The following is a 133698-nucleotide window of genomic DNA, read 5'->3' as shown; positions in this document are numbered from 1 at the left end:
CCTTTAACACGGCCGATGCAGCCATGAAGAATGGCTGCCATTATCAAAAGAGGTTTCGAGTCTAATGTATACCTCAACTCACCACGGTCAAAAATTTATAGTTCTGACCTTTCCTCCCTTATTTGATGATGGCGCAGGCTCAGGTCATGTTCTCAAGAAATAAAAGTTAAAATCAAATGTAGCTGACATAGCTTCAGTGTGAAATGATGCTGCAGAGCCCAGCCTCAGCCTCACGTTCCCCAAAATGAAGATTATGTTGGTGACTTTAATAATTAAAGCAATAAAGTTCCATAACCTTAAAGCAAAGGTTTTAAGGGTATTAGATGTTTCAGCGTGGCACTCAAGAGTATGCAGTTATTCTAATAAGACCTACATTTATCAATATAATTATGCAGTTTCTCAATTTTATTTCTCAAGATCTGAGACTTAAAGTTTCAAAATTGCCAGTTCTGCAAGTCCTCCAAGCATCTATATTAATTTGCTCTTGCTCTCATTTGTTAAATACTCTGCCCAGATATGATGGAGTAGGGTGTCTGTCCCCTGCGTCTGTTCCTCCTCCTCCACTCCGGGTGGCTACCTACCCATCTCAGGCCAAGAGGCCTGCGTTTGTCCATTGTCTGCCTGAGCCAGGAGGCCAGGTGAAAGACTTCCCATTGCTCTGCCCTGTCCAGAAGTCTAGAGCCCTGAGATTGCTAATTCCCCATTGAATATTGCCTTGACAGACACACAGTAGTGAGGGGTCATGGCCTCCCTCCAAAACTGATGGGGAGGGATGGCCATGGACCAATACACATGATGGAGAATGCGGGCAATGCACCACACCTGAGAAAAGACGTTTTGTTATGCTACCAACCCACCACTGGCCCCCAGATGACAGAATGGAGTTGAACAAGCTGATGAAGTGGAGGGTGGAGAGTGAACAGAAGCAGCAGATTGCCCAGTTTCAACAGCAGCAGCAGCTGGTGCAGCAGTTAGGAGCCCAGCAGCAGCAGATGATCTGGGAGCTGGGGACCCAACAGCAGGAACAGCAGCTGGCCAGGAGCCCCCTACACTTGGAGAAGACCCCCATCCCTAAGGCTGATACTCGACCTGGCCTAGAGTGTAATGAGGGTGCAGCAGCAGTCACTTGCTGCAGACTGCCCAGCCGTGGGGGGATGAGGGGGATAGGAGACTGTGAACCCGAACCCATCAGATTGGCTGTGGACCCCAAAACCTGGCCTGGTCCATCAGAGGGTCAGGCCCTGTTTCACCTGTGGTCACTTCAGCCACCTCTAGTGACAGTGCACGGCCATGGACTGCATCTTTGACCAGCTTTGCACAGGGGAGTCCCACACCTGCCAAAGTCCCACTGCCATGGTGATGCTCCCGGTGGGCCTAGACGGAAAATAGGTCCCCACCCTGGTAGACTCAAGCTGAGGACAGACCCTAGTGTGCCAATGGCTTGCCCCTGCAACCGACCTCATGCCAGGCAAGATCTGACTCCTGTGCATCTATGGCAACATGAAGTATTACCCCAACACCTGGATCCAGCTAACCATGGATGGAGTGGCCCAAGTAGTGACAGTGGGGCTAGCCCCAAAGTTGTCTTACTCCATCATTCTCTGACTGGGATTCACCAGAATCCTGCAGGCTGTGACCCTCCGAGCCCCTAGGCACAGACAGCCCTCAAGGGAGACCTCCTCAGGGACAAAGTGGAAGGACCAGGAGGGCCAATCCAAGTGACACACCATCCCACCCCAGTGCTTTGACATTTGAGGGAGTCGTTCTGCCTACATCCCAGCAGGTGAAGTACCCCTTGACATAATGGCTGATTTCATTCGGGACCAGAGGAAGGACCCCACCCTCAGTCGGGCCTACGAACAGCTGGCATATGCCAATGGGAAGCAATGGTACTACAGAGAAGTAAGTGGCTGTGGTTTGAACTGACCAGGGAGTGCCTCTATTGAGTGGACAGAGACCCTCAAACCCAGGAGCTCCATTCCCCACTGGTCATACCTTGGTGTCACTGACAAGCCATGTTGAAACTGGACCATGATGTCCCTGCAGCCAGCCATTTGGGGCAGGAAAAGACCCTGGCTCGGATCGTTGGCCCGGTTTTTCTGGCTGGGTGTGAATTGGAATGCCAAGGACTACTGTGTCCTTCATGAGATGGAACTCTGCCATGCTGAGGACCCAGAAGTGGTGCCAGGATTGCTCACCAACCAATACCCAGAGGAGCTACTGGGACTGCCACTGGCTGTGTATCCCGGAGTGACAGAGGAATCCTAGGATATGGAGGTACACTCAGATGGGGGTGTAAGAAGTAGTCCAGGGACATTAGACAATAGTCCAGTTATGTTGCCAGAGTTCAAGTCAGTATGTTTCGGCAGAATCCCCACTGACCCAGTGATGGAACCATTTGCCACTGTTAGGGCACTGAGCTGGGACCCAGTGGAGTAGGATGGACCCAGTCCCCCTGCAGCTGCCCCCTCCCCACAACCCAGGTGGCCGCCAAGTGTTTGTCCATTGTCTGTCTGAGCCAAAAGGCCAGGTGAAAGACTGCTTGTTGCTCTGCCCTGCCCACATGGCTAGAGCCCTGAGTCTGCTAATTCCCCATTGAACATTGCCTTGCCGAGACTGACAGGGAGAGACGGCCACGGACCCCACACCGACTCTTGCAATTTTATTGTTTCTCATCATATCTGATGATTTGCTTAAAGCCCAGCTCCTGGAGTCATGTGGACAAATGAGAATATTGCTGCCACTGTAAATGTCCCCCCAAAACCCTCCCACACAAAGTATCTAGCCCACTATGGCTGTGAAATAAAACTTGAAAACGTGACTTGAGTCTATCCTAAAAGTTCATAACTAAAAAGACCTAAATGTATTATTATTAATTTAATCTCATGATTTTCGAGACAATCTAATGATTTTTGGGGGCCCGGAGTCATGACTTTTGAATGCTTGGAGTTGATTGCTTTAAACTACTCTTACCCTTGTGGGATTCTGGGCTGGTCTCCAAAATGACCTGAATGGCCATGCAATAAAGAAAGGCATTTGACAGCCAGTATAGAGAGATTCATACTAATACTGTCTCAGATACCGTAGGCACAAGCAACACATTCGATTTCAACTTTGCTTCCATTGTATTTTCAGTTTAATTTGCTTATGATATATTTTCCTTTCTCCCGTTACTGCCAATGGACGAGGGATAGCTCTTTGAAAGTGAAAGACGTGGTGTAATTCTTGATACCAGTCTAACACAAATTGGGTACACTTTAGGTCACTGCAAACACTTGTGCATGTGTTAAACTACTGACTGCAGTAGGACTACGCATGTGATCAGATTTATGCAAGTGCACCACGCTTTGCAGAATAGGGACCTAAGCATAATCTTTCGCAAACCATTCTGCCAAGGTGTACAACTCCACCAGCTCCCACATACATGATTTGAAAAGTCACCAGAAAGTTTGAAACGCAGAATATAGTTTAAAACCTAAGTGCATCCAGGTTATTCCTCTTTAGTCTGTATATTAGCCACCGCTGGCTGTCATTGACAGGGACTGGAATTGAGGCTGCTCAGCAACCCTGAAAAATCAGGCCCTATATAAGCTATGAAATAGATCGTGCTTGTTATAAGTATATGTTTGATATACTTGTGCATTGTGCAATTAATGCAAAACTATGTTTATTGTTATTAGGCAAATCCTTGGGAATCTAGCATGCCTTCTCACTGGTCTGTGTGGTCTACCAGGAAATGTAACTGGTACTAAGAGCAAGGAACCAAGAAATACATTGTAGACTGTATTTCTTCTTTCTATGTCCCCCACACCCAACAATTATCTCCTGTCTCCCTGCTGTGAAATCTCACATTCAGGTTTCCTTCTCAACTCCTCATCTACATCCTTAGAGTCCAATTAAGAGAAATGCAAGGGGGAGGAAATAAAAAAGAGAGACAGACACCCAGTGAGGCCAGTGAAATGGAGATTAGCAAAAATAACAGACAAGCATGAACATCTGTTCTTATTATTTCATTCTTTAGATAACTGCAACATTGACTGTAACCACAGCAAGACCAACGTAAAACAGTACCATTTCCACTAACTTTCCCTATCCAAAGTTATGAATTTAAGTACCTTAACCACTCCATATACAGGCTATTTTTAATCCATTTTGTGTTCAGACTAGATGGATATATGAAAACCCTTATGATAACAAAATTTGCATTTACATGGTATAATGCCAGCCATCTGAGGATCTCTGCTCAGCAGAGCCAGGTTCTGCATGCTATACAATCCCTTTCTGATCTCTGTAACTGGGTCAAATGTATGGGCCAAGCATTCAACAAAGACAGCAACTTAAATGAAGCAACTGAACTGTATTCTTCTGTTTGCAAAGAAAACCTTAAAAAAATCACGCATAGGTGTGGTTTGCTCTATGGCCCTTTTCTAGGACATGCTTCTTCTGTATCAATCAGGGTCTTTGGATATTGCAATGTATGAAAATTCACCAGTTTGGGTAACAACTATTGTTTTGGGAGATAGCATTTTTTAAAAGAACAAATCCCATTTTCATATCCATGTCTGATTGTGTACCTCATAGTAGCCACATAAGTACTGCCATCCCAAAAGCATGCACCAGGAAAGTGATGGCAGAAATGGGATCTAACAATTAGAATCAAACAAGTTCTGAAGATCCATTGAAGGAGAACACAAGAAATTCTGACAGGCACTAGCCGTGTGTGTTACATTTCACAACATGCCGTGTAGCACAAAGAGTAGACTAGGTATTAAGGATGGGAAAACTGATTTGGATAAAACAGGAGTTGACCAAACACTTTAGTCTTGATTATAAAACAAAACTTTGAAATCCAAGGTTGCTCACTTACCTGTCTTCAACCCCATTATTTTTCATTTTTATGGATCTCTGCACTTCTTGCTTTGAGCTGGCACTAGAAGCCAACTGCTAAACTAGTATGAAGAATGCCTTTCTTGATGTCTCTCTATCCCAACCAGAAACATTCTCAGAAGAGTTTCACCTCAGTTTTACTGACAAGAACTTTGGAGAAAGTGCAATAAGCATTCAAACTTCTGGCTTACCTAACCAAATCAAACCTCCAAACTTTTGTTATTTGCCCATCACTAGTGTGTATAGTGGCAGGCCTTATGTTGTTATCTGGTCCACAAAGGCCAGCGGCAATTCTCACAATTTCCATCCTGGCCAAAGACAACTAAAGCATTAGAATTCTTACAATTATGCCTCATCTCCAAGTTTTTGGGTGCTTATTGGAACCTTTTGCAGTTCCCTCATTATTAACATGTTAGTGTTTGGATATTGTTAGTGGGGCTGTTCGAAACTTTTCCAATCAAATTGGTGTTTGAGGGCAAATTGGATCTTTGAGTCAGCAAAATTTTTCACCAAAAGTGTCTTCTTTACCTGGAAAATTTCAACTGTCCATTGAAAAACTGAACACCAAACACTCAAAAAAGATTTCTTTGAAAAGGCTGCCATGGTGCCCCATGGAAGTAGAGTTTCAGGTGCCTCATACCCCCATTTGTCTCTGTGGGCTGGGTTCTGCAGCCAGACGACGTCTCCTGGGATGCACCATGGTGACTCCGGAAAAGAAGAGAATGTGGTGCATCATGAGAGATGTAGTCCAGCCAGGGAGCCTAGCCCACAAAGAAGAATGGGTGTACCTGGCACTACATCTCCTAAGAGGCACTACGGTGGCATTTACTAATAAAATTTTTTGGTTTTCAGCCAAAAGTTTTAGGTTGAAAATTTTGCGGGTTTGACATTTTGCTGAAAAGTCAAAATTTTCCATGGAAGACAAAATGTTTTCTGATCAGCTCTATTTTAGCTTGTTCTTAAATATTTGAGAGTTTAAGTAGAACTATATAGTTAGCAATGTATTTAACATCCAGGTACATCTTATGTATATGTAACCTGGCACATGGACAACCTACTTTACTCAGTGGTTATTTTGTTATACTGTATTTTGACTATTAGGGTCAAATTTTACAGGGACCATAACTCAGTCTCCTATTTTGTGCCCATATGTAGCTCTCTAATAGCCTAATTTGTTAGTTCTGGGTGTCTATTTTCTTTCATTTTCTCCCACAGTGACTGCAGGGGAATTACAGCTAGTGCAGAATGTGAAGCCATTTTTCAAAGTATGGCCTTTAATGTAAGGGGTTATCTGCATTTTTTGTTTGCTTTGGTTCAGTAAATAGAGGCCACCCTTTGTTTGCCTCCTGGTGGAATTATTGCAATAGAAGGTTCCATGAGGAGTTAAAAAAGCTCCAATATCAGTCAGGGGTTCCCTTTTTCAAGTATTGTCACAAAGCAACAACATGTGTGTTCTTCAGAGATTTGGGAAATCTGGAAGTTGGATGGATGGTAACGAAGTGAGGGTTTATAATTGACAAACCAATCCACTCTTGTAACAAAAATTGCATCAAGAACAGGAAATGTTATATGGTTAACCCCAGCTTTGTTTACAGTTCTGTGCTGACACTAATGGATTATTGCCTCCTTGGTGCTTAGCAAATCAAAACCTTGCTCTTTCTTTCTGTGCTTTTTTCAGAATGTTTTACCACTGGTTTTCACTACTTCACTTTTCACACCAGAGCAACTATGTCTTTTTTTTAAGTGTGTCTCCCTGCTGCCCTCCAATTTGATGTAGCTTTTGGATGAAAGGGGCAAGAAGTTGTCTGTGGTCAGTCATGTCCTGTTCCACCAATCACCTTCAACTTGGCTCTTTTAGCAGACAGTGTTTTCCCTTCCTAACATGACTAATATAACCATAAATATTTCAAGTGCATGGGAACGTTTCCTGTCAGCTTTCAGAGGGGAGCGGCAACTGTCTGCTGAAGAAAGCTTTTCTTGCAGAAGAAAGTTCAATAAAATAGAACCTTATTTTCATTTTTAATTCTTGGTTAAAGGTGCTGGAAAGCCTCATGCAAGAAGAAACCCCCCCAGCCTCCCCATTCCTGTGTCAATCATCTTTATGTGACTCATTCCTCTAGCTTCCGGCTGGATCACAGGACACACAGATGAGACTCTGTGGAAGGGGTCGTGGAAGGGAGACTAACAACGGATTTTCTCTGGTTCACCCAGTCACATTGTCCATTTGAATTGTGTTAAAAGTGCTGACACAGTAATTACATGGTAACTGCACAAGATCTCACAAAACCACCAGTGAAATCTTGCAAGGCCTTGTGATAATTCCCATATAATAATGACACCAGTATGTGGCAGCATCTGATGCAGTTGATAAGAGAGTCCTTTTAACCCTTTTGTGTGCTGATCCTGCAGTTTTTTTGTCTTATCTTACTCCCAACACTGCCAGTTTGTAGTCAGAGAAGTAAACACACAGGTTAATCAAATAATTTCTGGGAGTTCTCATTAGCAATGGCCCATGCACTTCTGCATCTATATGCCTTTATGCTCCTTTCTTTACATCTGTTTCTATGTGTTGTGAAAGCCTTGCCAAGAACACCCCGATTCATTTTGCTCTCTCACATCTGATTCTACTTGAGGTTTCTCTGTCCCTGACTTGTGTTTGGCGAGAATGCCAGAGCAGAAGTCACAGGATTTCTTAAAAACAAAACAGAAAAAGAGAGCTGACTAAAACTGTTGAAAATCTCCAATTAAATTGTCTACCAGATTTTATAGCTTTGCAGAATTGCAACATCCTAATTACCCTGGTCATCTTGCTGCAAACACTAATGGGCCAGAAGAGGTCCGGAATTCCTGCCAATTTACGCTTGAAACCATTTTTACTTATAGGAAAGACCGAAATTTGGGTAGGGTTTGGCCATTTTCTTGAACTTTAGAACCTTAAATAGCCTGACTGTAGTGCGTCGACGCCTGCGTGATTTACTGGATGTTGTAGATGGAATATACATGCCCACAATGGTTCTTTTCATAGCAGAGGGTCATCCCATCAACAGCTTGGTTACTGACTGCAGGGCCAATGAAGAACACAACGGTTCTTCAGTGTGAGGCGAGGGACAGGGCAGGACAGAATTATTAGGCATTTGAGGATGTTTTACATTTTTCAGTTAAAAAATCATAAGATTGAAAGATAAATGAAGAAACTCTCAGCCATAAAAACTGAAGAGTTCATTATTACTGTCGCCTCAAGCAACTGCTCTTTATTAAGGCAGGGAGAATTTGGCTGTCATCAGTGAGAGCATATTTTTAAAGCATGAGCTTTAGCTGGTGTAAGAGACCATTTGCTGGATTTTTAAATCATAAACCATTTCCTTTTAGATGAAGCCCTCGTCTGGGCTCAGCATGCTCTCTCCTTAGATCAGTGCTGGTGGCACAGCCCATGTTGTATCATCATTGCCAGAACCACTTGCCATTTTCTGGGAGTCAGATTCTGCTCAAAACACCCCACACAATGCTATTATAGCACGAACAGAGCATTGCTGCCTAATCAGTCAAATGCATCTGGCTGAAAGGAGAGTTGAGAACAGCCTCCTTGCTTTAAATATCCTACTGAAGCTACATTCCAAGTTGAACTGATTGAAAACAGATATAGAATTTAGAGTGGGCCAAAACTGGAGTTTCAGATGCTTTTGAAATTTGGAGGGGTTCAGATTTGAATCCCTAGATCCAAACTCCACAGATTTCATTTCCAGGCTAGATCCAAAACTTCAAGGTGTCTATTTTGGGTGCATCCAAAAATCTCATGAGAACCCCTCAAACAACTTTTGAGAACATAGTGGAAATGTCATTAGATTTGGTCTGAGTCTCACAAAAAACCTCAGGAGACTTGAAACCTAACTCCTTGCCCAGATTCAGTTTCAGATCCAAACCCAAAGTTAAAACAAATCCAGATCCAAACACCACCTCCAGAGCATACCTGTAATGAAAGGGTTTAATCTATATAACTTGCAGCCTGCAGAAGACAAGGAGGGGCAGTTGTGTTTTGCAAGTCTAAAACAGGTTACTTCTATTGAAGTAGTAAAACACTGCAGGGCAGATTTGATCTCACTCACCTGGGTGTAAATCCATTGGCTGCACTGGATTTAGTCTAGATCTATACCAATGAGAGTGAGCATGGATCAATGATTTGCATGTAGTATGCAAAGAAGGGCCCCCACATGGGGAGGGGGGAAAGAGTACACTTTACCAGGGCCTGGAGGTCCTGGGGGGCCCGGCCCAGGCTGCAACCTCCATTACCATGGGGAAAAAAATTGAGGCTAAATTGTAGATCATGCCTGATGATATTTATAGAAACTTATTTCCCTGTATCTAGGTATCTATTGTCCAGATCTTGTTGAGATTTGCTGGAGCCAATCGGAAGCAGTGTTAGAGCAGTCTCAAACAACATTCTGAACAGTGAGTTGCTGGGCCTGCTGGCCCAGCCCAGGCCCTTCTCTAGACTAGAGAGTGTGTGCTTGTGCAGTTAAACTAGGACTTGTAGTTTGAGACTGAGACACAAAGAGATTTTTGCTCCTTTCTGTGACTTGGTCTATCATATCAAGATCAAGAACTACCAGTCCCAGAGTTCCTTGTACATAGGCAGGAGGGAAGGGACAGCTGGTGGGAGGGGTAAAGCAAAGCCCCATAAGACAGTGGGAGCCAGTGCTGCTGCTTCTTCTGGAAGGATTTGCAGGCCCAAAATGCATGTGAGTAAGTATCTAATTCACTCACAATCACACACACACCCCATACTGCCATTTCTGGTGGTGGCTATAAATACAAATCTGGCTGCCAGAAACGTAAGGAGGTAAAAGAAAGGGAACTAAAAGAATCTGAAGGACACCAATCTATCCTCCAGTTTTTCAAATCAGACAAGGCCTTTCTGCAGTCAGGCAATATACTAACTAGGGAAGCAGATGAACAAAATGATTTCAATATAGAGACTGTGTCTGTGGCACTGGCAATTGATGACAAAGAAAAGCTGCCAGATCATGCATCATGTGACTCCAAACTAATGCTTGAAGATGGTCAGGTAGCATTACCATTAGCACTACCATATTCAGAAGGTTTACAAGAAGCAGGAGAGAGTAGTGCTACACTATCTGATTCTTGTCTTTTCAAAGATCCAGGCTTGTGGCCTGAAAACATAGATTCTATCCATCAAAAAATCATTCTATCTGGTGTCCTGACTTTTGAAGAAATGCAGACGCTAGCAAAGTCAATGCCAAAAGATGTTGATGGGCATAATTTTCCTGAATTTCTTCTTAAATGTAAGACTTCCAACAAGAGAGAAAAGATAATAAGAGACTGGCTTGTTTGGAGTGCTACCAACCAAGCACTGTATTGTTTTCCACGTCCGCTGTTTCCTGAAGGGAGGTTTAAACAAAACAGCATGCTGGCAAAAAATGAAGGATATTTTCCAATTTTGAAAAAATGGCATAAACTGTATACTAAACTTCCTGAACATGAAAAGAGCATAGAACATAAAACTTGTTACTACCAGTGGAAGCAATTACAGTAGTCACTGTCAGGTGGACATGGGGTGGACAGTGAGATTCAAAAACAAATATTAAGAGAAGCTACAAGATGGAAAGAAATATTGGAAAGATTGTTGGATGTTACCTTATTTCTTGTTTCATGAGGTTTAGCATTTCAAGGAGATAATAATCTGATAGGTGACCCACACAGTGGTAAATTTCTCGGAACTCTTGAGATTATAGCTCATTATGACAGCATCACTCATGACCATTTGGCTAAAGTCAAACAGAAGCAAACAGAGGGCAGAACAATGAAAGGACAGGCTCATTATCTGTCATGGGAGAGTCAGAATGAGTTTATTGAATTATGTGGCAAGAGTGTGCAGAAGGCCAACCTTGCAGAGAGAGAAAAGGCCATTTATTATTTTATCATATGTGATGCTACTCCTGATGCCTCTCACCATAAACAACATGTGTTGATATTGCGATTTGTAGTTCACAACAAAGACAGTGGTACATTCAACATTAAAGAAAGGTTTCTTGCGTTTATCAACTTTGATTTTAAAAAAGGAGAACAGATAGCTGAAATGCTAATAGGCAGTTTGAAGCGTCATAACATTCCTCTGTAGAGGTCAAGGATTTAATAATGGATTTAATTTAATAATAATATGTCAGGGAAAATAAAAGGTGTCCAGGCCATCATTATGTCCAAAAATGAACTTGCTGTGTATTCTCCTTGTGGTTCCCATTCACTAAAACTTGTAGGGGTTAATGCTGCTGCAGCCTGTACTGAAACATTAACATTTTTTGGTTGTGTTCAGCAACGTTTTGTGTTTTTCAGTGCTAGCCCAGTGAGGCAGAAGATTGTAACTCACTCCACTCTCAGTCAGACACACGCTGGAGTGCACATGCTGATGCTGTCCGTCCACTAACAAAGCATCTTCCAGGTATCCTGGAAACACTGGAATGTGCTCTTGAATTAAACTTGACACATGAAGCTCAATCACAAGTAGAAGCTCTGAAAAGGTACTTCAGCTCATTTTTATGCCTTTTGATGGCTAGCTTCTGGTACAAAGTTCTTTCAAGTATTGAGGACAGAAACAAGATTTTACAAGCCAGAGGAATCTCTCTTGAATCAGAGGTAGCTCTCATTGCTGGTATTATTGAAGAAATAAAACAACTTCGAGATCAGTGGCCCAAAATTCTACAGGAAGCATGTCTTGTAGCAGAAGGCCTGGAAATTTTGGCACAATTGCCAAAGAAGAGAGGAATGAAATGGAAAAGATTTCATGATGAGACATCTCAACCTGAGGAATCATGGTCTACCATCTCTGAAAATGAACCAGAGTCTTTATTCAGAAGGAATATTTTCGATGCAAGTTTGAACAATGTCATCTGTGAATTAGAGCACAGATTCAAAGCAACCAATAACATTTGTTTGACATTCTGTTCAGTCCTAAAATATGTGACACTAGAGCCTGGGGAACTGGAAGAAGCTTCTAAATGGCCACTTCACAAGTATCCTACAGATCTTTCTGAGAATTTTCCTTGTGAAATGTTGTACCTGAAAAAAATCTTCAAGTCTATTTTTGGAAAAGAATATGAACTACCCCCACTTATCTTATTCAATGAGATTTACAAAAAACAATTGCAACTAATTTTCAGTGAAGTGTTCATAGCCCTACAGATTTTCTGCCAGCGACTGTGGCAGAAGCTGATAGCACTCATCAAAAACTGCAGGTGTTTTACAATGGGCCAAGAACTGTGAAGCCACCTAAGCTATCTTGTCTATTGAGTGTGAACTTGCAAGAGAAATTGACTTTGGGGGGTTAATTCATGATTTTGCAATGAAAAAGGCCAGAAAAATAAAGCTTTAAAGTTAATTGGCCAAATTATAAAATGTTTGCCGTCACATTGGTCCATTAGAATAAAAAAATCAAGACATTGACAGGATATAATACCTTTATAATGACGAAAAAGTTACAAAATAGTCAGCAAACCTGTAGGACTCTCAGGCTGGGTGTTATGTTAAACAAAAATAGCAAGGGGAAGGGCATTTTTCAGAAATGTAGAATACGTACCAGTAATTTCAGAATTCAAACTTTTTTTCATGGCTGATGAGATTGTATGAAAGGCAATGGGATGAGGGATTGTGGTATGTGTGTGGGATGGGGCCCGTGTAACAAGTTTGTACTGGGCCCGAAAAAATTATGCTTGGGGCCTGTGCAAAGACAAAAGTTGAAGGGTGGGGAGAGGACAATCTTAGGCCCTGATGCTGCAACTGGCTCTTCGCTTGTGAATCTTTGATCACCCCGAGCTTAATGGGACTCTTTGGAGGCACAAGGTTCTGCCAAGGGACGGCCAGTGGCTTGAGGGTTGAGGATTCATTTATTAATTTTATTTTTAAAAGATCAAGCCACAGATGCTGGACAGTAAAAAAATACATCAAGAAATGGAAAACAATAAGGATTAAAACACATAGAATTAAAAAAAGTTCTCACATCTACATCCTTGGGAGATGCAGTACAGTATGTGCAAGTTATTTCTCGGTTGTGGAAGAAGAAGGAAGGAAATTGCCAACAAAGAGAGGGCAGGCTGTGAGCTGGAACCGTGTCTTCATTATAAACAAAACACCATGTCTATGCAAATTGTTGTCAGTTTGCAAAGTGATCTTGGCTTTTACAGGAGCAAGAAATAATGCCAGATTCAAATGGCAAAAGTTCAGAATCCCTGGATTTCCTAGGTAAAGTGCTGAAAATAACATTAATGGTCTTAACCCCCAGGGAGTTTTGCTTCTTTACAACCCTCCTCTTAAATGAGGAGGAAATCAAGTGGTTTTTTTTCTTTCGCAAGTTATTTTTCCTGAGTGTCTCATACTTCCCTCCCCCATTTACTTCTGCACAAAGATGTTCCCTTTGTCATAAAAAAGTTGTTGCCATAGAAATTCTCTTGGGGTGGTTAAAAAGTGATCAAAGCCCATGACTTACTGACAGCTCCCATGACACAGAACCAGAACTAGGGCTTCCTTGATGTTTTTGGACATAGTGAGAACTTGGATTCTTTTAAAAATAATTCACAAACCTTGACCTCTGCTTCTGTTCGGAAATCATGAATACAATCATGAAAACTGTCTTCTGCAAAATAAACTATGGATAATTTTTCTTTGCTTTTTGGTTTCTGAGCCTGTCTCGAGTCACATTTTCAAGCTTTTCTTTGCAACTGTGAGGGCTAGAAACTTACTTTAAAAAAATGAAAACTCAGATTTTCATATAATCATTTGACCCCTGGAGCTGGAAGTTTAAGGAAATAACACCAAATATTCCAAGACTAGTGATAAGATCTCAAGATCCATCCATTTCAGAGCACTCAAGGAGAGAGACAATTTGATTATGAAAATCTGAACAAAGTGTTGTGACTAGCATTGCATTTGGATATCTTGCCTCTGTGTTCTGGGTAGAGTTTGGGAGAGTGCCTCCATTTCCCCCTCTCTCTTGTGCTTCTCCCGTGGGTGCAAAGAAGAAGTAATATGGCTTCCTTAATTCTCCAAGTGCTTCGGTGGAAGGACCTGCAGTTGTGGGGGTTGTAAAAGGGGGCAGTGTTTTGCTTAGTGTGGGTCTGGCAAAGTTCTCAGGCTGCTGACGGGCACCTCTTACTGTATGGACACTGAAAAATCCCTAGGACACCCCCATTCCCACAGTCCCATAGAATGCCATCTCCTATCCAAGGGCAGAGGAAGTGAAAATCCCTTCAATGGTTCCCATGCCACAATGGGGTGGGGATGAAAAGCCTCCAGACATTCTTCTACACATGCCTAGATAGCACGGTGGAGATTATCCCCATGTGACCTTGTGCCACACAACTGACACCAGTATATGTGCATGGCTTTGAAGGTATGGTTGTGGGATGCAGGTGGCATGACTCGGGAAGGGGGATTGGGAACTATTTGGCTTACTCCTCCAACTAGTAGAGATGCTGGGTCCCTTTCTCAAGCCCTTCATCTTTATTATTCAGAAGTACTCTGCAATGGAGTATTGGAATTGTAGTAAGCTATGCGACATTGGAACTACAGTACAGAGAGAATTTCTCATGAAACTTCACCACAGAGTCAGGACTAATTTGATACTTTTGGAATATAAAGTAGGTGTTACTCGCAAGGCTGTAGTCTTCAGTTAACATTCATAGGAATTTGCAGGTGCAAAGTTAACTGGAAGAGGACACTCTTGTGCAATAGACCCATAAAATATTACAAGAGAAAATGTAAGAGTCCCATGTGACCCGGATTCAGCAATGTACTTAACTTCAGTGGTTTTGATGGGACTTCAGCAGATGCTTAAATGTATTGTTGAATTGGGGCAAAGAGCAAGAAGAGCAATAAACCACCCCGCATTGCTATCACTGGTGGAGCTGCACTGGTGGTAGCAATGGTGGGAGTGCTAGGATAAACAGACCACTGGCATTTAAATCACCACAGAGTCTAGACCTGCTGTGAGCAAGGTTCGATGACATGGTGATTAAAATGTCAGTCTCTGTTCTATACTACAACTCCCACCCTTGGTTACCACTGGTAGTCACAAGAGGTGGAATATATTAAGACAGAAAGTCTAGTGTAGACACAGCCACAGAATTGACCTAAAACTAGCTTTCTAATCCTTATGAAGATGTACAGAGAGCAAATTAACCTTGATTTACGAGGGATTTTTACAGTTAAAAATGCAAGATGATGAAGAAAAAAAGAACTTTTCCCTATGTTTTAGTTACACATTTTTCCTGATGGAGAAGAACTGAATTTTTATAACATTAAAGTGATGAAGTGTCTTATGCAAGATACGACAGACTTATTTCAAACAATTTAATGATGTTGCACGGGGGTAACCCAACGTAGAAGTTGGCCCAACAGAATGCTGGGCAGTGTCCCAGATTCCCCACAAAGTTTGGTCCATTGTTATAGGTGGTACAGACAGCAACACTTTTAGTTAAGTTTGTCTGACACTTCTCATTGTAACACTCTGTTTTTACTTATAACTTTACCAAACTTTCTATTTCTATTGTTTGATGTGTCACCCTAGGCCTTATTTACTGCACACTGTTCAAGTCCTGCCCTGAAAACAGAATTATTGTTTTCCTCATGTTCTTTTCTGTGGTGCTGATCACTCCAGTACCTGAGTGCTACATGAACATTAATGAATTATCTTCAGAACACCCCAGTGAGGTAAAGGGGTGCTACCATCCCCATTTTACAGATGGGGAACTGAGGCACAGAGAGGTCAAAAGCCCAATCGGAGATGGACAGTGCCTGATATTTCACAGCACATAGCATTATATAGTGCTTTATATGTGTATATATTTCAGCTGCAGCTCTGAGCTGAGCACCCAGCAATTCTGCATATCAGACTCCAGGGCACCCAGAAAACAAAGAACACGCAATTAGTGGCAACCTATGCAAAGTTTGGTGTAAGTGACTTGACTAGTATCACACAGGAACTCTGTGGCAGAGGGAGGGATTGAATCCAATCCCCCAAAGCAGCATGAAACCGCCTTAATCATAACACTATCCTTTCTTTTCCTGTAGTGTCTTGCCTCAATCACCACACACCTTCCAACTTCTGCAACAAATGAGGCCAGGGTCCTATAAGACATTAACCACATATCCTGATTCATTCCCTGTGCACCATTCATCCCGTACACTGCTTGAAGCAGGAGTCCTGTGAAATAGTAGCATGCAGTCATGTCATTAAGACTGTATCAGAATGCATATACACCAGGTATTAAGGATGCAGAGGCAGCTTCAATTCTTTCATTTCCTAACTTTTGATTGCTTGACTTAACATTATTAAGGTTGCAATGTTGACATCGTTTTTTGCATTTAATATACATATATAGCAAAACACACTTTGAAATTTAACATAAATCCCTGAAGCAAGCCTTAGTGTGAGAAGCTAGACAGAATGTACTGGTATGATCTGGAGAGTACTACTGGTAATGATAATTTTCTAGCAGGGCTTACTAAAGGCTTGTACATACTACACTTACGTTGGTATAATTTATGCCACTCGGGCAGTGTGAATAAGACACCCTCCTGAGCAATGTAAGTTACATCAAAGTAAATGCTCATGTGGACAGTGCTATGTCGACGGGAGAGCTACTCCCAACAGTATAGGCCTTTCGTGGACATGGTTTTATTATGCCGATGGGAGAGCTTTCTCCTGTTGGCAAAGAGCATCTTCACCAGACATGCTACAGCAGCACCTCTGCATCAGACTAGCGTGACCAGATAGCAAGTGTGAAAAAATCAGGACAGGTGTAGGAGGGGTAATAGGCTCCTATATAAAGAAAAGCCCCAAATATCAGGACTGTCCCTATAAAATTGGGACATCTGGTCACTCTGCCTCAGACTCAAAAGACATCACTGTATAGAAATGCATAATACCTTTATGTTGTTAAGGCTAATGTTTTATTTTGCACATTTTTAGGGTTAAATGTCTGGTAACCACAGAGTATATTTTCCTTTTTAATTAGCAGTATTTGGTGGCTAAACTGTGTCTGCCACCTCACAGTTTAGGACACAAACTGATTCCGTATACAATGGTACTAGGAGAATGAAAGAAATGAGATAAACAAGGACAGTATAATTAAGTGGGATTTTGGTGGGTTGCATTTACCCAGGAAGTGTTGTAATACTAGGCTAAAAATGCCAGACAGCCTTTGATGTCAAATTTTACTGTTGACAGGCAAAAAACACCTCTATGCCCTATGTAAGGCACAGATGGATGGAAAAACTCCTCAGAGAGTGATCAGCTGCCAAGCATGATTTGACTAGTGGAAGGCCAAGGGAGCTGCAACGTGTGTGAAACTTGCTGCTTTCCCATACATTAACTGTAAATCTCACCTGTCCATTCTGAGTTTAATTTGCAGTGCAGATGTGCTAAGCTACTCACATATACAATAAATCAGGGAATGAAGAACAGAGGACGACAGCCAACCCATATGAATGGTAGCTTGGTTCATTTATTACCCATGGACATGTACCCATTGCAAAAATAGAAAGGTTTATTTCTTTCTCCATGTGTAGGATTAGAGTGTCTTATTATGACAGGAGTCCCAGGGCAAGAGGATTTATGTCTTTGGGTTAAAAAGCTAACTGTGCTGTGACTTTATTCTCAGTATAGGCCAGCCTGATGCGGGGTTGACTACTTATGTATTTTTAGAAGAAATGAGGAAGGTGGTCATGCTGCAGGATTCTCAGAAGTTATTTAACTTGGAGACCACGGTATCAAACAGAAAATTAAAGCATTTCGAAAAGCTGCCTGTCCCAACGTTAAGTGTTTGTAAATGTAAGAATGCCATATGGAGTACACCTCACACCATCTATTGTGCAGACACCAGCGCTCTCCTCACTAGCAGCTGTCAAGCCACTATTCAAAGAAACAATCACAGGCCACTATATTATTTACAAGAATGTATCAACTTTTACTGTTCCCCAGTTTATCTAGCCAATAGATACACAACAGATACCTGCACTCACATGCTTTAGAGATAATCAACACTGAATACTGCCAAAACAATTGTATTATTAAGTTTCACAGGCTACTGCCTGGAGTTAACAAAATACTGGAGGCATTACAATGATTAGTGTGAGAGAGCTTGTGGATAGGAAAGGGTACTGTTTTACCAGTTTTCCAAGGGCTGTTAAAATTCCAGTGCTGTGTTTAAGGGTTAATTTCTGGAAAGTACATCTGGAGATGATTTACTGCTGACCTGTACCGTGTGTTCCAGGGCAAACGATGTGTGTTTCAAGAGAGGGGCTTTCATCTGCTATGAGAAATTCTCTTTCCCAAGAAAGAGAGGGAGGCTGGATCCCATTGAGAAAGCTATGCTACTGTAACAAATTAACTGCAATATAAAATATTTAGGCTAAAATACCGGTAAGCAGACTGGAAAATATTAGGGGCACATTGATTTGGAAGGCTCAAGATGGATTCAAGGGTCAAGCTAACAGGGGGACAGTATGTGTATAATTTGTAACATAATGCAGGCTGCAGCAATTTAGTAACATCTGCTGTTGGGATCTCAGTAGATGTTCAGAAAACATGCAACATGATTAAATGGGACTACCTGAGTCGATGTACAAGTTTGTTTTTCAGAGGACCTCTGTTGGTAGTAGGTTCTTCTGTGATTTTCCTCTGCAAAGTTGTGGGCAAAACTTGCCTTCTATCAAATATGTTATTAACATAACTAAATCAGAGGCCTGGTCTACACTGCCGCCGGCGGTCAATGGGAGATACACAAATTACGTAATGTAGCTTGTGTATCTCCCATTGATGTACTTATGTTCATGTACTGCAGCATCTTCACGGCACTGCGTCAATGGGAGACGCCCTCCCATTGATGCAGTCTTACTCCTTTTGGGAAGGTGGATTACCAGCGTCGGCCAGAAAGCCCATCTGGGATCAATTGAGTGAGTCTCCACGACCTGCTCAATCAATTCCACTGCATCGATTGCCATGGAGCTGGCAGTGCAGACATATCCAGAGTTTCAGTCAGTGTAGAGTTTGAAAGGAGACCTGTGATCAGCTGACCAGTATTTTAAAATGAATGGAAAATTCAATTTAATGTGGAATTGAAAACTGATGGACTCTTTCACCAGCTGGGGAAGCAATCAGCAATTAATGATCTGATGATGGCATGGATTGCACCCTCAGCAAGTTCACAGATGACAATGGTGGGGAGTGGTAGACTATGTTGGAGGGTAGGGATAGACTACAGAGTGACCTAGACAAATTGGAGGATTGGGCCAAAAGAAATCTGATGAGATTCAACAAGGACAAGTGCAGAGTCCTGCACTTAGGACAGAACTGTCCCATGCATTACTACAGACTGGGGACTGACTGGCTAAGCAGCAGTTCTGCAGAAAAAGACCTGGGGGTTACAGTGGATAAGAAGCTGGATATGAGTCAACAGTATGCCCCTTTTGCCGAGAAGGCTAATGGCATATTGGACTGCATTAGTGGGAGCATTGCCAGCAGATCGAAGAAAGTGATTATTCCCCTCTATTCGACACTGGAGAGGCTACATTTGGAATAATGTGTTCAATTTTGGACCTCCCACTACAGAAAGGATGTGGACATATTGGAGAGAGTCCAGCAGAGGGCAACAAAAATGATTAGGGGGCTGGAGTACAAGACTTATGAGGAGAGGTTGAGGGAACTAGGCTTGTTTAGTCTGCAGAAGAGAAGAATGAGAGGGGATTTGATAGCAGCCTTCAACTACCTGAAAGGGGGGTCCAGGGAGGATGGAGCTAGGCTGTTCTCAATGGTAGTAGATGACAGAACAAAGAGCAATAGTCTCAAGTTGCAGTGGAGGAGGTCTGGGTTGGATATTAGGAAAAAGTTGTTCACTAGGAGGGAGGTGAAGCACTGGAATGGGTTACCTAGGGAGGTTGTGGAATCTTCATCCTTAGAGGTTTTTAAGGCCCTGCTTGACAAAGCCCTGGCTGGGATGATTTATTTGGGGTTGGTCCTGCTTTGAGCAGGGGATTGGACTAGATGCCCTCCTAAGGTCCCTTCCAACTCTAATCATCCATGATTCTATGATCAGGGCCATGCCCAAACCCAATTCAGGCCCTTTCCAGGGCACAATTTATGGTTCAAACACACAATGCTCATGAGTTACAAAGAAAGCAATTCCCTTAACCAATACAGGCTGCAGTCCCCAGAGGCTTTTCCCTTGCCTCTCTCAGCCAAACCCTTCCCTCAAATCCCTTGCTGGGGCATATGAAAGCCTTTAACCTTTTTCTGAGTGTTCTACCTTCTCACAGGGATTTTCACATCCAGGAAATGGGGGGTTTTAGGATGTTTTTGAGATACTCCTCCGTTGACATAGATACAAACCAGGTCTGCCTAGGTACAGTCTAATTTGGGTCTTATGAAAAATGGTTGAAGTTGCTGGTGTCGTGACTGACCTTTAATCAGTCAGACCCCTGAAAATAAGTAATTGGGGATAAATATTCTTCTCCAGTTCCAAAGGTGTCATGTAGAGTTCATCACTCTGGAAAGTCATGGCTCCTGCTCTGAAACACGCTACATATTACACTAAAATAAATAGTATCTACAAGTTTCATTGTATCTCCAGATTGCTTCTGGTGTCTCATGTCCAAAGCTCCAATCAGGATCAGGGCCCCATTGTGCAAGACACAGTTCTGACCCTTACAATCTAAGATAAGCGATGGAGCTGGTCAACATTTTGTATTCAAAGTTTTCAGTGAAAAATGGCTTTTTAATCAAAATGGAAATTTCTTCATTTTCCATTAATTATTTTTTGGGGGGAGTGTCTAAAAACTAAAAAAACCTCAAACCAATTTTTGGTTTGGTTTGGGGGTTTGTAGAAAAATTTCAATGAAAATGAAAATTTGTATTTGCCCATTTTTTTGAGCAGATCAAAATAGATCTCTTAACCAGCTCTAATAAACAACATAAGATGGGTGAAGTAGGAAGCTATACTTTAAGCATGCACATCACTTATATTTACATATACAAATCCTCAGTAGCTACACCCAGAGGTGCTTCAATCTATCCTTATTTAGCTGGCTAATACATTATTCTAATCATTCATGCAGTGTGTGTCCCATATCTCCAATATACAGTAACAGCTGAATGCCACCCAATTCCATTTGCTATACATGCTAGTGCATGTTTTCAGGTGGAAGGCAGCTATGAAGCTTACACAACTAGACATTTCAAGGCCAGGCCACCTCAAAAAATGAAATTTATTGTTTTAATCTTTTCTCTTTTGTTCCTCCACCAAGAAATTACCTGCAGCAAGCAGTTAGCTCAATCGAGCCTATGGCAGAAAGAGACAGAGGCACAAACAGCTTCTCCATGAAATGTAAACACTCAGAAACTCACAATATCAATTATTTGAATGGTGATTGTACCTAAAGAGCCCAAATGAGATCAGCACTCCATTGCATTAGGCACTATACAACCAATGACTACGGTAGTAAGAAACTGTACCTCCTCTGAAATCTTTGTAATCTAAATTGACAAGATAAAGACTGGGAGAAAACTATCATTATCCCCATTGTACAGATGGGAAACTGAGGCACCTGGTGGTGAAGTGACCTCACTTCAGTTACACAGGAAGTCTGTAACAGAACTAGGGACTGAACACACGTCAGGACCAGTCCAATGCCTTAATCGCAACACATTATCTATGAATGAAAAGAAGTCTAAAGGTTTTAGAAGATCTGTATTAGTGTTCTCTCTCTCTCTCTCTCTCTCTCTCTCCCAGAGTCCATGGCCACAGAATTTGAATGGCTACTGGTATTTCCTAGAAAGGCAGCACAGAGTGCTGTCTGAGGCAGTATCAAATTGGACTTCTCCAGGACCACTTCAGATCTGACAGAACTGACCCGTCAGTGGTGGGCAGAGTGGAACATTTCCAGCCCTCCCCAGACGAGAATTCTCCTTTCCATATGGACATGCAGGAGCAACCTCAACGCCCCCTGCCGGGTGGGTTGTCTTGTGTCTACCTTTCATGTGAAAAAGCAGGTGTTCTGATCACTTATTTCCAACAATGCTCAAGGAGGGAGGCCTCTTGTGCTCGGTGTGGCACAAAACCAGAGTGAAAGATGATCTGCAGAGCCCACAATCCAGTGAACCCATTTAATTCTTTATGCATACTGTGAAACTGAAAAGCCAGGATAGGCCCGTTAAAAAACAAAGCAAAAGAGAAAAATGTGAATTGTTTCCAACCAGGGAAATGGAGATATTTTTGCAGAAGACTGAACAAATAAATTAGTGGTTTCTTTTCTGATAATGTGAATACTCCCAGGAACACTGCAGATCCCAGTGAAGTCATCTAGATGGGGATGTAATGCAGAGCAGATGTGTAATGCATGAAGAGAAAGCTAGAGAGCCCAAGCCTTTCCTGAAACTCCCCCCCATACTTTTATGACAATGATCTGCCTGAATATTATTGTTGGCATGGCTAATACAGCAGCCGACCTAGCTCAGCTTCATACTTGAGAATCAAGCTACAGGCCCAATTCATTAAAAGAAGATTTATTGGTGTTAGAGGGTTTTGCTATAGATCTTGTTTTCATAAGCTGGGCTCCATACTGTATTATCCATGTGATTTACACAGGGGAAAGAAGAAAAAAAAATCAAGGCAGAGGCCAAGGTATATGAGAAGCAATTCTGAACAGGTTCTCGTGGTGTGAATAGATTAGCATGGAAATTAGATACGGCACTGGGGGAAAAAATGCAACTTCCATCTGTCCATTGGTGTCTTGATATGCATGGCAGTGCTGGGGTTTATGCAGATCTCTGTACATAAACATATTATTAGCTACTGCTGTGCTGCTGCGCTCTTGCTTTGCTTGAGAAGGTGGCAGAGAATAGGTCTGGCTAAACTCCCATTTCCTCCTAAATGCAACCTATCCTTTCATCTTTGGTGACTGACTGGTTAGTTACTAAACAAGTAACAACCTGTGTGAACTAGAGCTTGTTCCCATGTTTGGGAGAAGAACATAGGAATGGCCGGATTGGGTAGGACCAATGGTCTATCTAGTCCAGTAGCCTGTCTTCCGACAGTGGCCAGTGCCAGATGTTTCAAAGGGAATGAACAGAACAGGGCAATTATCAAGTGATCCATCCCCTGTCATCTAATCCCTGCATCTGGCAATGAAGGGCTTAAGGAAACCCAGAGCATGGGGTTGCATCCCTGACCATTTTGGCTAATAGCCATTGATGGGCCTATCCTCCATGTCTCTTTTCCAAACTGAACAGTCCCAGTCTTTTTAATCTTTCCTCATATGGAAGCTTTTCCATGCACTTAATAGGTCTTTTGTTTTTTTTGTCCTTCTTTCTACCTTTTCCATTTCCAATATATCTTTTTTGAGATGGGGCAGCCAGAACTGCACACAGTATTCAAGGTGTGGGCGTATCACGGATTTACATAGTGGGATTATGATATTTATTGTCTTATTATCGATCCCTTTTCTAAAAATTCCTAACATTCTGTTAGCTTTATTGACTGCCACTGCACATTGAGTGGTTGTCATAGAACTATCCACGACTCCAAGAGTTCTTTTTTTGTGTGGGAAAAGCTAATTTAGACCTCATCATTTTGCTTGGATATCTGGGATTAAGTTTTCCAATGTGCATCATTTTGAATGTATCGACACTGAATTTCATCTGCCATTTTGTGTCCCAGTAACTGAGTTTTGTGAGATCCCTTTGTAACTCTTCACAGTCTGCTTTGTATTTAACTATCTTGAGTAATTTTGTATCATCTGCCAACTGTTTATCCCTTTTTCCAGACTATTTGTCCCAGAATAGATCCCTGGGGACTACCACTATTTACATCTCTCCATTGTGAAAACTGACCCTTTATTCCTACTCTTTGTTTCCTGTCTTTAAACCAGTTACTGACCCAGGAGAGGACCTTCCCTCTTATCCCACGACTGCTTACTTTGATTAAGAGCCTTTGATGAGGGACCTTGTGAAAAGTTTTCTGAAAGTTCAAGTAGACTATCACCACTGGATCACCCTTGTCTATGTGTTTGTTGACCCCCTCAAAGAAGCTAATAGATTGGAGGGGGATGATTTACCTTGACAAAAGCTGTGTTGACTCTTCCCCAACAAGTTGTGTTCATCTCTGTGTCTGTTAAGTCTGTCCTTCACTATAGTTTCAATTCATTTGCCTTTACTGAAGTTAGGCTTATTGGACTGTAATTGTCAGGATCACTTCTGTAGCTTTTTAAAAAAAATTGGCATCACATTAGCTATCCTCCAGTCATCCTGTATAGAAGCTGATTTAAGTGGTAGGTTACATACCACCGTTTGCAGAAATTTTTCATGAAAAGAAAGTGTTATGTGAAGTATTTCCTCTTTTTAATTTAACTAGTTTATGCTTCTCTTGTGTTCAGGAGAGGGCCTGCAGGTGTTCAAAGGCATACTGGAATTGTCAGTGCCTGTTAGCATTGCCAAATAGAAAATTGTAAACTACAGTTTGGGAAGGTTCACAGAAAGAGGGAGTTTTGAATGTGTAAGGCCTGGTCTACACTTAAAACTTTTACCAGTATAACTATGTTGTTTAGGGATGTGATTTTTTGCTAACAGCTATACCAGTAAAAACCCTAGTGTAGATGCAGTTTTACTTGTATACAGGTGCTATGTAGCTTACTTCATTTCACAAACCAGAATAAGATGGACCAGTATAACTGTGTCCACACTAGATAAGTGAGAGGGGAAGTTTGCCACTTTAACTATACATGCATACTTAAAGCTGCAAGACTTTTAAGTGTAGACAAGCTCAAAAAGTGAATATGCATTCTGAAATCTGAATCTGAGAATTATACTAATCCAATCAGAGAATAGGACACAGAAACCTCCTGTGAATCATGCCCAATCAAAACTGACCACCACAGTCAAAGCCCAAACACTGAAAATTGGCAACAAATTGCTCACAAACAGTCTATAGACCAAGAAGTTATTCAATGAGTAATTTTAATTAACCAAATTAATTCTTGAAAGTCACAGTCTTCTTGTAGACAATTCATGAAGAAAAAGAGAGGCAAAAAGCAAATAAATTATTTATTACATATTATTTGCTCAGCTCTAATATGGCTTTGGTTAGCATGATAGTTAAATATATCTATCTAGCCACACTAGACAGGAAGAGTGCTAGCCACAGCAGACCCACAAAACAGCAGTGAAGCATGCTTCTAGTAGAAGGAAAATTGACAACTAAGTTTTACTCTGGTTGTTTCTTGCATTGTTTGAGAGTGAAATTAATATGACTGCCTCATAATTAGGATTCACCATTGTCACATTTTAATATTATTATGCAAAAAAAAAATTACCCTAAAAATATTATTAAAGTTCCAAAGTCAAGCACTAAAAGTTAGGAAATGCTGGAACTAAGGTTGTTTAGGCAACCCCAGTACAGCCCTCTTATACATCATGTATGTGTTATGATGTAGTCCTTAATTACATGGTCACATATTATTTCTTTGCACAGAACCTCTGCCTCATCCAGTGCACAGGATGGACAATACCAAACCCACACAGGACTGGAAGGGGTTAAGATGGCCAGGTTGGCCAATTAACTCTGCAGGCTGCACTTGGAGGAGTAGCCAGGGAGCAGGGAATTGACTGGAAGCAGGCTCAGCTGGAGAGGCCTATATAAGCCAGCAAGCTGGCAACAGAAGGGGCTGGGGGAGGGAAGGAGTCTTCAGTCACTCCCTGGGAGGTGGGAGAGTGACTTGGCAAGCATAGAGAAGGGGCACAGCCAGAGAGGTAGGCAAAGCTGAGGGGAAAAGCAGTGAGATCCCCACCATGGGGATGTTAGACCATTTTATAAAAAGGTCTCAAGAATGTTTTTATTATAGGTAAAACAATATTTTACCCAAGCCTTGTTCTCAGAAACAACTGAAATTTTCCAGAAATTTTCCCTCAGGCAGACATCTAGCATAAAAAATATCAGCCCAAATTTTAATTTGGCAAAATTATAAGAACTGAATATAGGGTCTTATAAAGGGAAGTGTCAGGCAACCTTAACAATAGGCAGCAGTGGCTTACAAGGAGGGGGTGGGGGGGCAGACCCCTCCAGCGCCCCTCACCCTGTGCATGTTGTGAAAGGCCAGCCCAGCCCCTCCCCCCACAGGTACAGATTCCCCCTCCCCAGGGCAGTTGGGGGGGCAGCAGCAGGACCCCTCCTGCCCTGTGTGTGGGGGGGGGGTGCATGAGGTGGGGGGTGAAAATGCAGGGTTGGCCCTCAGTGCCAGAGACCCACAGTATGCCACTGATAAGCAGTGCTATAGCTCTGCCTGTAATAATACTTCAATATTATCTATACAACGTAACATTTATAAAGGAGTTGTCGTTACATGGGAGTCAAAATTATTGAACTAACTGAAGAAACCATATAACATGGTTCTGTGAGAATCCATTCTCATTCAAGTATCCACAAGGGACCCCTGCAGTTTACCTATAGATTTCCACTAGAGATTAGATTGACTTCAAGAGTAGCTCTGAGCTAAATGAACAGTCACAAAGTGACAGTGTACCACTGCTCCATATGGGCTTCTGATGAAATTGGATCACTAGATTTACATCTTGCATTAACTGTGTAATTTATGGACTAATAATAATCCATTGATCCCTATTCAATGAGGGGGGAAAAACAATAACAGAAAATGTGGAAATGGCAGAAGTGCTAAAAGACACTTTTGTTTCAGTTTTCACCTAAAAGGTTAGTAGCTATTGGACATCTAACATAGCTAATGCCTGTGAAAATGAGGTAGGATATGAGGCTAAAATAGGGAAAGAACAAGTTAAAAATTACTTAGACGAGTTAGATGTCTTCAAATCACCAGGGCCTGATGAATTACATCCTAGAATACTCAAGGAGATGACTGACTAGATATCTGAGCCATTAACAATTATCTTTGAAAAGTCAGGGAAGATGGGAGAGATTCCCGAGGACTGGAAAAGGGCTAATATAGCACCAATCTATAAAAAGGGGAAGAAGGACAACCTGGGGAATTATAGACCAGTCACCTTAACTTCAGTACCTGGAAAGATAATGGAGCAAATCAATTTGCAAACACCTAGAAGATAATAAGGTGATAAGTAACTGTCAGAATGGATTTGCCAAGAACAAATCGTGTCAAACCAACCTGATAGCTTTCTTTGATAGAGTAACAAGCCTTGTGGATAGGGGTGTAAATGGTAGATGTGGTATATCTTGACTTTAGTGAGGCTTTTGATACTGTCTCACATGACTTTCTTATAAAGAAACTAGGGAAATACAACCTAGAGGGAACTACTATAAGGTGGGTGTATAACTGGTTGGAAAACCATTCCCAGAGAATACTTATCAGTGGTTCACAGTCAAGTTGGAACAGCATATCGAATGAAGTCTCACAGGGATCAGTTCTGGGTCCAGTTCTGTTCAATATCTTCATCAATGATTTATATAATGGCTAAAGAGTACACTTATAAAGTTTGAGGACAATACCAAGCTGAGAGGGGTTGCAAGTGCTTTGAAGGATAGGATTAAAATTCAAAATGATCTAGACAAACCGGAGAAATGGTGTGAAGTAAATAGGATGAAATTTAATAAGGACAAATGCAAAGTACTGCACTTAGGAAGGAACAATCAGTTGCACACCTACAGAATGGGAAATGACTGCCTAGGAAAGAGTACTGGAGAATAGGATCTGGGATCATAGTGGATCATAAGCTAAATATGAGTCAACAGTGTAACACTGTTGCAAAAAAAGCAAACATCATTCTGGGATGTATTAGCAGGAGTGTTGTAAGCAAGACATGAGAAATAATTCTCCTGCTCTACTCCATGCTGATTAGGCCTCATCTGGAGTATTGTGTCCAGTTCCGGGCGCCACATTTCAGGAAAGATGTGGACAAATTAGAGAAAATCTAGAGAAGAGCAACAAAAATAGTTAAAGGTCTAGAAACATGACCTATGAGGGAAAATTGAAAAAACTGGGTTTGTTTAGTCTGGAGAAGAGAAGACTGAGGGGATACATGATTACAGTTTTCAAGTACATAAAGGTTGTTACATGGAGGAGGGAGAAAAATTGTTTTCCTTAATCACTGAGGATAGGACAAGAAGCAATGGGCTTAAATTGCAGCGAGGGTGGTTTAGGTTGTGGAAAAACTTCCTAACTGTCAGGGTAGTTAAGCACTGGAATAAATTGCCTAGGGAGCTTGTGGAGATTTTTAAGAGCAGGTTAGACAAATACCTGTCAGAGATGGTCTAGATAATGCCTGGTCCTGCCATAAGTGCAGGGGACTGGACTAGAGGACCTATCAAGGTCCCTTCCAGTCCTATGGTTCTATGATTAAAACAAGGCGACAATAAAAATTCCCACAAATCAGTTTTTCTGCTATACAAATAACTATTTTAAAAACATTGGTCCAGGTTTAGAAACAGAGCAGTGGGTGCTTGGTAAAGGTGAAACACTGGTTTGTCAGTGATTTTTTCTGGGTCACTAATGCTTCTCTTTGCCTGTTATTCTCTTTTTAAGGGCTACATTTCCAAAGCTGGGGGCCTAAAAGAAGAAACCAGTGTTAAATCACATACATACTGATTTAGCTGGCTGATGTTAGTTCTGCTTGACAATTTAGCCCTCCAAAGGCTATCTCTGGCTTTCTGCGTTATCCTCATTTCAGGTCCTCTGAATCTATTTTATTGTATCTATTTTTCATTGATGTCTGTTTTCCCTAAAGCCTCTCTCATTGCAGGAGAGATGGGATTTCTGAAATAGGCTGGCACAGAGCTTTATTGTAAACTTACACATTAAAAGAAAGACAAGCTAGAACTAAGGGCACGGGTCCTTCTGATCTGAGAGAGAGGGACCTGGTCTTAACGAAAATTCATTTTATGCAAATAAAGCCCATGCAGAAAACTCTCCACTTAATTTAGTTTTGAAAAAAGGCAAATAAATGCATCTTGAGGAGCAGGATGAAGAATCTGATCCAAAACCCATTGGAGTCAATGGGAATATTTTTACTTGCAAGACTTAAAGCTCTTTTCACTTGATTTTCAGTGCCATATCTCACTAAGCCATGACTGGTTTTTGTATTGACATTGGGTCTGAGGCTCTCCTCTGTGGGCACGACATGAATGTGAAATAGAGGCAGAAACTGCACTCAGAGAGTTTCCTTACAAGTCTTCTGCTAGATGGTGTATGATTGGTCCTCTATGGAAGAGGCCTGGGGTTACAATCCCTAAAACTGCAGACCTCCAGGATCTGCTGGATGGAAAAAACATGCACAGAGACCCTTGGCTGCTCCCCACCTCTCAGCAGCCTCGTTACAGTGGCAGGGGCTCCCCCTACTTACAGGTACCCTGGGAAGATCCTCTTTGGGGTTTTGAGGAGGGCAGGGGAGTTCCACATTACCGAGAGGGGCAGTGATAGAAGCGGTGAAAGTTTGAATCTGGGATAACTGCTTTTCCCAAATGAGTGTGGAACAGCTGTGGGAGAATTCAGGCGGAATAAAGTCCCACTTCCTCCATGTCTATGGAACAACTAGCAAGGGGTTTCTGTGCCATCAGAGTGAGTATCTGTGTGTATGGTGGGTGGGGGGCTGCTGTGCATTTAGCACTACTCAGCTTCCAGACTCAATCCCTAGGTTCAAGTTGCTCCAGAGCCCATTGATGTCAGTGGGAGTCTTTTCATGGACTCCAGCAGGCGCTGGCTCTCCCCTGCTTGTGTATTAGAGGACCCCTGAACTAGATGGCCACAGAATCTGAACGATTAAGGCCAAAGTTTTCAAAGCTGGGTGCATAAAGGCAAGCACCCAACTAAGGGGTGATTCTCAGAGGTGCTGAGTGCCCATAGCCAATGGGAGCCACAGCACCTGTGTAGACTCGACAGGGGGCACATCCTTATAGAAGTGGCTGTCATCTGCTCCAAGGTAAGTGGCAGGTTCTTGGCATATTGTCCAACAGAGGGGTCTCTATGTGCAAAAGATGGGTGCCCAGTCTTTACTGCAGAGACTGTCAGGTAGAGATAATTCACACCACACTTCTCACTGGTACTGCAGCTCCAAGAGAGGGCTGAGCACAGCTATGTTAGAACATATCTTACGCAATGTGGTGTGTTTCCTGCTGATATGTGGTTTGTAACAAGTCAGCAGTGTCAAGCGTTGTTCAATGGGCTGTGACTGATGTGATCTCAGTGATGTGAACATACTGCTCAGCTCATGCAACGCTCTGACTGTCTCTGGATGGAAGAGACCTATTAAGGCATCTAGCCCACCTCCCTGCCAGTGCAGGAATAGGGAGACATTTTGCCATGTAGAAAGTTGTGGAAAAGGCTTTTTTCAAGAAATAAAGATGAGGAACAAGGAAAAAACACCTATAATAAGATGTTGCACTATATAGCATCTTATCACCTGTGGATCTCAAAATGCTTTACAGAGGTGGGGCCTCTCTCTGTTTTGGAGATGTAGAAATGGAAGCACAGAAAGCTTAAGTGACTAGCATAAGGTTACAAAGCAAGTGAAGCATCAAGTCCAGAAATAATCTGCATGTTGTGGGGGTGTGAGGTCATCTATACTCCTGAGTCCTTGGAATTGGTGGATGGAAATAAAGCTGCTGGAACATTCCTAACCTCTCCCCGCTTCCCTTCCCAACACAGCTAGTGTTGCGTTTGCTACAAATGTGACACCTGGGACAAGTTTACTGAGTTCACGAGCTTCTCAGCGAGTCTGGGGACAAATTTTGAGAAAAGCTGGATCAAGTTAGGGAGCCAGCTGGAACCAAGGCAAAACTAGGTGATTCAGGCAAAGTTTCGCTCAGTTTTCTGTTAATTCAAATAGAAATGTAAAGGAAAATTTAAAGGGATGAGTGAGACTAAATAAATTCACATTCCACAGAGCATCGTGTTGGACAAGGAACTCCATGCTTACATCATTCAGGTCTGTTGGGGTGCCAAACTGCTTCACATGCACTCTCCCTCCCTTTCTCCCTTTGAAAGATAAGTTCCCAAGCCCCAGCTCTCCTCCTCCAGATGAGAGATCCCACAATCAAACTAACACACAACAATTCCTTTTCCAACTACTCTGTAGACACCCTGATACCTGCAGCCATGGAAAATAAGTGCATTCAGTTGAACATCATCATATTTACTTCTTAACTGTCTGAGATGTCTTACTTTTAATCAATTGCCTTCAGTTTATTTCCCATACCAGCTTCTAGTGCCAAAGTTGCCTATCCCAGAACAGGATACAGTTGCGGAAGGATAGGACTCTAATTGTGGAATTACTGGAATGCTAATGGGAGCCTAAGTCACATTCTCAGGCTGAGATGCAGTTCTGGTGGGCAGGAGAGGAGGGAATCCTGGATCCCTATGTTACTGACTACGGTACAACATTACGTCTTGGAAGATGCCAACAAGGTGTGGTTAACCCAAACCTTGAAGGCCCTCATTATGTTGGTTCACAGCCCTCCAAGTGTTGATACTCAGAGGAAGCAGAATGGGCTTATCCAGAGTGGAAATTCTCCAGGATACAGGAGCTGCCACTTCCACTCTTGTGAGAAGTGCCATGGGATCTAGGCAATAGATGCAACATTCAGGAGCTCGGTTTTACGTCTCTGTCAAAAGGTGGCACCCCCGCTAGTATGGTCACTGCTGCATCCCCACCTATATGACCCCCACCCCTGCTGTCACGGAGGTCACACCGGCGGGGGCAGAGTGGCACACTCTTCAAAATGGCGTCTCCCACCCACGATATTAGACAAAACCAGAGAATGGATGGGAGATGCCATTTTGAAGAGTGTGCCATGTCTGGTTTTGTCTTGGTACTAGACAGAGGGCAACATCTTAGAGAAAGAGGACTGTTCAGCTTAAAACTGGACAAATGGCCCGCCTGCTACCCCACTGACATGACACCACTGACTCAGAGGAAAAGCTGCCAGCCCTCTGGCCACTAACACCAATTCCTGCATCCTGCGTAGCTATTTCTGCCATCCGTTAAGTCTCCATGCGGGAGAGCATGGTGTGCGTCTCCTTTGGGCTGGAGCACCTCTGAGAATAAAATGGCTGCTGTCTCTGCACACAGGCAGAGCTCTTAGAAACTGAAAGGTGCAGGCTGCAGAAAAGAAAGGCATCCTAGTGGCATAGCTACGTACAGCCTACCAGGCTTTCCCCAGGAACCTCCCTTCGAAGTGCAGACAAGATCTGCCCTTGCTCATTTTCTGAAAACACACAAGACCACAGCACAGGCTGCACAGGACACGTCATTCTTACTTTGGAGGTATGCAAGTTTTTCCAGATCACTCTGGCTCACCACTGTTCACACTTTAAACATCAACCCACTGGATAAAGAACAATACTAAACACACACACATGAACAGCTTCCATGTGTGTCAGTGTCTCTCTGTGTTACAGTACATTTTGCATGCCAACACCTTGCAGAGATTAGACGTTCTCCACAGCTATTTTCTTGCCAGGCTCAGCACTGTGCTATGTGACTGAACTCTGTGTATATTCCACCTCAGTGAAATCAAACTCTCTGGGAGCTGCTTTTAATCACTAAATCTTAAAGCATGCAAGAGTAATCATGTGAAGAAAGAGGGACAAGGTTAAGCAAAAGCAAAGATTTCCTTGTCATCATGTCCAACACTCAAGTAAGTCAATCTTCTCCCACCTGCAGGAAGGTGCTTTGCCCGTCTTCAGGGAAGCACAGAACAAGGAGTCACAGACAGAACCTCAGTCTGGAGAATATCTTCTGGAAATTTACAGTTCAGGTTCCTTAGAACTTGATTATACCTGATTACTTCCATCAACTATCCAGCAGGTGGTGCTGTTGGCAAGCCTTTCCTGCCTCAGTCTTTCTCCACATTTAATGAAAGGATGACCACAGGCCAGACAGGTGAGATGGAGCAGGAAATGCACATGGGCGGCTGAACATCTGCATTGTACTTGGCAAGAGCTTTTAATCAATCCACCTTTTGTCCCAATTCATTGGCATATATTTCTTAAATCAAACATATTAACTATGAACCATGCTGCATTGGTGAGGAAAATAGGGTGTATTTGTATGAAGAATTGCACAAAAAGCAAAATTAGCCAATTGGAGAACCCTGTCCCCCTAGACATATTGGTTCCATAGAATGAGGGAAATACTTAAATGCAAGAATGTATCTAGCAGCAGGAAAACAACAACAACATTACGATTTAAACGATCGTACGTAGAGAATACAAACCCAAGCACAGGGAAGCTGGCCTTTTTTCCTGCCCCTTCCATGCTTGCATTGCACTGGATTTCATACCACTTTATATGCACATCTATATGTATCCAATCTTATTTAGGCAATTGCGGACCCACCAAGTGATCTACTTTGTGTATTTTCACTCTGGAGACTTATGCAAATACAACCCTGATGACAGACAGTACAGAATACGGACAGGTATTTGAGGGGCAACTATCAACTGCAGGATTATCTTTATTTATGATTAAGCCACATTAGCAAGAAACTGAACCAGAGATATCTGCTTCCAAAAAACAGCTGAGCTGAGACTCTGGTCCCTACCAAAGCCCATTTATGCTCCTTCTGAAGTGTAAAGATTTATCGAATTGTAGAAATGTGGGGCTGGAAGGGATCTCAAGACATCATCTAATCCAGTCCCTCATGCTGAGGCAGGGCCAAGTATATTTAGACCATTCCTGACAGGTGTCTGTCTAAAACTTGTTCTTAAAATCTCCAATGACAGGGATGCCACAATCTCCCTTGGAAGCCTATTACAGTGCTCAACTATCCTTATAGTTTCAATTTTTTCCCTAATATCTAAATCTCCCTTGATTACAATTACTTCTTGATTTACCTCCAACAGATATGGAGAATTGATCACTGTTTTCTTTATAACAGCCCTTAATGTATTTGAAGAGTGTTATCAGGTCCCCCTCCTGCCTTCTTTTTCTTCTGCCCAAGTTTTTTTTAACCTTTCCTCATAGATCAGATTTTCTTAACCTTTTATCATTTTTGTTGCTCTCCTCTGGACTCTTTCCAATTTGTCCACATCTTTCTTAAAGTATGGCACCCAGAACTGGACACAGTACTCCAGCTGGGGCCTCACCAGTGCTAAGTAGAGCAGGACAATTACCTCCTGTGTCTTACATATGACACTCCTGCTAATACATCCCCAAATGATATTAGCCTTTTTTGCAATTGCATAACGTTAACTCATATTCAGTTTGTGATCCCTTATAACTCCCAGATCCTTGCAGTTATTCCTCATTTTGTTTTTGTGCATTTGATTTTTCCTTCCTAAGTGTAGTATTTTCTACCTGTCTTTACTGAATTTCATCTTGTTGCTTTCAGACCAATTCTCTAATTGTCAAGGTCATTTTGAATTCTAATACTGTCCTCCAAAGTGCTAGAAACCCCTTCCAGCTTGGTGTCTTCCACATATTTTATAGTCATACTCTCCACTCCATTATCCAAGTCATTAATGAAAATACTGATCCAGGACTGACTGCTATGGGACCCCACTAGATACATCCAACCAGTTTGACAATGAACTATTGATAACTACTTTTTGAGTGTGGTCTTTTAACCAGTTTTACACCTTATTGTAATTTAATTTAGACCACATTTCCCTAGTTACTTACGAGAATGTCATGTGGGACTGTGTCAAAAGCTTTACTGAAATCGAGATGTATCACATCTGCTTCTCCCCCACTAGACCAATAACCTTGTCAAAGAAAGAAATTAGATTGGTTTGGCATGATTTGTTCTTGAAAAAATCCATGTTGGCTATTAATTATTATCTATTATTCTCTAGATGCTTGCAAACTGACTGTTTAATAATTCAATCCAGTATCTTTGGTCTTATTATCCAGGTCTTGAGATTAGACTGACTGATCTATAATTTCCTAGGTACTTTTTGTTCCCTTTTCTTAAAGATAGGCACCATGTTTGCTCTTCTCCAGGTCTCTGGCACCTCTCCTGTCCTCCATGAGTTCTCAAAGCTAATCTTTAAGGGTTCCAAGATTGCTTCAGCTAGTTCTTTAAGAATGAATTTTGTCAGACCCTGTTGACTTGAATATGTCTAACTTATCTAATATTCTTTAACCATCTTTCCCTATTCTGGCTTGTGTTCCTTCCTCCTTGTTATTAATATTAATTGTGTTAAGGATCGAGTCACAATTACCCTTTTTAGTGAAGACTGAAGCATAATAGGCATTAAACACTGCAGCCATCTTCATGTAATCTATTATTAGCTCCCCTTCCCTGCTAAGTAGTGGACCTACACTTTCCTTCATCTCTCTCTTGCTCCTATGTATTTATAGAACTGCTTTTCATTAACTTTAATGTCCCTTGCGAAATGGAACTCCTTTTGTGCCTTAGCCTTTCTGATTTTGGAGGGCAGAATGGTGTATGCGGGAATTCCCCAGTGTGGGAGTAGCATACAAGACCCTACACTTTCCCCCCACTTCAGCTCCTGAGTGTGCTTTGGGGGACAGAAGAGGGTGTGCTTGCAGTCCTTAGTGCTCTATCTAGTTTAGGCTGCAGAATAATTTACGTGCAGCTATAAGTTAGAGTAATCCAATATTTTTAAGACACCTCTGACATCCCCATGTCTGGGCTGTGTCTCCTGAGAGGTGCAGCATAGAATCTGGTCCTGGAGCTATCCTTTGAGCTAAAGGAGGACCAAGGCTTGAGAGCATGTCTCGTGCACAAGAGATACTGAGTCCAAGGACTACTTTTTCCCCATGGAAGTCTCTCTATACTAGGCTTAGCTGTATTAGGCTTTTAAAGCCAAAAAAGATCAGACATGCTTAAGCCAGCAGTAACTTGTTTTATAAATACTTCCATCACCACAGCCCCGGCTTCCTAGGCCAGGTGCTACTATCTCAGAAGCCCTAACTCAAGAGATTCCACATGTGGCTTCAAAAGTCATTATTTATCAATGGTGGTTACCCCATCATATCTGAAATATCCTGCTTAGTTCCTATGATGGCTCTAGGAAGACACAGCAGTATTTCCAACAGCACAGGGTGGTAGCCATTGAGAAGTGCCCACTGTCCTTTGTGACCAGGGGTTAGAGGACAGCAGGAGTATTAGTGGCTTTAACAACTTAATGGAGCCATCCCAGAGCTATGCCTAGTCAGTAGACCTTCAAGAGACAAAGCAAGTGGACTCAGTCTCTCTCGCTAGGTTTTCCCCTACCTAAAGGACAAAAGCCCATGTCGCTTTCAGTCTGGAAGAGTTAGTTCCAATTAAGGAAAACAAAAAGGGAGTGAAAGAACAACTATGAAGTCTCCATGCAACAGACAACAGCATGCACAGTGCCTCAGTCTACCATTCAGCACCTGAATTGATACCCAAAGAAGCAGCTGCCTCTGTGGGAGGCAGAGCGACTCCTTCACATTTAAAAGTGCCATATACAGAAACAGACTGAGATTTCCTTTCAGTTATATTGATACATAGAACTGGTATCAAGAAGTCTCCAGGTACTATGTGCAGATAGGAGGGATTGGTTAGCTGCAATTTGTATGGCGCTTTGAAAATGTAAAGCACTTATTAGCCTGAACTCTTGTCCCCTTACCTGCTGTGTTGCATGAGTTTTGAAGGCTTAGTAAACTGGAGCTTCCAATAAAAGGGGGAGTGGTGATTCCCACCTCTCTTTCTGGATTTCTTGCATAAGGAGAAGCAGAGGTAGCAGAGAATCAAACAGTAACATTACTGAAGGAATAGTGGGCACTGCGAGGATTGGTTGGACAACAGAGGAAGTGGGCTAGATTCTCTTTTCACACTGGTGTCACTCAGGAGACACTCATTCAGGTCAATGGTGTTACACTGTGTAAAATGAGTGTAAGTGAGAGGCGACTCAGGGCCAGAGCTTAGGGAGGATGATCAGACACTCTCTAGCTAGGATTTCCTCTCATCAGACAGACTAGATGTTTTTCTCTTCCCGGCAGTGGCAGCCATCTGTGGAAGGGACTTTTTGACTCCATTTCCTGTTGGATATTAGGGAGCAGACAGGGAAAGCCATCAGCTTTCTTGCCCATGAAATTTTCCCATATAAGGGCACAAACCTAGTGGTTGGTTAGATCAGCCCTGTGGCAGTGGGGAGGGGTTGCCGCAGAAGATGGGGCTAGTATCCGATAAAGGGGCTAAGCACACTAACAAAAACACCAAGGTTAAGCTCTGGGCTGACAGAGGATCAGAGGCAAGCTGAAGTCAGTTAAACAATCTAGCCACAGGAAAGGGGCTTTGTTGTGTTTCTTGCATTGTCTTTATATAATTGAGGTTTTGTCTCCCTCCCCCAAATAAGTCCCCTGGTTTAATAGCTGTGCTGGAGTAATGAATCTCTTTAACTATTTCTCTGTTTTTAACACGCAGACAGGGACTAATAAAATGCTTCAAGCTGAGCCCTAGGAATTTCTTAGAAGCAGAGTGTGGCGTGGGGTGACACGAGCTTACCTTCTTTTTCCAGCTGCCTGTTTTTACTGGGTCTGAGTGGTGGGTGGGGACTGACTTGAGGCTAGGCCCTGGAGTCAACCAGCACCTGTAACTGGGTGAGGCATGTGGGAGGTGATGCAGACTACAGCTACATAACAGCTGTTTTACCTCAGCTGAACAGTGGGTTGGCCTCCCCAAGTACTTATTCTGTTCTCTTACACAGCTGAGGGGTTTCTGAAGCAGGATATGTGTTTCAGAGCCATTAGCACCCCCCACATCTGTCTGATTCTCAGTGTTACAGGGCACTTCATGCTGATCTGACTACATAAGGAATATGCTGTGGGAGGAGAAGCTGGGGAGGGGTGGGCTAAAGCAGGTTGAAAAATGAAAAAAACAAGGTTATTTACCAGTAACTGTTGTTCTTCGAGTGATTGCTCATGTCCATTCCACTATAGGTGTGTGCACGCCACCGTGCACAGGTTCCCAGAACTTTTTCCCCTTAGCAGATCCCGTAGGGCTGGCTCTGGTGCCCCCTTGAGTCCTGCGCACATGACGCAGTATATGACGCGCTGCCGGCCCTACGCTCCCTCAGTTCCTTCTTTCTGCCAACTCTGGCAGCGGGAAAGGGGAGTGGGTTGTGGAATGGACATGAGCAATGCATCTCAAAGAACATCAGTTACTGGTAAGTAACCTTGTTTTCTTCTTCGAGTGATTACTCATGTCCATTCCACTATAGGTGACTAACAAGCAATGCCTCAGAGGTGGGTCGGAGTTACTGGTGAGCTGCCCTCAGCACGGCTCTGCCAAATCCCGTGTCCTCTCTCACCTGCTGGACGATGGTGTAGTGGGACGTGAAGGTATGCACCGACAACCAGGTGGCAGCTTTGCAGATGTCCTGCATGGGCACACTCTCCAGGAAGGTTGCAGACGAGGCTTGAGCTCTCGTTGAGTGTGCTGTGATGGTTCCCGGAAGCGGCACCCTCACCTGCTCATAGAAGAACTTGATGCATGATGTAATCCACAAAGAGATGCGCTGCATGGAGACAGGTGAGCCTTTCATTCGGTCAGCTACTGTGACGAAGAGCTGCATCTATTTCTGGAACAGCTTTGTATGCTCGATGTAGAAGGCCAGGGCTCGTCTCACATCCAGCGAATGCCATCTCCTCTCCTCCTCTGAACCATGTGGTTTGGGAAAAAACACGAGGAGAAAAATATCTTGATTACAATGAAATAGGGAAACCACCTTGGGCAGGAAGGCTGGATGTGGCCTCAACTGCACCTTATCCTTACAGAATACTGTATAAGGGGACTCCGAGGTCAAGGCCCTGATTTTGGAGACCCTCCTAGCTGAGGTAATGGCCACCAGGAAGGCTACCTTCCATGAAACATGAGTAGGGGCCATGAAGCCATGGGTTGAAAGGGGGGCCCCATGAGTCTCAAGAGGACCAGGTTGAGATCCCAGGGAGGCACTGGGTCACGGACCTGCGGATAAAGCCTTTCCACCCCCTTGAGGAACCTGACCAACATGGGATGGGAGAACAGGAATCTCCCCTCTAGCGGCGGATGGAAGGCCGAAATGGCCACCAGGTGAACCTTCAACGAAGCCAGCGCCAGACCCTGGAGCTTTAGCTGGAGCAGGTATTCCAGGATCGCCTGTATAAGTGAAAGGCTGGGCGGAATACCCTGGAACTCCGCCCAACAGGTAAACCATCTCCACTTGCCTGATACACGACCTGTGTAGAAGGTTTCCTGCTGCCAAGCAGGACTTGTTGGACCTGTGCCAAGCAGGCTCTCTCTCCCTCCGTCAGCCACAGACCCTCCAGGCCATGAGGTGCAGGGAGTCCAGGTCCGGGTGCAACAGGAGACCATGGTCCTGGGAGAGAAGGTCGTGCCGTCTCGAGAGCTCCAGAGATGGGGCGATTGAAAGGTCCATCAGCATGCTGAACCAGTGCTGTCTCGGCCAGGCCAGAGCGATGAGTATAAAATCTGCTCTGTCCCTCTTTATTTTCAGCAGTACCTTGGGCAGGAGCGGAATGGGTGGAAACGCATACATGAGGGTCCCCATCCAGTCCATGAGGAATGCATCAGAAATCGACCCAGTCTCGTGACCCCAGAGCGAGCAGAACCTTGGACACTTGGTGTTCCAGGCCAACACGAATAGGTCCAGTTGGGGAACACCCCACTTCTGGAAGATCAGAGTCACGACCTCTGGGTGCAACGACCAGTCGTGGAAGGTAGAAACGACCTGCTGAGGCGATTCGCCTCGTCATTCCTCACTCCCGGGAGGTGAAAGGCAGTCAAGTGGAAATCGTGCCTCACGGCAAAGTCCCACAGCCGGGTAGCTTCCTCGCAGAGAGCCAAGGAGCGCACTCCCCCCTGCCTGTTTATGTAAAACATGGCTGCGGTGTTGTCCGTTAGCACTTGCACCAGTCTGCCTGTCAGGAATCGGAGGAACACCCTGCACGCTAGGCGAATAGCCCTCAGCTCCTTCATGTTGATGTGCAGGTGCCTCGCCTCCCCCGACCAGAGCCCCTGAGTGCTTAGATTGGTGCTGATATGGACTCCCCATCCCACATCCGAGGCGTGGGAGACTAGGGTGACTGATGGGACCAGTTCCCTGAATGGAATGCCCATCAACACTGCCCTGGAAGACCTCCACCAGCCTAGGGAGGCTAGGATGGGCAGGGGAACTGTGACCACCCGATCCAGTAGGTGTCTGCTTGGCACATATACCGAGGCCAACCATGCCTGAAGCGGTCCGAGCCTCAGCAAGTTAGTCTCAAAACGTATGTGCAGGCCGCCATGTGGCCTAACAGCTGTAAGCAGTGCCTGGCTGTTGTCGTGGGGCATCGGTGTAGTTCAGAGATGATAGAGCCCATCGCCTCAAAACATGGCTGAGGCAGGAAGGCTATGGCCTGGGAAGCGTCCAGGGTGGCCCCAATGAATTCTATACGTTGCACTGGGGTTAGTGTGGACTTCTGCTCATTTATGAGCAGTCCCAGCCTGCTGCACGTGGAGCAAGTGAGGGTCACGCTCTCCTGCACTTGGGACCTGGACCTGTCCTGATCAGCCAATCGTCCAGGTAAGGGAAGATTTGCACACCCTTTCGCCTCAGGTGGGCTGTCACTACCACCATGTATTTGGTGAACACCCTTGGGGCCGAAGATAGGCCAAAGGGCAGGGCTATAACTTGGTAGTGGGAGCCAGCCACCATGAAACTGAGAAAACGCCTGTGGCTGGGGAGAATGGACACATGAAAATATGCATCCTTGAGATCGAGGGCGGCATATCAGTCTCCTGGATCCAAGGAAGGGTTAAGGAGGCTAAGGAAACCATGCAAAACATGAGCCGTTTGACATATTTGTTTAGACGAGGTAGGTCTAATATGGGTCTCAGACCCCCCTTTGCCTTGGGGATGAGGAAGTACCTCAAATAGAACCCCTTCCCCCTTCTGCCTTGAGGAACCATAACCACCGCTCCTATGTTGAGGAGGGTGTCAACCTCCTGCAAGAGGAGTTGCTTGTGAGAGGGGTCCCTGAAGAGGAACGGAGGGGGTGTTGTTGGGGGCTGTAGAGGTAAACTGTAGGGCATAGCCTCAAAGCCTATCCCGAGGACTCAATGGTCTGACGTAATCTTTGCCCATTCGGGATAGAAGAGCCTTAACCTGTTTAGGAAGGGGTGGGGTGGATCCAGAAGAGCAGTAGGGGCGCCACCCACATGTGCACCATCAAAACTGCCTCCTCTGGTTGCCCGACCCCCTGGGGGCCCCTGCTGGGGGACTGAGGACGAGCTGGGGGGCTGATTTTGTCTTCTAAACCCCCTATTTCTGTCCCTATCTCTGTAGGGTTGAAAGGCCCTAGGTGGAGGCCTTGGTTGCTGCTGCGCCTGGGGCTGTGACTGAGGCCTGGAAGCCTGGGGCATGTACAGGCCCAGGGAACAAAGCGTGGCCCTGGAGTCCTTCAGACCGTGCAGCTTCGCATTGGTCTGATCGGAGAACAGGGCCGACCCATCAAAGGGGAGGTCCTGGATCGATTGCTGCACCTCCTGGGACAGGCCCGAGGATTGCAGCCAGGAGCACCTTCTCATGGAAATGGCGGAGGCTATGGCCCTACCTGCTGAGTCAGCAGTGTCACTGGACGTCTGGAGCGCTGCCCTAGCCACCGTGATTCCTTTATCTAGGATGGTGGTAAAGTCTGCAGCCTGGTCTTGGGGCAGGGTCTCAGCAAACCAGCTGAGGGAGTCCCACAAGTTATAAATATATCTACCCAGGAGGGCCTGATGGTTGGCAATCCTGAACTGCAGGGCTGCCGTAGAATAAATTTTTCTCCCAAACAAATACACCTTTTTGTTGTCTTTGCTTTTGGGAGTGGAATGTGGCTGACCTTGTCTGTCCCACTGGTTGGCCTCGTCTACCACCAGGGTTCCCGGGGCCGGGTGAGTGAACAAATACTCGAAGCCTTCGGCCAGGACATAATACTTTTTCTCTGCCACCCTTGAGGTAGGGGCGACCGAAGAAGGGGTTTACCACAGGGCCTTTACAATTTTGAGGACCCTATCATGGACTGGTAAGGCCACTCTCACTGGGGCAGCTGCAGCCAGCACATTGAAGAGAGTATCATTGGCCTCCTCTAACTCTTTCACCTCCAGCCCCAGGTTAGAGGCCACCCTCTTGAGAAGCTCCTGGTGCACTCTCTGAAATCCTCCAGTGGCGCTATGTGGTCCCGGGAGACTGCCTCGTCAGGGAAGGAGCAAAATGACCGCTGAGGCGCATCCTGCGGGTGCTCCCCCACCTGACATGCACCTGTAGAGAGTCCCTCCATGTGGTCCGACTCCTCGTCCGAGGAGTGGTGTCTATGGGCGTTCTCTTGTGCCAGAGGCATGGACTGAACCCCTGATGGCAGGATGGATTGGGGCCCTGGACCCATCTGGATACCCCATGGGGCCCAATTAGGCCATTGTTGTGGCCACTGTCTCTGGGGCCAACCTGGGGCTGACTGTGTCACCTGCTGTGATGCCTTGTTTGAGCGTCAGCTGTCCCGACGACTGTCCCCCCCGTGGGATCCCGAGCCACTAGACCGGCGGTGCCATGCACATCCTCAGTCTCGGGCGCCCTTCCATGCCGGGGACCATCCTCTCGATGCCTCCAACCTGGAGGACGACGAGGACTTCCTCCGTCACCGAGAGCGGTGCCGACGGACGGAGGCACACTCCGAAGAGCTCTCAGTACCGGAGCCCTGTCTTGGTATCGACGACTTGTGGCGCCGCTTGCCCTTTGGTGACCGAGACCGACGCCGCTCCGAACTCCGTGGTGCCAAGTTGGACTCCAGCGACCAGGTTCCGCATCGTGGACTGTGCGGTGCCGGGTCCTCAGACAGTGACCAGGTTCTGCCTTTTGGGGAGGTGGACTAATACAGTCGATGGGAGAGTGCTCTCCCATCGACTAAATGGGTCTACACAGACATACTCAATCAATGCCGCTGCATCGATGCCTGCCATTGCGACAGTGTAGACATGCCCTACGAAGGGCTGTGTCTGGAAAGAAGTAGACACAGCCAGCTAAAATCCTCTTGGTGGCTTTTACTGCAGAGTACCCTTTCCAATATCGCTCTAGCATTAGCTATGGCTTTAAGCCTCACAACAGCATGGCGCATCTTAGAAGCAGCAACCAGCACATAAAAAGGCACGAGTAGCTTAGGGCAAAGCTCAAGGTTAATTTTTTCATCCATTGTTAGAGAAAATTAAATATCCATTCCTGCCTCTGGCTGGGCAAAGTTGGGAAAACTGAACTTCAGATCACATGGTGGGGGTGAGAGAGAAAACTAAACCATTGGTGAGCCCCGAAATATAGAAGACTCGTATGTTCCAGCTTCTCCCTCCACCAGTTATGCTATGTCCTCACTGCAAAGAAGATGTTCTTACAACGTGAGAGCTAACTCAAGTTAGCTCTTGCGATGTAAAATCCTGTTGGAGACAAGGCATGGTAGTTTTTAACCTCATTGTAGGTAGTTGAGGTGAAATCTAACAGTGCCTTTTCTCTGCTAGCATTTTACATTGAGATAGCTATCTATCTCAATGTAAAATGCACACATCTTTTTTGCAGTGAAGACATAAAGGGAGAGAAACAAAAACTGAAGTGACAACTGGAGTGTCAGCCTGTGCATTTGGATGTAAAATGCTCCTTGTTCTGATCTGGCAGCAATTTACTCCCAGTTAGCTCAGGTGTAAATGACCGGCTTTCCTAGGCAATAGAGAAGGACCATCAACACACATGGATCCCAAAATTATAGAATAAATATATGGTATAAAACCAAGGTGGCAGTGAACAAAATTTAAAGTCTGTTGCAAGCTATAATATCAACCACTAAGAACTGGGCCTGTTTTGTGGTGTAGGAAGTACTCTGTCAGGGCATATACTTTAATTATAAGGTAAATTCTCAATCCATGATGGCAAAACATGACTATGGTTTAGTGGCTGCTACCACATGGTACCACGAATACCATGATGCTTTAAAGTTTCACTAGTGCCACTATTTATTGCTGGGTGAAAGGAAACATCAGCTGACGCACCCCATTCCTTCCCAGAACAAAAAAAAAAAAAAAAAGCAAAGATCAGCCTATTCATGCAAAACTTTTATTTGGAGAATGTCTATCGTTGGCCAACAGCGCCACCTGACTTACATGGTAGCATGGAAACATAGTGTTTACATTGTGCAGAGAAATACAAAGTAGTCCTTAAAGACATTCATCCTGTGATATTATACAAATATTATTGTAGTTGCTTACCCCTGTTTCCTCCCTTTATCCCTCTGAATCCCCTCTTGGCCTGTCTAGAGCAGAGATCAATGGCAATGACTTATTGTTGGCAATGGAAATGGCCCACAACATGTTGAAGGTCTCTCTACAAATACTTCCTGTTTTATGTAAAGCCCAACACATGCACACAGATGCATATTGTCTGGAGTTCACATCTTCTTGTTTTCTGCACAGTTTAGGAATTACTTGTGGGATGTTTCTGTTATTTTCTCAACCATTCGAGAGTTGGATGGCTAGGCTTTCTACTGCAAGTGGAATGTTTCTCATTTATTATATAGACTCTATGTCCCTGCGGTTACCCCCGGATGGGATATTTCATTTTTTATTTCTTCTCTGCTATGCATTGGTCACTGCAGTCTTTTTGTTCTTTTCACCCTCTTCCTGCACTGTAATCCTGTAACACGGTAATGTTTGCATGTTGCAGACACAATTGGCAACATGAGGTAGAGAGCATTGTGAATTTTGGTTTTGCTAGGGATCTTGGAAATTGTTTTTTTCTCCGTTTCAAACAATTTATTTTAAATAGAGATTATGATAAACAGCTTTGATTTGCTCCCAGAATGATTTGCTTCTTGTCACTATTTTCATCTGAGTTGGAAATAAGAGAATTACATTGCAAATGATGTTCTAATATTTCAACTTCCCTAACTGTTGTAATGGCTTCAGCCATTTAGCCACTGTCTATGGGTTTGCAGGCATAGCTTGTAAACTCTCACTCTTTGGAGTAATCCCAATTAAAGCAGTGGGGCTGCTCTTGTGAGTAAGGCGGATGCCAATTAATAACGGGTGTTGTATCCTGGCCCTAGTGTCTATATCACCAAATTATGGGGAGCAGTTGAGCCCAACCTAGAAGAAACCAATGGTAGCAGAAACAATCAGTTTATGGACCTTGCTCCACAGACAATCTACCACTCCTCTCTCCTTCCATTTAACACAGCTTATCCTACAGTTTTATCTCACACCTCCATTTACCTCTTTGGTCTAATAGATCCCAGCAAGGAAAGATTCTGCTCCCAGTTATACCAGTTTAACCTGGGAGAGCTGAAATCTGAGCTGCTGCGGCCATTACACAGTTGAAGGATCTTCTGCTATTCACAATTAGTAATGCAAGAGAACTTTACCTTCTTCCTGCCCCCACACTCACCCTCTTTTCCCCCTTTCTCCCCTTCCCCCTACACCTGATGTGTAGGAGTTCAGTCCTACTCTTAATGAAAGAGAAGTGTAGCAAAAGTTAAATTGCTAACCCAAGCTTAAGTGCCAACACCAGAAACCCGTCAGTCAGGCTCTATGTGCTTCCAAGGCAGCAGAATCCTGGACATATATATTACTGTCAACTTATAACACTGAAGACAAGCATTTTTACTAAATTCAGCTATTTACATATAAACAAGCCTGGGCTGGACTGGTGAATTTCAAATAGGCACAAACTCGACACATTATTTGTATTACTTGAAGATTTTAAACATAGACTGTAAACAATCCCTTTTTTTCAAGGTTTGTTGGGTGCTGTAGTGGTTGAAGTAGTGTACTTACGTCCAATGTCTTTTGCACTACTTGGAAGTCTAACCACCGGATCTAAATTGAGGGAGCTCGGCGGCCTCTGTATAGGATACTGTTGTCTGAATCACAGATTACCCGACCGATACAATCTACTTTGACGTTTGCTTTGAATGACCTGATATTGTGAAGGCTAAACTATAGTATTTTTTACTTCTAGAAAGGTCGTCCCAAGTTAATTTAATGGCTGGGTGAGCATTCATACAAGTACATGGCTGGGCATTTCTATTGCCAGATATCTTTGACCATTAACAGACTTTTCCCAGACAGGATCCAATTCAGCAATTACTTCAATGGGACTTCAGCACATACTTTTCCTAAATCAAGGCCACACTCTCCTCTTCCTAACTCCTCCCCCCTCTGGAAAGATCTGTAACCTGCGCTAGAAAAGTACTGATTCTTTAAAGGAAAAGGTAAATCTCAAATTAATTCCATTCCTGCATAGGGATGGATCTGTGCAAGTGGGTGCTTAAGCCTGCAGACAGTCCCATTGGCTTCCATAGAACTCCATGTGAAAATAAAGGCCTGGTCCACAACACCCCTGTGGAGGATAGGAGCCATGGTGACTCCCCATCATTTGTGGTTGGCACGGGAGTGAACAGCACAAAGGAACATGGAAAGGAGCTGTGAAAGCTCACTACTTACTCTTTTTCCTCTGACAGAAGAAAAGTGTCTGAGGATTTGGGTCTCACCTTCTTCCTGAAGGTGGAGTCATTGCACTGTCATTGGCCCTGAGTGGCATTAACATGACTATTTCTTTGGATTGATTATTCACTCTGAAGCTTGATGGGAAAATGGAAGAAGATGGTGGATTCCAAATTAACTATCAGGTTCCAGAGGACTCTTTCCGTTACACTTTTTTTATTTTTAAACCAGGCATTAATGCTTTTCCTACATATTTGGTGTAATTTCAGAATTTAGTGCTTCGAAAAGTGCAACAGTGCACGCTTCCTACACCATGACTTGGGACTCTTCATTCTGGCACTGAAATTCTGTGCCTGATGCTCCACTGCTATTCTGTTTTGGTGGCATTTTGCATTCACATTGCATTGGTGTAAATGATACACAAGGTATCGGGAAATGGACAATCTCCATGTCCACTCAGCCCTTGGTCTTTCTCACTGCCATTGCTAGTTCCTACCACTTGTGGGGATGGTTTTATATACCCACTAAGAAAGGCATGGAGATAGAAACTATATTCATTGCATAGCTTTTTATGAAGATCAGTCTGGAACTTTAATTCCAGCAAGTAAAAGTGTCCCTATGTTGAATGCTAACTGCATCTGGCAAAAGCCTCTTGGAGTTATCCACCTATAGCGTTAGTCACTGGGTCCGTGCCAGTCAGGCAGCCATCTTCCTTAACAATGACACACGTGCTGTAGAAATACTGGACTACAGATTATGAATAATAGACATTCAAGAGTATATATGAGTATCGTATCTTAGTAAGAAAGGACATGACCAGTGTTGTTAGATGAATATACTATGTTCTTATAGCATTACTATTACCATTGTTTCTGCTGTAGGTCAGTCACAAACTACTGTGCAGCAAGGTTATTAACCTGCTGTCTAGATTTTAATTTCCCACTCTTAGGCAATAAAACATCCCCTTCAATATTTCTATTCACATTGATTTTAGAGATCGGCTGTTTGCATGTCCTTGTCATTTAACTGTAGCCACTATCTATGGATTTATAGAACATATGCTGAAAAAACTGTTAATTCCCCTCTGCCTAAAATTACCAGAATAAACTGATTGTCCCCTACAGACATGAACGGCAGGTAGATGGATTAGTAATGGATGGCAGTTTACAATTTTCCTGAAATTCAAGTTATTGCCAGGCATCTCAGCTTTGTTACCCCTACAGCATCACTAACATCAAATGGCTCATGAAAAAAACCAGAGCGTCTTTACTGAGTGAACTATGGGGAAAAACTTATTTTGTAGCTATTACCAGTACAGATTGTTGCTAGTGTTGAGTTAACAATGCATTCTATTATGGTACTACAGAGAAGTCAGATTCAGAAAGGAGCATGGATATAGGTAAGACTTAGGGATGCAGATTGTTCACAAGTATAGCTGGAGAAAGTCTGCAAGATTCCATTAAATAAATTATACAATCACATTTTCTTTTAATAGATAACAAACTTCAAAAAATTCCACGAAGTTCCTGTGTAACATAATCATGTGTTACAGATAAGAAATTCTTGCTGCCAAAGCACAGTATGTGTCTGTCTGTTTTTGCCAAATTACAGACCACCCAAAATTAATATTTTAGGGATTTGAAAAATAAGGTGGTTCTACAAAATAAGGAAGGCTAGTAACAAAGCTCTTGAAATTCATGAATAAATCGTCAAAAGAATGTCAGCAAACAACACCGCTTAAAAAAGCCCACAGAATGTGGACATAAAGGCTTTAAAAATACATAAACATTGTGCAGGTTAATTCAGTATTAAACACAGCAGAATGTACAGGCCTTTTTATATACTCTAATTTTTGTTTAAAAAGCTATATATTTAAATGCCTCAAAGAAGCTGTTCAAATCTCCCCTTCCCCCACTCCCTCCAGTGATGCCCATTGGCTTCAAGGATGAATTTGACCAGATTTATTTATTTTCACACACTAACCTAATTCAAAACCAAACTACATAAAAAACATTTAACAAACAAACCCAGGTATTTATCAGAGGTACTCAGAGACACGGCTCCAAACCCACTTTTTGGTAGTTATAGTCAGTGGAATGTTATGGCAGCAATACCAGAGTGGATGGTTTTCAGCTGTGTTGTCCAAAGAGTTGCTCTGAAAAGAACAATCCAACAGCTGAGGGAAAAATTGTAGAAATTAACCCCATACTATATACACATACATATACATTGATTGCTCTTTTCACAACAAAAGAAAGTGACAGTACTGGATACGAGGCTGTATGGCACGTGCATTTAGATACATAAGTGACCCCTCCTTGGTCTGTCTTCACTCAAAAGAATAATTCTTTTTAAAATATAATAATAATAATACTTCTTTATACTGGCCACTTGTTAACAACTGTTTACATCGTAGAAAAATAGACAGTATTCTGTAACAAGAAATATAGTTAACTTTGTTAAAATGGGCTATTTTAAACCAACAATTACTGTGTTATATAAAGAATTTCTAAACAGCGAAACACAAATGGATAATACTGAGTGCAAAACAGCCAGTGGTATTGTTTGCATTGGTTCGAAACATTTAGTTGCCAGCTACTGTAATTACATGTTTTGTATGCTGTACTACAAAAATCTTGATCTTTTAGGAGCCAGGGGGTGGGGGTTGCTTTTATTTTCTCTACATGTGGCAAATAAGTATTTAATCAAAGTTATTTCAGACGGTGAAAGTCCAAACTGATTTCACAATCAATCAATATTCATTCCCATTGTCTTGCATTCGTTCCAAAGTGTTCCCCCACCCACTCTGTGTGCAGCAGTACTTGTGACTCATGTCTTATGGTCAAAGATTCCTCAACTTAGGCAGAGTTTAGGCTTTAGAGATTCAGAAGTTTATCTTATAAATTCACATTCCTTTAAAATCATTTTACTAATCTCTCGGGTTTAAATTTACACAGAAAAATAAGCTCCAAAGCCTAGCCTCATCGAGTTTACCATCCCAGCTGAAGATTGTTAAGCAGAGTTGAGATGAAAACTCTTTGCCAAGTGTAGGCATTAAGTCTTAATTCTACAAAAAGCAGATGGTTCCAAAGTAAGAGTCAGGGTTTTCTATGATCTCCGCAAAGCAGATATGTATGAATAACTAATTTCCTACTGGCAGTGGTAAAGGCTTTATCAGAACACCACAAACATCACAAATGGAGGCCATTTCCCAGTGTTAAAACACAGAGCAAAATCAGCAAAACATTCTTAGTAGAGCAGAAATCTCTTGATTCTCATCTGTGTTAATCTCACACTCTTTCAACTCTGGAGGGATCATATGTATCTGAAAAATGCAAGAAAGGAAAACCATTAGCGATGGGCTCTGAAATCTACTTAAGGTTAGTATTTGCAGCTGGCAAGAGAAATAAGACCGTTTTCTTCATTTAAAAGTACAGAAAAACTCTCACAAACAAACTACTTTTTTTTACAAAAGTCAGTTTAAGAATTGAACAAGTTCTTGACTAGAGCCCATTAGCCCTGATTCTGATCTCACTTATGCTAGTGTGATTTGGAAGTAACTGCATTGAAGTCAATGGAACCACACCAGTATAAAATGTGTGTGGATGACATCAGGATCAGACCCACCAACGAGAAAAGGAGTTATGCTATTTTACCATTCAATTAGGTGGGGCCAAGTTTTGCCCCCTAAAGGTATGTCTATACTGCAGCTGGGAGCAAGCCTGCCAGCCCAGGCAGACAGACTCTGCTAGCAGAGCTGGCACTGGCATGCTAAATATAGCGGTATGAACATTGTTGCACTGGAGGAGGTTTAGGCTAGCCACCTGGACTTGGACCTGGGGGATGGGAGGTGGGGAGCTTGACTTTGGGTGGGTGGGACCAAGCCTCCCCTAGTGCCACAGCATCCACACTGCTATTTTTAGCCTGCTGGTGCCAGTCTGTTGCCCCCAGCTGGGAGGCTCTCTACAAGCTACGGTGTGGAAATACCTTAACACTGTATAGCAAAGGAGAGGCAGCATACACCTCCCAGCAGCATGTCTCAACCTGGACCAACATGGCCACTTCATGAGGTGGGGATACAGTTCTGCATTCATTCCATAGCCTCTCTGTTTAAGCACTCAGTGTCTCCTGTACTCTGCAGAATACTTAATATGCTTTAAACATATGCACTACAAAGAGAGGCTGTGTTATATCACTATGGCCAGGCTGTCTTCCTCCAGTATGCAAAACTCTAGGTCATTGGTTTCTGAGTTATTTTTTGTGGACAGAGTGCTAGACAAAAGATGTGAGGATTATTAAAGAAAATAAACCAAACCTATATTTGGTGAATGGAACAAGTAAACAAATAGCATCATCACTAGATTAGATCCATTTTTCTATCTAAAAGTACACTAAAGCTGGTCTAATATATTTTCAATGGGCTTCAAACTGAAGTCCTTGCTCAGGTCCTGATCATGCAAGAGTTTACATACAAGCAAATATCTGCATCCTCTCATGGATATCTGCTTGCAGCATTGGGGTGGGACTGCACTGAAAGTCAGTGGGATGTGAGCACCTAAATCACTTAGGGCCTTGAAAATCCCACCCACAGTTTGTAATCATGTAACTCTCCCACTGCAGTGCCTGATCCCACAAACACTGGTGCATGTGAATAATTTTACTCACTTGTGTGTATGAATGAGTATGCACATTTACTTATATGCGCACATGCTTGCAGGATCAAGGCCTAAATCAACAGAAGATTTTCCCAAGTAAGAACATCTGGATTTGGCCCCATGTTTAGAAAATAAGAATAAACATTAGTTGCAGTTGACAGACTGGTGCAGTATCATTTTGTCTCCTCTCTTGATGCCCTCTCTGCCAGTATTTACAGGGCAATCAATAAAGGAAACCTTGTCAGTAACTGACATTTTTTAGAAAATGTGTCATTCACCTTCTTCTGACAGTGTCCAAACTTTTTTATTAACAGACAACACATGGATGAAAGAAGTCACTAGGAGAATATTGTTAGAACTGCATCTAAGCCCTATGGATCAATTGCGTGGGAAAAACCCTCTAGGTAGGAGCACTTTTCCTCAGGCAAGTTTTTTGCCATTTAAATACACCAAGCCTTCTGGGTTGCAGGAACTACTCTTTGCATGAGCAGGTTAAGACAAAACTAGAAAGGCATTCAAGTTTTAGAATGATGATTTTCCCTAAAGGTTAGGGGTGCTGAACGCTTGCTGCTCCCAAGAGAGCTGCAAGTGCTCAGGGCTGTTAAAATCAGGGCACAAAACCGTGGAAGCTCCCCCCAGCCTCAATACTATTTATTCTCTGAAAAGTTACCTACTCTTTCAGCAGTCTGGATTGAAGCCAAATGAATTAGGGAAGATTCTGCCTGCTGGAAGAAGAGGTAGTGAAAGGACTGGGTAGTGGTTGGAGTCTCCAGGGAGAATGCTGGCTCTCTCACACAACTGGTGGGCAGTCTTGGGTGGGGGGCAAATGCTAGAGTAGTAGATTTGCTACCCCTGGATGGTGCAGCCTGCTTCCTGCTCAGTGCCCACAAAGGGCAGTGTGCATGGGAAACATGGCCATGGGATGGTTTTACTCTGCCCACAGACAGAAAACAACCAAGGAGAGCATTAGCAGGGAATAGGCACTTCACTTCCCAATGAAATCCTGGCTGGTCCCTGTACAGAACTCCTTAAACCCTCCCCCTTGTACTTCCATGCAGGAGTTGAACAGACTGTGGCCCTTGAGTTGTAGGTTTGTAAATGTCTAAATGTTCATCAAATTTGGGTTCATGCTATCACTCTCCTGCTTTCTTTGCTCCTAGGGACGTATTCATGCATCTCAGAGACTGATGTGCCCAACAAGTTATGAACATACTCAACCAAATTCATGGAAATCAGTGGGGTTAAACCAGGGATGAAGGCAGTTCGCTGAATGTTTATCACACAAGACAGGCTCACATAATCTAATCTAGTTTCTACAATTGCCCTCCTGCTTAGTATTTAGGAATACATTGCACTTCGAAAGCCCCTTCCACCCAAGGATCTCAAAGCACTCTCCAACATTAGTAAATAAAGCCAGATCCCCCTTGCTAGGTGGGTGGCTAATTAGCACCAGCACTTCACTGTGGCTAAGCAATTTGCCTGTGGTCACAAAGGCATTTCCATAGCAGAACTGGGAAGTAAGCCAAAGTCTCCTGATTCCCAGTCCTGGGCTTTAACTCTTCAACTTTTCTTCCCCACACCAGACAGGAAAATTTCAAAAAGTTCTCCCACTCCTTCCATTAGATAGCTAATCAGCTTACTGTGTAAGACAACTAATTAGAAAGACCAACATACAAAAGAGGAAATCTTGTCCCACTTCAGTCACTGATAAAACTCCCACCACGTAAATGAGACCGGGAATGAACCCAAATGCTTGCAGCCCTGAAATTACAATTGGCCGTAATGGAAGGGAGGAGCTGGGAGGGAGGGAAAGGCAAGGATATGGGTACTCACTGGACAATGGAATAAAAGCCTTAAAGGTAAAAAAAATTAAATGTTAAGTCGCCACGATATTGATTATCAACAGTTGGGAGGAATTATTTTTTTTAATTGTGTGAAATAGCTTTCAAGTGTCTTTTGAAGACAATGGCATTGATTTATTCCCATTTATTCAATATACAGTGAAACCTGTCATAAGTGTGCCCTCAAAAAACAAAATCATCGACTTAAGAGGCGATCTTTCTAATAATGGTGGAGCAGAAATGTACTTGTGTGTTTGGGAGTACATTAGGGCAGTGTGTTCTGATGGTAATTTGCACAAGGGCTGTCTCTTGTACAGTGTTTCATTTTATCTCCAACTCCCTCATTTAAAAATAACTGGTGCATTTGATGTTATTGTATAAAAATAGCAAAACAAGGGTCTGTGTGTGAATCTGTTTGTTCACACCCCTAGCCTCTGTGATTAACCAAGTCTGCAACTATGATAGATATCAGTCTTTTCCATTCCGTGCTCCAGGGCACTTGGGTTCTTTTCTCTAACAAACTCTGCCGGATACTTACTGCCTTAGTTCTCACACCAGTTCCCCACTCCAGTCTACCCTCGAACTAGACATAAGCTATCAGGAGACTTGGGGGTTTGGGATAGGGAAGGCAACGCATGAAGACTCTCTACAAATTTAGGTAAATTCCACCTCCACAGTACACCTAAGAGGCCAGGATTTAAGATTTTTTGGATCACTTGTATTCATAGTTGGATGTGAACAAGTTAGCATTATGGGGATGGGAGGATGCTGGTGGAGAAGATTCCTTCCCAACCCTTGTAGATGAGCACTATGCCCTGTACTATAAGATTTGATTAAGGGGAAAGGAAGATCAAATTCTATCCAGTTGTGGGAAATACTGCCACAGTTCCAAGGGAGGAAAACTCCTCTCTTTGCCCTGCTGAAGTGGCATTGTCCCCCCCACCAAGGAGGGTTGTATCCAGATGGGAACAAACTGTACAATTCACTAAAGGGGTCAATTCAGCTCTGATTTACTGTGACATAAACCAGGACACTTAGATTGTAAGCTCTTTGGGACAGGGGCTGTTTTGGTTTTTTTTGTTTTGTTCTGTGACTGGACAGTGCCTAGAACAATCGGCTCCAGGGTCACAACTGTGATTCTCAGGCATTACAGTAATACAAAGAAAAACAAAAATAATAAAGTCTGATTTGATACATCCCTGCAGCAACCTGCACTAGAAGGGCTCCTATGGAATCCCAGCTGCTGCCCTCACCCCCAGCAGAAAATCTTAAGGGAAGAAGAAACTGGAATCAGCTTTGGGACACCATAGACCTGGCTGTTGTAGGGAAGTTGAATTTGCCTATGCAGCGAGTCTGGAGAGTACAGCATAGCTCAACATAGAAAGAGAATCTAAGGGTCCAAAAGAAGACTTAGATCTGACCAGTAGGGGATGGGAGCTTGGGGGATTCTGATGCCTACTTAGAATTCATGCAATTCATTCCCAGGGGCCAGGAGGTGGTGGGGAATAAATAAAATCCCTTTACAGTATGGTTGAGTTAATCTCCATCTCCCTACACTGAAGAATTTTAAATAGATTTATACTGACTCAGCTAAATAAGTAGTTTTTTGAATTTCAAGGTGAGTAAGTTATTAGAGGGGACGTGGGGAAAACAAAAGAAACATTAAGTATTGGGTTATCAACCTGCCTATCAAGTACCAAGCATTTACTCTTTCCAACCAATTTAAAGTCTCTGAACAGGTGGCAGGCCTAAGTTTATATAGATCTATCACTACACTTCTCAAGGGAACCCATTAATTTAATTAGCACATTACTATGTTCAAAAGACCAGATGTCAGTTGTTTTGGAAAACTGATCAACTCATAAATTAAGTTGGGGTTACGTAAGTAGCCGACAAGACTATCCTTGACCCAAGGAACAGAGGACTCCAAAGTGTACACTGAAAGATTGGGCCTCACGTTTGTCCTGGGAATATCTGAAACATTTTGTAAAAATGTCTCTTGAATATTATCTAGACAATTTCCAGGCTGAACATTTAACCCAGTCCCTATGACTTCAGACTCAAATATCAGGTAATAAGTCTATTTTTTCTTTCTTTTCAGTCCTGATGTGTTGTGTTCCTGTCTATAGACTGAAGAATAAAAATGTGCACATTCATGGAAAGGGTGGGATTATAATGTGTGCTATGTTGGAGTGCAAAACCAGGGCAACTATTGTGAAGTTTCACTTTATTTTTGAAACATGCAGTCTCTGAAATCATTAAGTAATGGGAAAGTCCTACAACTTCATAAATGAACTTCAGTAATTAGGACCCAAGTGGCTGCAATAATGTAGAGGATAATATAAACAGATCAGTGATCAATAAACAGTTGTTGCTTTCTTGCAGTGAATAACATAATAAACTAGCAGCTACAGTATGTGGCAATAGGTAAATAGGAAAATTACTTCTTTTGAGGCTACTACAGGGGGAGTTGATATACATTCCCTGTTAAAACAGTGCCTACCTGAATCTCAGATAATGGTAAAACTGGGCCTTACCTAAACAACAATCTCGGTCAATCTTCTTCTTGCCTATCACAGTTACACGTCCATTTTCATTGAGAGAGATAATGCGCTTGGAAACAGCACCTGTGTGTGCCATTTTGCGAGAGAATTCATTCATGCTGAGTGGGACATAGCTTCCTCTTTCCTCTTGTAACCTTGGTGGTTTCTCCTCATCTGCTTCCTCCCCTGAATCTGCACTCTTGATGCTCAGACGCCTCATACGGGAAACAGAATCAATTTCTTTCATTCGCACCAAACGATCCATGACAGTTCGGCTAGGGGGAGAGGCAAGTTTGCCTTGTAACGACTCAATCACCTTCGAGGTGTTTCTGACTCTCTTTTCCGAGCTTGGAATGGTTATGTTTTTTTCGGCTGGCTGACATGTAACAGACTTGCAAGGCAGGTCTGGATCCTCATCATGCCTATTGAGACCCGTATGTTGTTCAAAACCTTGCTCGGTTACCAGAGTTTTAGAACTGGCTTCTTGGTCAGTACTCTGGTATTCACCAGTCCAAAAGGGGAGGTCTCTCTCTCCAACAAAGAGAGAGCTTTCTGTCCAGCCGCACTTTCGTCTGCCCTCGTAAGAGTTGTCTTTTGTTTCTACTTTGTCACATACTGTTCCCCCTGCTTGAAATTCAGGATCCTGGGTGCCATTTGCAGGGTTGGTGTATTGTCGGAGGCCAGTTCTGTCCCCAGGAATTAAAGACTCCACTGCTACCTCTATACCCAGAATCCTTGCAGCCCTGGCCTGCAGTGATTCATTTTGGGGGATCTCCTCTACATTTGCATTTGAAGAAAAATCAGAGTTGTTAGCACCGAGTTTAGGGCCAATATCTAATCCCACAGACCTCAAATCTGGCTCAGAATGACCTTGATTTCTATTAGTTAAAGACAGTCGCACTATAGATCCTTTCTCTAAAGGTTTATCACTTCCGGGAGTTACGCTTTTGTTCTGTTTTACAAAATCTAATATATTAGCTATGTAATTTCTATCTTCTTTTGTCTCCTTTAAGTCAGCATGATTGAATGGATTACTCTGATATGCATAACTTTGACTACTGGACAAAACTTTCTTGACTGGGCCTGAACTAGCTACCTGTTTGTTTGGTCTATTCCTGGCTTCCTGGTTTCTTGTTTCTGCCATCACACTTCCATCTACTGTCCTGGCTAAATTACTACTCTCTTTCACATTCAAGGAGCCAACACAGATATGTGGATCATCATCAGACTTAAACTCTGCACTCCAACTTTCAGACTTACTTTTAACTCTTCCTTGTTTAAATATAGGAACTTCTGGTACAACAGGTTTTAGCTGCTTACAAGGTCTGAATTCCTGACTTGATTCATCAGTTCTGGAGGTCCCTATCTTTGTAGGAACACAGTCCTGCTTTGTTCCCTCATGCTCCATGCCATCTTCACTACTAGTGCTTTCTTCCTGTCCTTGGAGCTCCTTGTTAAAACTTTCTAACTCACTTATTGCATCCCAGGGACGGCGACCAACAGGTTTCAAGAGAAATTGACCAAATAGTTCTTTACTGTTGTAGGGAGCACTTGCCTCACCCTTAACCACATCACCCCTGGGAATTGTGCCAGTTTCCCTTTCTTGGGCAGGTATGTTTGTGCAGTAGGACCCATAAGGCTGGCTTTGGTATGCCTTTGGTGAATGTACCTGAATTATTGAGGTGGCAGTCCTTGAAAATGCACTGTTGCTGGATGGACTGAGGTTCATCTGACCTTTCATATTGTATGTGTTCTGCCTACATTTTCTTTCATCGGAGGGTAACCCCGCCTTTTTTGACCCAACCATAGATGCTGTATAGGCTAAGAATTTTGGAGCCATAAGTTTATTATTTGTTTCACCAGGTTTTATACCATGGAAAATCTGTGAGCTGTTAGGGTCTTCTGTGAAACTGGTCTGTGTTTGTTGGTCTTTGTATTGATCACCTGGCCAAGAGCCCGAGTATTTGAGTTCCCTGTGTTTTGTTGGCTGAGTAAATCTGAGGTCATTCATTTGTTTGAACTCCTCTGGTTTCCACAGCTCTTGCTTTTGTAACTCAGTTTTATTGGTCATGCTTCCTGTAAGAGCTTGTAACTCCAAGTCGGTGGAAGACATACTTAAGAGACTTTGTTCTTGCAAAGCTCCATTGTTATCAAATTCATTCTTCTTATCAGGGCTCTCTGTTAAGTTATTATTCCTATCAGTATCTGGCGGATTTGATTCAGATTTAATTGGGACGGAGACCAAGCAAAATATAGTTTCATTTAATTTTTTCTTTGAACTCTTTTTGCTCTGCATCCCAGTTCCAGGTTCAAACGTTTTTACTTTAGTAACTGTCTCACAGGTGCTATCGGTATGTGGGTTTCTTACAGAAAGATTGCCTTGTGTGTACTCCTGACTAGATTCATTTTCAGGGAGGTGATTACCTGTGTCACAGCTGTCTCTTTGGTCAGGCAGGGCCCAGTTTTCCTGATCTCTGTTGGATGCTGCCAACCAGCTGTTGCTATGCATGGTGCTGTCAGGAGTTCTCTCACCATTTACAGTATTTATTAAGTTTGCTGAATCCAAAAAGGCACTATTGTATTGTAGTTTGGTAGTTCTTTCCTGCAAAGCAGTAGGATTGGTCCTACAAATATTTTCAGTGTGTTTAGTGTTGTCCTGGAGGCTCCCTGGATGTGCTATTTTAATATGCCGTATTCGAGGATCATCAAAAGGAATATACTGAATGGAATGCAGGTAATCATCAGCGTGTCTGGAATGGCTTTGTTTTCCATGAGGAAGGTGGTCATCTTTGCAGTGTTCATCCCCAGTTTCAAATGTACTAGTGGAGGGTTGATGGCTGACGATGCTCCTCTCTACTGGATGCCGCTGACTGTTGTCAAAGCACAAGTCATAGTTAGGCACTTCATTGAGGGAATGCTGATTCATACTTTGCTGAGGTGGGGACTTGTAAGATGGAGGTGGTATGTAGACCGGGGGCTCCAAACCAGAGTCTGGAATGTAAATGTCTTGCTTCGGCTCATTACCTTTGGCTAAATATGAAACAGGCTCATCTTTTTGCTCATGGTCCTGAAAGCCACTGGTTTCTAAAGGTGCCCTCGTTTGTCGGTGCAGTTCATAGGATGGAGGTTTAAGGGGTCTGCCATATCTGGGCTTGGCCAGAGGAAGAAAGTGGCTTCCTGTTTCACTGTGGTTTGTGAATTCCAAAGGCAGTCTGTTTTGGGGACAAGAGGGGGCTTTAGTTCCACTTAGTAACTGATGATTATTCACCAGGGACGGTATTTCCACACACTTCAGGGTCTCTGGTGAAAGAACTCTTGGCAATGACTGCGATTTTCCTTTGTTATGGGAGCTAAGTACATTGTCTCCGAGGGTCAAGGAGTATAGATCTTGAAGCAGTTTCTCTCTATCACCATCAGACATTTGTCTTCCTAATTTTTTAGGTTGCTTCCAGCTTTCTGCTTTTAAACTTTGCCATTTGTAATCACCAGGCACTTTCCAGGTCTCCTGCAAGCCACTTCTTGTCACACTCTCTGTTCCTGTTCCTACCTCCAGCTGACTTTCTTTAGTATGTCTGTATACCCCATGGGATGGTGCCAAGCCTTTCATTTCAGAGTCTCCTTTGTCAGTGTAACCCAGTAATACACTAAAGTCTTGTCCTCTTCTTCTCCAGTAGGCCAGATCTTTATTGGTCTTGGGCCCTGAAGACCATGCTAACAGAGGTCTGTCATAAAACCTGCAAAAGAAATGCAGTGTCACATGCAAGCGATACAAATTCACTCTTTTTCTTTATGGGAAATTGTTATAGGCTCAAATGCTGAATTATGCCAATAGGATTTTCACTCTCAGTTTCTATAATTTATTCTTAGTCATAATTCATTATTTATTTAAAATCCTCTCTTAGTAATTAACATGCACATTTTCTCACAAGCAAGGAAGGTGCCTAAGTCATATATACATGCATGTTAGCATGGCATTTATTTTATTTATTGCTATGCATAGCTGTTAGAAAATTTACACAATGTTGTGTGCTGTGCAGATATGTAGAGTCCTATTAAATATATACTATAAAAACTGAACTGACTATGTTAAACAAGGCTTTGAACCCTAATTTCAGTTACATCAAAACCTATTGACTTCATCAGAGTTGCACAGGGGTAATCAAGCATAATATAATAGGACTCTAGATTTAAAAAGAGAAGGCAGCAGGGGAGTTTCATAATGTAAATTTCTGTAAGAAACAGGATTTTGCATCACAGCACAAGGGTTGAAAGGAAAGATGGTGATGGTTAATTTGATCTTTTTTGTTTGTTTTAAGGTACAAGTCTCCCTAGATGTTTCAAATGTATCACTATTCTTGTATGTATCATTTTATGTCAGTATAGTTCTGATGAGATTTTGAATATCAGGCTAATTTTTATGTATAACGTTTTAAATTTTAAAACGGGTGTGGATCCATTCTAGCAAAACATATCACTGAAAAATGAAAAATGGAGAATAAAACAAACCCTTTATTTATAAAACTTCAGAAACCAGATTTATGAATTAAATCCAACAGACAATATCAGATCCTTCCCATGTTTCCAGACATGGTGTGAAATACTTTACACACTATTCTGAAGGAAAATTGATAGCTTTCTACATAAAAGTTTATCTTTTAGTAGTACTGTCATTCTGCTGTTCTTGTAAATAAGGTGTCCAAAAATCTAACTGCCATTATTTTACTATGTAACTGCCACCAGCATAACATGAGAGAAAAATCAAAATTGACATAAATAGGACAAGAATGTAGATGGAACCCAAGAATTTCCTTCCTCCTCCCTCCACCCCGAGTTACATGTACAGTCTACTCTTGGTTTCTGTCAAAAAACTAATAATCTTCTCACAAAAAATATTTAAATAGATAATAAAATTCAGAATTCCTAATGAATATTCTAGCAATCCATATTCACAACACTTTTCAATAATTTTATTTTACATATGTGAACTTTATCCTATCAAGCAAAAAATGTTTAAAACAAACTGGGGTAAAGAGTATTTTGTTGGTATTAAATCTCATGGATTAAAAATCATCTGACTAAAAGGTTCACCATATAAAATACAATGAGCAATTTGCTTTCTGGATCCTGGTCAATATTAAAAGCCTGTATTAATCTCTGGGATATAATAGGACATATCCTATATTGGAAATTTTACCACAGTTAGGGTGAAAACCACTGTGTCTTTCAGCATGAGGGACTCTCCAGCTGAATATATGCCGTCAGCCTTTGGAAATTACAGAGTCCACCTCTGCTACCTTTATGTTTTCTCATAATGCCATAATGCTGTTTTGTAGCTATTGACTGGAGAGATTGTAAGTGACTGAGTCTAGGGAACAGACAAGCTATGCATTGTTCTGTGCAAGATCTGCTAATGATATAAAATAAAATAAGAGATCTATCCGTCATGCTAAACTATTAAAACATACCAAGAACAAAGCCACGAGCAGTATTTCTTCAAGACTATACAACATCAAAACCACTGGAGGGTCTTCTGGGCAGCAAAGCAATATTTAGGTTAGTGATCACTGTTATGGACGATGGATCAGTGAAATGCCCTGGCTATATAAAAGTAGTGTTATATACTTTTATACTATAGTATATTATACCATAAAAGTACACTATAGTTTAGTATATTTTTCTATATAGTAAAAGTAGTGTTGTGAATAACTATTGGAAAGTGTTACCTAGATTCCTAGTGGGACTTCATCAAAAAAACAAAAGAAGAGTCAGCCTTTACTGTACAATATTCTGTGGGTGTATCCCTAGTCATAATGCATGCTTCAGAGGGGAGAAAAATCCTGACTTCTTAATAACCGCATTTTTTAAAGAAATGTCTAAACAATATTTTGTAGTTATAGTAACTAACCAAGTTCTAAACATGATGTAAACCACCATACTGAAGATCTACATTAGGTCATCATAGCAAATAGAATGCAAAAAGCATGTTTAAAGGAAGGTAATGTTAGGGCTTTTCTAAGCCTTGTAACTTATGTATATTAATGAGGCAGAGAACATTATTCAGTTTACATCATGTAACCAAGAGCAGTTAAATTCAAGAATGAAAATAGTAGAGATATAGGTAAAGATGTATTTAGTGGCATAGAGAAAAATCCTGGGGGGGGGGGGGGGGAATTAAACTGCTGGACTGATATTTAGTTTCCTCACTGACAACCAAAATCACTGAGAGCTGGATGGAATCTCAAGAGACTGACTTGCAAAGGTCACAGTAGAGAGGCAAGTGGCAGCAGAAGGGGATGGTGCAGGGCCATTGGTGGTGAAGAGGCAAGCGGAGCAGCAAGCAGCTGGAAGAATGAGCAGGTACCTCCTCTTCTTCCCCCCAACCATGGGAGATGAACTCATGCGAAAGCATCTCTGAACTCGGGGTCTCCATTGACCAAGGACAACAACTGTGAGTGGGATGTGGTGGAGTGAGAAGTGAGGGGCATGTTAAAGGAACATTTGTTTGTTGGACTTCTGCACAGCAAGGTGTGAAATGAAGGCAAAGGACACCACCCAATATACTCTGATGTATTTGAATCATGATTATGATGTTTTCCCACATGAATGCCAGGTTCCTTTCCCCTTTTTATTAAATTTTTTCTATGCTATACACAGACTCAGTGCTTCTGAGTGGGGAAGTATTGTCTTTTAGAGGTGCCCAGGGATAGTATTTATTTTTCCCAGATTATCGTATGGGGGCTTGAGCTAGTTCTGTGTTATATTGTTAAGAGGGACCACTGGATATTGAACCTGGCCCTTGTTGCTACTGACTACACCTGGCAGAAAGGTTACACCTATACTATTCACAATATAACTGGTTATATTAATGCAAAAAGGAAAGAGTTATACAATCCACCTGTCCTCTGAAAAATCAGTCCTCAATCATGTGTCTTCGGTTGGGTGTGTAATCACTGAGACACCAAAACTCGCTAGGCATTTTTGAAAATTTAGACCAATATATTTGACAGACTAAATCAGTAATAAGGAAAGCTTGTTAGCCAACCCAGTGAGAGCTGGAGAGTAGGGTCACAAGACTTAGGTTTTATTCTCCACCCTGCCGCTAGCTTGCAAGGGTGACCTTGTTCAAATCACTTAATCTCTCTGCGTCTGATTTTCCTCATTTGTAAATTTTGTATGCTGGATTTAGGACCCAATCCTGAAAACGCTTATTCCCTGGTGCTGTAGTGCTTAGTCCCATAAGCATGGCGGAACCCATGGGAGTTATCATGGAGGATGTTGTTTACAGGATCATGACCTGTATGGGGAAAAAAGCCTTTTCTAACACAGCTGTTTCTATAGCTGCTACTCACTTACATAACTGTGCCGTCAGTCACTTGCTGTCTCTCTATTTTAAAGACACACACCTGAAATATTCTGAATCAGAGTTTCTTTGTTTGCTTCCTAGATGTGATGTGAATTAGTTCCATCTAAATTACACGGACGACAAACTTTTAAACAAACTGTAGCAGTATTTGAACTCAGTCCCTTTGCAAAAAAAACAAAACAAAACAAAAAAAAAAAAAGCCAGCCAACACTATCTGTTAGGCTGCACAGTCTCTGGTCATCATCCAACAGAATTTACAAGTGTGATTTGGTTACACTAATGAGAATCACCTATGCAGCACCCTCTATTGAAAACACTATATGTGTATTAGCTAATTAATCTTCAACACACCCCCAGGAACAATATTCTTAGCCCCATTTTACTGCCTCTCTCACAGAGGGTCACAGGAGGGGTCACAGGGCTTTAAATTCACCCCACAATTGTAGGAATTATGCAGTTTTTTTACTGGTCTCCACAATCTACTTGTATCCCAGATCGGGGCAGTTCTGCTAATCGCTGATCAGATGTAGCTCAGTAGGAAAGAAGCAGCTTCCAAGCCTTACCACTATTGCTACTACATCCACTGCTACAAGTGGCTAGGGAGGAGCCATGTGACCTTAGCTCCACTGTCCCATGCTGAAAAATCAGGAGGATGGGGAGAATGGTTTCAAACCATCAGTTCCCCAGGAGGAAACCCCCCATTTCTGCTCCACCCCTTCTCAGTTCTTCAGCCAGTGAGGCCAGCTGCTGCAGTCTGGGAGAGGAAAGGGTCATCTATCCTTAAACAGGAGCAAAGGCCTCATAAGGGGGTACAGAACAGAGGGTAACAAAAAAAAAAATAATTTCTAAAGCGGGAGATGGAAAACAACCAGACACAAGAGCATACCATTGCTTAATGACAGGATGGGGACTGTGTTTGAATTTCCATCAGCTACCAACCTAATTAGCTACCAATGTTAATTAGATCAGTAGCTGAAAGAAAAATAAACTCTGCCCTCTTGAGGTGTTTGAGTGTTCCCCTTTGGAAGAGAGTGTCTGCAAAAATCTCCATCTCCCCGTCAAGTAACTGCAGCACAGGCTCCAATACTGCTCCCCGGATGCAACAGAAATACATTGCAAGAATGCGTGGGGAAGTTTTGGGGCTGGCTGTCACTCGCTGCCCTGACAGTGCACGCAGCGCAGGTGCCCCTGCACACACATCCCTAAGGAGGGCAGGGGTGGCCTGGGAGCAAGGGCCAGAAAGCAGAGTGCTGCCCTGCAGAGAGGGGAAGCAGCAGAGCTCCCAGCTCAGCACACCTGGTGATCCCCAACACCCTGACTGTTGTTCCCCCCTCTCTGCAAGCCAGCACTTTGTCCCACTCTGCTCTCCGGCCCTTGGTCCCAGCCCCTCCACTCCCCCGACTCCCTGAGGCTACATGTGAAAGGTACCGGGGCAGTGTGCACTGTGAAGCAGGGAGTCAGCTCCAACACTTCCCACGGCCTCGCAGGGATCCCTTATCTCTGCCACTTGGGGTGTGCCAGGAGCAGGGATCCCCAAGGGGAGCTGGAGCACACTGCACCATAAGCCCTGGGGCTGCACTGTGCAGCTGACAGCAGCCAGACTGGGGTATGTGTGTGTTTTCCCTCTGACACCTTCATTTTATGTCAAACTTCAAAACAGAGATAAAAATAAATAAAAAACCAACCCAACATTGATCACCCCGTTTCAAAACATGAAGAATTGCAAAATTTCATTTGAATAGTTTGGCAGCCCTGGAGACTGGTGTCCTAATTGTCCTCAGAACAGGTGCACCTGCGCATTTGCCTGCCACCGAGACTCAGCCTCCATCTGGAGAGCCCAATTCTCAGATCAGATGGTAGTTCAGCATAAAGCCTTCTCTCACTGCAGCCATTCTACTGAGACAGCCACCAAAGGAGCTAATGATGAGCTTTATGTGCTCATGAGCTCCTTATGGGCACCTGAATCCCATCAACAGAACTGCCACAGTTAGGAAACAGGGTGGGCAGTAGAGTTTTCCCATAGTGCACCATGTTCCTAGGGCTAGAATGTCGACACCGGGGGGAGGGGAGGGTTTGGCACTTTGGGACACATTAACTTTGACTCAGGTCTATGCACTACAGTGTGGATGCCAACCCTAGGTTCAAGCACAGGTCAGAAAACTCTGAACCTAGGGTTAAAATGCAATGTAGACACTCAAGCCCAGGGTTCACAGACATAGGTCAGCTCACTTGAGTCCCACTAACCCTAGGCTTACATTGCTACACAGGAACTAGAGACCCATGGCCCGGGCCCTGTGAGCCTGAGTTAGCTGGCACAGGCCAGCCATAGGTGTCTAGTTGCTGTGTAGACACACACTATGTGACCTGAGCGTCTCCTTCTCCCCACCAGGGAGGCCTTTTGTAAAGGGTGCTTCTGATTCAACAAACTGCCCCTTCCCTTCCTCTGCTATTTTGATAAAGGCTACACACTACAAAAAGATATGTTAACGTTAGTGTGCTGCATGTAACATTTCAGGGCATTGAAATGGTCAAAGGCACAGAAGCAGAAAAGTGCTCACTTATCACAGGCAGAGGGAAAGTGAGGCTGAATTCATGTTTAGTTATCTGCCAGAATCAAAGGGAAGGAGAAAGCCAAGCCACAGCATGACACAGAAACTTACCCCCCTTCTGAAGTATGAAAAGTGGACAAACCCTGGAGGTCTGGGTGGTAACCAGGACCAGCATGCATTCCTTGGCTCCCAGGACTGTCTTCATTGATGCTCAAGTTGCCTTTTGCCAGTGGTTTCTTGTAAGTGTAGGCTCCAGAGTCTGTCTCAAATCCGTTCAGCGTTCCCCTAGTTTTAGTCTCTGTAATTTCAGTCTGGTATCCATCATTTCTGTTCTCATATGAAGCAGGGGGATTTTTGGACAATTTGTATCCATGAGAAATCAGGAGGTCCTCCACACTGAACATGTTGTGCTGGTTTCAATCACAGCTGCTGCCACTCTCCAGCAGGATCCATCACTGAAAGAGAGAACAGAAGGCTGCTTTAATAAGAAAAGACAACTTCATTCAATCTGCAGGCTGCTGGATGCAGAGTTTCTTCCCCTGGCCTCAACATAATAAAACCCGTTAACACTGAACTGCATGCAGATGCTGATGAATCATGTGTTGACCTTCCCTAGATAATATACCTACATTTGTTCAGCCAGCGAACAGATGCAGAGCTGCTGAGTCAGTCCATTTGACTGAAGAATTTGGTGATGATTGCAGCTTTCAGATTTTGATGCGTGATCTTGAGAAGCTTTGCACTGGAGATAAGGAAATCTCTGAGAAAGGCATTTTCTCCAAAACCAGTTTTTTACTCTGATCAGGTGGAGCTGTGCTTTATGCTGGGAGGGGGGTTAGATTGCAGGGCAGTACAACCTCTTCCTGCAGCCCTGCATAGTCTAATGATCAAAATTAGTTTGTGAACTACGACAACATAACATCATAACATGAAAAGAAAAAGTTCATTATGTTAGCCCATAAAAGCACTGCTAACATCCTGCTGTGCCCCCAATTACATTCCGTTGTTTACAGCCTTCAAAGGTTACTTTTGGGGAAGGGAAGGAGATGTCCTTTATTGCCTAGGTGGGTCTGTTGAACTCCGTAATCAGCTAATAGGTGTAATACAAACCAAAGAAGGAAAGTAAAATGTATCTGAAGCACAGCTCTACTCTGCAAAGCAGCGCTGTAAAAAATGGTCACCAGGTGTCATGTTTATTGTTGCACAACGATTTCCAAAGCAAATGGGATCAATCCACAGTTAAAAGATTTTTCCTATCTGCCAGCCCTACAGACTTAGCCTGAGTTCTTTGCTGATTGCACATTGTTACTAGTAAAAGGTTCTGCAGATCAGATTAGTTGATTTGTGAGAATTTCTCTTGACTAGCTCACCCTTGTAATCTATTGTCTATTCTACTCTTCTAGCCTGTTACATTTATGGGGTACCAAGCCTTCACTGGTTTCGAGCTTAGTAAACACTTCTGTAGATGATGCACAAGGATGAATAGACTCCAGCACATTCTCTCTTAGCTGTGCTGTTCTGCCATATCACTGAAGTGAGTGGATGAGACTTGAAATACACCCATGGAGCAGAAACATTGAGTAAGTCACTCAGGATGAGCCTCCCTTGATAGGGGGATTGTGTAACGTGTTAAGTGTTACATGTCCCCTGTTGTGGAAGGTCTACCTAAAGGATAAGAACCTACAAGTTTTAGAAGCTAATGAAGCTTCTCCTTCAGTTGAAGCGCTAGAGGCCTGTGCTTTGGTGCATGAAATCCTGGGTTCCATCACCAACGATGATCTTTACAAAGTCTCTCTACTCTGAGCTAAAGGAGGAGCTCCATTTGCTGTTATCAATAGGAGACTCTTTATATGGAGTAGGCACTAAAGGAGGGCTTGACACATTTACCTAGGCTATGTCTACACTGATGGCTGCAAATTCGCCGCCATGAGATCGATTTTTCTAGTTTGACTGAGCGGCAGTGAAGACATGCTCAATTGATCCGGAAGTCAATTTAATAAAACCACCTCCCTAAAAAGCATAGCGCTGCCTCCAAGGTTAGGCATTTCCCACTGGCGCCACAGGGACGACGCGCTAAACAGAAGTTACGAAGTTGATGGGAGTTATGCAAGCTACTCTGTGTAGCTTGCGTAACTCCCATCGACTGCCACCAAATTTCACCAGCAGTATAGACCAGGCCTTAGTGTATTTGAGCAGACAGTTTTCAGCACAGAACCACACTTTAAACAGTGCCTGCGCAGTCCATGTAATTGTTGAAGAGTGTGAAAATATTCTCTTCTAAGCATCAGAACCTGTTTAGAATCTACACCAGTATCTGCATAGAGCCTAAAGAATATGTACTCTGTTGCCTCTGTGTGTGGTATTGTACACCCCTTAAAGAAATAAAACATTTCCTTTTGCCAGAACAGGGCTCCTCATACCCAATAAATGCTATTCTGTACTAAAAGAGTAGAATGATCAACAGATAGTCACAGGGATAAATAAGCCAGCCAAGATGTATTAGACAAAACAATGAAAGAAAGGAGTGGAATCCTTCTTTTAAGGAAAAGACAGGGTTTTGTTGTTTATTTTTAAACACTTCGATAACAAGAGGTCTGGCCAGCTCAGGTCAACTCAAATGATTTCTCTATTCCTAATTGTTTCTAGAACACAAAGACCTGGAATTGTGCAAGGAGGTAAAAGCACAGAAGACAGAACAGCTGGCTGCTAGAGCTGTTCAACCTCTAAAGAGAAAAAGATCCACTATGACTACCATAAACAATCGAATGCCCAATGGACAGTGCACAGGTGCAAGGAAGAAATGTGCTTTTCCTGTTATTGTTGTCAGTCTCTAGGCTTGGGGGGAGGAAGGGGGGAGAGGGGAGGTGTCAATATTAACCCTTTCTCTGTTACTTCTGTGGATAGTGGCCAGGTGAAAATAATATTTGTCAGAGATTGTAGGGGGCAACATGCAGAGAGAGAAACAGGCAATTCAGAAATAGGCAAAACCATAGACGGTGGTCTTATTCTGATCTCACTTTCAACACAGAGTCCTGAGTAATGCCAGTGGAGTTACACCCTGGGAAAACCCCAGTGGTAGCTGATGCCCAAAATACCCCTCAAGGTTAATCATATTTGGAAGTGAAAAACTGGGGTAGGATCAGGGAGGTTTTACGGGAAAGTCATTTGGTGGGGATATGGAGGAAAAGGGATGCCCTCTTCCATATCAGTGCCCTGCTCTTCAGAGTGAAAACTGAGACACTTCCTCATAAAGGGCAGGCTGGGAGAACAGTTCTCTCCTCATCCCAACCTCTCTCCCTCCTAGCTAGCCATACCCCACATTGTCCCTACTGTCTCCCCATTCCCACACTCACCACCAAGTCACCCACACCTTCAGTCACTAAAGGTTTAATTGCCCCCGAACACAACTCTGTAAACCTAGCACATTCCACTCCTAGCTCAGTTTCCAGTAAAGCACACGTCCCAGCCAATTTGTTGTGGTTTTACACTAACCTTTTCTTTTAAAATATTTTTCCTCACACTTGTTTGTGGGTTTTTCTCACAACAACAAAAGAGGAAACCAACTGACTGACCAGATGGGAAAAAGTGAAACCGTCTCTGTGCACAGTGCCATCAAATGCACCAACTAACCCAACAGGAAAAAGAGAGAAATCCATCTCTTCAGCTTCTTTCAGTCATGGTAATCTTAGCAGCTACTTTTAACAGTGATAGGTACAAAAACTATCAGACATTCTAAATTGATAAATCCCTTTAAAACTAACCAAGATAAAACACTAGTAAATGTGAAAGTGGGGACAACTGGGCACTGGCAAGGTGACGGCCTAGATAATTAAATAAATCTTTTCTATCTCTGTGGTCTATGAAAAAGTGGGGAGGGATTTTATTCCTGTCAACATGATAAAGAATTTATCCTGCTCATTTCCACTATGACTGTGATTCACAGGCAGGCAGGAAAGGGTGTATCCTTCCATAGCTACACTTGAATCTTAGAATCACATCCAGTTCTAGACTCTGGCTCCAAATTGGTAATGCAAAGAATCTGGGCCAAAAGTCAAGACTCTGTGAGTGTACTGGAAGGGATGACGAAGACTCCGTGGATCCCTCATAGCAAACCAGAAGCACTATTGACCAAGCCTTCAGGTGGATCAGCAGACTGCAGGTTTATGAAAAGAATCTGTAACTCAAGGGGCTGCAATTCATTAGTCTAGTTTGATACACAAGATCTGAGCTTCACTTGGCAGGAAAGGGTGGAGCTAATGTAGAGAAAAAGGGTTCTCTGTGAACAGTAGATGATCATGAATCTTTTAGCCCAAGAGAATGAAACTACCATTCTGATGCTGACTGGAAAAAAAAAGTTGCTATCAATGATACTCCATCAAAGAGTATAACACTCAGTGGAAAAAAAATCAATATTTCATGCATATGGATGGGATTAGATTCCTGTGTGTATGCCATCTCATCCATATTATGCAAGACAAATTAAAGAAACAGGTGCAGAAGTTCTCACAGAAGAGTTTAAAAAATAAAACAAAACAAAACAAAAATCACGAGCAAGCTTTAACACCAACATCAGAGTAAAAAACTCAACCCAAGACAGAGATGAACATGACACAAAAGGGACAGAAAGGAGACTCACTGGAGCCCAAGGGGGAGACACGACTTGAACTGTTGCTCTCTTTAAAAGACTCTCTCAAACTGGCCAGAGTGGATGTGCAGTTTCTAATTTGAGGTAAGATCAACAATGCTGGAAAACAGTTTGTTTTCCCAGAGCTCATTTGTTTTGTTTGCCAATGACATCACCACGTTCTGATAGGTTTTGCTTCCTGAGGATGCCTGCTATCTTGCGCGTGTTTCCGACTTGTCAAAGTCAGCCGGTCCAACTCCGTGGTGCAGTGGAAACATGGGCCAAAAACTACCTCTAAGCTACGATGGCCAGAGTCAAAGAAATGAACATACATTTAACCATTAAAAAACTGCATTAGCAAACACATACAAAAGCACAGTTAAGGACACAGTACCTGGATACAATGGGACCCCCGGAGGGGAACATTAAAAGAGTTTCTGGTTGTGAATTGTTATCTAACACCAAAATTCTTCGTTTGTGCATTTGTCTTGGGCCCTTATAATTTTCTTAGCTTTAAAAAGAAAGAATTGTCATTAAAAAGAAAGAAGGGTGAGAGAAGATAAATGAGTGTTGTAAGCACAATATGAGAAGTAATTCTTCCGCTCTATTCCGAGCTAATTAGGCCTCAGCTGGAGTATTGTGACCAGTTCTGGTCACCACATTTCAGGAAACATATGGATAAAGCTGAGGAAAGTCCAGAGAAGAGCAAAAAAAATTATTAAAGGTCTAGAAAACATGACCTATGAGTAAAGATAAGATGATGTCATGGAGGTTACGGAATCAGAGACTTCCTAAGACCTCCGTGACATTTTTTGCTTCAGCGGGGGGGCGGAACATGAGTTGTCAGCCAGCAGGCTCCCTGCCCCCATGGGTGGGGGAAAGGGAGGACCCAGAGTTCAGAACCACAGCGAGCAGTGGGGAACTCACAGAGCTCCCTGCCACTGCAGGCAGCTGGGTAGGAGGGCCTCCAGAGCTCCCTCTTGCCACTGGTGGTGGGGAGCCCCACGCAGCTCCGAACTGCCACTGGCGGGGGGAGGGGCTCGCAGACCCAGAGCTCCCAGCCCTAGCCGCCGTCGGCAGCTCTTAGCCACTGCTGCTGCCAGACTCAGAGCTCCCAGGCTCTGCAGGCAGTGTAGGGGCCTCATCCCATTCCCCCATCCTCCGGTCAGCCCCATTTTGTCATAGATAATCATTTTTAGTAAAAGGCAGAGAGAGGTCACAACTTCCATGGATTTGTGTTTATTGCCCATGACTTCTCCCTGACTTTAACTAAATATAACCGTGACAAAATCTTAACTTTACCTACGAGGGAAGATTGAGAAAATTGGGTTTGTTTAGTCTGGAGAAGAGAAGATTGAGGGGGACATAACCATTTTCAAGTACATAAAAGGTTGTTACAAGGAGGCGGGAGAATAATTGTTCTCATTAACTTGTGGGGATAGGACTAGAGGCAATGCCAGGTTTGTTCAGGTTGGACATTAGGAAAAACTTCCTGACTGTCAGGGTAGTTAAGCACTGGAATAATTTGCCTAGGGAGGTTGTAGAATCTCCAACATTGGAGATTTTTAAGACCAGGTTGGACAGACACCTGTCAGGGATGGTATAGACGATGCTTGGTCCTGCCTTGAGTGCAGGAGACTGGACTAAATGATCTCTGGTGGTCCCTTCCAGTCCTACAATTCTATACTGACACCATGGTGCAATATCATTGAAAGAACAGAAAGATGCATATGCTGGACCTACTGAGTGCATAAAAGTAATATACATACTATGAATTGAATGACTGCACCTAAGCGAGGTGGCAGAACTCCAGAGTGCTGCACAGTATATGTTCTATCTCATCATCTGAATCTTTGATATATGTTCTCTTGTTCTTGACATATTCCATTAGAGCCTGATCTTCAGAAGTGCTGAGCACTGACAATTCTAATTGAAGCCAGTGGGAGGTGCAATACCCAGCCTCCGTAAATCAGACCCTTAACAAGTAACAATCTCTGCTACATTAAATATTCATGCACAGCTCCTGTCAACTTCAGTTGCAGTTCTGAGTGTTCAGCACTTCTGCAACTCAGACCTTAGGGTCTTAAGTCAGGCACACAGAAAATGACAAATACACTGTAGTGACCACCTGTGAAAAGTTTAGTTTAAGTGACCTGTCTAACTCCTTAGCGAGACCAGGTGGGTAAGGTAATATCTTTTATCGGACCAACTTCTGTTTGAGATACACAGAGCTCTTCTTCAGATCTGGGAAAGGAACTCCCAGCATCACAGCAAAATGCAAGGTGGAACAGATTGTTTGACATGAATAGTTAACAAAAAAGGGACCATTCAAGGTTGAGTGGTCCACTAACACTTCAGCAGACATAGGACAAAAAGATGGGGTAAGTGAGTTACAAACTGTTGCATAAGCCATAAATCCAGTGTCTGTTCTATCCAGAATTTTTAGTGCCTAGCAGAGTAATGAATTTAAGCTCCCAAGCTCATCTTTTGAAAGTGTTGCGCAAATTTCCTTTGAGGATGAGGACTGGTCGGTCAGATACAGAGTGATTGCTTTGTAAAGAGAGTTCAGCCACAGGTGATGGGGTTTTTGTTGTTGTTGTCTTCCATCATTTTCCTTGTAAGTCTCCTTGCCCAGCTAGTTCCAATTTTCCACTTCTGGTTCTTCGTCTGATCTGCCTCTCCACTCCCACTCTCTGCCTTTCATTCCCCGTCTGCCTCTCCTGGTTCTTTATCCAACCTCAGTCTCTCCTCACCTCCTCCTCCTGTCCAGGCTCCCCACTCCCTATCTCCTGGTCCCAGTTTCTTTGTCCAGTCAGGCCCAGTCTCCCCTCCTCCCTCTAGCTCCTCATCCAATCTTAGTGGCTGAGGCCCTACCCCCACTAGGCAACTGGCTCCCAATTTACCCCCATATCCCGCACTGGTTCACAGTCCCAATGTTGTCCCGCCTGGCTCCCAGTTGCCTTGCCCAACCAACTCCAGTCTCCCCTCCCTCCTTCCTCCTCTCCATCAAACTCCTAGTCCCAGCTTCCTTCCCCACCCACAACTCCTAGTCCCAGCTTCCCTGCCCAACCATTCTCCTCAGCTCCCAGTCTCCTAGCTCAGCCAGTCCCAGTCTCCCCCACAATGCTCCATCCCAGTTTCCCTCCCCTGCTCCAGTCCTAGTCTCAGACTCCTTCTCCCAATCTACTCCTCTCCATCCTCCACCCCGGTTCTGCTTTTGTGGCCTCTGCATTCCACTCAGACAGCTTTCTCCTCCATGTTGCCTGGGTACCCGCATGGGCAAAGGTTGGTCACTGACAGCACAGAAGAGACAAGCTCCCTGCCTCATCTCAGTCCAGAGCAACTGGGAGCTGCCAGTTGCCCTGTAGATTTGGTTTGGAGCATGCTCAGTTGTTCTGTGGGTGGGGATGGTCACACACAGGAGCTGAGGGGCAGTAACATGCTCATTCATTCTGCAGGGATGATTCATGTGCAGTCCTGACATACACAGAAGCTGTGAGCAGGATGTGCAAACTGTAATTTTTTAATGGCTTATAAATTGGCCAAATGTGAGTGGATTTTCACAGGGATGGCAAAAAGCATATTCCTGACATAAAGGCCACACCCCTGCCAAATTTCAAGTTGCTGATCCAAAACATGGGGGGCACTGAAGTCTCTCAATGAAATAGTTGTAAGATTTTTTTTTAATAGAAGCAAAACAATACATTTCCCCTAACCTTGTTCTCAGAACAGATGACCTCTTTTAGTTAAAATTTTCAAAAGAAATGCAGCCTCCGGCACATACTCAGCACAAATTTCAGCTCAAATGGTTTAAAGTTTAGCAAAAGTTGTAAGCAACTGAAAATGGGGTCTTATATGGGAAGTGGTGGGCAACTATAATAATGGGCAGTGGTACCTTTGATGTTATAACCTTTTCTGTTCCTCACTCCTTTTCTTGTATAGCAGGCAGTGTGTTAAAACAAACATTTTAAATAGGATCTGTTTTTTACCTTGACCATTCAATCTTTTTTAAATAGTCAAATCAAATTAGACTGTACACTATCCAGGACAAGGGACTAACCAACTGCAGTTTAATGCTTTATTGAACTGATTCAAAATGAAACATTTTGGGTCACTTATAAAACATGAAATAAAATATTCTGATTCAGGTGGGTGGTGTCAAATCACAGACACTGATCAAGACAAGGCTGTCAAGAGAGTTTCCATTACAGCCAACACCGTACTTAAGGTGTCAAAGGCAACAGATCTAATTGAAATCTTTGATGACTGCAAGTAAAAAGTGTATCTCCAGCCTTAGGTCACTGTAGGCTGGGAAATGTAACTTTATGTCGGGACCCTGCATCCTCCCAGGCATGCACGTCCCTCGACTTCATCTCACAGGAAGATACAAATCTGTGAATTTTGCATTTAACCTTCATTGCGGACAGGATAATATGTACATTTTTCCGAAGGAGAAAGCAAGAAGCATATACATTCACATTCACTGAAAATCATGGCCCAGGTTCTACAATCAATTTCTGAGCAGAACTCCCCAATGAAATCAATTGGGAGTTGTGCCTAATAATTAAATAATAAAATAAAAATAATAATAATAATTTGTGGCACAATATGGCTCCCAAGAAAGCAAAAAATAAAAGGAAAAAGCGTTACCAGATATAGATTAAATCGAATGTTTAAGAGACAGACTTTTGCCCCATAACATATTGGCAAAGTGGTGGTCAATGGAGGCACCTGAGCTGAAGCACCATTGCTAGAAGAGCAATGGAGTGGTTTGCAGAGCATTCTTCACTGAGGCCCCAGACTTTTGGGAGTGACTTCTGCCCAGGGTCTGTAATAGCCTCAGTTTGCAGCATGTCCTGGAGGCTAGCAAAGCTTTCTTCCCTTGCTCATGAGGAGACGGGGCTGTTTGAGATGACGAGGGACTTTGGCAGGAATTGGATGTGCATTGAGAGTTGATCCATTTCTCTGGTATACATGTTATCATTGGGTGGTCCGGGAGAATAGATCTGGGTCTGTTCAGTTATTTTGTGTATTTTAAAAAGTTTGCCCAGGGTGCTGAGAGCACTGCATAAGTGTTCTTTTATTGTAGAATGCACAAATCCAAATAAGGTAAATGCATAAATGCAGAGGGGAATCTTTGAATATTCCCCATTACGATCAACTCCAAAGAGCCGGTTTTCAGAATGTCAAGAGATTGCTGCCACTTTTGACAAAGCATCACATTACTACTCTGAAAACAGGCCCAAGGGTTTTTCTTTCTTCTTGTTTCTTTTTAATAAAGAAGGAGCGATGTTTAAACAGTGTTCACTGACATTCCATACTGAAGATGTAACGGGTTCCTAGAGGAGTTGGCAGTGTGTGGTAGGAGTATTTTCTCTGACAGCTTTTAGTTCTACTGTTGTGATCAACAAATAGTAAAAGTATTTTTCTTAAACAAAAAAGTAAACAGCCAGCTCCCTTCCCTCCTCCCTCCCGCAAAAAAAACCCCAAACAAACCTACAAAAGAAAACTTATTTTCAAACTGAGACACGTGTTCTCATGCTGTTCATGCCACTTTCCATGGGTAAAATCTGTCAGAGCTTTGTTGGAACAAAACAAATGAAGCTTGCATTTCTTGGCTGTATTTTAAAATTAAGTCCTTGAGAGCTAACAGCTCCACTTAAAATACCTACATGCAAAGCCCTAATAAATTGTTCCCACACTAAACCATGTGGATTTTTTTTCTGACCAGCAAAAAAAGCTCTCAGTTTGGGCAAAATACAGGAGATTACAATAATTGTATTTAATCTTTTGGAGTAAGAAATGTTTTAATAAGGGATCCATCACAGAGTTGGACTTCTTTGAGATGACAGCGACATTGGTTATAAAGCTTGGGCTCCATGATCAAAAGGATTACACACATTAGCATTCTGCCTAATCACAGCAGGATTGGTCAGCCAGTTAGGCCAGGATTCAAGAAAAAAAAAAAACCCAAAACCAAAAATACCACATGTAAACAAACATTTTCTCCCCCTCACAAATGCAGTCAGTAGTTTGTGGTGGAGGCTTGGCCTGGCCTGGCCTCTCCTCCTTTCAGACAGATAAATATCACATCTGCTAATGTAAATAGATTCTGAGCACATCTCTGATTTGCTCACTCACTTTCACATGTTATCAGCCTCTGTTGCCTCCCGTTAGCACACTTTTATGTGGAATCATTGTCCCTCTTCTTGACTGGCCCATGGATCTATACTTGCATCATATATGCCCAACCCCATCTTCCTCTCTCGTCTGTGTGCTACCATATGTTCTCAGTGCATTTTTGTTGTTATTGTTAATATGCTGTAAGAACACCAAAGTCATATTTTAGAGGTATCATGGTCCAGTGGAATAAGCATAAGACTGAGATTCAGGAATCCTAAACTCTAATTCAGGACATGTCACTGTGTGGCCATGGGTCAGTCAAAACCTCTTAGCGTCAGTTTCCACATTGTTCATGTTATTCATTCCACATTGAGTGGTTTAATATTTGGTACTTGACAGTAAAGAAAGCAAAATTTAAGAGCTAGTCTACACAAGAAAAGTTACAGCAATAAAATATATTTCTTAAGGCAATGATTTTTTTAAAACCAATATAAGTGGACACTTCTTAGATTATTCATCTTTCCAAACTGGAATAAAACTATACCAGCATAAGCACCTTTATACTGGTATAACTGCATTCACACTAGGGAAGGGTTTGTTATTTTAACTGCACTGGTGTATTAATGTGGCAAAACTTTCAGTGTAGAGAAGCCTTTAGAGACTGAATAGGCAAGTGATAGCCAATCAGTATCACAGAGAAAGAGGAACGGTCCCAAATTTTCAAAAATGGCCACTAATTTTGGATGGCTACTTTGATATATATGTCAATGTCATTTGCATGCAAAATTAGTGGCCACTTTTGAAAATTTTGGCCAGTATAGTTAATACTATAAAGGTACTTCCCATCTAATATTGTCTGAGTGATAACTGACAAATGTCAATAATGTTCTAATCATGAACTATTTGGGCAATGTACATGCGGTTGCAATCTTTCGCTGTCTGCTCTAATCAGCAATATATTGCACTGAGACCTATTTAGGGTATTCCTACTGTAGGTGTTAAAAGATCCCATCAATCTATGTAGAGATCAACATTTGGATCTTAAAGGTGGTATAAAGTTGTTGAAAGACTGATCTACCCTTTCCTTTGTAGCTGGAACTAGTGAATAAGCTCCCCCCAGCATTCCACAAGTTCACAGGCTCTTGAAACAAAGCACAATAGCAACGTTTTAGCGAGTGAGATAACCCTTTCCACTCACGAAGGGAAAAACAACATCTGTTAAAAGCAAATAAACTGGTGTAATGGGTTCAGCAAGAGACCCAGAGGATTTTGAAGACATAGCGCTTGGTTGGGTCAACACTTTGTGAAAAGAAAATTACAAGAGAACAATTGTTTCATACTGTGCTCTCCCACCCCTAAACTCCCTCAAGATTAATTAGGATGGACTCTGGCCAAATTCATTAGCATAGAAGATTTGGTTATGCAGCGTGCTCGTAAACAGCTAAAAATAATGGAGAAGTTCAGAAATACTTCACCCTCCAAACAGATCTGCTTTCGGCAAAACCCAAGTTTGCATGTACCATGTCATTACTGTGACAGTCTGGAGAATTATTTTTAAATTATCTTTTCTTAATTAGACAGCTATGCAGAAAACATTTGCTTTTCCCCACTGAACAATAGATCCTTCTTTATTTTCTGTGCGCTCTTCAGGTCATGAGAAAGCCAGTCAAGTTATGTATCTAACAATATACTACTGTAATCTGTTAAAACTCAATACACTAAGACATACAGATTCAGTCAGATTAGTATTTTCTGAGCACCAGAAAATGTTATACAGCCAGCAATTTTGAATAATGCTATAGGAAGTTAAGACACAAACTATGGCCCATCCTGGAAACAATGGGCTAGATTGTGTTTTCACAATCTGCCTTGTGCATGTGATGGCGCACTGCTGTGTCAGCAAAGAGCAGTGCAGGGAAGGAATCCTGCCTCAGAGATTTGCCATCCTATCCTGTGGTCCAGGATATTGGTCCTGTCTAGATTACTACCCCCATCCACAACAACTCAACTGCATAGGTTGGTGCATTGGGGAAGAAGGATGGAAAAACAATGTTCCTGTCACTACCCACTCTCCTGCTACGGGGAGAAGAGTGGACACACAGTAAGGATGGCAGAACCAGGTCCAAAGTGAATAAAAGCCATAAAATTCCTAGCCAATTCATGATGCAGTAATTTACTCAGAAGTTGCTTATTTTGTTGTTTAACAACTGAATTTCTGTGCATTTCCAACATTCCCTTACATTTTATGTGACATTCTTTACTTTGAAACCAGAGGGTCATTGTTTTCCATGTAACTATTTATAACAACAAATAGTAACCTCTTTTTTCGACTTAATGGAGTACCTTTAAAGCAATGGAAGGAAAAGGTTCAGCTACTGCTCAGGAGTGTGGCTGAATGCTTCAGGCAAGAAAGCAAGATACACGTTTCATTGTCACTAAGGTTTGGTATTCTGACAACATGGCTCAAAATGCTTGCTCATGCAATCGCACTCAGATTTTTACTTAAGAGCATGAGTTGAAGGGTCTCAATTACCAGGACTCCTAATCATGGGGAAACTATTTTTCTTGAATTCTTAACAAGAAATTGGGACCAATCCAGAAGAGATTCCGTATAGACACAATAGTCCATTGGCATAAATCCAAAGCCAGAATCGGGGCTACAACTGGTAGTTCTAGGACAATTCTGAAATGTAATATTGCCTAATCCCAATGCAAAACAACAGTTCTTGTGCAATGGTAACTGGTAAATGGTAGCACTGTACAAGGGTAACTGAATAAAGTGTAAAAGGGCCTGCTGGACTTCAGTCCAAACACCTTTATAAGAGGAAATACTAAGACTGATAGTAAACCTTTGCAGCGTCAGATTTAAGGCCCTGATCCTGCAAGCTAATTTGCCCAGGTGGCCCACCACTAAAGTCAATGGGGCTCGTATGGACACAGAGGTAGCTGTGTAGATCAGTTTGAGGGATTAGAGCCCAGAACTGAATTATCACATTCTAACAATCATGTTTTTAAAAGCAACTTTAGTTTTTAAGACAGGAATTACCTTTAACTTTTCTGTGACTCTTCCTGGGAGTAAAGTTAAGCATGAGTTGGGGCACAATGCAGAATCAGGGTCTGATACCTCACTACAGAATTCATCTCTCCTGGTCAGAAAGTTAGTTAAAATGGGGGAGAAGACTGCAACTAACAGGTGGAAAAGTGACATGAACAAAGACGGAAGCCTCAAACTGTCATAGGCACTACCACACACACGCACACACACACTTTTCAGGATGAAGGCAAGTTTGTATGTTTAAAAAAAAAAGAGAGAAAGAGAAAATAGCAAAGCGGAAAGAAATTCAAAAATGAGTGAGTGTGGATTTACTGGATGTGCTTAGACACAAACAAGACAAACCAGACTATGGCTCTTCACAAAAAACACTGCAAGATTTGGGGATTTCACTAAATTTATTTAATTTAGTTACAAAAGTGCCTGTGTTTCTTATGTCTGCTGCTAATTCACCCACTATGGGGGAAGGAACAAAGTTTAGTTTCCAGTAGCTGCATGTTATTAACCATCCACACATTTTGTCTGACCTGCCCAAATTAGAGTAACTGATGCTTTCTGTTGTTGTGATTCCACAGTGGAATTACTTAGTTTTTTAAACATCCACATGTATCCCAAGCATTTAATTTCTGTTATTCCTGGCAAGATGCTAATGCAGTTTCTCTTAGTAAGCTAGTTGATGGTTGACCAGAGCTTTCTTCTCTTTGCTATAAAGTACTAAATGGCAGACACTGTGTGTCATTTTATGGCTAAATTGGTAATATCTTGGGAGAGAGATGCTTAGAGAATCAGAGACTATATGGTGGCTATAGTGCTCAATAAACAATCTATACAGCATCTCCCTTGTAGGGATTTAGTTTGGAATAATAAACACCGTAGAAGAATTCCTGGGATGTAGCAGCAAGGCACTGACAAGGAGGCTTGCACAGAAGCACTTAGATTTCACAGTCATAGAGTCCGAAACCCTAATCCCTAAAGCATTAAACCATCTCTGCAAGGGGTAGTGCTTTCTGCAGCCTGGGGTGACATCATTATTTCTTTGATGTATCATTTAAAAAATGTGAGGAAAGTTTATAAATTTTGCAGTGCTATCAGTACAGAAACTGAATCTGCTAAAGCAGTGGTCACTAGATCAATTAGCCAGCAGGTCACCTGAAGTAATTACAGGCTGCAATTTACTGGAAAAGACTCATTAGAAGTTTACAGTTGATCTAAAACCTGCCTTGAAAAGTTGATCTGTTTCCACTGCTGTGTGGCAAGCAAACATCCCTTTGATTCCACCCACCCAGTGAAAAAGGGTAGGGAGAGCAGCTAGCAGCAGACTTCAGGTCCCCCCATGTCCAAGCCAAGTGGGGAACACATACCTCCTGTACTCTTCAAAGAACTGAAGGAGAAAGCAAAGCTGCTTGTAAACTCATTACTCCCTGGTACTCAAATGGTTACAATGGCAACTAACACAAGTGGAGACCAAATAATCTACTGCTGCTCCAGCAAAACTATTCATCTGTTTGAAAACGGTCAGAGCAGTGTGTGCAGGAACCATACACTCAGAGCTCCGGAACAGAGCAAAAAAGCCGACGGTTTGATATGGTGAGAGAAACTTAGAGATGCAGTTAGAATCGTTAGCAGCTGCATGACAGCTTTGCAGTGGATTGGTTTGGTTTTGCAGCATGCCTTAGAGAGAAGCAACAAAACCACCCACACAATTCTCTTGAATTCCTAATTCAGGCTGAATAAATTAAGTGACTTTAACTTGGAGATGTAAGAATAGAATGGGTCAGTGACTTACCAAGTGGCTCTCTCATGCTTGCCTCTGTTCTCTGTGCTTGGGAATATTGTGAGTGAGCCCAGCCTTGCATGAAGCAGTCACTGCTGAGCATGCCTAGTACAGACAGTTTGCCTTGCCTTGCCTTTCCTCCCCAGCAGTTTAATGACTTTGAAGTGAGCCTCAAGCTTCCTGCAAATTATCAAAGATTCCTTCGCAACAGAAAACTTTTTTTTTTAAAGGAATAAATCACTTTAGGTTTCAACCCCGGTGGCACGGCCGTTGTATAATTCCATTCATTCATTATTACCCTTCTGAACATTTTAGCCATGTGAAGTAGCTTAGCCCCTCGGGTTTAAGAACATTCTTGCTACTGTGCTGCAGATTTCATATTATATACATATATATTATACACCCCCCCCTTCCCAAGATAATCTTCAGAAACATGCAATGCAGGGTTAAGATGAAATGGGGCCCAGATCTGATCCAATCCAAGGGTTCCCCCAAAGCAAAGAACACCCCACAACAAATCAAATACTCTTGGAGGTTGGCCTCCCACCTGATAATGCTCCCTCATGTCCCCAGTCTCTGTGACAGACCCCCTGTGGAATCCCTTCCTACACATCTGAACATTGGCCCCAGTCTTGCAACTTATTTTGCAGAAGCGGAGGATCTTTCTGTGCAGAACAAGTTGTAGGTTTGGGGCATTCATGGGTTTATGGGTGTATAGGTTGCCCTTTAGCCCAAGGCCTGGATCTACAGCTCTGTGAATCTTGCTCTAATCCACTCCTGTAAACCTGCTTACTTGTGCTGTGGGAAGTTGGAATCCTGCACAGCTCTTTCAGGAGGTAAAGCATACACAGTGCGTTTGAAATCTAAATAAAAGGGAGTGTCTGAGGAGCTATGTGGCTGGTTAGCTTCAAGCAGATATCCCCCATCACTCAGAGCTGTGTATCTTTGCAGGCCTCCTACACAGGCATCTAGCTATGAAGCCGAGTCAGACAAACTTCCAAATGCAGTATCCTCCCAGAAAAACAACATCAGGAAAGCAGAACAGCCTGACCCAAGAGCACCGGCCGCCAGTTCTGACAAAAGCAGACTTGCTGGGAACATCCTCCAGCATGGGGTATATTGTTTCCTTTGTGAGGACAGACAAACACTTGCAGCTCTCCCACAGGAGCTGCTGAGTCTGTAAACGCTATATAGTTAATAAGAAAAACATCAACTCTGTGTGTGTGGAAAGTCTGTAGGAAGGAAGATTATAGTCTATCAAGGGGAAAATAGGATGCACTTTTAAAACTAACTCTGTCTGACAGTCTTGGCTGGCACCCAGGACAAGACATCAAAGGGGTCTCCTCCTCATCCGGAGAAATGCTCTTGGGGCACCTGGGAGCCAGGATGCTGGTGGCAGGAGATGATAATCACTGCATGTAAGTGATGGCTGGAGAGACAACCCTATGCTTCCAAATCCACCCACCGGCAACTTCTCCAAAGAAAAGCACAACATTATTTGGCTTCTTTGTTCTTAAATGCACCCAGACAGGCCTGTTGTAATGTTATCCTGGCCCAGCTATTTGTTTTAAAGATACTACTACCAGAGTTGGCCCAATAGGATTTGAATAATTTAGTTGATGAATTGCATGATCTCTTTTAAAATACAGTATTGGAGGAATATTTTTTCCCATCATTTGCTCAGGCGATAGAGCTGGGCAAATCATTCCAGTGTAGTGAAATTTTTCGTATTGGTGAGTCATTGCCTTCCTTAGTCACCTGGCTTCACCTGCTGTTTTGCATTTCTTAAGGGACGTCTAACCAAGGCTCTCAAAGGTTTTGACCATATTCATGAACTGAGCTTCACATCCTCCCTGTCAGATATATGACATGCTATTAGCTCCTCTACACAGCTGGGGAAACAGGACAAAGAGGCTAAGTGACTTGCCTAAGGTCACCCACAGAGTCTGCAAAAGAGCCAGTATAGAATACAGATTTCCTGATCCCCCATTCTTATGCTTTAGCCATAAAACCACCCTTCTCCTGGCATTTTCTGTGTTATCTAACAATCTTTTTCTTTCTTTTCTAACAATAAGGTTCTATTCCTGCCAGCCCTTAAGTATGTGCCTAACTTTCCAGACAATACTCCCCACTGCCTTCAGTGGGGTGTCACTGCCTTCAGTGGGGCTACTCACATGCATAAAGTTATGTAAGCCCTTAGTACCCACCGGATCAATGGCCAACCTTTGCATTATGTCACCTGTTCAGATAATGCTCTACTCCTTTTGCTGCTAAATGGCTATACCACGTTTCAGCCAGCTACACTCATCATAGAAAAATTAAATGGTGTCACTACAACCCTAGGGGTTTTGTCACAGATACTCCTAGGTATGACGATAACACAATTTGCCATCAGTCAAAAGGACTAACAGTAACCTGGGTTGATCATTGAAATCTCTTCACTTTGTTAAGAAAACTTTGTAGGTAGTTTATATAAAAAATAACCAGAATCTGGCTCCTTTTGCAAAAAACCTTTCTGGGATGATTAGTGTCATTTGCATCACGTGTCTAATCTTATCTCAATCAGGAACTGTTTGCTATCCTATGGCAGCTGTTTGCTATGAGAATGTAATCATGGGAAGCAGAGTTGTTTACTTCCCCCTTCCTCCTGGGCCCCAACACCTCTCACTCACTATTGAGGTGTTTACTATACAATATACAAAGCACCTCTTCACTCCAGGGCTGGTAACTCTCTGCTGATTTCATTAGGAAAATGCTGCAATGGCATTCAAAGGGAGTGAGAATGGGGTAGCAGAGCCAGAGTTATCAATCTAGAGGAAGGGATTACTATTTATTGACCACCATCAGTGTGCAGAAAAACAGGAAAGCACAGTCCTTGCTTCAAGGAGTTTACAATCTAAGCACAGTACAATACAAACACAGAACATGCCATATAATCGGATGCTGCTTACAGCTCAAAGCAGTGTGGATTTTTATTTAATGTTATTTTCCAGAATTCTTAGATTGGGGGTTGTTGTCAATAGAATTGGGGAAGAAGTGCAGCACTGTCAACTCTAGAGATTTTGTTGCAAATCTTGCAATAGTTCTTGTTTGTCTTAAATCCCAGCTCTTGGAGCTGAGAATCTCAGCTTTCATTTAAAAAAAAATAAAATTCCAGCTCTCATGGTTAATTTAAAAAGCCTGATAATGTGAACTCAGTGTAATCTAAAGGACCAGAAACTAGAAAGCAAATATTTTTTTAAGGATTATTTTTTAAAAAGCTAATGATTATTAACTCAAGTCTCCTGCTGTTTTGGGGCCAGACTCATGATTTTTAAGTGCTCATGGGTGGCAGTACTGGAAGTGCATTTTAGGGACTAGGGCGACCATATTTCCCAAAGGGAAAACGGAACACCATGTGGGGCTCGCCCGATTCGCTTGATGCCCTCCCTCTCCCATGCAGAGTTGGCCCGAGCCATCTGGCATCGCTGCTTGCCTGAGCCCTGCTATGTGGGGCTGGCATTGGCGCTTGCACCTCCCTTCCCCCAAATGTTCCTCTGCACCCCACTTTTTGGCAAAACTGGGCCTTTGTCCAGTTTGCTCCGGCCAACTTACGTTCATGACAATCAATAGGCAAGAGCAAATGGGATAAAGGCCCAGTTTTGCCAAAAAAGTCGGGATGCCAGGGACAGGGCTTAACAAGGGGACTGTCCCGGTCAAAATGGCACATATGGTTACCCTAGAGAGGATGACTCGTGGATAAGGCACAGGACAGGGACTCAGGAAACCTGGGTTCTATGTCTCGCTCTGCCACTGTCTTGCAGTGTGACCTTGAGAAAGTCACTTCAGTCCTGTTTCTTCTTTCACCTTTTAGACTCTAAAAGACTCTGGGCAGGCATTGTCTCTCGCTGTGTGTTTGTACAGTGCCTGGAAAAATGAGCCCTGCTCTCAGCTAGGGCCCTCTGGGTGCTACTATAATAAAAATAGTAACTCCAATGAGAAGATCAAGGGGCTAAAGTAAGGAGGAGTATGGGAGATGGTGAGGGCAGCTCCCATTTTTATACTAAAAGCAGAGCCAGTGCTCTCCCAGGCCTCGCCGAGCAGTGCTTCCCCACAGGTCCCCTCCACTTTGATGGGTGTAGAGCGAGTTCCCCCTCTTGGTTCAATTGACTCTAAACTCTGGAGAAAAGGATGGGTGTTTGGCACTCAAGAGCATGCAGTTTCAAGCATAAAAGGGATTGAAAAAGACAAAAGATAGTAGAGGAAGAAGTGTATAAGGGACATTTCGGAGAGCAAAGGAAGGCAAAGATGTGGAAGAGGATGACATCGTGCAGGACCCAAAAGGTGAGGGTATTTGAGGAAGGACAGAAGAAGCTGAGGGAGGATCCTGAGAGGAGTGACACAATCCGATGGCAGGAGTGAAGACCACTTTAGCAGTAGCGTTTTGTACAGACTGCAGAAGCAGAGCAGGGTGAGCACAGGGGAGAAGGTTTCAGAATTGCAGCAAGAAATGACCAAGAGCTGCACTCGGACCCACGGAAGGAGGCAAGCCAAGTAGGAGTCCTAGGTAAAGTTGCCACCTATTCACTCAGGTCACGCTCTGACAGGCATCCTGCACAGCAGTTAAAACAATCTCAAAATATCTGGGGGTGACAACTTCCCAGCATGGGAAGGCAAAAGCCTGGTTCTGAAGAACTAGGAAGCAGAGTAGGTGGCATGTATGGAAAGAAAACTGCCACATTCACACTCAAAACATACAAATACAGAAGAAATCAGCTGGATGGGGGAACATATAAAAGTAATAAGCAGGAAGCACAGAAGAGGGATCAAGCCCAAACCATGCAACAGCCAGCTCTTTGGCGGCAACAGTCGTCCGGCTTGTCCTGTGTACTGGAACCTAGGTCACTATTTGGCATTATTTAATGGTGAGTGAATGGGAAGCACTGCACTGCTCAATGCATCTCTCTGCGGCCTGTTAGCCTTTCTGATTCACTTTGGGCCAAATTCTGCTTCCATTGAAGTCAATGGGAGTTTTACCATTGACTTCAATGTGATCAGGACATGGTCGTTAGCAATTCTTTCCCAAGTGGCCATCCCCCTAAGCTTATGTTCATTTTCCACCATCCACTTTGCTGATCAGGGTCAGTGCTCTTCCTCCATTTCTGCTAAACTCGTTATTAGTGTTATGATGTCTCGTTTCTGGAAGTGACCTTGTGTCAATGGTTTTTGCACACTGCCTGGTTGGGAATGGGATAGAGGCATGATGTGTGGGGCCAGCAAGTGTTTGATGACTGACATAGGACTGAAAACACTTTTTAATTTTTTTCAAACGAGTAGGTGTATTGATTTTTCCTCTAAATATAGTTACAAGTTTTCTCTATAGCTCTCGTTGCTAGTCTATTGCTGCATTCTAGAACATATGCTGAAACCACCACATACCTGAAGGTTACCATAACTAACTAGTCACAGATGGAGTATTAAATCCATGGCTATTTTTTCCCCTCTTCTGTCCTATATAGCACACATTACAGCCATAATATATTAAACTTTCTTGGAACAGATGCTATTCATAAGCAAAATTACTATTACATGTTTGCAGGAAAACATGTCACATTGTCCATATGGTCAGCAACCACCTGTTTATAGAATTGGCACCTTTTTTTCATTTGGAGCATGTTAGATTGAAATACTTTATAGCTACATGGAGGGAAGACTCAAGAATTGCCACAGAGAAGAGATGTTTTCATTTGTCAGATTTTTTTCTACTTCTTCCGCAGTATTTTTGACCCTTGTCACTTGGGATTCAATTTCTTAACAGCTTTAACAGCTTCCTAAACATTCCTTAACAAGCAGATCAGAAGGGTGTGTGGCTGTTGTTCAGCGGTGGGGAATCAGTCAAGGTATTTTCAGTGATGGTTCTTTTAAAATATTTTAATGTTTATTTAGTGTTCTTGAAAGGTGCTGGATTGGAAGCTGTGGGGAGGTACGGTCTCTGTTTAAGTCACAGAATATATAGAGCACGGGGAGGGAGCAGCAGTGCAGCTTCTTTGCATCACTTGGCCAGTGTGCTTCAGCCCTGATCTAGAGGGACCACTTCAGGGAGTCTTCCAAGCTCATTCAGTCTTTGGCCTCTCTACTGAGATTCAGTTGTGGTGTTAGCCTTTGTGCCTTGGACACCCCAGTCACTAGGACAGGTGGCATTTGGTGCACAGACAGGGATACTAGCAGTGGAATGATAGTACACTACATTAATCAAATCCCTTTTTTGCCCCCAAACATAGAATCTCAGCTAATACTTAAGCTGAAAGTGGTTGGAGCTTCTAAAACATGAGACAATAATGGGAAAAATCAACCCCTAAAATACCAGTTCTAGCTTTATGAAAAAGAAGCCAACAAGCAAAAAGGGGATCCCATTAAAAACCTCAACTCTGTTCCTTTACATGAGCATTGCTGGAGACCATTCCAAGAGGCTGCAAGTGGCACCCAGGAGTTACCCAGAATTATTTAAATGTTTAATGCTTGTACAGTTCTTTGAAGACTAAAAGGGCTATCTAACTGCTGATACGTGTTGTTACAATAATACCTTCCATGCAAGGGGGCTAAAGCACTGGGCAAATATTAATGACTTTATCCTCACAACACCCATGAGAGGTCAGCAGGCGTAACTACTTTTACCCCGTTGTACAAATGGGGATCAGAGATGTAGAATGGTTCCGGACCGCATTTTCAAGAGTCCATCAACTTCTATTGGAGTTGAATTTGCTCACAACCTGTGAAAAATCAGGCCTTAGGTTAGGTGCTCCAAGTTGGGTATATGAACACCAAGGCATAAAAAATTCATCAACAGTTCTGAACATGAAGGCCTAATTGAGAAGGCCAAAGTCATACCAGAAGCCCATGGCACAGCCAGGAATAGGGCCTATGCCTCCTGACTCCCAGTCCTGGGTTTTAATTCCAGGACCATTCTTCTTCCCCACTAGTATGCCTGTTACAGGTGAAGAGCACTAGCTAACCAGTTATCCTGAAAGTATGTCTACACTGCAATAAACCACCCGTGGCTGGCAACGGTCAGCTGACCTGGGTTTGCAGGGCTATAAAATTGCAGTTCAGACCATGAGGCTTTGGAACCCCGCAAGGGGGAGGGTCTGTGAACATCTACACTGTAATTGTATAGCCCTGCAGCCCAAGCCCCATGAGTCTGAGTCAGCTGACCCAGGCCAGCCGCAGCTGTGCCACGGGTCTTTTATTGCAGTGTAGATGTACCCTAAGTGCCTGAACAAGACTTACAGAGCCCTCTGTCTATTATGTATGAAATTTACCTTGTGACCATGTCAGAGAAATTCCCTGAGTGGACTCTTCATTTCTGAAAAGAATTCCAGAAAATCTCCAATGTCAAGCAATTGTTATCTAGATCTAATATAAATTAAATGTATTACAAACTACTGCACCGTAGACCTGGGGTGTTGTTTCTAATATTTATTTCAGAAAAATATTGCTCTGTAGAACTTGGATCCCTTGACCTAGCTTCATGAGAATAATACAGAGCGCTGAGCTCAATTAATTAAAGATTAGAAGGACATGGATGGTCTTGTAGTTAAAACAAAGGGCTAAAAGTCAGGAGATCTGGGTTCTGTCTGAAGAACAATGGGCAAGGAGAACATGCTAGCATTTTTCTAGTGAATTGTGCTTAAATCAGTCAGCCATTAAGCCTTGTCTATACTAGCAAAACTACTCATTGTTGACAATGGGTATCAGCAATTACTCAGCTAAATCCATTGTCGACACCCAGTGTTAGCAAATGATCATTTTCAAATACAGACCAGGTCTCTAACCTAATGTCCTGGTCTAGAGAAGATTGGAATAAGATACCAGTGAAAGATATGAATCCCATAAGAGTCAGGTGATGAAGGGCCACAGTATGTGTAGCTGTAATGAGGAAAATAAACTAGTGCAACAAAAGATATGGTCTGGTCTGGTCTGGTCTGGATTTCATTTACAAGGGCATAGGGTCCTGACCCTGAAAAGTGTTGAGCAGCTCCTGGGAGGTGCTAACGCTTTCAACTCCCATTAACTTCAGTGGCAATGGAAGGCACTCACCAACTCCCAGGTGGTGCTCAGCACCTTGTAGAATTGAGTCCTAGATCTGAAGTAACTCCACTGAAATAGTAGGGCACATCCTGGCCTCATCTGTAGCAGTGTAAATCTAGTCTCATCAGAAAAGTCACTCCAGATTTACACAGATGAAAATAGGATCTGACCAAATGGTGTTACACTGGTGTAAAGCTGGTGTGAGAACAGAATCAGGTCCAGTATAGACATTCACAAAAATGGAGGATAGCTAAAGGTGCCCAAACACTCTTAGTCCCCTTTATTAAGCTAACTGTACATCTAGTTTGAAAAGAGCAACTCCATTTCAGAAGAGCTGCATACACATTCTCAGGTGCTATAAGCAATTTAACTTACAAAGATACAGTGTATATCATGGAAAAAATCATCTGTTCACTTGTATAAAGACAGATTGAAATGACTGGGAGAGGAGAAGGGAGAGAGAGAGGGGAGATGTGATGAAAGTATACAAACTATTGAATGATAAAGAGAAGATATGGTAGACTGGGAGTTTCTATTCACTTGTCTCAGAATATAAGAACAAGGACACAAATCAATGAAACTGGAAGACGCCAAATTCAAAACTGATAAGATTAAATGCTTTCTCACACAAGCCCCCGGTTGGACCGTGGAACTCATTGCCACAAGATATCACTGAAGCTCAGAGCTTAGAAGGAACCAGAAAAAAACATATTGATAAAAATGCCTAATTACTATAGTAAATATTGAAAAATATGAGTTTGGAAGGAATAAAATCCTTCAAGTTTCAGGGCATAAACCATCATCTAGCAAAAGGATGGTTGGAAAAAAACTTTCCCTGGGGTAGGTTACCCCATAAGTGCCTTCTACAGGGTTTCTTCCTCTGAAGCAGCTGGTGTTGGGCCATTGTCAGAAACCAAGTATTGGACCAGGTGGACCTCGGGTTTGATCCAGCATGGCAATTCCTAGGTTCCTTATTTGTTTATGGAAAGTAAGAGATAAATTATATCTTCAAAGATTGTTTTTTTCAGAACTGAATTAAGATATCATAGGAGTTAGAGAAGGAAAAGATTTTTAAGTCACTTAGTCCATCCACCTGCCAGGGCAGGAATACTCTTCACAGTATGTTATCTAGTACTTCGTCCAGCATAGTTTCACATTTTATATGATGGGGCTTCCCTGCTGTAGAACTCTCGTTGTTTTTGCTGTATACAGACTAACATGGCTACCCCGCTGGAATAGATCATAAGGTGAATTCAAATGCTTTTTCATTCTTCAAATTATTCTTTTGGAAAAAAGAAATCAACGAAATGGTACACACTGGTATGAAACAATAGTAAATTGGTTTGACGCAATGGTTTCCTAATGTAACACAAAACACTGTGTTAAAGGCAATGACGCAATAATACTTTTAGCACAACATTTTGTGTTACAGTAGAATACAGTAAGAAATTAACTTGAGTCTAAAACAGTGACCAAGCTGTGACTTAACTGCCAATAATAAAAATAGCTTATTGTAAGTGGTTTGTGATATAGACCCTACAGCAGTATAGCATTTAATAGGGATGAAACCAATAGGCTTCTATAGAAATTAAATAGGATTTTATAGACATTATTTTATTAACCTAAATCTTTCTTAACCATCCTACAGATGTTAATGAGGAATTATGGCTCTGTTCTGGAATCATATGGTTGGTTTAAAAATATCTCTAGAAAGGAAAACATTCCATGTGACTCTTCCATAAGGGAAATAGTTAGTATAACGATAATGATGGTGTGGGGTGGAGAAAGTCATATCTACCACAGACACATCCAGATAGATCTACAAGAGACTACAGAACCCCTTCAAACCATTAAGCACTCACAAAAAAGAAAGGCACCTCCCAAGGAACTGAAGAACCACAATAATTTTGAACTGCCAAGAATATTTTGAGGGCAGTTTTTGGTTTTGAATCTGAACTGCTCTATTTACCTCAACATGGTAGCCATATAGATGCAACTGTCATCTAGTGAGTTAAACAGCAGACATTAAAATACAGAGATACATGCCCTTAACTGACGAACACTGAGCATTAGAAAATCCAGTTCTGAGGTGGGTAGAAGTTCTTGTTATCTAACTGATATATACCAGAAGTGTCACAATTTTTACAAATCCAAACAAATCTTGACATGGGAGGTAATACAGATTCTGGAGCTGCTGGAAAGAGGCCAGAGAAGTGAACCAATTCAAGAGCAGCCCACCAAGACAGGAACAGGGAGAGATGTCATTCTACATAGTTATCCAAGGGGAATTATATGTCACAAATGATTCTTAACATTCCAGTGGGGCACTAGGATTATGCTTTTAACATATTTTTAATAGAAAACCATTCTAAAATGGATAACTGGCAGGTGACACAGTTATCAAACTGTTCCATGGCTGTGCTGTTGTCTATGTAAAAGCAGGGCCCCCACGTGTGTGTGGGGGGAAGGGTATACTTTACAAGGGCCTGGAGGCACTGGGGGGGCCGGCCCAGGCTGCAACCTCCATTACCATAAGGAAAAAATTGAGGCTAAATTGTAGATCACGTTTGATGATATTTATAGAAACTTATTTCCCTGTATCTACATATCTATTGTCCAGATCTTGTGAGATTTGCTGGAGCTAATCAGAAGCAGTGTTAGAGCAGTCTCAAGCAACCTTCTGAACAGTGAGTTGCTGGGCCTGCTGGCCCAGCCCAGGCCCTTTTCTAGAATAGAGAGTGTGTGCTTGTGCAGTTAAACTAGGACTTGTAGTTTGAGACTGAGAGACAGAGAGATTTGTGCTCCTCTCTGTGACTTGGTCTATCATATCAAGATCAAGAACTACCAGTCCCAGAGTTCCTTCTGCATAGACAGGAGGGAGGGACAGCTGGTGGGAGAGGCAAAGCAAAGCACCATAAGACAGTGGGAGCCAGTGCTGCTGCTTCTTCTGGTAGGATTTGCAGGCCCAAAATGTATGTGAATAAGTGTCTAATTCACTCACAATCACACACACACCCCATACTGCCATGTCTGGTGGTGGTTATAAATAAAAATCTGGCAGGCAGAAATGTAAGGAGGTTAAAGAAAGGGAACTAAAAGAAGCTAAAGGACACCAATCTATCCTCCAGTCTTTCAAATCAGACAAGGCCTTTGTGCAGTCAGGCAATACACTAACTAGGGAAGCAGATGAACGAAATCAAGATGAAAATGATTTCAATATAGAGACTGTGTCTGTGGCACTGGAAATTGATGACAAAGAAAAGCTGCCGAAACATGCATCATGTGACTCCAATCCAAAGCTTGAAGATAGTCAGGTAGTATCACCATTATAATGACCAAAAAGTTACAAAACAGTCAGCAAACTTGTAGGACTCTCAGGCTGGGTGTTATGTTAAACAAAAATAGCAAAGGGGTGCATTTTTCAGAAATGTAGAATATGTAACAGTAATTTCAGAATTCAAACTTTTTTCATGGCTCATGAAATTGTATGTATGGGATGAGGGATTGTGGTATGTGTGTGGGAGGGGGCCCGCATTACAAGTTTGTACTGGGCCCGAAAAAATTATGCTTGGGTCCTGTGTAAAAGCACTGGTCCACTTCAGTCCAATGCCTGTTGAATATGGGAGTCCAGGCAAAATCCTCTCTAAATGAAGCATCCCATTTGCACAAATCCATGATAAACCAGCTTCATTTTCCCACCAACCCCCAGTGACATGGAGAGAGTCTGCCTTTTAGACACACAAACAGGCACGAGTCTCATTGCATTCAATACATGGCCTATACACATATGCAAAGGCAGAATTTACCCCAGTCCCCATTATACACTTCCTCATCACTGTACACTTATAACCAACCCCTGTGGTCCCGCTAAGATCTTAGTCCTACTCCACTGGAAACGTTTCCTAAGTAATACTGAGTAACAATCGCATGATTTGCCTATGTGAAAATAACGTGTGTCTACATCTAATGCCCTCTGAACACATACTGGTGATGACTAAGAGAAATATATAATTTTGGTGGAAAAGCCATGTTAATTACACTGATTCTGCCCAAGGGTCACGATAATGTTAGTATAGTGTATTTATATTAAAAGGCTAGGAAAGAAGTAGTTAACCTGAAAGATGAAAGTCTTTGTAGTCTATTAATTCTTTATACCATTATTGCTTTGTCAGGAAATAGTTATTACAAACAAATCTTTTTAGGAGGTAAGAGGCATCAGCACAGATTTTGTTACTTTCATGTTATAACTGTTTTTTGTTAAGTTAAGGTGTTACCTTCCATTCTGGAAGACAGGGGAAGTACCAGTGCTTAGTTAACCAGGGCTAAGCATTACAACAATAAAATCTTTTATTAGGCAAAGTTTCATTTGGATTAATGAGAAGAAGCCAATGTACACTTTATTAGGCTCTTTTTTTGCTAGGAAATTGTGATTTAAGGCTGCCATTGCAGCCTCAACTTGCCCAGTTTATGTAGCCCATATGGTTCTCTAATATGGAGTTCAGAACTACAGTCAACGATTATACCTATATACAGTGCCATATGTGCTGTACTTAGGATAAACCGGATAAAAAAAGGTTACTGTGAAAATCTTAATCAATCATTTATTTGTTTTTATTGGTTCAAGTCTCAGCCCTGACATTGGATGGGTTATAGGCATTGTGAGAAATAACCTTCAAGTACCCTCTGATTAGAGGTTAGGCTGATTAAAGGCTTGAATAACATGTGGATACACTTGTACTGTGTAAATTCTTTTTCTAGTCACATACCAATCCTACAGCAGTAGAGATCATGTGAAATTTAAAAATTAATCTGTTCATTCGTAACACACATCACTGATATCACACAGAGGAAAATGGAAACTTTCTAGCAATTTCTTATTGGTAGTGGACTACAACTTGAGAAGATGACACTACTCATAGGGTGTGAACGCAGGGTAACTGATGGAAGGACAGAATGTAGCATTCAGCTCTCAAATTATGAGCCCAGTCACCCCATGGGCAATTCTCCACTGTAGGGAAAATGCCCAGGAGGAACTCGATGAGGTTCATCTCATGAAGTTTCCTTCCCAGTCTCACTTGCTGGGGAAGGGATGTCCAACCCCACAATGAAAGAGAGAATGTGGCCTAGACACTGCATGGAGGCGAAGGCTACACAAACCACTCAGGCTGCAAGCCTGTAGTTTCTCAGGCAGCGGCACAGCCAACCTTTTCACGTGCTTCCTATCAGCCCACTCCACCGGACAGTACAGTTCCACCAAAAACCATGTTGCCACTGGCTCTCTCCCCTGTGTCTATTCCTTATTAAGAAGATATGCTCTGGTTCAACCACAAGTTGTTGGGCTAGCTGTAGGAATCACCGAGTGACGTTCTATGGCCTGAGAGGCAGCTGCTCAGACTATCTAGCACTTCTTCAACTTTTGAAAGTTGAAGGCCCCTTCAGAAATATGAAACCAACTGTGCCTCCCGTTAGCCCTGCCATGTGTTGTTAAAAGCCAACCCCAAATGTGGGTCACTAGGTATGTCTATGCTATGGACATTACACCTGCATAGCTTTGTCAGCACAGCCTTGTAGGATAGACAAGCCTACGCTGACAGAAAGGGTTTTCCATAGGTGTAGGAACAGCACCTCCTTGCATAATGTTAGCTGCATCTACAGAAGCACTCTTCTGTTGACGTAGCTGCATCTAAACTGGAGGTTATATCAGCATAGATCTGTCGGTCTGGGGTGTGTTTGTTTTCACCCCCAATCAATGTAACTATGCCCCCATAACTTTCAAGTGCAGTCCAAGCCTCAGAGTACACTGGGTAGATCCTCAAGTGATGCTCCCTCTCCTTTCTTACATATTACGATGAGCAGTAAAATAGTTAACAATGTTAACATTTAAAGTATCGACACTAGCATCTGAGTGAGCAGCCGCTGAAATGGATGGAGCATTTCACGTGGCAAGGCTGTTGTTTCAGTTTGTTACCTGAACCCTCCTCAACCCCTGTCATGCAATGTTTTTCTCAGGCCAGTTCAGCAGCTGGGAAACATCATTCTCAGAGCTAACCCATCATTTGTGAAAACCCTGTCTTCCAGGGACAGCACTTCCAAAATGGGCATTATAGCATAGCAAGGGACATAGCATCATCCAGTGGAAAAGTAATAGTGCAGATAGCCAACTATCTACTCTCCAGGAAAGTCACCATAATCAGATTTCTGTTGGAAGAACAAAGTTTAATGTATCTAGAAGCAATTCAGATATGGAGCTGCTTTCAAGTGTGTGTGACTTAAGGGGCAGAGGGCCCAATCCTTAGCTAGTGTAAACTGGTGTAGGCTCCATTGACTTTGTAGAGTAAATGAAGACGCACCAAATTAGACCAGCTGAGGATCTACACCAAAAAATGTATTCAGTTCCCTTCAACCCATGAGTATTCCAAAATAGGCATGAGCCTAGAAGGAAATTGTTGGCCAAAACAGTAGTTAAAGAACCCCATGTGCACTCAGGACATCTTTTTTTGGGGGGAGGGGAGGAAATAGATAAGCAACATCTGAACAAATTACCTTTTAAAATAAAATTAACACAAAAAATGTTGCAGTATGTCAGAACAACACTAAAGAGCTGACGTAAATCCACTAAAATCAGGAAGAGAAAACAGTTGTCTTCTTACTACGTCCTTCTTTTGTTATGCCTTGTAAGAATCCACGAACACACGTGTGATCACACACACAATACAATTTATGCTGCAAAACAAAGGCAAAATGACGAGTGAAGACTGGAGAGTGGAGCTCTACTTCTTAATTTCCACCTTTTTAAGAAAGCAAGGAACAGAAGAGTTTGTTTTCTGATCCTTAAACAGTGGTCTCCCTCTGTTTCTCAATGGTTTCCTCATCACAAATAGCACCACAATTGGCCTTAGCATTTGGCATCCAGTCTCAACAGAGATGTTAATGCATGAATGGTGTGGAAACTGAACTATCTTGTTAGCCTTAGTGGTGGTTACTCCAGGTCAGGACTGAGATACATAAATGTGGCAGCTTGGAGAGCTTGCACTGCTGCTTGTCCTGTGACTAGACAGAGACTTCAGTTTCCAGGCAGGTCAATCTAGCATTTTTGATGAGGACAAACATTTCCTTTAAAAAAAACAAATCAAAACAATAAAAAAACCCTAAATATTAACATTAACACAAACACTAACAAAAATTAACACTAAGCGTTTAGTGTTTATTATTAATTTTTTTCTCTCATTATTTGAACAGGCCTGTCTTGAATCTCTAACAAACACACAACAGAGACTAAACAACAACATTCTTAGCCCTATATAGTTTTTTTTTAGTTAACCAGGCATCCCAGTGGGATGCTGAATTTGTCATCCATATTCCTCTCCCCTTAAGCTAGACATAAAAAAAATAAGAAAGTTATTAAAATCCAGGTACAAAAAGAGAGCAAGAGAGAGCCTCACCATTTCACTAAGTTGAATTCATTCCAAATACAAAAAGCAAATTATCTTTATGCATGACGTGCAGAGAAATGAGCAGTTGAGAAATGTGTGTAGGGAACTCATCTATTCTGATAGCAGTACCTTTTGCTGGAGATGGAATATCTGTTTGGGTGATCTGACAAAAATGTTTCAACCAAGTTCTTATGCCATAACTGCATTAAATTTGGCTATATTCTACTCTCATGTGATAAAGCAGTTAGAGGTCCATGTAATAGACATGCTTGCACTTTTCAAATATTTGTCTCTAGTAGGGATCCACATGGACAATCTGCTCTTCTCATCAAACCCTTCTGTTTGGCAAACTTTAATGCAGTTTACCTAAATCCATGCTAGACTGTAAAAGGCCTAACCAATTTAACATGTTATACATGGTTACATGTTAACATGGTATAACAAGCTACCAGATGAACTGGTCTGGTGGCAGGTAAACTTAGGTTTGCAATCAAAGGCTTATTACATTAAAGTCAAATGCTATGACCCCTTAGCTCATTCCTCCAAAAAATGCATCCATCCTTGATAAAATTATTTCAGTGAGTTACACCAACAACACATAAAGAGAAAATCCCTCCCTCCCAATACAGTGTTGCATTCTCATATTGAGATCTTAAAGAATAGCATACAGATATGGAGATACATTTAAAAAACAAATTAGAAGTAATTCCAGGATTTAGAAGTGAAAGTTTCTATTTAAAAACTAAATACCATAAGTTACAATGTCATCAGCACCATGATTAGAAGAAGGATGAAGAAATCCTTTAAATATGGGAATGATGTAAGAAGAAAAACTTCTGTTCTCACTCTATCATGGTATTGGTAGTGCTTAAATGTAGTGTCTCTTCTGCCTATGTGTGTGTGTTTCCTGCTTGACACCAGTAGGAAATCTGCACATCTAGGATTGTGGAATACTGAAGATGACCACTACAATGAGCATCTCAGAAGAGAAATTGGCTGTCCATCTGTGTATGTGCAGTATACAGTATGTTTCTTGAAGTTGGCCACTGTATTCCAGTTGTATTACAATCCATGTTTCAAAAGGACCATCATTTCTTCTGAAATTACTGGCACTGGAGGAACAGCAGAGCTAGCAAGCATGGTTTCAGGAGTTCATATATCTTTCAACCCACGTGAAATAGGTCCAAGTAGCAATTTTCTTGGAAAGGCAAACACAGAGATTTTACATAGGTTGGAAACAGCAAAGCATTTGTATTACAAAAATAGTTACAATGCACTGGGTATTTTGCTGATTGCAATAATTATAGCAGAGATTTCTTTATATCTAGTTCAAAGTCTCAGTTGCTTCAAGTTTAGAGCTGTTGCACAGACAAATGAATAATACAGAGCCTTTATTCAATGGAGAAGGCACACCCAAACCAGCTGCTGGCAGTGGCCTACTTTTGCAAATCTAGAGTGAGTGGGAGAAGGACAGAGTACACCAGGATGAAAGTTCCCATTTACAGTTAGCATTACTCTGACTCAAAGTAGACCATCAGGATCATCACAGTAACAGGAACAACTGGATTCTTGAGGGGGATAACCAGCACGTACGGTGAACTATACATAGAGGTAGACATCAGTATTACTGCAAAGCTGTCATATATGCCATCGTGTGAGTGCTGGTTTATTTTAATAAGATTGTGTTCATGTGAAGAAACATTGGACATACTATGAAATTAGGGGGAATCAGAAGAGAAAGTTGAGCTGCATATGTGCCTTTTTCATATACAGCCGATCTCTCTGACAAGAAGGGTGGCACATCCTGAGAGTAGTACATTGTCTAGGAGGGGAAATTTTTTTATGACAACATTTTGTTTTAACTTTAGAGAAAGGTTTTGTTCAGAAACGTTAAAGGTAGGTACCATTAGCCAATATTAGCTGACTAAGTCCTACTGTTGTGGGCCCTAAAATATCCAACATCTTCTCATTTGCCATTTAAACAGATTTATAATTTACAGACTATCATATCTTTACAAGCCAACCCAGCATACCTAGCCATCTCTAAACAGATAACCACTGTACCAGGAATATAAATAGAGTAGCATGTACAGTAGAACCTCAGAGTTACAAACACCAGAGTTATGAACTGACTACACACCTTATTTGGAACCAGAAGGCTGCAATCAGGCAGCAGAAGAAACAAACCAAAAAGCAAATACAGCACAGTACTGTGTTAAACGTAAACGTCTAAAAAAATAAAGGGGAAGCAGCATTTTTCTTCTGTACAGTAAGGTTTCAAAGCTATATTTAGTCAATGTTCAGTTATAAACTTTTGAAAGAACAACCATAACATTGTGTTTAGCGTTTCGAACATTTCAGAGATACGAACAACATCCATTCCCGAGGTATAACTCTGTGTATGTGCTCCACATGATAACTATGGAGTAAGAGAAACTTAGTTTTCTATGTACTTTGTACAGGAGACTGATGAAGTGTAGCTTTTCTGTGAATTTCTGTTAGATCCCTCAGCAGGAAACAATTACATGTAATACAAATTTCCTGCTGAATCTCACAAATCCTTCCCTGCAGGGATTTCACCTTTCAGTGGTCTCCACCGTACAGTACACAACTCTAATTGGAATGGTACAAAGTCAGATCTGTGAAGCAACACCTGTTTTGCACTTTCTGAAGGCTGGAAAGAATCATCGCATCTTATAATACAATCGTGTCGACAAACTATGCACCCTCCAGTGACCAAGATGATTCTGCACAAAGATAAGAGATGGATGTAATGCATGGAGGGGAAGGCGGGAGCAAGCACATGCAGCAGGTCTTACTGCTTTTGAGGTGCGAGATTATACTTCTGCCTTGACAGCAAAATCGGTAAGAATTACGTCTGTGATAATTGGACACACTCGAGCATGGAAACATCAGTCAAAGGGTGCACTTCCCTAATGACAGCCTGCTAGAAAGAAGAAAGCCTCCTGGGAGCGCATTTCAACACCACAGCATTCTCCGGCTGCACGGTCAGGATAAAAGTGGTTGTCGCCTCAGAGCCCTGTCAGAACAGTTGTCATTCTCCACCAGTAACAGTGAGTGCCAGTGCTGAGGAGTTCACAGAGGCAAAGATCAGATACACATTTAAAAACAAATTAGAGAGAGTTGCTAACTAGACACAGATCCTCAGCTGGTGTACATTGGCTTAACTTTATTGATGCCAAAGGAGCTACACCAGTTTACCCCAGAGAAGGATTTGGCCCAAAGGGTCCAGCTTCTAGTGGGCATGCATCCACAAATAACAAACCACCACCACAACTGGCGCTGACAGATATTCTTGTTGGCAGACGCACCAGGGAGAGTGAAGGCTGAATGGACCTGGAAAATAAACTACCTTTGCCCAGGGCTGACCCCTCCTAGTGGGGGTTGAGGCAGGACAACACAGGGACTCTCACACTGCTGCCTGTGCTGTTCCTGCTCCATAGGTGAACAGAGATTTCCGGTCTCCAGGACTCTCATCCTGACAATGAAAATTCATCTGCATTAAGCTCACTTAAAGAAACCAAACAAAATAACCCAGGGGATTCTGACTGATTATCATCATCATCCGTTCATCTTATTATTTGGGATAACCTTGTCTTTTCTAATAGCTGCTGCTTTCCTGAATGGCTGCCAGCATGAAGGTGGGCCCAGTTTTCAAAAGGCCCCTGCTTTCTGCACACTCAAAGTTTGCTCAGGCTGCCAAATGGCAGATTTGCACTGCCAAACTGAGCACCTAAGTAGGCAGTTTCCTGATTACTGTGTGCACACCTGTGCGCACACAGTCCGTAGGCTCTTTGAAAACATAGTCCTGTGTATATGCATCTGTTTGTCTTATTCTTTAAAGCTGGAAACACTGTAATCACTGCATGTATCATAATATGTCTCATATGTGCAGACACCATGATCAGCAGCTAACTTCACATATGGGGCACTAGTAGCAGAATTAACTGGTTTCTATCTGGCGAGCTACAGGAGGAGCTTGGCCAGTAGAGAGAAACTTACCTGTGAGCAATCTGACATATCCCCCTTCCTCCCTCCCCAGCGAAGAAAGATGGTAAACACAAGCCAGTCCATTACAATATGCCTTGTATCTTAGGATTCTGACAGGTAAGCACCAATGGGACTTGTCCTACTTGGTCATGGTTATAAATATTCAATTGTTGGGGTTTTTTTTTACTCTTTGTCTTTGCCAGTACTGAGCTATTTATTAACCCCAGCTCAGGTGGACTTGACATTAACACTGCAGTTGAACCTGATCCCAGTTTCTAACTGCTAGAGCCCTTATAGCTTTACCATTTAGAAAGGAATTTCAGCATGGAAAGCAAATGATCACCTAAGACTTAATCTTGAGCGTTAATAAAGATCGGCACCAAGGTGTGGTGCTGCTGGCAAAGTACTCATTCAAATCTTCTCTGGGATGCGGCTGAAATAATGAGAAGACCAAAACAACTGGGAAAGCTGGCTGATTGCAGTCAGCTTTCTGGGGACCGGACTGTGCCACACTGCTTCGTGGCTATGCAAGGAAGGGGGTAGGGTACTCCTGCATGGCATCCCAGCACAAATGCATCCCCTGCATGTTTTGGAGTCCAGGAACTGCTCCTTCTTTGCATCTGTTGAGGTGCAAGGCCCACCATAGTGGGTGTGAAGGAGGTAAGGTTATGGATCTGCCCCCAAGCACTGGTAGGCAAAGCCGACAAGGCAGATGGGGAAAATATGCTGCATCCCTGAAGGGATGTATGCCAGGGAGCTCTGGAAGGAATTCTGTCTCTGCTGGGTTTTCACCCCACCCCAATGCAGAGCAGTGCCTAAATGACACAATAGAGCCCTATAAGAAGAGGGAGAGGAGGCAAGGGCAGTGTAGAAGTTTAGAGCGTAAAAATCTGCGACCATTTCAGCCTTTGGCCTTCTGTGATGGGCTCTAGCATCTGAAGAGAACAGAGAGAGGGAACAGTCTGCGCACGGAACTTGCTATCTGCAGCAAGATTTTTTGTTTAATTGTTCATTGCTTTCTAATTTGGGGGAGGTGAGGGGCACAGTGTGTTCTCCACTTGAAAGACAAGACAGAATTTAGTGGTCACTCTTGATACTTTCAAAGACTTTAAAATCTATAAGACAAGGCCCTGCCCTACTCTCTCACCACAGAAGCTCATGTTAGTTCAGAATGGCTACCATATCACCATTTCTCGGCTATTTGGAAAATTCATTCTTTCCTCTCCACCACAGCAGGTCAAAACTGCATTTTTTTCCATCATGAAAGAATTTTCGATCAACATTTTTCATTTTATGTTTCACTTATACCAGAAAACTTCACATAATGTTTCCATCCAACATTTTTCATTTTGATTACATTTGTTTCAAATCTTTTTTTGAAAACAAAAAAATGCTTGAAAAGTCAAAAATTTGGATTTTGTTTTTTCATAGATTCCAAAGCTGGAAGGAACCGTTGTGATAATCTAGTCTGGCTTTCCATATAACACAGGCCTCAGAACTTCCCCAAAATATCTTTTAGAAAAACATCCTATCTTGATTTAAAAATTGCCAGTGATGGGTAAATTGTTCCAATGGTTAATTACTCTCACTGTTAAAAATTTACACCTTGTTTCCAGTCTGAATTTGTCTATTCAACTTCCAGCCATTGGATTGTGTCAGGGCCAGATTAAGGGGCAGGTGACCCAGGCGATCACCTAGGGTGCTGTTTTTGTTGTTATCGACTAAAGGGAAAATAGAATGTTTGAAGTAAAATGTTTCAGGTGTTCTGTGAACCATGCATGCAAATTGTGCATCAAAGTCATGAAATGGGCTACAAATGCAATAAAAATAAGGTATTCAAAAGTTTAGCAAATGGAGGGGTAGGCACGGAAGATGCTCCTCCCCTGGGGTGCCATTTGGTCTAGGGCCGGCCCTGGATTGTGTTATACCTTCTGCTGTTAGACCGAAGAGTACACTATTAAATATTTGTTCCTTATGTAGTTACTTACAGGCTGTAATCAAATCTTTCCTTAATCTGCTCTTTGTTAAGCTAAATAGGTAGATTCAAGGAGATCAGTCACTATAAGACAGTTTCTCTAATCCTTTAGTCATTGTTGTGGCTCTTCTTTGAACCTTCTCCAATTATGCAACATCTTTCTTGAATTGTGAGCATCAGAACTGGACACAGTATTCCAGCAGCAGTCACACCAGTGCCAAATAAAGAGGTAAAATAACTTCTCCACTCCTACTCAAGATCTCCTGTTTATGCATCCAAGGATCACAATAGCCCTTTTGGCTACAGCATTACAGTGGGAGCTCATGTTCAGCACATTATCCCTCTCCCTCCCCAAATCATTTTCGGAGTCACAGCTTCCCCGGGTAGAGTCCCCCATTCTGTAAATATGTCCTACGTTCTTTGTTCCTAGATGTCTACATTTACATTTACCTGTATTAAAATGCATATCATTTCACCCATTCTGCCTTTTCACTACTGAATTCAATAGGCTGAATAATGTCTAGTTTTCTCTCCCATTTATTCCCCTCCCTTTCCACTCCAACTTTTAAAGCTTCATCAAATTTAGAAAAGTCATGGTGCTTTCATTTTTCCTTTGCCACTCTCTACATTTTCCAAAGTTGGAGAAGTTTTGAAAACTTACAGTGTAAAAAGAACAAAAAGAATAGATAGAAAAATGTAAAAAACAATCTTGTACATTATTCATTTTGTTGGACTCAGTGGCAAAAAGAAGGAGAAAAGGGGAAACACAAAAATTCAAAATTTTGAAAAAATTTTGGTTTTCAAAAACTGAAATAAAATTTAAACTTAAATTTGAAATTAAATGAAAATTTTAGTTTCAGTTCATTTTAAAATTTCCTGTTGAAAAATGTCATCAAAAGCGACATTTTCCTGCAACAAGCATATTTTTTACTAAATCCCACTTTTTGGCAGGAACATTTTTTGACCAGTGGAGGTTTCAACATATGCTTTCATCACTGCTGAGCCAGATTGCTATAATTTGTTCTGCTTCAGGTTGCCCTTGAAGTTGATCCAGAAGCTGCACCATCTGCTGAAGAAAGCTTCTCATTTGCTCTTCGTTACAGGGAGATCGTAAGTGTGGTGCTTACCCTTTGAAATGTGCACTCATTGCTAATAAGCCAATGGCTGCATTTCAAGGTTTTAATGCCATTGGGCACTTAGCCTAGCTTTCCAGTATCTCACTTGATATTCATGTCACCTCATCTATTTGTATTCATAATCTTTTAGATGTTGGAATTTCTCTAAAATCTCTAATCCAAGACTGCATTCCCCATTTCTGATCACAAATAGAAAGAAGCAAGAGTAAACATGTAATTTACATGTTAATAGATGTCTGCTTGAAGGGAGGTGTGTGTCTTAGGCCAATTCGCCACACAACTGGCAAACTAATTGATATGCATTTTTTTTCATTCCAAAAATCACAAGACAAAACAATATTTGTTAATATTTGTCTGTGAAAGCAAGAAAGAACCAGTGAAAGAAAAAGAAGCTTTAATCCTTCCTACCAGTGAGATCTGTATGTCAAAATGGCATTTTGAAGTGTTAATTGACATCAGGGTAAATCCAGGATTGAAACTATTCTGCAGGATGGAACCCAATCATTAAGCCAGGTGTGTGAAAGGAAGTTGTGCTTTAGGCTATCCAAAAGCTTACACAAAAGCAAAGGCATAGTTTGACACAGCTCTAAAAGGAATTACCCCTTCCTGTGACTTGTGTCACCTTTACTCACAATGGAGAGGAAAGATAAAGTTGGCCAAGGTCTGTCCCTTTATGGATATATGGGGAGGGCACAAGGAATTTTCTTCTTTTCATATGGCCCTCTACTGAGGCTCACTCTTCTCTTTCTGGGTTGTATAGTTTCTGCTCACTTCTATCATCCCCACAAGTGTTAGGTGCCTAAACAATGGCAGAGTGAAGGCATGTCTCCACACCACCCAGCAGAGCTAGCTGGGCTCAGGGAAGGAAGTGTGTTGTGCTCTCAAGAATGGCACCGTTGGTGCACCACGGATGCTGCCCAGGAGGAATCTGGCTGACTCGGCAGGATATAGAATAATTTTTCTTGGAGACTGCTGCTGCTGTGTGGCCCTCGCCTCTTTGCCCCCACTTTAACACACCGCACAATCTAGCCCCAAATCAGCAGGTTTGCTTGACACTAGGAAAAGCCCTTGACTAGTGGAACATCTAAAGCTACAGGAGACAACTAAATATGCTAGGTGCTGTTTAGTATTATTTCTTTCATATGCAATTCATAATACCTTCTTACAAGGTCTTACTGTAGGGCCCACATTCAAGTGCATTGTTACCTTTAACCAGCCTCCAGCCAAAACTGCAGACAAGTTAAAACATAGATCTTTTTACCTTTGTGTTTTGTTTTAATTGGGAAGTTACTGATTCCGGGCTTGTCTACACTCACCTCTGAGATTTGACAGCAGTCAATCGGAGTTAAGCAAACTACGCAAAAAACTTGCGTAACTCCTGTCAACTTCTCTGCTTCTGTTCTGCACGCCGTCTTCACTGCACTGAACTGTGTTCCCGTCGACAAAGCGCTACGCCACTTGAAAAGGTGGTCTTAATACGTTGATTTCTGGATCGACTGAGCGGGTCTTCACTGACCGCTCAGTCAATCCAGAGAAGTCGATCTGACAGTGGCGGCTTTGCCGCTGTCAGTGTAGACATAGCCTCAGTTGCAGTGGAGTAATATATTGTCATTGCAACCTTTGCAAAATTACTAACAGTACAAATGAAAACAAGGACTCCATTGATTTCAGAGGAGTTAGTCCTGATGTGCACTAGTGTCAATAAGAGAACCAGACCCAGAAATTGTGGCATTCCTGAGAAATAAACACTTATGCCCTATTTAATTACTGAATTACAATTGATAGTGTTTCTGATATATGTTCTCAGACTAACAGCCCAAGCTAACAAGTGCTCTTATCTTTAATGATATTAGCTGTCTATTCTGCTTTCATGCCAGAAAAAAGTCTGGTTGCCTTTTGTACTATCAGAGTGAAAAAATAACCACCAACAATCAGCAGCTTCATTCTTTGCCTGAGTCCTTTTATGACAACTTTTATGCTTAGAGCAAATTTTCCAAACCAAGCTGCAATACTCTGAGAACAGAGGCTGACTGTATATTAGAGATGCACATAGGTGCATCCTGTAGCTATAGGTGTACAAACATAACATTTTGGTAACTATTTAGTTTACAATACTTACTGGTATATTCAAAGTAAATAATTCTGCTGTCGTCACTTTTTACATGTCTGAGTTTAATGCTCTTCATTGGCTATAACTAAGCACAATGAGCCACGCTTACAAATCTGGACTAACACCATTGAATTTATCCCTGAGTGGGCAGGCATTGTTCCATTCTGCATCCCATTCTACCAATATACCTCAATCCTGGTCTGAAACTTCCTGCTCATGATAGGGTGGCCTAAAGCCCTGGAGCTGGTCATCCTCATCCTGGTAGCCTGCCTCACACATCTGGGATGTGAGGTTAATTAGTAGAATCAGCTGAATATGGAGAAGCTGATTCTCCCATAAAGAACAGTAGGAAGCTGTAGGGAAGAGAAGGACAAGGAGGAAAAAAGTATTGAGGAAGCAGAGATTGCAGAGAGTGAAAAGGGCTCTTGCAGGGAATACCCTGAAACTAGGGGAATTGCTCCATCTAGGAAAGGCTTGAAGTAACCTGCTAAGGCAGGAAGAACCCTGAGGTACCAGGGGATTTTGGGGTTGTGCCGAGCTTAAGGTTGGAGATGAGATTTTGGTGTTTATTTTTGAATTTTAGTGTAATAAACCACACCCTAAGAAGGGTTGTTGTCATTGGATACAAGAACGCCTGTGTGAAGTTTATTTAGGAAACCCCATCAAGAAAAGGAAACTGAGGCAGGCCACCTGCAGACTAACCTCTGGCCACAAGGAAGCAACCAGCGTGGTGATACTGCGATTCCAGTCTTAGGCATATCTCGATCATATCAATATGCGTGGGGGTTTTTAACAGGGAGAAATGCTGATTAAAGTATAAGTTAAGGCCATTCAAATCTTTCCCACTTGTGAGCCCCAGTGAGGTCAGAAATCCAGGATTCTTCACTCACAGTGGGGTAAATTAGGAGCTTCTCCGTTCAAGTCAACAGTTACCCCAGTGTACGATCCGACTACCCATTGAGTTCTGGGAAACTGGATGGGCACAAGCCCATCCACAGCTGAAGGCCCCTCCCCTAGCCTAAGGGGAGGAGCTACTGAACCCAGGCCTCAAATAATTATGGAGGACAACAAATGAAAAACAGGATCAGGAGTTAAAGACACAGGTTCAAAGTCAGGGATCCAGAGGGGACACCGAGCAGAGAACCCCGGACAACATCCATTGCTCCCCAAATGTGTCTAGGGAGCCAGCGGACACAGCCCAGAGGAACTCTGCCCAGATGCATAAACCAAGTGAGGAGTAGATATAGAGTTGCAGTCACAGAGCAGCTCACTGTCCAGCATCTTCCTCCTGGTGTTATAGATGGCCATCTTGGCCAGCGACAGGAGGAGGTTGACAAGGAGGTCTCGGGACTTCATGGGGCCATGAATAGGGTGTGCTTATATCAGAAGGTGTGAGAAAAAGTGCAGCCAGAACCTAAGAAGAAGGTTCTGGAGGAGTCAGAAAAGAGGCTGTAATCTGGTGCACGCCAAGTAAACATGCACCAGGGTCTCCCTTATGCTGCATAAGGGCCAGGTGTCGGGTAGGGGGGTGAACCACGCCAGGTACATACCCATGCTCATGGTTCCATGGAGGAGCTGCCAGCTGATATCCCTGGCGGGCCGTGGGACCAAGGAGGAACATAGGCTGTCCCACTGGGGTTCCTCACCCTCCACAGGTGGTAAGAAGTCCCACCACTTGGTATCAGGGTGGGACACGAGGGTAAGGAAATGGAATGTATGGAACATGAGTGTGTACAGATGTGTCCTTTGCACAGTTCGAAAACAAACCGGCTGCAGGTCTTGCAGCCGACTCGCGTAAGACTGGAGTAAGTGAGCAGCAAATCAAGGATCAGGTCTCCAGAGGAACCAGGCCAGTAGTTCAGAGTCTTTCATTGAAAATAAGGGTTTGTAATATGAACAAAGATCTACAATATCATATAAATTACCATAAAATAAATGCATAAGCAACAGAATAATATGGTGCAATTAATTTGCATATGAATCTCTTCCTCCCAAGTCTGACTCAAGATAAAGTCATATAACTAGAAAGCCAGATCACTGAATGGAGTTCAGTTATGTTTCCTTCTGAAACACTGTGTCTCCCCCTCCCACAAGCACTTGATATGGGAGATGCTTGGGCAGGTTATTATTTATGTCAGCACAAACTGGTGGTACCAGGCATGTCTCTGCAAAAGGGAAGGAAAATACGAGCAACAACATCTTTGCACGACATATGTATGTGATGAGATAATACTCATCTGGCACTGAGCAACTACTGGAACTCAGTAAATCTTTGTTTTGTAATTGTGTGCAGAACAGTTACCCACAGCATCATATAGGATTATGTAGTATACTGTAACAAATTAAAGATCTGGTTGATCTTGATAAAGATCTACACTGTGTAAAGTTCATGTTATTTCCAGAACTTTGGCTAAACCCTTAGGGTCTGATTTTCTTCTTACTTGCACTGGTATAAATCAGAAATAGCCACTTGAAACTGAATAGAAGTATACTAGTGTAAAACTGGCATAAGGAGTCATTGGCCTCTTAAACTCAGGTGGAAATCATCAGAGATGAAGCACTCTAAAAAGTTGTTTTCGTATTTATAGGTTAACTTATAGTTAACTTTATCCCAGATCCTGGAAATAACACTAGTCCATATTACTGGTATTTGTAAAGGAACTGAGAATCAGTCATTCATTAGAAATTGCTTATGTTTATGTTCTGCAACAGACCTTGCCATATAGAATATTATTCTGTTCATCAAATTATTTGATGAGGTATTTCCAGTTCAAAACCCATCAGGATAAATATGGCCAAATTCTGCTCTCTCCTACATTGCTGTAAAATCTAGGGCTAGGCTAATTCTACTGACCTCAGCTTGATCCATGGTGCATTCCTCTGGCTTTTGTTGGTAAATTGGTGAGACATTTGATCTCTAATAGCAATAACAGAAGCAGAGTGTCCAATTCCAGGGCACGGTGTTCTGGAACTATCTGTCTGAGTGGCCAGGTTTGAGTGAAACAAAAATGAAATAGAAGGATGTGGAAAAAATCTCGTTATGCCTATAAAAGGATCACATCAAAACCACAGGATTTTGTATAGGAACCGATTCCCTTAAATAGTAGTAACTGTCATAAGATACATTCCCTCAGTTAAACAAATGGTGGCACAGAAAAGAACTGCTGTATCACACAGCTGTTTCTCTCCCCCTCCTCTCTAGCTTTCACCCCAGAAACTGCAGATTTAGGACATGGAAGAGGAAAGCAATTGCAGAATAAACATACAGTCAAAGGAAAATCTGCAGGGTGGGATTTCACTGCCCTCCTCGAAAAACAGTTGAACTACAGTAACTGAAACCTTGAACTAATTCTTGCTGGACTGCTAAAGTATTATACAAATTCACATTGGAGACCTGCCACCAGAGAAATACTCAGTGTCCAAAATGAACCAGAGAAGAGTTAAGGGTGAAAACTGCTTAGCCCTGCTTTAGAAGCCACTGAGCCCTGTCCTGCCACACTCAACCCCACTACCAGCCTGGATAATCCTACTGATGTCAGTCAGGACAGGAGTTGTGTTAGTTTAGGGTGGGATTCTGACTCCCCCTCAAGAGCCAGCTGTTGTGGAATTTGAGTGGTTCCCCTGCTCTGCTCACGAGGTACCTGCTGTGTGAAATGGAACCCAGCTCTGTGGGAGCATGCCGTGCACCCAATGGAGTGGGTTTGGGGGATGATGGAGCAGAACAGGTAGGAGGAGAAATGGGGACAGGATCAGAGGGCCCAGCTTTATATGGAACGACTGGCCAGTGCCTCCAAAGGAGCAGCTCCAGCTACTGCAGTAGTTTCAAGTTCAACTGCTGCCCTGCAAGCTGAAGAGGGCTAGGAAAGGGGAGAAGACGGCTGACACCCCAGCCCTTATGGAGCCCACTTTACATCACGCTTGGGGTGGGGTGGGGTGGGGGGAAAGATAGACTTTAATATTGACATTGTATGAAAGACCCCTCAGCCTGAGCTTAACCTTTAATATGAGGTTTGTTTGAAAAGGCAGTGGCAGTACTGGGTAATTCATTTATGTGGGGAGTCTGGGCGATGATTTGCGGATTAACGTGATTCACATGCTGCATAGAATGGTTTGCATAGCCCTGCACTTTCCCCAGCAGAATGAGGATGTTATCTGTGGCCCTTTGGATAATTCTTGTTAAGGTGAAGGGCAATCCCTGCCTTCTCGCAAAAAGCCTGAATAAATGGACTTTGGATGGAATTCACGTCATGGACTGGAAGGGACCTTGAGTCCAGTCCCCTGCACTCAAGGCAAGGCCAAGCATTATCTAGACCAGTGGTTCTCAACACACAGCCTGCAGGCTGCTTGCAGCCCAATTAGCACACAGCTGCGGCTCAGCTGCGTGCTAAAAACATTTCAAAGTTTACCGCTCCCAGGTCCTGGCAGGCAGGAAAGTGAAGCAGCCCCCTGTGACATGGCAGGAGTTGAGCCGGTGGCCTGCTGCTTCCTCCCTCCCCAGGCTGCAGGGACAAACTGTGTTTTAGGGTTGCCAGGAGTCTGGTTAAAAAGGGTGGGGCGAGGTGAGCGCTGAGCAAGGCTTGCTCTGCTCAGCCTGGGGGGTGGAAGGAGGCTTGCTCATCCCCTCTTCCCCTGGGACACTGCCTCCTGGGTACTAATGTCCATTGTCATCCTCTTCTAGGTGTGCTGGGTCCTGTTCCTGTACAACAGTGAGTGCCCATGGGAGAGGGGGAAGGCAAGGGTGTGAGGGGAAGAGGCAGTGGGGAAGGAAGAGGGGTGGGATAGCGTAGGGGGAAGAGAAGGGGATGGGGGAATGGGGCAGGGGGAGAGAGATGGTATAGGGGACTGTGTGGAGAGAAAAGGGAATGGGGTAGGAAGAGGAAGGGAGAAGAGATGGGGCAGGAGGAGGAGAAGAGGATGACAGAGAGTGCCGCTGCCAGGGGAAGTGCTGCCTCCTTGCTTCAGGTGTCCATGACTGAGGCATCTGGAGAAATGGGGGGTGGACACATGTCCCCCCTCTAGCCACAGCTACGTGTTGCCTTTGGGGAGTGGAATGAGCATGCTCCAGGCTGCCTGCAGCAGAGAGCAACCGCCTGTCTGTCCCCTGCTGGCCATGTCTGGACCCAGAGCTCACAGCCAGAGCAGGAAGCTGCCCTGTCAGTCCTGTCTTGGGGGGGGAGATCTGGTGTGGAGAGGAAATTTGTCCCATGGGTGGCTTCCAAGCTAGGGTCTCCCATGGCTCGGTGGATGGATGACCCCTTCCTCGACTGTCTGAGAGCAGGTGTTGAGGGACGTGTACCTGACCGTTCAGCCACAGCAGGCAAGGTAGGGAGGAGCCCTCTCCCTCTCCCATGCAATGTTTGCTACAGGGATCTAATGTCCTCCACAGCAGTGACCCTCTCTGGCCTGGACAGGACCCCCGTGATTAACCCTCTTCTCCCCCCCCCCAAGTATTACATATCATGAGCACTGGTACTGTCTGTCTCCCATAACTCACACACACCGGCGTTCTCTCTCTCACACACACTTCTCATCTGTTTCACGCAGCTTTCACCTACACACAGTAGCTCATTCTCATACACATGCACAACCACTCAGCCACACCTGTGTAGACTGATGTGTTAGCAGAAAAAACCCTTTCTTTCAATAAATAGATTGGGCTACTTTTGGGCTAGTTTTAAAGTGACTTAACAGTAATGTTAGGTGATGTACAGGTAATATATATCGGGTGGAAGCAGATCACATAACACGTGGAGAGCTGTATATGCGGCCCACAAAATAGGCTGAGAATCACTGATCTAGACCATCTCTGACAGGTGTCTGTCCAACCTATTCATAAAAATCTCCAGTGATGGAGATTCCACAACGTTCCCAGACAATTTATTCCAGTGCTTGACCACTGTGAAAGTTAGGAAGTTTTTCCTAATGTCCAATCTAAGCTCTTGCTGCAATTTAAGTCCATGGCCTCTTGCCCTATCCTCGAGGATAAGGAGAACAATTTTTCTCCCTCCTCCTTCTAACAACCTTTTATGTACTTGAAAACTGTTCTCATGTCTCCTCTCAGTCTTCTCTTCTCCAGACTAAAAAAAACCAATTTTTTCAATCTTCTCTCATAGGTCATGTTTTCTAGACCTTTAATCATTTTTGTTGCTCTTCTTTGCACTGTCTCCAATTTGTTCACATCTTTCCTGAAATGTGGCACCCAGAACTGGACACAACACACCAGATGAAGTCTAATCAGCATGGAGTAGAGCGGAAGAATTACTTCTCGTGTCTTGCTTATAACACTCCTGCTAAACCATGCCAGAATGATGTCTGCTTTTTTTGCAAGTGTTACACTGTTGACTCACATTTAGCTTGTGATCCACTATGCCCCCAGATCCCTTTCTGCAGTACTCCTTCCTAGGCAATCATTTCCCATTTTGTATGTGTGCAACTGATTGTTCCCCCAAAACATGGAGCACCGCAGCAGCCTATCAATGGCAGCTAGTCCAGAATCCCATGTGGACATGAGCACTGCCAGCCCAGGGGTCATGCTGCAGCTCAGTATGCATCCCCCTCCCCCACATGCCCCCAGGGAGGCAAGATAGTGCACTGGTTAGGGCACTGACTAGGATGCAGGAGACTTAGATTCAATTCCCTGGGCTGCCAGTGATCTGCTGTGGGAGCTTGGGCAAGTCATTTCATCTCTATGTGCGGCTGTTTTTTCTCCCACCCTTTGGCTATTTATTTAGATTGTAAGCTCTTTGGGGCAGGGACTGTCTCTCAGGACAGCTTTGTACATCACTTAGCATGCTGGGATTCCAATCTCAGGGCCTGTAATATAAATATAATAATAATAAAAAGCGGTGTAGCTGGCCACCCCCAGAACAGTGAATTGCTGTATTCTGCTTTTGGGGATCTTCCATGCCTTCACTGAGTCCCACCCTTTGTGAATAGTGAGGCACTTGCTCTGCATATGTACATTTCTAACAAAAATACCAGTTCTATTAACAAAGGACATCTAGGACTCTCATATTCAACCTCTCACCCTTTATAGTGAATTCCTGAAGGGAAAAAAGTAGATCGTGCAAATGAAGGCACGCTGCAACAGAGAACAGAGAGAACACTGAATTAACTGATTTGTATACTTCCTGAACTTTTCAATATGACCTGGCAGCAAACCACGCAAATTACATGGTATTTTTCCATGCCTTTGTCCCAAAGTGTGTATTTCATAGGCTTAAAAGAATAGTCTATTAAATGTGATAAATGAGGCCATTTGTCACCAACCTTTTAGCTTTTCTATTAAAGTATGAAACGAGATAATGAGGAGGGCTTGAAGAAATCCTTTGTGTTGTTGGAAACCGGGGCACATGATATATGGAGTGGATTTTATGCCTCCTCCATCATGTGAATGAGATCTGACAGTACTCCCCATATACCTCGTGAGTCTTTGACAGAGAAATCAGAGACAAGAAAAAAATCACTAATGGACCAAAAATCAGTGACAGGTTAAGGGAAAAAAAGCAATAAAGATAAGAAGAAATTCACTTAGCATAGGGGAAATCTGTCTGCACTTGGTTTCTTTAGCCTCTTATTTTAGAATTTGGTTAATAGGACATTTCTGTCTCCATAGCGGCATCCCTAATTTGTCAAACTTTCTCAATAATTTAAACTTGGTAAAAAGTCTGAAGAGGCTTACATCCACTGAAAGGAATCATGGCTAAATTCAGCCCCCACAGCAGAGGCTGGAGGGAGTGGTGATGCAGGAGCTAGCTAATACCAGCTGGAGACTCCTCTACAGTAGAGGAATCCCCAGGTGGAGAGATCCCAGAGGTTTTAGGCTCCTTTGTGCCATCAGAGCAGACTAAAGAGGGCCAGTTTGTAGAAGGGAATTCAGCCCCTTGTTCAGAATTATACAATTAACTTGGGCCACATTTTCAAGAGAGAGCCCCATGTGCTGTGCATCTTGACAGTTACATGCAATTGCACTGATTCTATGGGAAAACAAGGTAATTCCACATTCAAATAGCTGTTCAGGCAACGGATTTATGGTAGATATATAATCCACAACAATTGTAGTAATTAGGTAATGCCTAGGTTAATTGGGATTAATTGAGCATGGAATTTGAATGTCTCTTCTGCAAATGTGACCCTTATTTTCTATGCATATCTACTGACTGGCACTTTAATCTGCACTGTACAGTAATTGCACTTTTACTGCATATACCTCTTCACATTAGAAAATATTCTACTGTGATGTATGAGACAGATGTATGCACATAGAAATGTTAACTGATTGTAAAGAACAATTTCATATGCGTTATTACCATACATTAGGTGCTTTAAAAATAGCACTTGTATTTTAATTCCGCCTACATTATGAATGCTCTGTTTGTACCTTTCTCCTGCTCTCACCTTTGAGCTTTCCTCCATGCTGTCATTAAGGCACAGCACCCCCTCCCTTTCCTTCCTGCCTACAAATCAATAACCAATTCATATTTATATAGAGTGCCATGGAGATATAGGTGCATATAGATGGCTGTAGCCATGGAAAAAATAACCAAAAAGACCAGAGTCTCTGGAAGTTTGAATTTATAATGTATGTTTCGAATAGATCTATACTGTATGGTCTGTGTTTGAATTAGATTGTCCCATGAATCTTCCACAGGCTCTGGGTGAGAACCACACAGGGACCTAAACAGTTAACTGCAGGACTGAGTTAGGCTTGTGTTTCATTCCACACAAACTTTTAGCCCAGTGTTTAGAGCATTTACCTAGTGTGTAGGAGATGTAGGTTCAATTCCCACTCCCTGACAGAGGCAGAGACATGATAGGAATCAGGATTTCTCACCCCTCAGGGGAGCTATGCCACTGAGCTATGGATAGTCTGATGTGGGGGGTCCCCGCGGTCCCTCTTGTTGAAACTGTTGCACTCTGGATAAGTAATGAAGAGTAGCTGGAACAGGGGGAATGGACCCAGTGCCTCCCATCTCCCAGGTGGGTGTGTATGGCCCAGGAACCTCTTTATGCCAACTGGCAGAGGGCATGGGGTGCACAAAGTTTTACAGGGATCCTTGGGTCAAGTATGTGCACAATAATTCACCACCGAGTGGCATGTAAGGTCTCTCCTGAGAGCAAGTAGCCCTCTGGTCATTGTAACCATTGTGCAATGTAGGTTCGGAAAATATTTAAGAAGTTACGGACCTACACTGGAAATTATGTTTTTAAAGCCTTGAAGTTAAAGGCATGTCATCAAGAGATGACATGCCTCGGACAGGTTCTGTTCACGCATGGGGTAGCATATGCTTCTTTCTCTGTCTGGTCACTGTGTATTGTCTGTCTCACAATGTAAGTCTATTTGCTTACTGAGCCACCAACTAATCAAGAATGCAAAACAGACAGGAGATCATGAAATCTGCAGGCAGGAACACACATCAGGGAGGTGTCTGTTTATGACTAAAGATCAAAGGACTGTTTTGAGATATATGCGGGCTTGCAAAGAGACACACAGTGTCCTTCATCTAGGGGACAAATGGCAGCGTGTTTTGTCTAAGGAAAAAAAGATCACAGCCAAGCCTGGCTGAAAAATACTGGAAGGACTTTGGGGTGAGCTTTGCTCTGAAAGATGTGAGAGTAGCTAGTTAAATAAATCTAGTTCTAGAATGCGTGTTATGATTTTATTTTATATGTACCCCTTTGTGTCTAACGCTTCCACTTCCCATCATTTGAATCTCTTCTTGGTGTTAAATAAATAGTTGTGCATGTTTTCACTATAAACATATCTAAACGCTGTGTGTTAAATGGAGCAGTGATTTGGGGTAAAACTGGTAAGCCAGGGTATACTGCTTCTCTGGGAGCAGTGATTCTGTGACTATGGTGCGTGTCCCACGGAGCAGGGCCTGGACATGCCAGGTAGATGCTCAGAGGGCTCGAGGTGCCTATCAGTAACCTGCAGAGGTCCAGTGGAGCCTGCATAGGCTGACAGGAGAGTGTTTGTGTTGCCTGTGGCCAATGGAGTTAGGGAGCTGACTCCTGGCAGCCATAGACAGGTTTCCTCATGCTAAGGGCAGATGGTAGTAAGGTGCCTCACAACCTTAAAGCATCACAGTGCTCTAACCAGTAGACTACAGAGTCATTTTCTCTCTCACCAGCCCAGTGACTGTTTAAGTATTTATCCACAGTGGAATAGTCATTGGGCCAAACAGAGCATGAGAATGACTCTGTGGTCCAGCGGTTAGGGCACCACCTGGGATGTAGAAAAGCCTCAATCCATTCTTGCTGCTTCAACCACTTTTTCATTATCTATTCAGAGTGCAACAACGTCAATAGGAGACACTGAGGGAGCTCTACATCAGATTAACTCCATGGCTGAAGGCCTCTCCTGAGGGGTGGGAAACCCCTGTTCAAATCCTTTGTCCCTCACTGGTAGAGGGGAGAATTGAACCTGGGTCTCTAACCACTGGGCTAAAAGTTATAAGTTGGGCACCGGCACTATATCCACTTCCTCCTCAATTTTGAATGGGTAGGCATGCTCAGCCACTGGCTGCCAGATTGGCCCTGCATGTGACTTAGGTGAATGCCTATCTTCCCCTGGTCCATTAGGGGACTTAGGGGCTTAGGCAGGAGATAGGTGTCCAGATGGCTAGTGAGGCAGGATTGTACATACCCAGAGGTAGGAACACAGTTGCCTAGTGAACTTTTACTCTGAAAAACATAGATACCAAGTGAGTTTAGGCTCCTATGGGGTTCGGTGGGAGTTTTGTGGATTGCAGTGGAGCCAAAACTGGAATTTAAGCACCTAATCCCTGGATTTAGGTACCTAAATGTGGGGGTTAGTGCCTCAATTGCCTTTGTGGATCCCATGCTCTGTCTTCTTCTGTATGTGAACAGCACCATGCACATGTTTGACACTCACTAAATAATATAAGTAGGTGTACACAGACATTAAAAATCAGCTTCTAGATACCAGTATCTACCAAGAGATCTCAGAGGAAGCCCAGCAAAAATAAAGATTTCAAATCCTATTAAGGGAATTCCACAAAACTAATTCCCAATCAAGGGCACCAATTAAGTGAATGTCGCTATTAACTGCATCTCTACTAAGGATCCAGTTTCGCCAATCACTTAAGTACCTGGTTAACTTTAAGTCAATGAGATTTAAAACCATGCTTAAAGCTAAACATGAGCTCAAGAGCTGTGTTGAATTAGGTTCTTAGAGCGGAGGACTTTGAGTCTAATCTTGCAAATACTTCCTACCAAGATTAAAATTGAGTAATGTGAATAATTCCACTGAAGACAATGGGACTAGTCACTTAGAAAGTTCTATGCCTGGTAGTATTTTTCAGATCAGGCCTTAAATTAACGTTTTGGGACTCAGCGTTGCATCGTTAAAGTCAATGGAAGTTTAACCAATGATTTGAATGGGAACAGATTCCACTCCTATCTGCAGATAGCCCAGACTACATCTCACTGTAAGTGTGGACTGGTATTGCTCATACATTGAGTCTTGGTGGTCGTCCCATTTCCCCTCCTCCCCACTCACTCAGTTCCAAAACAAATTACTATTGGAAAGGCTCTGACAGTTTTACTTAAGCATTCCTGCTTGTAATGTGATCCCTTAGGGAAGTGAACAGGTACAACTCTGTGACTCGGGAAAGAAACAAAAATCAAATAGTCGTAGGAAATATCTAGAAATATTTCATAAAATAACATCCTAAACCACACACTAGATTGAATGCTGCAGATGCAAAGCTTAGATCAGCTTCTTTAAATGGTGCATTTTCAAAAGCATAATGTTCTGTCACTGAACTTGGCAAGCCATGGAGTTCATAACGGTTCTCCTTGAGTTCACAGGAACAAATCCACCCTTCCTTCATGGACTGTGGGATGCAAAGGCAATGGAACTGGCGTCCAATTATGCAGAGGATCTGAAGCTATATGGATCCACTGGCCAAACCCTCTAACTTCTTATACTGCTCTCTCTGCTGTGATATCTGAGCCCACACTAGGGTCCGAACACCAAGGTTGTAATAGCAGCTGATGCAGAGGATTCTGTCCATCCCTAATGCTGCAGAGCCCCCCAACACCATTTATTCAGGGTAAGAGGATTATGAGGATTTAACTCACAGCAATATACTAATTAGAACTGAAAGAAAGTGGTTCTGTTGTGAACACTTTTAATTGGCTTGTTCATCTTATTAGTTCTAAAAAAGGGTTAAGAATTAAAAAAAAAAAAAAACCCACAGTGAGCCAAATACTGCCCCAAGTTACACCCCGGACAACTCCATTAACTTCAGAGAGGTTGCACAGGGTATAAATCAGGCCAATTTATCAGTTCAGAGTTGGTCAGGCATATGTTTTGCTAGAAGAGTTGTAGCTTGTTATGCAGTTCAGGAGTTGTTCAAAATATTTACCTATCTGACTGACAAAAAGATATTAAATAAGTTATGCAGTTAAAGTAACCATGGTTCAGTGTTAACACTGGATAGTGCCAAGATTGATGTTAGATGCTATTTGTAGAATAGCAAGACTGATACATACATATTGGGTTTGTGTTCGGATAATTTAGTCTCAAGTTGACAGGAATGACTACATAGTATTTTCAGTTAATAAGTAACAATAATTAATAATTAGCACTTATACAGCTTTCCATGTTCATAGTGCTCTACAGACACTATTGAATTAATCTTTACCGCTCCTGGGAGGTAGGTAACTATTATTGTCCCAGTTTTACAAATGGGGGAAAATGAAGCTGAGAGGTTGAGGTCTTATTTTCAAAAATGGTTTCTAATCTCAGTTTTTGGATTCCTAATTTTAGACATTTTGGCCAAAATTTTCAAACAAAGATGCCTAAGATTAAGCACCTAAGGAAGAGTGGCCTGATTCTCTGAAGTACAGTGCACTTACAGCTCTCATTGTAGTCAGTTCTACCCCTTGGTTGAGCCATTGTGATGCACTATGGGAGTTATGTGACCACAGTGATTTTCAACCAGCTCTACGTGCTATAAAAACAACTGAAAGGCAAAGATTTAAACTTGAATAGAAAGAAAAGTCTTTTATGTTAACAAGCTACCGTTCAGATAATGTAGCACAAACTAGCAGTTTACAGAAATAATTGAAGCATTTCTCCCTGGACACTCTTCCAGACATATTTAAACTTACAAGTCACTATTACATGACACAAATGAAGACAGAGAGGAAAATTAAAGGAAGAGCTTAAAGAATCAGCATTGACACTGATGCAGGATGGTTGGTTGAACATGAGGAATGTCTGGATAATGGCTACAAGTTCCCAAACAGGGAAAAATATGTTTCTGCTTAATGGATTGAGGTAATGAAGTATTGATTCTATATCTGAAATGAAACTGTGAAACATTGCATCCATGTTGCTCAGGGTGCCATCCAGTAATTCAAAGAACTGTATTACAAAAGGTTTTTCCAGTTGTTCCATCAATGAAAATAAAATGAAAAGGAGGAGAACTCCTGAGGTCTAGATGTTCAGCATAATATACTAACCTTATGGAAATAATTATAATGTCTAATTCAGTCTTAAAGTGCATCATGCACATTCAAAAATGCTTCTGTAGCCATCATCAGCCTCATGGTTGATTGAATGAAAAGGATGATTGATACCCCTCTTTCTCAATAACATTCAGTGGTGCTCTTAGGAGGATGCATCTCTTCAGTTAGATCAAAATTACCATAAGTATGTTGAAATTTGTACTCAGTATAGGAAGGGCTTTGATTCAAACAGCACACATTTTATGCACAAGGGACTCTACAGAAAAGCACGAAATTTACAGAAGCAACTGAAGGTTTCAGAGGAACTTGACAGATTGCAGGCTGATGACACTACTATTGTAGTCTCCGTGGAAATCTGGCTTGATGTAATTAACAAGAAAGAACTGGAACCACACAAGGACAAGATCAAAAAATGATGCAGAGAAGCGATGGCCTCTTTCCGTTGGTTAGCCATAATGACTAAGCCCTTATGGCCTGGAACGGGAAGAAGAGGTGATGGAACATAATCCAGAATCCGTTCCTTCTCTTCTACCATTTAAAGGTGAAGAGTCAGTTGTCTACCCCAAATCTGTTTGCAGGGGAGGGATACTTGTTTGCCTCAAAATGGTGGTTGATTAAGGCAGTAAAATCAAGGAAGACAGGACAGAAATTTGTCAAGTTTTAAGAGATCATCACTGCTGCCAAGCCAGCTCTACACCACTCATGTTTTTAGCACATTGTGACTGGATTGATCAAACTTTAAAATAGATGTGGTGATGATAAAGCAAATAAATTGGTAGAAATGTATCTGTATCTAAGGGCAGATTCAAAAGATTGATAGGCCTAATTAATTAGAAGACTGGGGATTTGGTTCTCATGTTTTACTTACAGCATTGCAATCCTTTCATTTTGTACAATTAGTGCTTTTTATGTTTGTGGAATCAACATATTTACAAAGTGAATTGCATAGGGCATGTTTTATGGTAAATTTCATAAAAATGTTATGAATTTTTCTGTTTTGCCATGGGTTTCTCCCACCCAGAAAATGATCAATGTCATCAGTGTCTGAAACACTATTTAAACCTTATTAAGAAGTGATTCCTCCTCCTTCCCCACCAGCCAGAAAAATACAACAACCCTGTTGAAGCTGGACACAGAAAAACTGAAGCACTCCAAATGAAATGCCGCTTTTGAAATTATTGACCAGAACACTTAGATTTGGATGCCTAAAATTAGGTACTTGAGGGCTGGATGCAGAAAAGAAGTTAGGTGTTGTGATGTTGAGTGTCATAGCACCCAACTTCTAGGTTCCTAGAAAATCACAGGAACACACTATGATTCACAGATCCTGAGGCCAAGTCTACACTATAAAATTAAGTCTCCCTAAGTTAGGCTGATGTTGAGCCACCGCTGTAGTGGTTCATGTCCACACTATGCCCCCTCTGTTGATGGTGCATGCCCTCACCAGGAGTGCTTCCACTGATTTACCTGTGTGGGGTATTGTGGGGCACTGACAACTGGAGCCCTCTCCACCCTGGGGCCAACAGCCAAAGCTGAGCGGGCAATGTAAGTAGCATGGTGTCTACACAAACACTGAGTCATCCTAACTACATTGACCTAAGTGCTATGCCTTTTGCGAAGGTGGAGTTATTAGGTCGGTGTAGTGGGTGACTTACATCTGCGGGAGCAACATTGTGTAGACGCTTACAGAGTTAGGTTGACGAAAGCTGCCGTAGTTCAACCTAACTCTGTAGAGTAGACCATGCCTGAATCAGGCATGTAGGCTACTACAATGAGTAGAGAGAGGGTAGGTGCCTTAGACTACAGTGCACAAAAGCCAACATGCTAGACAGGAAGCTGCCTAAGCTAATTAGTGGGAGATGCCAACCAGAGGGTGTTTTGCTAAGCCCCGCTCTCTCATGGAGATAGGTACCTAACTCCAGGCTGCAGGGAGGTACCTATCTCTGCTAGCGATTCACAGCCTGGAATCCTCTTTGGAGTTAGGTGCCTGTGCTGTTTTTGCAAAAACGCAGGTGCCTAGGGAGCTTTTTACTGCAAAAATGTAGGCACCAAGTGAGTTTAGGTGCCTACAAGTTTCAGTGGGAGTTTTGTGAATTAGAGTGGAGCCTAAAACTGGGACTTAGGAACCTAAAACCAGACCTAGGCATCTAAATCTGGGCTTTAGGCACTGAAGTACTTTTGCCTTTTTAGGCAAGGTGCAGCACACATACAGCTTGTGCTAACTTCAGTGAGAGCTGTGAGTATTAAGTATCTTTAAAATCTGGCCATTTATGCCTCACTTTAGTCCTCTGACTTGAAACATTTTGCCTTTGGTCCTTAGTGGCCACAGAATGGAAATCAATATTAGCACTAAGATTACAACTCAGACCTGATGTTCCAGACCTGTGAAAAAACACTAGATAATGCCTCTCCTGGAGAATTATTATTTAATCAAATTTAGTTTAAACATTTCAGTTATTTTAAATTAAAATAAATATTTGATATATATATGTTTGTACTTCACCCAAGGTTGTGAAAAGTTTGTAAGAGTTACTGCTTATTTAATGATAAGAGAAAAAGAACACGTGCTGTTAGCACCGGATGTCATCAGAAATAATTGTACTTGGACCAAAACATGTCCTCTTTGTGGCAATCCTTAAAATATTAAATTTCTGGGACAGCAAAGATACTAATAGGAAAACCTGCAAAAAAAATCTGCTCTTAGTGATTGTGTGACACTCTGCATTGCGATTGTAGCATTGTGTTTGGCATGATCTGAGTATCAATAAGAAGCTCTCAGACTTTTTACAAAATGAGATGTACTCAAACATGAGTAAAATATGAATTGTTTAGTGGACATTATTTTGTCTTGATTCATATTTAAAGGAGGTTCCTGTCAAAGGAAGAGTATATTATGTGAATTAAAAGTAGATTATTTCAACATGTGAAAAGTGAAATGTGTGTGCAAGAGAGAGAGAGAGGAAAAAACAGGAGGATATTTGTGTTTCTTCAGGATGCTGTATTGACAACAGTATTTCTGTTTAAATGTCTACTTAGCACTGAAGAATAGCATAGATACATGATGTGAGTGATTACAGCAGTTTAATACACAGTAAATAAAACCCTTTCTGCACTGACATACACCCTTTTCAACCCTGTCCAAATCAATGAGGTTCCTCAAGGTGTACATAAACAGAGAATTAACCCCACACAGTTGATAGCTAACTTGCAATGGATACTGTAGACTGAAGTCCCTAATCAGAACTATACATTTTGAGTGTGCATGGGGGAAGGGAGGGGCAAAAGGAGGCTTGTCAAGTTATGCTCCATCACGTGTTGTGGCAGCTCTTTGACAATGGCATGGTGATTGCCCCCTGATGCTAGAAGGACTGGAAGTTCTAGGTACATTTTCATGTGAAATCTTTGCGATCCATGTGGGGCACAGGCACAGAAACCACAAGATTTATGGTTGTTAGGCTCCTATGGCACCTATTGGCCACAGCACTGAGTTATCCCTGTGCAACATAGCTCAGCACAGTGCAAAGCTTAACCCCATGCTACATCAGAGGTTTAACAAAAGGAGGCATTTTCTTCCCTGCAGGTAGAAAATGCCAAGAGCATAAACAGCCAAGCTCCAGTACCTGCAAAATAAGAGAAAGTGAGACACAGAGAGAGAATGAGAACACACTGCCAAGGGATCACACTATTAAATAAAGGGAACATCATTTCTATATCAAGAGGCTTTGTACAGATACCAAAACTTCAGCACTTTTGATGTTACTAGAGCCCTGCATATATTATATTCTATTACTTATATTTTTCCTATGTAAATCTCTGGCAGTTTATATGTTTAATTTTAGAAATAGGCCCAAACTTTAGGGGAGTTCAGAATCAAAATCTGCATCTGGATCTGAATTTCCCAGAGGGGCCTTATCTCTATAAAGTGGTGAAACACCCACTCTCCCCTCACACCACCTAGATTCGGCTTCTGATCTGAACAGGACTTTGGGATATTTGAAATCATCTCTTAGATGAGGGAGGCATTAAATAAGAGCCAAGAACTATCACCTAATTTTTGTGGCTCTAGGTCACTTCTGCTTATTTTTACAAATCTACGTACTCTCTAACAAGAGGTACATTAACCTCTTGTCTTCACACATGCTTCTGTGCAACTACATTTCCATAATGACAGGCCAGGCAATTTCAACAGTCCAGAAAATACACATCTGATGGGTATATAGGAGTTGGTATGCTTGACAGCACTGGTTAAGAACTGAACCAAATTCCCCTCTCACTGCTCATGCCCAGTGGTTTGTTCCTCATTGAGGCTTCCTTCCTAAATTCACCCGGCAGCATCACTAGCAATGGAATTCTCCGAACTCCCCTGACTCATCCTCTAGATGCCTCCTCTGTTTTAAAGTATCTGACACACAATGAACCGGCTCACGGTGTGCCTCACGTTTCAGAAAAGCATGATACATATAAGTGACTGAGGGTACACCTACACTGCAATTAGACACCTGTGGCTGGCCCGTGCCAGCTGACTTGGGATTGTAGGCTTGGGCTAATGGGCTGTTTAATTGCGGTGTAGATGTTCGGGCTCAGCTGAGCTCTGGGACCCTTCCACCGCAGAGGGTCTAACAGTTTGGGCTCCAGCCTGAGCCCAAACATCTACACAGTAATTAAACAGCCCCTTAACCTGAGCCCTGCAAGGCTGAGTCAGCTGGCATGGGCCATCTGAGGTTTATTAATTGTAGCACAGACACGCCCATAATCACAAGAATAAAAGCACATACTTAACACACCCACTTAGTGGGAGTCTAATAATTAGTTATCTATCTACCTACTTCTACTGTTAATGAAAAAATAAAGCCAGGAATTGTTCTTTTCTGCTAGCAGACCTCCATTCACTCCTCAGTCTCAACTGAATCACAGGCCAATAGAAAACAAACCAAGTCTTACAAATCAGGTTTTTTGTGTTAATCTGGAACTTCTTTAAGGGTCTCACATCTGCAAATTTACACACATTTTAGTGGCGGTGTGTGAAGATAACATGAGGCCTGTTATAGAGTGTGACATGTTTTATGCAGAAAAATATTGTTTAGAACATCAAGAAAGTTTGACACAAGAGACTGTATTGTCAGCTGAGACCGTATTCCTTTGAGAGACAAAAATCTTTTCTGCGGTTGTCTGAATTGTTCAGCACATATTTCCCCTACCCGCTTTCCCTGGTTTGAGCGTAACACAGGAACTGATTCTGACACCTGCTGCAGTTCTTTGTGCCAGTCTGCTTGCACAAAGCCACTGTGCAGGTGGCAGATCAAGCTGCCTGAGTATTTCTCCAGCACGAGGGAATCGCCAGGTGGAGTAAGCCTGGGGTAGTGAGTGGTCTTTATGCTGTCTTCCCTCCTGGTCCATGGTGGAGGCGGTGTGGTTGGGGGAAAAAGGGTATGGCTAGAGTGCTCCCATGCCCAGACAATTGGTGCCCTGTTGGAACAGCCCCTGAGATGGGGGCAGCCTAAGCAACTTTGAGCAGCCATGACTCTGCTCTAAATTGTGCCTGGGGATTGGCCTGGTGCTTAGCAGTCCCAAAATCTGGGAACTATAAAGATAGCTTTTGCAAGCCCTGCCGCCCTCCGGAGCTGTGGCAGGCACATCTGAGGACCTGGGCCACAGTGTCAGTAGAAAGGGAATATCTGAAACCTAATTTAAAGTGTATCATCAGTAACAAAAAATAATGATCTGTAAGAATGAAAGATAGTTAATAATTCATAAGTATTTGGAAACACGGTGGGAAGATAAATCACACAAGAGCCATCATTTTTCTGTGAGGAACTGCAGAATTATGTCCATGTCCATTACACTGCAACAAATACCAACTCTCTAACAAGATCCCCAATAATAGTGCTACAGTAACTGTTGGTATAGGCAATAACCTAACAGGTTATAGCAAACCAATTGGAAAGAGTATGATGTGCTGAAGAGTGTAGCTATTTGAGGTAAGTGGTACAGTGAGAGTCGGGTTCAAAGCCCAGCTAGGTTAGAAGTAAAAATGAGTTGGGTAGTTTCAGTTTAGTTCCTGAGAGATGTTTGTCATCTGTCCCGGCTACTTCACTTTTGGCTATTAACAATGAAGGGACTTGGGATAGCAAGTGTTGCTGGTTAGGAGTGAGATGTGCTCTTCTAGAACCATGTGAGGAAGGTTGTGCAATTCATGCCTGTGCTAGGCTCAGTGCTGATCACATTCCTGGACTATGATCCAATTAGTTATATTAGTGCTTCAACCTCATGAGCACCGTGTTCACCCACTACGTAGTAAATAAACAACTCTAATAATGAATATACTATAATAATTTCTTATCACAGAATCATAGAAGATTAGAGTTGGAAGGGACCTCGGGAGGGCATCTAGTCCAACCCCCTGCTCAAAGCAGGACTAACCTCAGCTAAATCATCCCAGCCAGGGCTTTGTCAAGCCGCAGCTTAAAAACCTCTAAAGATGGAGGTTCCACCACCTCCCTAGGTAACCCATTCCAGTGCTTCACCACCCTCCTAGTGAACAACTTTTTCCTAATGTCCAACCTAGACCTCCCGCCCTGCAACTTGAGACCATTGCTCCTTGTTCTGTCATATACCACCATTGAGAAAAGCCTAGCTCCATCCTCCCTGGAATTCCCTTTCAGGTAGTTAAAGGCTGCTATCAAATCTCCCCTCATTCTTCTCTTTTGCAGACTAAACAAGCCTAGTTCCCTCAGCCTCTCCTCATAAGTCTTGTGCTCCAGCCCCCTAATCATTTTTGTTACCCTCTGCTGGATTCTCTCCAACTTGTCCACATCCTTTTTGTAGTAGGGGGCCCAAAACTGGACACAATACTCCAAATGCAGCCTCACCAATGCCGAGTAGAGGGGAATAATCACTTCCCTCGATCTGCTGGCAATGTTCTTACTAATGCAGCCCAATATGCTATTAGCCTTCTTGGCAACTAGGGCACACTGCTGACTCATACCCAGCTTTTTATCCACTGTAACCCCCAGGTCCTTTTCTGCAGAACTGCTGCCTAGCCCGTCAGTCCCCAGTCTGTAGCTGTGCATGGGATTCTTCCATCCTAGGTGCAGGACTCTGCACTTGTCCTTGTTGAACCTCATCAGATTTCTTTTGGCCCAATCCTCCAGTTTGTATAGTTCACTCTGTATCCTATCCCTACCTTCCAGGGTATCTACCACTCCCCCTAGCTTAGTGTCATCTGCAAACTTGCTGAGGGTGCAATCTACCCCATCCTCCAGATCATTAATGAAGATGTTGAACAAAACCGGCCCCGGGGCCGACCCTTGGGGCACTCTGCTTGTTACTGGCTGCCAGCTAGACATCGAGCCATCGATCACTACCCGTTGAGCCAGATGATCTAGCCAGCTCTGTATCCATTTTATAGTCCATTCATCCAACCCATACTTCAACTTGCTGATAAGAATACTGTGGGAGACTGTATCAAAAGCTTTCCTAAAGTCAAGGTATATCACGTCCACCACTTTCCCCACATCCACAGAGCCAGTCACCTTCTTCTTTAATGGCTTTCACAGAAGCATCTCAGATCACTTCAGAAACAGTAACTGATTCACAGCACTCCTTTGTGATAGGTGAGAACGTACAGGATTGTACCCCTCAAACTGCCTACACCAGGGGAGAGTTCAAACACATGAGTGTAACAGGGAATGTGTGGAGAACTGGTATGTATGCTTGCAAATGGAGTTAGGGGAACAGTGGATGGAGGTTTCCTCTTATACTGGGGAGGGGAGAAGTTGTGCTGTGGCCCAGGCAGTGCTGCAATAAAGAAGGAGACATCTCAGTTCCCCAGGGTGCTCAGGTTATCCCTATAGAATTCACAGTCAATGCACAGTAGCTCATTCTCCACAGCACACATCACTGGAACATAAGCTGCAAGTATCACAGTGACATTTCAACTCCTCTCTGATGGGCTGGGGACCTCCCTGAACCAACGCCCCCTGCAGCTGAAGGTTTGGCAGCATTGCCTCGTCCATCTCTGTACATGAATTCACTCACCACTAGCACACAGCCACTTTTGCGGTGGAACACAGCAGCTGTTCAACAGTACACAAAACTATACAACAGCTTAGGGCAGAAAGTGAAAGAAACCCAACAACTGGACACACCAGTGGCAATTTAGATAGGCAGAACCTAATTACCTAGGCTGGAATGTAGGCGGGATACCAAGAGGTCAGGACCTCCATTTTACTTTTCAGTCATCTGCATTCATCTGTCAAAGCTCCATGCCCATCTCTCGTGCTGTATATATAACAACATTCAGTAGAAAGAGAGAAAAGCTGGTGATGCTATTCATTTCATGTGCATCTTCCCAAAATTTGGATATGTCACTGGGAGGAAACTTGAATTCAAGGACATGAATGAGTCTTTTGTGCCCTTAACAGTTCTTCCTATACTTCCAGCTCTGCATTTGTATCAACCAGTTTGGCTGAAACCATCCTCCCTCCTTAAACATTTGTGCATAACACTTGAGCTTCTCCTTTCTTGGGTAAAGGGAGCTGACAGTAAAACATAATGGTTCTCTGAATATATATATATATATATATATATATATATATATATATATATATATTCATTATTTAAAAAAAAAAAAAAATTCAACACGCCCTCCTCTGGCAGGTTCCCATAAATATCTTGCATAAAAGTTCATTTCCCCATATGAACAAATTGTGAATATGTGGGGGTGGGGGTGAGGGGGTGTCTCTGAATCTTGATATGGAACTAGAATTCTTGGCACTAGCCTGTGAAGTTAAAATGACATCAGCTTGACTTTCTGTATTGAAATTTTATAGTTGCTTCCTAACCACATTTCTTTGTCCTAAGAATATTCACTCTCCTCTTGGCTGCTTCTACATCATAACTTACTGTCCATGGGTATCATTAAAAACTGTGCGTGTGTATTTATTATAATTTTCTGTGTTCCATTCCACAAAGCGAGCAGTAATATGGAGTAATAAAGCTGCATTTCTCTCTAAAAGACAAAGAAGCACTGTCAGTTTTAAAGATGTGTGCGCCTTTGCCAACACAGTGGCTTTATAGTGACATTGCATACTCTGTGGCATGAGAAACCTGACTTCATTCTCACTCAGCCTCAGGACTGTTTCTCCCTAGGACCAGTGGAGCTCAGGACATGCTGTTACAGGTGATGCATTATTTGAGATAGTGGCGGCAGGTGAAGGCCACTTACTGTATGAATACAGCCTACAGGCTGAAGCTATGTAAAAAGCCACTCTACTAGCAATCAAACATAGAAAGGGGATGAATTGGAAGGGAGTGGGGAGTGGGAAAGTTAGCACCTCAAAATGTGAATGGGCTGGAGGATTCCAAGTGCCACCGGTAATGTTTGTTTGATGTTGTATGCAGTTAGGGAGAACATAAACTAAAGAGCCTGGGAACGGGGCAGGTTAGTGAGTGGCAACATTAAAAAAAAAATTAAAAAGCAATTATCTCAGTAATGGACATTGCCAGTATTTTCAGATGCTGTGACCACTGATTTCCATGCATGAAGACCATGAGGGCTGATTTCATACCCAGGATCTGTTATGATTTAAACTGTGGGGGAGAAGCAGGGGAGGTACAATTTGTACAGTTCAACCCTGTGAATACAGTTCAAGCTCTGTTTGGAACGTTATGTTTCATGCCTGCATTTCAAAATAAAATAGGGTTTCAAGAAAAAGGTGATTTACTACACCGTCCCTTTGAAAGCAACATAGCAAATATAAAGGCACTTAATTATCTGACAACACTACGCTCTAAAATACTCCAGAATACATAGCTCTGTTGTTCTTATAGCAGCACTAACATATACACTGTAAATATATCCAGCGTGATCCTACAATGCACAGATTGCATGGAGATTACACTGGTCAGACAACCCTGGAGTGACTGTATTTAACATTCAACAAAACAAATCAGTTTCTAGTTTAGCATTAGGCTGACTTGAACAGAATAGAATCCAGTTTTGTTACTGCACCGTACCCTATTTTATCTATTCCCTAAACACTTAGCCTGTTTTCCATGTGACAGAGAATCACTGCTGCTATCCTCTCTCTGTGTAAGATTATCATTTCATCATTTCACTCCTGTTGTATTGAAATAACCACAAAACCAGATTAACAGTTAAAGATTGTGAAGCCATTTGACAAATGCTTCTTGCTCTATTAGTAGCAACCTTTTTGCAGTTTTCACACACAGACACAGACATACACACACACACACACACATATATATACAGATCACAGGAAATCTTTACCTCGTATGCAAACAGGAGAGATCCTGGTTTCCTCTCATGGATCAGAAGTAGGATAAAAAAAACCCTAACAGACTCATCTGCTGAGAGTTGTCTAAATCCCAAGTCTGCCTCAGCTCGTGGCTCTAAGTTTGTGCTCTGAATAGAGGCTGTGTTATTTTAACCACAGGATTTCTAGTCATGGGGGAGGAGAGATGGATTAGGTAGGTTTGCAATCTAATGCTTCACATTTACCTCAAGTGAAATTAACTACTCTAAGCCTGATGTAAATAAGAACTTCTGAGATATAAATTTCAAGAGCCCTCAACCCAATTATGCCTAAACTAACATGCTAAATAACTGTGGAAAATTCCAGAGGAATAAGATAACATACTTTTGTGTTCTTTCCCAAATAAAAGGCATGTGTGGAATTTCATGCTAGATACTGACACAAGTGAGACACAACAGATGAACTCTACAGACTGACCTATATAAGGTACAATACCTTATACAGTAATGTTCTTAACACCTGTTAGAATGTGTTTCATCAGACATCAAAGCAATTTGATTTACCATGGTCCATGACAATGACATAGTTAGATGTAATATTTCAGTAAAGCAAATAAAATCTTTTTAGAATAAAAAGCAACATTTGTAAAGGGCCTCACCCAGGTCTCCAGTTTTGTAGGTGCATAGGTATCAGCAGGAGCAAGGAGGTAACTAGAGCTCTTGAAACTAACATTTGCACTCGCAGACAGCTATAGTCATAATTAAATGGAAAAAACTTGCATCCACAAAACTTCTTAAAAATCAAGCTGAAAATCTGTATTCATTGCCTGTTTCTCATAACAGACACAGTGGTAAAGTATTATGGTTTTGCATAGGCTATGTGGCAGACTTCAGTGCTCACCTCAAAAGCAATGATTTACAAAAACTGCAGCCAATAGGCCTCCTTTCTGAGCTGAAAATCATTTTTGTAAATAAATCATGCCCTTGAATTTTGGACTTAACGGAAGGGATCATTCTCATGGAAAAAGCAGTGAAAACAAGAATACATGCCAATCTGTCCTTGACAACAACACCACCATGTACAGAAATTTGGCTCCAGATTGAGTAAACCTGAGCTCTACAAAAAATATCATCTTTCATTTACATAATGCTTTTCATCCCAAAGCATTCCAAAGTGCTTTAAAAGCATAATCGACTCATTTGTAAACTATCCACCACTAACATATAGCCACTACTGGAGCAAAATGCAGAAGCTGTTTAACAGAGTACAGAAAGGCTACCCAAAAGTTTAGGGTAGGAAGTGGGAACTAGCATATCCTAAAACTGTGGCAGAGTTGGGCAGAAAGTACTGTAATGACCTGAGTTGGAATTTAGCCAATATATCAAGGTCAATACCCTAACTCTTGTGAAAACGATATGAGGGGCATGGGGTCAAAATGTCAGCTGGTGTAAATCACCACTGGCTTCATTGGAACTTATTTACCTGATTTATTGCTGCTGAGGATCAAACCCAAATGTCTCTTTTAATGACCACCAGCAATCAAGAGCTGTTTTACATTTCATCCAAATGAGCTGTGACAAAAATGCTTCCTAATAACATGCTGGGGCATTTGTTCCATACACACTGCCTAGGAAGTGCCACCTTCTGACTCATTAACCCTACTTCCTGTACCAAGTATTCTGCATGGTCCTTGGAAGCCTCTCTTCTTATGACTGACCCACCTGTCTCAATTTAGCTGGTTTTTTTGGGTTTTTTTTGGCTAATCCAATTTTGCACTTGGAGCAGAATAGGCTTTTGGAACCCTAAGCATCGGAAATGTTAACCAGGCAAAGTCAAACAACTGAACCGGAAAAAAAAAAAAAAAAGATCAGATGTCCCAAGTTAATGTAGGACTTTGTGAAAGTTGTGGCCCATCCTACTCTTTCAATTTTCTTCCAATGAGTGTCCTCATAATCTATCCCTTTCCTAATCCAAACACCTCTTTAGTGTTGCCACAGTCACAGGAAGACTCATGTCACTGACAATTTCTGGAACAGTGGGGGCTAGATTATGCCTAATTGTTGTGTAGGTCTGTGATAGGGTGTACCTACCCCTCCCACCAGAGGGGGAGCCCTCAGCTTCCTCAGGGGCCAGAAAGGCCCCTCCCCCTCACGTACGCTGCGCACGCCCTGGCAGAAGGTGGGGGTTAAAAGCCCCGCAGAGGACCCGTAGTGGGGAGGGACAGTAGAGTAGAGAGACTCACTCCCAGAGCTTGCCAGAAGGGACGTAGCCCTGCCATGCCCAGAGGGGCCTCAGGACTACTTACTGCTCAACGTTGCTGTTTTGCTGAGCCTTGCCACTCCCCAAGGGCCCTCAGGACTGCTTTATTGCTCTGCAAGACTGTTTGTGGAGCCCTGCCATGCCCAGAGGGGCTTCAGGACTGCCTCCCGCTCAGCCCTGTGGGTTGCTCAGCCCCACTGCACCAGAGCTCTTGAACAGTGGCATGATAGGCAGCCAGAGGCAATGCACAGCACTTCAGGGCCTGCACAGGACGGGAGTTGCATCAACACACCCCGTTCGGGGGAGCCCCAAGCGCTGTCTGTCACAAGGTCCTCAAGAGGGGAGAGGGTGCAAGGAGCTTTCTCACTCCTATATCCCCTGTGCAGAGGACAGGCACAGTTGCAGTCCCTATAATCTCCTCAGCACAAGGTCTCTCCCTGCTAGCATCCCCATGAGCACTAGCCACCCCAAAGTTGGTAGGATAGAAGTGGAGCTAAAGTTCCATTTCCCACTACATGCCAGCTACTGGAGGTGGTTGGGGGTGTGAGTCTTGCACTCCTAAAGGGGGCCACAACAGACACATCCCCTGCATTCTGTGAATCTTGGAGGCACTTTTTTTTACTCAAGACACTATTTGAAAGTTGCACCTGGCTGGTGCAGTTCTGCATAATCTAAACCTGTGCCTGTGCCTTAATGGCCTGAATTTACAACTAGGCCTCATGCCCTGATAATGAGATTGTTAACTTTTCCCTCTTGGGTTATATAGGCTAAAAACAGTCACCCTCTCTGGCATTGTGATGCTATTACAGTACAGAGCAGAACGCTGCCTGCTGCTTCCAAAGCAAAGTCACTTTTACATACTTTCATAGGGCTACTCCCCTCCCCATCCAACCCTAACATTACAGACGTTGGCTATTTTCTGAGCTTAAAGTGCAACAAAATTATTCTCAAAATGTGAGAAAAACATTCCTTTCAGAACATTCATTATGTTGCTTTGATACTGATGAGCTGTTAGCAGCTTTAAAGAGAACCTTTGGGGGCCAGCACTCTGGTCACTTAGAACACCCAGGGTACTCAGTGTGGTTAGAGTAGGAGCGGGTTTGGAAGGTGAGGAGGGATCACTTGCACCTGGAGAGAATCTCATGGGCTAATGAGGTAATTAGGTCACCAGCTATAGGGAAGAAAGCAAGCAGGATAATGGGATGAGCCAGGGAGCCTGAAGGGCTTTAACTACTGCTAGGTTTGTGTTGTACCTGGAGCAAAAGGGAGAAAATTATAATAAAGAAAGTTGGTGGAAGTACCTTGCTAGACTGTGTATGCTGTTTAATTCACCCAGAGAGCTCAGCCAGGAGATGAAGCCATTTACAAAGGTTTAGTCCTGCAAGGTGCTGAGATCAGCCAGCTCCCGCTGAAGTCTACATGATAATGTGTCCTATATTAGAATGTTTAGGTATTATATTTTGCATTTCAGTCATTGGCTCGATGAACACAAGCAACAAATGAAAGGAAATATGAATTACAGTGATCCATGTTATCATGTCAGCCACTACCCTGGCCCTGTCTGATAACAGGATGAAGAGCTCAGAGTAGACTTTACTGGTAAAAACACAGTAGAGAACAAGGATGGGTGCACCAATTTTGCCTAATTTTTCAGTCTTATATGGTGCACAGGGACTAAGACCAGGGGTAACCAGTTTTAATTTCTTTTGAAGTAGGAAGAAGTTGCTATAAGCAGAATTGCCAACACAAAGCATTAACAAAATCTTGTTGGCTCCAACAACCAGGAGATTTTCTTAAAAACCATGAGATTTAACAAAAAATAATAAAATTGAGGTATTTTTATTTGCCTTTGAGTTTTTAACCTTCAGGGTGCACTTCAGCCACATTTTCAAGCTTTTTTTTCTGCAATTATGAGGTCTAGAAACTTACTTTCATTTTAAAAGAAAGCTGGGAGCCTCACATAATCAAAGGATTCCAGGAACTGGGGCTTAAAAATACACAAACACCAACTATAACAAGAATCTTGATTAAAAAGGTAAGAGTTAGCA

General features: G+C 42.8%; 1 protein-coding gene and 1 long non-coding RNA gene across 3 annotated transcripts; one reads left to right on the top strand and one right to left on the bottom strand.

Annotated features, from left to right (window-relative positions):
- Window positions 1-47819: 47819 nt before the first annotated feature.
- On the bottom strand, window positions 47820-129518 carry JCAD (junctional cadherin 5 associated). Of its 2 annotated transcripts, none has more exons than XM_067542567.1 (4): window positions 129406-129518; window positions 65418-65761; window positions 55389-59128; window positions 47820-49680 (listed from the first exon to the last, which is right to left on the bottom strand). In XM_067542567.1, the coding sequence occupies exons 2-4, from the start codon at window positions 65708-65710 to the stop codon at window positions 49646-49648; spliced, it is 4068 nt and encodes a 1355-aa protein (XP_067398668.1). In that variant the 5' UTR covers window positions 65711-65761; window positions 129406-129518; the 3' UTR covers window positions 47820-49645. The 2 variants fall into 2 exon arrangements, with proteins under 2 accessions (XP_067398668.1, XP_067398667.1); XM_067542566.1 differs by lacking the exon at window positions 129406-129518 and adding an exon at window positions 80892-80986.
- LOC137149203 (uncharacterized) lies at window positions 80367-82351 on the top strand. The gene is made up of 2 exons (XR_010918697.1): window positions 80367-80692; window positions 81831-82351. It is a non-coding gene; the product is annotated as an uncharacterized lncRNA (long non-coding RNA).
- Window positions 129519-133698: the final 4180 nt, after the last annotated feature.

The sequence above is a fragment of the Emydura macquarii genome, unplaced genomic scaffold, assembly GCF_026122565.2.
Source record: "Emydura macquarii macquarii isolate MOO-44397 ecotype Brisbane River unplaced genomic scaffold, CSIRO-AGI_Emac_v2 contig_719, whole genome shotgun sequence".
In the NCBI taxonomy this organism is placed as follows: domain Eukaryota; kingdom Metazoa; phylum Chordata; order Testudines; family Chelidae; genus Emydura; species Emydura macquarii.
This window is presented reverse-complemented; position numbering and strand designations above follow the sequence as displayed.

Coding starts and splice junctions, on each gene's coding strand:
- JCAD (XM_067542567.1), bottom strand. CDS start 65,710: ATGTTCAGTGTGGAGGACCTCCTGATTTCTCATGGATACAAATTGTCC. Junction 59,129..65,417: donor TTTCATACTTCAGAAGGGGG/GTAAGTTTCTGT, acceptor TTTCTTTTGCAG/GTTTTATGACAGACCTCTGT. Junction 49,681..55,388: donor TGACCGAGATTGTTGTTTAG/GTAAGGCCCAGT, acceptor TGCATTTTTCAG/ATACATATGATCCCTCCAGA.